This window comes from Oncorhynchus gorbuscha, linkage group LG10, assembly GCF_021184085.1.
Source record: "Oncorhynchus gorbuscha isolate QuinsamMale2020 ecotype Even-year linkage group LG10, OgorEven_v1.0, whole genome shotgun sequence".
Taxonomy (NCBI): domain Eukaryota; kingdom Metazoa; phylum Chordata; class Actinopteri; order Salmoniformes; family Salmonidae; genus Oncorhynchus; species Oncorhynchus gorbuscha.
Window position 1 is genome coordinate 33,949,359 of NC_060182.1, and position 143,716 is coordinate 34,093,074.

Sequence of the window (143,716 nt, forward strand, 5' to 3'; positions counted from 1 at the left end):
GCCACATATTTAGCTTACGTTGATTGGACTAAATTGTTTTTGGTATCTTTTAGTTGTCACTGTATTAGACTAAGCGGTCAGAAGTGATTTGTTGATGTTGAAGTTGAAATGGTGCTGGAATAGTGGAGGCAGCTCCTGTTTTCTTTGCAACTTGCGGTAACTCTTTGTGGTTCTAAATCAATAGTTGTTTAGTGGTCCAAAATTTTCCAAAACATTAACTTGCTTGACCATGCTGTAGGTCATGTACCTATCTGTCACAATATGCTTTGTGGACTTCACTGGACAGAGGTTGCTACCCGGTTTTGTGAGAAAACAAAGGTGTGGTTGAATTTATTATTATTATTGTCTCGGCCTATATATTACGGTTGCAAGACATATTAATTAACATACTATTGAGCAAACAACGAAATTACCCCAGTGATTTTACCCACGCACCGCTACTTGGTATCTAAACTGATCCATCAAATCGCGCTGCCCGTCCACATAAAACTGCATTACCCAAAACTCTATTTTCTCTCCTCATACATCGCAAAAAACATGGTCCGTGCATATCCCAATATATATCCCATATCCCAAGTTTAAATGTAAAATGGTTATGCAAGGGTTATGTTTAGGGTCGGGACGTCCCAAGCATCCCATATAGCATTTGCCTTGCAAACATGGCGGCCTCTCAACAGGAGCAAAACAGCAGGAACGTTCCTGTTGATACATCAACATCTAATGCACATCAACAACAAGGAGAGAGGAAATCAGGGGCTATATCTTTTGGTTTTAGCAAAACTGTAAGTAAATTAAAATCTAGTCGGGATGAAGCTATCAACGCAGATGAGCGAGATTATTTAACCGGAGTCGATGGGAAAGAATTGCTAAGGTAAGCTAACGTTAGCTAGCTTCTAATGTTGGTGTCTAAATACAGTTGCATTAATACATATTGTTGCCTAGTAGTCAGCTAATAACGTTACTAGCCTGTATGTTGAATAAACATGTTGCTGCCCCTTTTATGTATTCGCTAGTTAGCTATGTATTTAGCCACCGGTAGGAAAGACTACTGTTAAGAAACTCTTCGCGGGTAGAGTTGTAGCTACATGCCGGTAGCTACATTTCTTCTTTGGTATTATGGCGGCCCGCAAACAAATATTGGTCCATGTTACTATTCTGTAGTAGCATTGGCTACTATTCCCTTGTATGAATTCATGACACTTTGTGAAAAAATTGCCATACCAACTAACCCTGGCTGCACCCATTAAAACATCTACACAATTCCACTAATTTGGACCTATCTGATCCTACTCAAGGCCAGCAGCCTGGGAGGATGGGACACTATTGGTCAAAACATGTAACTTTTCTGCAGTAAAATGTTGTACCTATTCTCTGTGATTTTTACATTCCAATCCTGCGGTACAATTGACATCCATGGCCATTAACGCCAAAAAAAACAAAAACTTACAGAAGCACATTCTATTCCTATCACTCTCTACTGGCCTCTGCCTACTCACAGGAATCCTCTTAGGATCCCTCACCCTGGACCAGTCTTCTTCTATACTACTCTCTTCACTGCCTCAGCATACAACACCTCCTGCACTACTCTTATCCTGGCAACCCGAACCTGCCTTTCTCTCTCTGAGCAGCTGTGATATCCAGCACCATGGGTACCCGTACAGTTTACACACACAATTTTTTTTCCACCAATACACATTCCTTTGTCTCATGTCCTCCTGCACACCTCTCACATTTAAAGGTTTCCCTCCTACACACTGCTTCCACATGACCATAAGCTTGACACCTAAAACACCGTAATGGATTTGGGACAAAAACTCTCACGGGATAACTGGCACATCCTAACTCGACTTTATCTGGTAAAGCCTGCCTCAAAACTCAAGAGTACAGACTGTGTCTTGTGTGTTTCACACCGCTCTCCAACGGGTTTGCATCGCACCAAATGGCAGGTGTCGCAGACACCGGGAAGCTTCAACTTCAGTTGATCCTCATCAACACTTAACGCCACTCCAGTTATCACTCCTTTCAACGGCGCCCTGCTCCAGAGGAAAGCAAGTCACAGTTCTTGTCCCCAGTTACGTGGTGCAGAGCGCACGCTCCTAGTGGACAGCATAAACGCATAAAATTCCACTTCGAGTCACTTTCACCCACCCAACATTCCCCAACCTAACACCACATATGGATCTGCCAGAAGGCAATGATCCATTCTCTCCAAAAATCTCACTCACCCTGGGCCAGAATCAACTCGGGACAAGGCTCAAACTCGGTGGTCTTCACCGCACCTGCCCCCGCAGTTAATTAATCTTCTCTCGTCATGTTCAATTTCCTTCTGTAGCTCTTCCAAAAGGTATGTGTGATCCACCACTCCATATTCAGTCAAGATATGTTCCACCTTTTTGTTTCTGTCCACTGTCTTCACCTTCATCAGATCTTCCAGAAGGCGTGTGCATTCCCCCATTCCATATTTACTTATGTGTTCCACTTTTCTCCTTTTCTCCCTGTCCATTACCCCCACCTCATAGCCACAATGTCCATCCATAGCTACATTTCTTCTTCTTTGGGTTATATAGTGAACTACACGCAAAAATGTGTATTGTCACCACCAACTGTGTGGGATGAAAATAAAATATCCTAAAAGACAAATGTGGATTAAAAAAACTCATACTGTCTACCTGAAAATCACTCATCGACATGCTCTATGCCTCATCTGTTAAAACAAATTATCCATGTCAAACCCTACACAGTAGGAGCCTAGGAGGACAGCACATCTTCCATCGCCAATAACCTTTGTAAATCTTCCTCTGTGAATTCCTGAAGCTCCAGATATTTTCCTGCTGTCCCAGATACCTTCCTGCCGCAGCCACAATGATGTCCTATTTCTTTGAGTTCCTTTATACTTGAGCTGTGCAGTTTCACAGTTGCATTGAACGTCACAACATCCACTTTCTTTACGTACATCATGCCCAGTTCTCTTGGTTGACAAATAGCCCTATTCACTATGGGCATTTCTTCAACTTCACTTGCTCTTTGGAGATCCGATGGACCGCCCTAACTTTTGCCTCCTCAACCTCTTTCACCCTTACAGGGCACTCCATGAACTCTATTGCAAAGTGGATGTTCTTCACTCCAATCTTCTGTATACGGGGCGGCAGCGTAGCCTAGTGGTTAGAGCGTTGGACTAGTAACCGGAAGGTTGTGAGTTCAAACCCCCGAGCTGACAAGGTACAAATCTGTCGTTCTGCCCCTGAACAGGCAGTTAACCCACTGTTCCCAGGCCGTCATTGAAAATAAGAATATGTTCTTAACTTAACTGACTTGCCTGGTTAAATAAAGGTTAAAAAAATAAAATAAAATAAAAAATACTCCACCTGCACACACTTAAGACATGGTCAAATTCTTTACAATTCCTGCACTGTAATGGTTTGGGGACAAAAGCTCTTAATGCTTTACATGAGTAGGGAGGTGCTCATCATCAAAAAAAAATATAGAACTGACAAATTCTAGAACCAAAATAATTTCTTTGAGTGTGAACTGTATTAATGTACTGTATCATATGGACTGGAATTACACACATCGTTAAAAAGCAGAAGAGAACAGCACGTGTAGCCTACCGAGTTACAAGTATTTGCGAATTTGATTTTAATTTTTAAATATAATAGGGCCTATTTGTACAGTGCGTTCGGAAAGTATTCACACCCCTTCCCTTCCACATTTTGTTACATTACAGCCTTATTCTAAAATGGATTTAATAAATAAATCCTCATCAATACCTCATGATAAAGCAAAAACAGTTTTTAATATAAAAGTTTTTCAAATGTGTTAAAAAATAAAAACGGATACCTTATTTACAGACATATTCAGACCCTTTGCTGTGAGACTTGAAATTGAGCTCAGGTGCATCCTGTTTCCATTGATCATCCTTGAGATGTTTCTACTTGATTGGAGTCCACCTGTGGTAAATTCAATTAATTGGACATGATTTGGAATGGCACACACCTGTCTATATAAAGGTCCCACAGTTGTCAGAGCAAAAACCAAGCCATGAGGTCAAAGGAATTGTCAATAGAGCTCCGAGACTGGATTGTGTCGAGGCGCAGATCTGGGGCAGGGTACCACAACATTTCTGCAGCATTGAAGGTCCCCAAGAAGGCAGTGGCCTCCATCATTCTTAAGTGGAAGAAGTTTGGAACCACCAAGACTCTTCCTAGAGCTGGCCGCCTGGCCAAACTGAGCAATCACTGAGCAATCATTGGTCAGGGAGGTGACCAAGAAACCGATGGTCACTCTGACAGAGCTCCGGAGTTCCTCTGAACTTTCCAGAAGGACAACCATCTCTGCAGCACTCCACCAGGCCTTTATGGTAGAGTGGCCAGACGGAAGCCACTCCTCAGGGCCAAAAAGGCACCTCAAGGACTCTGAGCATGAGAAACAAGATTCTCTGGTCTGATGAAACCCAGATTGAACACTTTGGCCTGAATGCCAAGTGTCACGTCTGGAGGAAACCAGGCACCGCTTATCGTCTGGCCAATACCATCTCTACGGTGAAGTATGGTGGTGGCAGCATCATGCTGTGGGGATGCTTTTTCAGCGGCAGGGACTGGGAGATTAGTTGGAATCGATGGAAAGATGAAAGGAGCAGAGAGATCCTTGATGAAAACCTGCTCCAGAGCGCTCAGGACCTCAGACTGGGGTGAAGGTTCACTTTCCAACAGGACAACAATGCTAAGCACACAGCCAAAACAATGCAGGAGTGGCTTCGGGACAAGTGTCTGGCTGGGCCACTCAAGGACATTCAGAGCCTGGACTTGAACGCGATCGAATATCTCTGGAGAGGCCTGAAAATAGCTGTGCAGCGATGCTCCCCATCCAACCTGACAGAGCTTGAGAGGATCTGCAGAGAAGAATGGGAGAGCCTCCCCAAATACAGGTGTCCCAAGTTTGTAGCGTCGTACTTCAAAAGACTCGAGGCTGTAATTGCTGCCAAAGGTGCTTCAATAAAGTACTGAGTAAAGGGTCTGAATGCTTATGTAAATGTGATATTTAAGTTTTTAATTTGCAAAAATGTATGAAACCAGTTTTTCCTTTGTCATTATGGGGTGTTGTGTGTAGATTTGATGAGGGGGGAAAATAACACAAATCCAATTTAGAATAGAGCTGTAATGTAACAAAATGTGGAAAAAGTCAAGGGGTCTGAATACTTTTTGAATGCACTGTATAATTAGTAGGCTGACTTGTGTATATACCTTTTCATTATATTTCCCCTAAAGTTATTAGCCTACCTTCCTCTATTGCTGCTTCTTTCCTTCTTCGCTTTCAACAGTTAGATGAAGCAAGTTTTCTTGTCCTTATCTTCATTCTAATGACATCCTTGAAGAGTATAGGACTAGAAATAGATGTAGAAGACTTTCACTTCTCTTCACAGATTGAATGGTTATGGGTCTGAATAAATAACTGCTAAAGCCTACCGCTGTCGAGCGTCTCTTGGCTGCTGTATTTAACATTCAGCAAAAAAAGGGCTTGCTTCCCTCTTCCAATAGTCTATTGGTATAAGTAATGGTGAAAAAACAATGTCCATTAAGCTATTCGAGTCTAGCTTTTCCTGTATGAGACTCCAAGAGTTAAGGAGAGGCCAGCAGAGTACAGGTGCTTGCGTATTGCGCATGAGACAAAGGTTAGAAGCTTCTTATGTTTAACCCATCACAAATCAGTTAAATATAAGGCTAATACTACATTGAATGTATTACCAGAAAGAGGTAGGCTAGGACACCTACAGTGGAAGTCGGAAGTTTACATACACTTTAGCCAAATACATTTAAACTCAGTTTTTCACAATTCCTGACATTTAATCCCAGTAAAAATTCCCTGTTTTTTTAGGTCAGTTAGGATCACCACTTTATTTTAAGAATGTGAAATGTCAGAATAATAGTAGAGAATTATTTATTTCGGCTTTTATTTATTTCGGCTTTTATTCCCAGTGGGTCAGACGTTTACCTACACTCAATTAGTATTTGGTAGCATTGCCTTTAAATTGTTTAACTTGGGTCAAACGTTTCGGGTAGCCTTCCACAAGCTTCCCACAATAAGTTAGGTGAATTTTGGCCCATTCCTCCCAACAGAGGTGGTGTAACTGAGTCAGGTTTGTAGGCCTCCTTGCTCGCACACACCTTTTCAGTTCTGTTCACAAATGTTCTATAGGATTGACGTCAGGGCTTTGTGATGGCCACTCCAATACCTTGACTTTGTTGTCCTTAAGCCATTTTTGCCACAACTTTGGAAGTATGCTTGGGGTCATTGTCCATTTGGAAGACCCATTTGTGACCAAGCTTTAACTTCCTGACTGATGTCTTGAGATGTTGCTTCAATATATCCACATAATTTTCCTACCTCATGATGATGCCATCTATTTTGTGAAGTGCACCAGTCCCTCCTGTAGCAAAGCACCCCTACAACATGATGCTGCCACCCCAGTGCTTCATGGTTGGGATGGTGTTCTTGTGCTTGCAAGCCTCCCCCTACAATTGTTTTTCTGAGGTCTTGGCTGATTTCTTTTGATTTTCCAATGATGTCAAGCAAAGAGACACTGAGTTTGAAGGTATGCCTTGAAATACATCCACATGTACACCTCCAATTGACTCAATTGACTCAAATGATGTCAATTAGCAGAAGCTCAGAAGCTTCTAAAGCCATGACATAATTTTCTGGAATTTCCCAAGCTGTTTAAAGGCACAGTTAACTTAGTGTATGTAAACTTCTGACCTACTGGTGAAAGTGAGTAAGTGAAATAATCTGTATGTTAACAATTTTTGGAAAAATTACTTGTCATGCACAAAGTAGATGTCCTAACCGACTTGCCCAAACTATAGTTTGTTGGGCAAGAAATTTGTGGAGTGGTTGAAAAACGAGTTTTAATGACTCCAAGTGTATGTAAACTTCCAACTTGCTGTGCCTTTCCCTTTTCCTCCACCCTCTCTCCTCCGTGACATGGAGACCGGTAGGTGTCAATTCGTTAGTAGGCTAACTGAAGAGTGTCCTCCCCTCCTTGATGGAACCTCTGAGAAGCAAGCAAGACATAGAAAGAATAAGGCTGTGACCTTGCGATTTCTCTTCAAAATAGAGGTCCCGCAATGAAGATGGTAAAAAATAATAATGGTCGAAATTTGTAAAATGTTATTAGGAAATGTTAACAGACTTAGAATTTTATTTAACAATATCAAAAAAGGAAAATAGTTAATAGCCTTTATTATTATTATTATAATAATCAACTTTAGAAAACACATTTAAATCACATTGTTATTTAGCCCATTCACATTCACATTGCACGATGTTCAGTATGTGTTACACAAGCCATTTTTGTCCACATTCACCAGAACAGCTGCCCCCTCTCATTGAATCCACAACGTTCAAGGTCGACCTCGGTACTGCAGGCATTGTTTGCAGACAACAGAATTTCCCGTTATAGTAAAGGGGAAAATGGCAATCTTCGTGGTCCATCTTCATGTAAATAAATGCATTTCTTGAAGACAATCACAGTACCAATAATTGCTTCTATTACATCAGATGTATGTCCTTGAACCAATTATTTTAAAGAAGTTATAAGGAAAAGTAATAAGGATAATTGACTTTGTATCTAACGGCAGCCTGCAGTATCTTGAGATACTCAATGAGAGGGGGCAGTACTGAGCTAGCTTGCAACGTTACTTTCTGGAGTAGCTCAAACTCAAATGTATGTCTCCATAAATTTACCACATTAGACACCATCTTAACCGACTCCCTTGGCTTCAAATGCACTATTGAGTCTACACATAGGAATGAATGGTGTCACGTGATCGATGGCTTTGTCCTTTTATATAAACAGTCATTGACGTTGCCCTCTCGCGGCGTCTCCTCGATTTACCTTTGCGTCCTCCTTTTGAAATGGGTCAATCTAATTGAGAAAAGGCCTGGGGATGCGTCCCAATATCTACTTTCCCCTGAAATGTGTACAATCCCTCACTACTTCCCCAAAATCTGGATTGGTGGAGCCATGGGCTCGTGGGAATTTTCACGATATCTCTTATACCAGTCATTTCCTTTCAAGTCAGTGAAGGAAAGCAAACCAGTGCACCCTTTGGGAGGAAGGAGAGATAATTGGGACATAGCTTTGCAAAGGCTAATTGTTGTCTAGTTAGTAAATTCCTTCTACCTCCTTTGTCTGTCTTAGTATCAAGCCTGTGGAGAAGCCGAAGGAGCTGATCATTCCACTCATCCAAAGGAATCGCTGGTGCAGCAGGCAGGAAAACAGAGCTGGCCAGGGGCACGGTGATGGAGGAGGGGATAAGGCCAAAACACAACCCCCCTCTCAGGAGCAGGACTCAGTGGAATCACAGGCTGTCAAAGAAATTATTGAAGGTGCATGTCTGTGTCAGCTTCAGTTACTACTTCAGTAGTACTCAGCAATTAGCACCTTATCCTAATGTTGTGAATCCACCGTTTAATACTTGAATCACTCTTTCAATATCACATCTCTCTTTCAGAATCTCAGAGGCAGCTTGACCAGTGGAAAAATGGGGACCAAGCAGACCCCAACCTCACCATCCCCCTGCTGATGCAGAACCAGGCTCCACAGGGGTTTGAGGATGGAGACCACATCAAGGTGGACCTGCGACCAGAATCTGTAAGTATGGGGCGAGGGTCAGAGGAACCTTATCCGTTACCGTCTGGTTCTTGGGTCTTGTTGTGTCAATAGACTGAAGTAAATTCAATGCATTTTCACAGCAAATGTTATGTGTGAAGTCAAATTAGGACGGGCAACTTTAACAGAGGGCGACTGAAAGTTGTGTCAGGTTACGAGAGAGAAGTTGATTCCAAAACAGAGATGGAAAGTTATGATAAACATGAGTGAATGAGAGCGCGCGATGGATTAACAAGTGTGTGAAAGTCAGATCAACAGAATGTCTGCAATGACAGATGGAGGTGGACTGACCAGTTTAACTGGGACTGAAACCAGAGACTGTGTGAAAGTGCTGACCACAGGATATTTCCACCAAACCGAACCGTGCCAACAGAGAAGTGTGTGTGTGTGTGTGCATGACACGTACTCACTTCAAATCTGACAGCGTCTTACGAACGAGATGACACTGGCTTGCCCTCCCTCTCCCTAGAGACCAAAAGTCATCTTCCTTTGTGCATCTCTTCCTCATCACCCATCCGCCACCCTCTCATCACTGTCATCTCACATCTGTCTTGACTCTAGATAAAGTGCCTTCAGAAAGTATTCATACCCCATGACATTTTTCCACAGTTTGATGTTACAGCGTGAATTTAAAATTGATTACATTTAAATGATTTTTTTCACTGACCTACAGACACTGCCTCATAATGTCATTTCAATTATGCTTTTCGAATAAAAAAAATGTTAAGTAATTAAAAACTGAAATGTCTTGAGTCAACTATTCAACCCCCTTTATTATGGAAAGCCTAAATAACTTCAGGAGTAAACATGTGCTTAACAAGTCACATAATGAGTTGTGTGTGTGTGTGTGTGTGTGTGTGTGTGTGTGTGTGTGTGTGTGTGTGTGTGTGTGTGTGTGTGTGTGTGTGTGTGTGTGTGTGTGTGTGTGTGTGTGTGTGTGTGTAAAAATATTTCTTTAACATAGTTTTTTTTAATGACTTCCTCATCTCTGTCCCCCACACATACAATTATCTGTAAGGTCCCTCAGTCAAGCAGTGAATTTCAAACACAGATTCGACCAGGAAGGTTTTCCAATGCCTTGCAAAGGGCAACTTTTGGTAGATGGGGAATATATACAGTGGGGCAAAAAAGTATTTGGTCAGCCACCAATTGTGCAAGTTCTCCCACTTAAAAAGATGAGAGAGGCCTGTAATTGTCATCATAGGTACACTTTAACTGAGGGGGAAAAATCCAGAAAATCACGTTGTAGGATTTTTAATGAATGTATTTGCAAATTATGGTAGAAAATAAATATTTGGTCAATAACAAAAGTTTATCTCAATACTTTGTTATATACCCTTTGTTGGCAATGACAGAGGTCAAACGTTTTCTGTAAGTCTTCACAAGGTTTTCACACACTGTTGCTGGTATTTTGGCACATTCCTCCATGCAGATCTCCTCTAGAGCAGTGATGTTTTGGAGCAGTTGCTGGGCAACACGGACTTTCAACTCCCTCCAAAGATTTTCTATGGGGTTGAGATCTGGAGACTGGCTAGGCCACTCCAGGACCTTGAAATGCTTCTTACGAAGCCACTCCTTCGTTGCCCGGGCAGTGTGTTTGGGATCATTGTCATGCTGAAAGACCCAGCCACGTTTCATCTTCAATGCCCTTGCTGATGGAAGGTTTTCACTCAAAATCTCACGATACATGGCCCCATTCATTCTTTCCTTTACACGGATCAGTCGTCCTGGTCCCTTTGCAGAAAAACTGCCCCAAAGCACGATGTTTCCACCCCCATGCTTCACAGTAGGTACGGTGTTCTTTGGATGCAACTCAGCATTCTTTGTCCTCCAAACATGACGAGTTGAGTTTTTACCAAAAAGTTATATTTTGGTTTCATATGACATTCTCCCAATCTTCTTCTGGATCATCCAAATGCTCTCTAGTAAACATCAGATGGGCCTGGACATGTACTGGCTTAAGCAGGGGGACACGTCTGGCACTGCAGGATTTGAGTCCCTGGCGGCGTAGTGTGTTACTGATGGTAGGCTTTGTTACTTTGGTCCCTGCTCTCTGCAGGTCATTCACTAGGCCCCCCCCGTGTGGTTCTGTGATTTTTGCTCACCGTTCTTGTGATCATTTTGACCCCACGGGGTGAGATCTTGCGTGGAGCCCCAGATCGAGGGAGATTATCAGTGGTCTTGTATGTCTTCCATTTCCTAATAATTGCTCCCACAGTTGATTTCTTCAAACCAAGCTGCTTACTTACTGCAGATTCAGTCTTCCCAGACTGGTGCAGGTCTACAATTTTGTTTCTGGTGTCCTTTGACAGCTCTTTGGTCTTGGCCATAGTGGAGTTTGGAGTGTGACTGTTGGAGGTTGTGGACAGGTGTATTTTTATACTGATAACAAGTTCAAACAGGTGCCATTAATACAGGTAACGAGTGGAGGACAGAGGCGCCTCTTAAAGAAGTTACAGGTCTGAGAGAGCCAGAAATCTTGCTTGTTTGTAGGTGACCAAATACTTATTTTCCACCTTAATTTGCAAATAAATTCATTAAAAATCCTACAATGTGATTTTCTGGATTTTCTTTTCTCATTTTGTCTGTCATAGTTGAAGTGTACCTATGATGAAAATTACAGGCCTCTCTCATCTTTTTAAGTGGGAGAACTTGCATAATTGGTGGCTGACTAAATACTTTTTTCCCCCACTGTATATATATTTTTAAAGCAGACATTGAACATCCCTTTGAGCATGGTGAAGGTATTAATTTCACTTTGGATGGTGCATCACTACACCCAGTCACTACAATGATACAGGCATCTTTCCCAACTACGTTTGCCAGGGAGGAAGGAAACCACTCGGGGATTTCACCATGAGGCCAATGGTGACTTTAAAACAGTTATAGAGTTTTAATGATTTGATAGAAAACTGAGGATGGATCAACAACATTGAAGTTACTCCACAATACTAACCTAATTGACAGTGAAAAGAAGGAAGCCTGTAGCGTATTAAACTATTCCAAAACATGCATCCTGTTTGCAAAAAGGTACTAAATTAATACTGCCAAAAATGTGGCAAAGCAATTAACTTTTTGTTCTGAAAACAAAGTGTTGTGTTTGGGGCAAATACAACACATTCTTGCTCACACTCTTGCTGCTGGTGAGTCTGATCCATCTCTACGCAGACGACACCATTCTGTATACTTCTTGCCCTTCTTTGGACACTGTGTTAACAACCCTCCAGGCGAACTTCAATGCCATTACAACTCTACTTCCGTGGCCTCCAATTGCTCTTAAATACAAGTAAAACTAAATGCATGCTCTTCAAAAGATCGCTGCCTGCACCTGCCCGCCTGTCCAACATCACTACTCTGGATGGCTCTGACTTAGAATATGTGGACAACTACAAATACCTAGGTGTCTGGTTAGACTGTAAACTCTCCTTCCAGACTCACATCAAACATCTCCAATCCAAAGTTAAATCTAGAATTGGCTTCCTATTTCGCAACAAAGCATCCTTCACTCATGCTGCCAAACATACCCTTGTAAAACTGACCATCCTACCAATCCTTGACTTCGGCGATGTAATTTACAAAATACCCTCAATACCCTACTCAACAAATTGGATGCAGTCTATCACAGTGCCATCCGTTTCGTCACCAAAGCCCCATATACTTCCCACTACTGCGACCTGTATGCTCTCGTTGGCTGGCCCTCGCTTCATACTCGTCGCCAAACCCACTGGCTCCAGGTCATCTATAAGACCCCTTTAGGTAAAGTCCCCCATTATCTCAGCTCGCTGGTCACTATAGCAGCACCCACCTGTAGCATGCGCTCCAGCAGGTATATCTCTCTGGTCACCCCCAAAACCAATTCTTCCTTTGGCCACCTCTCCTTCCATTTCTCTGCTGCCAATGACTGGAACAAACTACAAAAATCTCACAGATTACAGCTCACAGATTACTGCACCTATACATAGCCCATCTATAATTTAGCCCAAAACAACTACCTCTACCAACTACTATACATAGCCCATCCTATAATTTAGCCCAAAACAACTACCACTACCAACTACTTCTACTTTGCAAATTCTTCCACTTCCATCAACCATTTCAGTGTTTTACTTACTATATTGTATTTACTTTGCCACCATGGCCTTTTTTTGCCTTCACCTCCCATATCTCACCTCATTTGCTCACTCTGAATATAAACTTATTTTTCTACTGTATTATTGACTGTATGTTTAGTTTATTCCATGTGTAACTCTGTGTTGTTGTATATGTCGAACTGCTTTGCTTTATCTTGGCCAGGTCGCAATTGTAAATGAGAACTTGTTCTCAACTTGCCTACCTGGTTAAATAAAGGTGAAATAATAAAAAATGTAAAAACATTACTGAGTACCACTCTACATATTTTCAAGCATAAGTGGTGGCTGCATCATGTTATGGGTATGCTTGTAATCACTAAGGACTGGGGAGTTTTTCAAGACAAAAAATAAACTAAGGGAGCTAAGCACAGAAAAAATCGTAGAGGAAAACCTCATTCAGTCTACTTTCCACCAGACTGTGGGAAATTAATTCTACAAAGTATTGACTGGGGGTGTGAATACTTATGTAAATGAGATATTTCAGTATTTCATTTTCTAAAAGTCACTATCATTATGGGTTATTGTGTGTAGATGAGAATGATTCTTTATTTATTTTGAATGCAGGCTGTAACACAACAATGTGGAATAAGTCAAGGGGTATGAATACTTTCTGAATGTACTGTATTAGGGAGGGGCTGAGGAGCTGGCTCATTCCACCTCTATGCTTCTCCCACTATTGTGTGATCCCAGCTTCCCCTAGAGCAGACAGAGCCCATAAGGGAGCTAGTGAGGAGCATGGCACTGGGACAGACAGCACCCACAATAATGACAGCGGCATGTCTCTACACTGCTGTGATGTGGTTGGTGACCTCAGTCAACTTGGTCTGACTGAGCCTGTCAGCCTAGAGCCAAAGGATTGTATAACAACAACATTGGAATCAGCTATTTCTGTCTGTGTATGGAGTCCGGACATGCACAAGCATCTGTCAGTCTATAGAAACACTATCTGGCAGGCTGACACAAGTGACAATCAGATGTACAGCGCATTAGACTGTACCAGTAGGTGTGTAAAGAGTGATGTCTGTTTTTCTCACTATCTGAGACTGCACATAGAATGTGACGTGTGTCTTCAGTCCACAGAGGCAGACTATGACAGTGTTCCCGTGGAGGTGTACGGGTTAGCCATGCTGAAGGGGATGGGCTGGAAGGCCGGAGAGGGCATCGGGCGGACTTTCAAACAGTGCGTATTCTCTCTCATAGTCAGTCTTCATCCCCAATATCCGTGTTATTTTTAATGCCTTTAAAATACCTGGTTTGCTATGTCTGCTTTATATAATGCCAATATTATCCACTCTTGTTGCATCAGGTTTTTGGCATCGGACTTGTATTACAGAAAATAAGTAATGACAAGATGATTATGCTGTTTTCCCCAGAGTACAGTAAATAATGTAGTTTTAGTAATGCAATCTTACTGTGGTTGGCCACTGTTGTTTTTAATCTTCAAGCCCATCTGTTTGCTAGGCTGCAAATATAAACCCATTGACTCATAGACATAGGGGTCGACCTCATCCCATTATACTTCCTAGTTCACTCCCACCCAGGGTTGACAGTAAGCCGGAACGGTCCGGTACGAAGTCCCAGCAAAGCAAATAGTGTGGGGTACGCAATACCGGTAAAACATGAGCCTATCACGTTCATTAATACACAGATTCCATGGAAACTGTAGGCTATTACACTTTATCATGACCGCATGGTAATGATCTAATTGACTTGTGTAGACCTAATGAATGGGCAATTGTCAATGTCATTCATAACACTTTTTGGTGTTTTGTAAGTGATGTCTCTCTACTTTTAGGCCTATCAAATGGCACTGTATGGACGCGGGAATTATTTTAGAGGGGAGTAGCCTAATAGTTGGAATAGGAACTGAAGTCTGGACACTGACTGTAGGCCTCACATGTAGCCTATTATAATGTTAACTTCTGCTGAATGAAGTGTTCCTCGCAGTAAAATTACAGAACAAATCTACATTTTGTCTCTGGAATAGGAGTAGAGAAATAGGATTCCTTTCAGCATCTTGAAAGAATGAAAATATGCGCTTAGGGACCTGTTGTGTAGCCTAAACGAGCCATTTCTTTCAGCAACTTTAAAGCTGACAGTTTCATTTTCAACCACATAAAATATGCATCCAAGATGAACTGAAATACTATCAGAAACATGTTGGATCGTTTTCAAAGCTTTTGATTTCCTTGAAACCGGCAAACTGGCATCATTTGGAAATCTCCATTGTCCCTAAATCCTCGCTCCGTGAGAGAAGCAGGAATGAAAGAACTTTACCGATGTCAACTAGATTGTTGATGATGCATTGATCATTCTTTCGATTTATGACATTGTTCTGGGGAGCAAGGCTTTATTTAGAATTCTAGACAAGCATCAAGTAATGACAGAAGAGAAGCTGCATGTAGGCTATCTAATTATAGACAAGTTGACTAACAAAATGTTGGAAATTATAATCAGAAAAATATCTGAATGAGGCTGAAAAACCACTGTCCTTCAGTAACATGCACATGTAGACTACATGAGCCTTTTTGAAGTAATTGTTTGACAATCAGATTAATGCATGACCGGTTGTGTTTATGCCACATGAAAAGGTAGGCTAATACATTTTAAAAGTTAAAGGACAAATCTTGACTATTAGGCACATAGAGATGCTATGAAATGAATACAGATTCCATATGTCATTCAATGATTAAGCCCCAAAAATTTTTTTTAAAGTAGATTTTAAAAAGCTCATTCACACACAGGAGGGATCCCGTACCTGGAAGAATCTACTTTCACCCTGCTCCCACCTAATATCTCTCTCTCTCTCTCTCGCTCTCTCTCGCTCTCTCTTGCTCTAGGGATGTGAAGCCCATAGAGCATCAGCTGAGGCCGAAGGGTCTGGGTCTGGGAGCTGACCGCTCTGCTATACGGGACCTGGAGCCCAGCGGGCCCCGGAGGCCTCCCAAGCCAGGTGATGAGCGGAAGGAGGAGACCCTGGTCCTGGGGCCTGGGGGCCATGTGCTGGTGGAGTCTGGAGCACACAAGGACCTGTACGGGAAGGTGAGATATCTGGCTTTGTTTGTCTGGACTCTCTGGAACGACAGAAAGCAACAGCAATCTCCTGAGAACATAACACTGTGGCATATCACTATCTCGTAGGCCATCTTAGGCGTCATATAGTTGTTGTTTCAGAGCAAGACAATTGGCTTTACTTTGCTCACATGTAACTGTCTCTCTACTTGTGCCTTTGCACACTGATGGACTGTTTTGTCTCCCCCTCCTCGCAACACCCCTCCTATTGCCCCAACATTCCTATGTTACAGATTGAAGGAGTTGATCCGGACAATGCACGAGTAGTGGTCAAGCTTGCGATTGGTAGCAAGACTGTGACAATCAGTCAATATGCACTGAAACTGGTTGACCGCACAGAATATGACAAAAACGGCAAAGACCTCAGTAAGTCTCTCCTACCACCATGTCAGTTTTGTGATTGCTCTCTGAAATGACATTGAACCTGTTTACCGTAAAATATTGGAATCATTTAGTTGAGCAAACCGATGTCATACAGGGTCATGGAAATGTTCTTTCCATGACTATTTCCAATATTGTTGTCTTGGCAATACTGAGACACCCACTCACTACATGGATGGAAGGTTCTAGACCAGAACAAGGGGAAAAAAACAGCCGAAGGGCAGACTGGTCTGTTGTTGAGTGATGAGCTGGGCTGATTCCACAGGCTCTCTCTCTCTCCTTTAGCTAAGTGACATTTGAGCCTCTGTGTGAAAAGGAGCCATATGGCCTTTTACCATTCCAACCCAAAACAGCCATGCTGTCACTGCTCTTATTGTCAGTAATCAGAAGGACCCATTTCTGGAGTGGAGGGAGGTTCACACATAAGCAATGGCCGTCAAATATACACTGGTACCGTTGTTTGTGAACAGGCAAATTGGACTGCTCTCATGTGGCTTATTTGTTATTGCTGAATAGGTCAATATGTATCGGCACTACCATAGCAATAATGCAGATGAGACTGCTTGATCATTGTGATGAAACTGTTTAATGGAGCCCCCTTGGACTGTTTGTGACGTTGCAATTGTAACACAATCTTTCTACCAATCAGGTCGCCTCAGCAGGGCCCACAAAGAGAAGGAGAAAGAGAAGGAGCAGCAGAGACGGGAGGAGAAAGAGAGGAGGAGTAATAAGGAAGAGGAGAGGAAGAAAAGTAGATCTTCTGAGAGGGACAGGGATGGAGGGAAGGACCAGAGAAAAAGGAAACACCGGGATTCTAGTCAGGACAGGTAGAGGATCCTGAAAATATGGGCTGAGGTTGGAAGTGTTGGATTCATAAGAAAATGTCAAAAATGAAATACAAGAGGTTAACTAATGACTTGGATTATTCATGTTTATGTTGGATTATTGTAATCCTTCATAAATTCTCAATCTAAAGCAATTATTTACTCATACCATTTAATTTGATAACACATAATGAAATGATTTGAGACTAAATAATTGCTTCAAATGGATTTTTTTTGTTTATCACCTTTTCCCTTCTCTCCTTAGAGAGAAGCCCCAGGCAAAGCTACCTCCTGCTGCCCCCTCATGGCTCCAGAGGGACCTGAAAGTTCGCTTTGTAGATAAAGCCTTCAAAGGGGGAAAATACTACAATTCAAAGGTATTAACACTAGAGGCACTGGTACACAATTCATTGCCTGTTGACACTTTACAGCCCACTACAGTTCTAATATAATAATGTTGTTGATCTTCAGAACCAGTTTAATGAATGTCCTATGCTGTTTTTTGAAGATGCGAATAGAGGATGTCTTGTCGCCAAACATCTGTGTGTGTCGTACTGAGGAGGGCAGATTCTTAGATGGTGAGTTCAAGGTTTACTGCTGAATTACATTCTACCTCCAACCCATATTCTTTTAACTGGTGTTCCCTGGTGGTTTCCTTCAATGAATCCCTTATGTCTTCATGATAACATAGATGTGAAACAGACGATGCTGGAGACCATTGTGCCAAAGACTGACTCTGAGGACATCATGGTTGTACTTGGCGAACACAGGGGGCAGGTGAGTGAGTGGATGGGGTCATCGTTATCACTTTGCCTGTAAAATATCCATGCGGATTTGTTTCATTACTGATTGGATTGAAGCAGTACAAAATGTAAAATATTGAAGTGTCTGTAGTTAATGACATGGCGTGTTCCAGGTAGGTCGTATTCTCCAGAGGGACCGAGACAGGAGCAGAGCCATGGTGCAGCTGGACAGATATGAGGAGAAAGTCTTCACCCTGGACTATGACTCCATCTGCCATTACGTAGGAGGGGGAGATCACTGACACCCTCCGCTTTTACCATATAACTAGTGATGTACTGTTAAAATATTGGTGGGGGGAAAAGTAACTCTCCCTATACGTTCAATGCATTTTTCCCACATTAGGTGGGTAAACGCTTGCGCAAAATAAAAAGTTGCGTAAACCGCAAGAGCGTTTATCCTCCACTTAAACACTGATCTCAACTTGCCCCAAACATATGTAGTTTTCATTTTACAAAGTTTGGTCATAAAATGCAAGCGTGTGTATGTACAGTGAGTAACTTTTGTCAGTGTATCTTTGTAATAAAATCATGTCAGCAGCAAAACCATTTTGTCCTTTGTCCTGACTCAAGTGGCAAAATGACAACAGTAATGGAATAATCATGCTGTTGGCAATACAAACACAGTTGAAGTTTACATAGGTTGGAGTCTAACTCATTTTTCAACCACTCCACAAATTTCTTGTTAACAAACTATAGTTTTGCCAAGTCAGTCAGGACATCTACTTTGTGCATGACAAGTCATTTTTCCAACAATTGTTGAGACAGATTTTCACTATCACAATTCCAGTGGGTCAGAAGTTTACATACACCAAGTTGACTGAAGACCTCAGTCTGGATCAGATGGTGTCAAGCGTGTGTGGCGGCAACCAGGTGAGGAGTACAAAGACAAGTGTCTTGTCTACAGTCAAGCATGGTGGTGGGAGTGTCATGGTCAGGGGCTGCATGAGTGCTGCCGGGACTGGGGAGCTACAATTCATTGAGGGAACCATGAATGCCAACATGTACTGTGACATACTGAAGCAGAGCATGATCCCCTCCCTTCGGAGACTGGTCCGCCGGGCAGTATTGCAACACGATGACCAAACACGCCTCCAAGACGACCACTGCCTTGCTAAAGAAGCTGAGGGTAAAGGTGATGGACTGGCCAAGCACGTCTCCAGACCTAAACCCTATTGAGCATCTGTGGGGCATCCTCAAATGGAAGGTGGATGAGTGCAAGGTCTAACATCCACCAGCTCCGTGATGTCGTCATGGAGGAGGACTCTAGTGGCAACATGTGAAGCTCTGGTGAACTCCATGCCCAAGAGGGTTTAAGGCAGTGCTGGAAAATGGTGGCCACACACATCATTGACACTTTGGGCCCTATTTGGACATTTTCACTTAGGAGTGTACTCACTTTTGTTGCCAGTGTTTTAGACATTAATAGCTGTGAGTTATTGAGGGGACAGCAAATTTACATTTATACAAGCTGTACACTCACTACTTTACATTGTAGCAAAGTGTCATTTCTTCAGTGTTGTCACATGAAAAGATATACTCATATTTACAAAAATGTGAGGGGTGTACTCACTTGATATACATATATATATGGTAATACTAATATATTCAGAATGATGCCCTTAATTTGCCATGTTTACTGCAATAGCATTGCACATGTAGCCTCTTTTCAAAAAGGGAAAACAGCGTAAGTCATTTATTTAGCATTTATTTAGCAAATGCCACTCATCTGATGATCAATGGTAGCCTACAGGTAAAATTTCAGTCATACCAAAAAAATAGCAAGCAATATTTACACGTGCAGAAACAACTTGTTTCCGCCTCACCAGATAAGCTCTGTCAGCAGGGGTCTCACATTCCATGTAGTGTATGGACTGAGAATAGAAAGGTAACTTCATTCCAAACGTAGCAGGCAAGGAGCCCACAGTTGTGTTTCCTGCCGAGTGTGAACCCCTGTGGTCAGTCGTCGTCATCGTCACTGGGGGGCTTTTTATTGGCTGCGTTGGCCCTGAGTACAGCTCCGGGGCTGGGGTACGGGCGCTGCTGGAACAGAGGCCCTGCTGCCGTGGTGTCCGCCCCGGTCTTCGCCTCATTACGCTTGGGCAAGCCAGTGGACCAATTGCCCCTGTGTGGGGAAAAATACATTTTAGATACATGCAGAAGGACTGTTACGGTGACTGTGTTACGAGTCATGACCGCAGTTCAATTTCCACGTGACTATTGAGTCACGGTAGCTAGGCTTCTTCAACACTGCACTCTGAATGCCGTTGGTCATTAGTAGCCTACCAAACTTGCTAATGGCCGGGTACTCTGAGCTCCATTGTCCCTCTAATCACTGACGTCACTGAAAATGCAATCAAATCAAACTCTTAATGAGAGACCTGGCATTCAGAGTGAGCGGTTGATGCATGGACTGAAATAAGTGTTTCTATAGCCCATGTTTCACAATATTTCTATATGCTATGCATGAGAACTGAGTGAGAACTGAGTTAATGGCCTCTTACTAAGAGGATCCCACAGGCTTTTTTATTTAACCCTTATTTTAGCAGGTAAGTTGACTGAGAACACGTTCTCATTGACAGCAACCACCTGGGGAATAGTTTCAGGGGAGAGGAGGGGGGATGAATGAGCCAATTGAAAGCTGGGGATGATTAGGTGGCCATGATGGTGCAGTATGAAGACCAGATTGAGAATTTAGCCAGGACACCGGGGTTAACACCCCTACTTTTACGATAAGTGGCATGGGATCTATAGTGACCACAGAGTCAGGACACCCGTTTAATGTCCCATCCGTAAGACGACACCCTACACAGGGCAATGTCCCCAATCACTGCCCTGGGGCACTGGGATAAAAAAAAATAGACCAGAGGAAAGAGTGCCTCCAATTGGCCCTCCAACACCACTATATTTCCACTTACCTAGTATTAAGCACATTGCTACGCTCCCGAGTCTAAGGCACTGCATCTCAGTGCTAGAGGCATCACTACAGACCTGGTTCGATTCCAGGCCGTATCACAACCGGCCGTGATTGGCCGTCGCACAATTGGCTCATCGTCGTTAGGGTTTGGCCGGTCTAGGCCGTCATTGTAAATAAGAATTTGTTCTTAACGGACTTGCCTAGTTAAATACATTTAAAAAACAACCGGAGAAGAATGCCTGGCTAGCATGAAAATGAACCGCAGGAGAATCGTCCTCCATTCGCTATACTGCTGCTTACATACAGACTTGAAATCATTGGCCACATTAATAAATGGATCACTAGTCACTTTAATAATGTTTACGTATCTTGCATTACTCATCCCATATGTATATTCTATACCATCTTGCCTATGACGCTCAGTCATCGCTCATCCATATATTATATGTATATATTCTTATTCCATCCCTTTACTTAGATTTGTGTGTATTAGCTAGTTGTTGTGGAATTGTTAGATTACTTGTTAGATATTACTGTACTGTCGGAACTAGAAGCACATGCATTTCGCTACACTCACACATGGTTGGCAGATGTTATTGCATGTGACCAATAACATTTGATTGTGTCATTATCATGGACCCTTTTGTGACCATTCTAAATCATAACTAATTTCAAACATATATCATTTAGTATATGTAAGGACAATATTAAATTGAGAATAGTCTGATAGGTGAGAACATCAATAACTTTCCCAGCGTGTATTTTTTGCATTTTTGTAGCTAGCCTAGGCATAGATGTTTGGAAAAGGTTTGTATCACAACTAAAGTGGCCAAATAACTAAGTGCAGCCTATAGACCTAGGACCCCTGAACAGGGTTGGAAAGCCCATAGCCTACAGAGCCTAGTGAGACGTGTAAGCAAAGTCATTACACAATTGCGTGTTAAAAAAAAAATGACTGGCCACCATTTAAAAAGAGGATCCAAGCTTTCTCATGCTGCTATATTTATTGCTCAATTCTTAAAAGTAAGCACATTAATCCGCTTTACAACAGGTGTGGCCTACCTGGCATATTACAAATGTAACTGTGGTAAGCGCTTTCTCCATTCAAGTACAGGCTATGGATGGACACATTGTTTTTGTAGGTCATTCTAAATAAAAAATTATTCCACACATACAGTGCATTCAGGAAGTACTCAATCTACACACAATACCCCATCATGACAAAGCAAAAACTTGTTTTTAGATATTTTTGCAAAGGTAATGAAAAACAAACCTTATTTAAGTATTCAGACCCTTTGCTATGAGACTTGAAATTGAGCGCAGGTGCATCCTGTTTCCCATTGATCATCCTTGAGATGTTTCTACAATTTGATTGGGGTCCACCTGTGGTAAATTCAATCGATTTGAGAGGATTTGGAAAGGCACCTGTCTAGATAAGGTCCCACAGTTGATAGTGCATGTCAGAGCAAAAAAAGGTTGAAGGAATTGTATCTAGAGCGCCGAGACTGGATTGTGTCGAGGCACAGATCTGGGGAAGGGTACAAAAACATTTTTGCAGCATTGAAGGTCCCCAAGAACACAGTGGCCTCCATTATTAAATGGAAGAAGTTTGGAACCACCAAAACTCTTCCTAGACCTAGCCGCCTGACCAAATGGGGAAGAAGGGCCTTGGTCAGGGAAGTGACCAAGAACCAGATGGTCACTCAGACAGAGCTCCAGAGTTCCTCTGTGGAGATGGGAAGGACAACCATCTCTGCAGCATTCCACCAATCAGGCCTTTATGGTGAGTGGCCCGTTGGAAGCCAGTGTTCAGTCAAAGGCACATGACAGCCCACTTGTCGTTTGGGAGAAACTCCCGAATTACAGGTGTGCCAAGCTTTAGTGCCATACCCAAGAAGACTTGAGGCTGTAATCACTGCCAAAGGTGCTTCCACAAAGTACTGAGTAAAGGGTCTGAATACTTATGTTTATTTATTTTACCTTTATTTAACTAGGGGATTTGAACGCTCCAACCACAACCCTGCCGCCCCAAATGTAAATCACATGTAAATGTGATTTCAGTTTGTTTTTTATACATTTGCAAAAATTTATTTTTTTGCGTTATCATTATGGGGTATTGTGTGTAGATTGATGAGATAAAAGCAACAATTGAATCAATTTTAGAATAAGGCTGTAACGTAACAGAATGTGGAAAAATTCAAGGGGTCTGAATACCTTCCTAATGCACTGTATATATTTGCGCCCATCTAAGTGAATGAATCCATTGGAGGCTTAGACCAAAAACCCATTTATTCTTGATTCAAAAATGTGTTCGGAGGCTCCATATGGAGGTTGTGACGCCATTGTGAGTTTCCAGAGGCCAAATAGAGCTCTGTAGTGCATCGCCATGCGCCTCCCTAATATTGTAACAATACAGAGGGCACTGTATAGCACCGCATCAACATGATTGGTTGATGGTAGGTGGGGGCAGTACATCCTGTATAAACACAAACTCACTTCCTTGACAACAGCTCTGCACTGCCCCGTGAAGCGCAAGAAGTATGAATGCCCTGACTTGTTGAGGCCATATTAGTGTAAATGCTGCATGGCCGATGCAGATGTCATATTGACCTCCGTTGCACAACTCTCTCCAAAATGCACTCTCTCCTGCCAATTTGTGCACATTCATTGTTTGATAACTTAATCGTGTGAATTGTTTGTTTGATTGTTAGTGTATATCAATTCCCCATTACATATATCACCAGTAGTACTTTTACAGTTACTTCCTATAAAATAAAGCAATAAGGCAAGGGGGTGTGTGGTATATGGCCAATAGACCACAGTTAAGGGCTGGTCTTATGCACAACGCAATACGGAGTGCCTGCAGGTATTTGTAAAGTGTATTTGTTTATATATAGACACACCCTACGTGTTTTAATAAAATCAACTAAATGTATTGAGCTCGTCTGATGCTTTAAGCTTACGGTTTGATGCCTCAAGAGGGCACCAGAGAGCTAGATAGATCTTGATAACCAGAAGTTTAAAAAAATAATTAAAAGAACCTGACCCAACTATTCTCCTCTCGCTCCTGCTGACATTTGCAGATTCTTCCATTATTCTCCAGAAGTTGCCGGTAATAGTCTATACGAGGAGTCGGCAACCTTTCCCATGTGGAATTCCAATATATGTGCGCAGTCCCTCGGAAATCATTTTGGGAAAAATATCCTTTCTATTTTATTTAGCGATGTTCAATTGTATTGTTCTTACTATAAAATAATGTCACAGGAAGTATAAGCAATCTTGCCTGCTAAATGAACTAGTGTAGCCCACAGCCATATGGCATAGTCAGATCAAGGCCTAACATAAGGATGACTCAGAATATGTTATTCTTCCGAAATAGGCTACATTGTCTTTATATAATATTTATTTAGAACTGCCTAAAATAAATAATGGGTTTATTGTGATGGTGTAGGCTATATTAAATGGATTGACAACACTTTTTAAAATGTAGATGTTCCAAAGGTCCGGATCAGTGGCTTGTAGGCTATGCTAAATGTGTTTATGTTAGTTAACGGTCAATACAGTGAGACGGGCAGTTACTTGCATGACAGTTACTGGTTGACATAATTTGATGACCACCACAGCCCTACATACAGGGCAGGAGAAAAAGAGTGCCAGGGATTTCTGACCATGGACATGAAGCTCACGATGCAAGGAAAGGTAGCAATGAATGATTGGGTCAGTGGCCTTACTTGGGAGCATCAGAATAAGCACTGGGATCCATTGGGTCCATCTCCTCATCCTTCCTCCCTGCAAAATACAGTTTACAGAAACCTGTTAGCAAGTGTACATAAGCCATTTGATTTGGGTATGGTTGCAATATTTGTTTTGAGCAAGAGATGCAATGTTATGAATCTTTACCTCGTTTGTTCTTGCTGTAGGGGGCAAAGTCTTCTCTCCTCTGCATCCGCCTGTCTCTTTCCCTCCCGTCATTCCTCCCTCTTTCCCTCTCCATTTCTGGTTCCCGATCTTTGTCCCTCTCTCGCTCCCTCTCTCTGTCTGGCTTCTCAATTTGTCTCTCTCCTCTGTCCTCCCCAACCTCTGCTTGTAAGATAGAATATTTGAGTTAGTAAGATCAATCAAATGCATTTATAAAGCCCTTTTTACCCCAGCCGGTGTCAAAGTGCTATACAGAAACCCAGCCTAAAATAGACGTAGGCAGAACAGTTGAAACTGGAGCAGCAGCAAGACCAAGATTGTCAGAATCAAATCCATCCTAAATACTGAGTCTGAATACATGAACCAGGCTCTGCTCTACTGGGTGGTCAAGCTAGGACTGTTCTTACCCCTTGACTTCTTGGCAGCTTTGGTTATCACAGATGTGGGGTCGGTTGGGGACAGCCAGGCAACTAGGTCAGATTCCACATTCCAGTAGTATGGCAGACCACTAAGGATACAAAATGCATGTAATTTTAGAGTCAGTCCACAACAAAAAACAAATCACTGCATAACAGCTGCTGTCCACTAGCCATACTCAATAGGTGTTGTGCAATCTACATGTTTAGTGGAGAATCTGAAAGAGTGCTTACCAAATAGGGTCAAATACTTTGTACCAGTTGGGAGGTAAATTCTCACGGGCAGTGGCCTCATAATCTACATTGTTGTCATCATAGTCCTCAGCAATGATCTCCTCATCCGCATCTAGAGACAGGAAGTGTAATGTTTTAGCTACTAGCTAGCATTTTTGCAGTGAGTAATTTTTTAAATTTTGTTGTTGTAGCCATACCTTGATCTGAGTGCTTAAGAATCCCTCTTTTGGCTAGGCGAGCCAGTAACGCCGGGGGCAGAGGCATCCTACGGGAGAAAATTAACGATTACCGTTATAGCCCGTTGAGTCGATGGCCCCAAACTAGCTAACTAACTTAGCCATAAATACTATTTTCTAACGTGTAGCTAGCTACCTCACTCGCGTCTGGCCGTTAGTGGCTAGCTAACTAACGTTTTCAGCCAATCGAAATTAGCTGTATAGGGAAAACGTTAATGTAATCAAATGTGAATACCAGTTTATAATTACTTGCATCCAAATATGTCCTTACTTTAGTTCAGATGTGGAGCGAAATCTATCCAGCACACAGCCCAAGCGCACAATGATTGCGTCGTTAGTTGGGGGAGGGAATCGGTTGCCGCTTTCAAAACCGCGGGGAATTCGGAAACATACGAGGTCAAATCATGACGTCAGTGCTCTTCAGGTCTGAAAGTCGAAGCTCTAGAAAGAGTCCCGAGTTCCTGAGTTAGAATTCCGAGTTGAATGACCGTTCAAATTGATTTTTCCCAATCGGAGCTCGTTTTTTTCCGAGTTCCCAGTTGTTTTGAACGCCCTGAAGTCGTAATTCCGATTTTCCCAGTTCTCAGTTGTTTCGATCGTGGCATTAGTCTCAGAAATATGTCGTCATAGCACGGACAGCAACAACAAACATGGAAGAATATGCCCGTGAACCTTGGTGAAGTACATTTCAGACAGACAATTAAGTAGACAGTTGTCAATATTGGTGCTATCTCTCTTTAGCCAACATACTTTTCTGCTTTACCATAATGGTTATTATGCTATTTATGTCCGAGTCATTACGCAAATGATGGTTGAATTATAGCTAACTAGCAGACTAAACTCCACTCCATCCATGGTGAAGGAAGTTTTTGACGAAGTTCCTTCACCATGGAGTGGCGTTTAGTCCGCTAGCAGTAAGTTATCGTTAGCTATCTAAGGATGTGGAAGTTTTAGGTACAAACTAATATTACTAGTATTAGGTAGATGGTTATAGTATTGTAAATACCTTGATAGATCATACATGAAAGAATGTCCACAACAGAGGATCGCATTTTCAAATTGAACGTTTTATTAACCAGAACTCACACAGGCTACTGTTTGCCCTCTGCTGTTCCACCAACCACAAGGATGCCTGGCACTGAAACATTCCAGGTATTCCTTTGATTGGCAGATAGCAAAGGGGACTGGTATGCTGGATCCGCCAAACCCAGATCAAACTGATAAACGTGCCCTGATAACCACACATTAGAACACAGGCACATAACTGTCCAAGCGGGTCGCTACAGTATATTAGGTAAATCGTTTATATACCAGTAATAGGCCTACATATTTATGCATAGATAGACAAGTGGTTTCTCGTTAATATCTTTATTGTGGTTTGTTTACTCATGGCCCCTACACACACTTCTCAGTCCCTGGAGAATAGTAGATGACTGTGGTGGTGCGTTCACCATGGGGGCCATCGGCGGAGGGGTGTTCCAGTCAGTCAAGGGCTTTCAGAATGCTCCTGTGGTGAGTTTGAAAGACTCTCTCTTAGCTTATGAAAGATATTTTAAGATCAATATAAGAACAGTGATCGAAAAAGAAATGTCTCCGTCTCTGCACAGGGCTTTCGGCACAGACTAAAAGGTAGCGCCAATGCTGTGAGATTAAGAGCTACACAGATCGGCGGTAAGGGTCACTGTCTTTACAGTAGTTCTCTCTTGTACTGCACACAGTACAAACACCATTCATCATCACGAATGCCGGCCATCCCGTCGTCAGTCATCTGGTTATGATGGTTATTTTATTTTCATGATGGTCTTTATCCATAACTGTCGGTTACACGTTATACAGTACTAGTGTAAGCCCTATATTTCACTAACGGTGTGTGTGATGTTCCTGCAGGTAGCTTTGCTGTTTGGGGTGGACTTTTCTCTACAATCGACTGTGGCCTGGTCCGTATTCGAGGGAAAGAGGACCCCTGGAACTCTATAACTAGTGGGGCGATGACTGGGGCAGTCCTGGCTGCACGCAGTGAGTGTTGAGACAAACATTAATTTGACAATACATTTATTCTAGATGTAACAGATTTCGTATATTTCATCTTTTTTTTCAAGACCCTCTGATCTGAGGCCATCCTGATTCCCACCCCCTGCCTGAACATCTTGCCCCACCCACCCAACAAAGTTAGATTAGCTCAAGGGCTTGACTGTTGGCTTTGTGCCCTCCTTAGGTGGGCCTTTGGCTATGGTGGGGTCGGCCATGATGGGGGGCATCCTGTTGGCCTTGATCGAGGGCTTTGGGATCCTTCTCACCAGATACACCGCACAGCAGTTTCAGAACCGTAAGTAATGTTTAGAGACAGCCCTGGAACCGCTGAAGAAGCCTGATTTGACTGAACTCTGTATGCAGTCAAATAAACAGTGCAGTCAGGTCAGTCAAACGTTTTGGACACACCTACTCATTCCAGGGCTTTTCTTTATTTTTACTAATTTCTACATAGTAGAATAATAGTGAAATAACACATGGAATCATGTAGTAACCAAAAAAGTGTTAAACAAATCAAAACATATTTTATATTTGAGATTATTTAAAGTAGTCACCCTTTGCTTTGCACACTCTTGGCATTCTCTCAACCAGCTTCATGGGGTAGTCATCTGGAATGCATTTCAATTAACAGGTGTGCCTTGTTAAAAGTTAATTGTTGGAATTTACAGAAGATAGTCATATTTGGTAAAAGACCAAGTCTATATTATGGCAAGAACAGCTCATATAAGCAAAGAGAAATGACAGTCCATCGTTACTTTAAGACATGAAGGTCAGTCAATACGGAACATTTCAAGAACTTTAAACGTTTCTTAAGTGCAGTTGCAAAAACCATCAAGCGCTATGATGAAACTGGCTCTCATGAGGACCAGAGTTACCTCTGCGGCAGAGGATAAGTTCATTAGAGTTAACTGCACCTCAGATTGCAGTCCAAATAAATGCTTCACAGAGTTCAAGTAACAGACCCATCTCAACATCAACTGTTCAGAGGAGACTGCGTGAATCAGGCCTTCATAGTCGAATTGCTGCAAAGAAACCACTACTAAAGGACACCAATAAAAAGAAGAGAATTGTTTGGGCCAAGAAATACAAGCAATGGACATTAGACCGGTGTAAATCTGTCCTTTGGTCTGATGAGTCCAAATTTTAGATTTTTGGTTCCAACCGCCATGTTTTTGTGAGATGCAGAGTAGGTGAGTGGATGATCTCCGCATGTGTGGTTAACCACCATTAAGCATGGAGGAGGAGGTGTTATGGTGCTTTTCTGGTGACACTGTCACTGATTTATTTAGAATTCATGGCATACTTAACCAGCATTGCTACACAGCATTCTGCAGCGATACGCCATCCCATCTGGTTTGACCCAACACACCTCCAGGCTGTGTAAGGGCTATTTGACCAAGAAGCAGAGTGATGGAGTGCTGCATCAGATGACCTGGCCTCCACAATCACCCGACCTTCAGAGTGAAGGAAAAGCAGCCAACAAGTGCTTAGCATATGTGGGAACTTCTTCAAGACTGTTGGAAAAGCATTTCTCATGAAGCTGGTTGAGAGAATGCCAAGAGTGTGCAAAGCTGTCATAAAGGCAAAGGGTGGTTACTTTGAAGAATCTCAAATATGAAATATTTTTGTTTAACACCTTTTTGGTTACTAAATGATTCCATATGTGTTATTTCATCGTAACAATGTCTTCACCATTATTCTACAATGTAGAAAATAGTACAAATAAAGAAAAACCCTTGAATGAGTAGGTGTTTCCAAACTTTGGACTGGTACTGTACATTTAGTTGGGAATTGAATGAATGTCACAACCCTAGTTGTATTCTTCTGAAAACCCCCACACAGGAGTAACTACCACAGTTGAAATATGGTTATTTCTCATATCCAGCGAGTCCCTTTGTGGATGACCCCAGCCAGCTTCCTCCTAAGGATGCCAGCCAACAGCAGACTGGGTCCCAGTAGGTTCCATGGAGCTGCCGGGCCTAGCTACAGCCCTGCGTACTGTGACTGACAATCTCAGACTAGAGAGGAGAGGGGTGCTCTGAAACCTGACCTCACTGGTGTAAGCAACCTCACCCTGAACCAGCCTCCATCCTACCAACGGTCATAAGAACATAGATGCACTTTATTATTATTATTCCTCAGGGGTAGATTACAGGTTATTTGAATATGTTTGTGTATACTGGTTCACTACTGTTCCTTCTGACTGGTCCTGAATTATACCCACCTTTTATCAGATTAATTTATGCACAAAACCAGCATTTTGTGGTGACTAAGACTTTTGGTGCTGAATAACTGCAGTTACAGAAATAGAATGGGTAGCTAAACATGAATAGGCATTAATACAGGTATGTGCGAGTATGTAATGACTGTATTTAGGATTAGAATTGAGTGTCAGGGGTGACAAAATCAATGTTGTTCAAAACTGATGTAATTGATTTTGCTTGTAAAATGTAATGCACTCAGGGAGGAGAACTGCAGTATCATTCCATTTCCTCTCCTCATGGCAGCTTTCATAACCGTGAGGCTTATTATAACGGTAGGGATTCAGGGTCACATCACAAAAACACTTATCTTTTGATTCCATTTGCAAACTCAGAAGGCAGGAATGGAAGGCCGTGTCCATATGCTCATGTGTTCTGCTCCGCTGTTTACCTCGCTCCCTTTATTGCTACTATGCCATGCATTCCCACACATTTGCATTCCCACACATTTCCAAAGCCTAAGCACTATAATGTCTATCCACTTTGTTGAACCAGAGCACTTTCCTACTCCATCTCTTTATTTGTTATTATGGTCATAAAACTTGAGATGGAGAAGGTTCTTGACACAATTAGATATTATTTTGTCATTCAAAACATGTGACATGTAATGTATAGAATGCTGTACCATATTTGTTGATTTTAATTTATTTATGATGCAGAAAAATAAGTGTTAGCAGTGTAATTGACTGGAAAAAATAATTAAATTGTTGATTCTGTATGGCTTATTATCCATCCCCTCTGATGCAATCAAGTACGCAGCAATATGGGGGCAGTTGATTATCCTAAGCAAGTCCGCAAACCGAACACGCCCCCTACCATGCTTTGAATTATGGGAGATGTGGTCTGTTATTTGATTGAACATGGAAAAAATGGACGTGCAGCCGCCGCCTATCCGAACCTTAGATGATTTTGTTTTGAGCTCGGCTCAGTTCGCCGTGCCAGATATTCGTAATCTGGAGAGATGGAACAATCGGATCATAAACAACTTGCTTTATTACCAGTCCAACTATTTCGTCTCGTTTTTGACCATCCTGGGAATAGTAGGGTAAGTTTCTGACGTGGTCGTTTTCTGAATGCAAGCACAGCTGCTTTTGTTAGCTGCTTTTGTATTGTAGTACGAGTCATCACACATTCTGTGGATATGGGTGTGTGATGGGTCCATGTTCCATAATCATATATTAGCTAATCGCCATTGTATTGGATTCATGGTCCAATGGGACATAATGAGTTATAACCTATAGAGAAAAGTCAACTAACATCAGCCATCTCTATATCCCTCCTGGTCTGACAGTTATTTCCAGCCCTTCAACCTCTTCTTGGGGGCCACAGTTGTGACATTGATATTCATGGGGTTTGTATGGGCAGCAGAGAACCAGGCCCCCATCAGACGGTTCCGCCGGAACCACCCGGCCCTGGCCCTGGGTGCCATTCTGGGGGCCAGCTACCTCTTCCTCACAGTGCTTGGGGGAGTGGCCGTCTTCCTATTTGGCATAGCCTTCCCCATCTTATGTTAGTATTTATTCTCTCTTTCACCTCTCCCCATTCGTGTTGCCACAATGTAAATATATACATCTCTCTCTCCCCCTCTCCATTTGTTATACCCCTGACTTCTATTCTATTTTCTCTTTCCCTCTACCGCTGTTACAGTGATATTGATCCACGCCTCTGTTAGAATGCGGAGCCTCAAGAACAAGTTGGAGAACAAGCTGGAGAGCATTGGTTTGAAGAGAACACCTATGGGGCTCCTATTGGAGTCACTAGGACAGGAACAGGAAGCTGGATCTTAGAGTGGGAGGAGAGGAGGAAAAAAGGAGATATGTGCCCTGTTCTATTTCAGTCTCTTGCCTCTTGCTCCTTTGGTATGCCCAAATCTGAAAGGAATGGATGAAGCAATATGGTGATGAAGCTAAACTCCATCATATATCCTGTCCTGCCCAGATATGTAATCACAGGGGTAGGTGCCAGAGACTTAAATGGAATGAGGCCTCTCATACTGAGAGTGCACGAAAAGTAGAGGAAGAGAGGAGGGAAGTAAAGCAAAGGTGCAATGATTGTTATGATTTCTCAGTGTCACAAAGGTGTTGTAACAGATTGTAAATTCTGTGGAATCTATTTGGCCTATGTAATACACACACTAACTGATGTGGGTTCTTCCACCGCGATGTAAGTCATTTTGCACCCCTTGACAAGTTCCTGATATAGAGTTTACATTGTATCGTCAGAAAAAGACAACAAAAAAAAGACATTGTGCGCTGAAAATCTGCGCTGAGAAGTAAACGTGGCCTCCTAACAGACGTGTGTTGTAAGTGCTACAATAAGATGGTTTTTAAAATGCAATTTAACGCCAGTGTTATGGTTACAAAAAATGATTTTACATAGAAACCTGAAGGTGTTTGATGAGTCACTACTCTGTGACTCCTGACCACACTGCTTTTTGTGTTATTGTACATCTTCTACTATTGTTGGGTTTTGCAATTTAATGCAGTTGAAAGTTTAAATGTGTTTTGGGATGGAAGGGCAACAGTGGATCATCTGTATGCTTTGAATAGAAATATAATTAATTCTACTTCTATGATTTTATTATTCCAAGAATGTTTACCGGGATTATTTATGCCTCTGTCCACACATTATTTGGTGCCAAGAACATTAATGTCAGTCTGCCTTCATTGTTTAGAATTCTATTCAATTGAGAATATTTTATATTTCTTTGATCATTGCCTTCTATGGACTTAATGTGTGCTTTTTTTACAATGCTGTCAACATGTATTTACACTTAATTTACTAAATAATATACCTTACATCTGCAATATCTTGTCATTATGTTATTCTGCAATCAGCCTATTATAAATTATTTGATCAAATTCGAAGAATAGATACAGTCATCGCCAAAGGTTTTGAGAATGACAAATATTAATTTTCACAAAGTTTGCTGCCTCAGTGTCTAGATATTTTTGACAGATGTTACTATGGAATACTGAAGTATAATTACAAGGATTTAATAAGTGTCAAAGGCTTTTATTGACAATTACATGAAGTTGATGCAAAGAGTCAATATTTGCAGTGTTGTCCCTTCTTTTTCAAGACCTCTGCAATCCACCCTGGCATGCTGTCAATTAGCTTCTGGGCCTCATCCTGACTGATGGCAGCCCATTCTTGCATAATCAATGCTTGGAGTTTGTCAGAATTTGTGGGGTTTTGTTTGTCCACCTGCCTCTTGAGTATTGACCACAAGTTCTCAATGGGATTAAGGTCTGGAGAGTTTCCTGGCCATGGACCCAAAATATCAATGTTTTGTTCCCCGAGCCACTTCATTTTCACTTTTGCCTTATGGCAAGGTGCTCCAACATGCTGGAAAAGGCATTGATCATCACCAAACTGTTCCTGGATGGTTGGGAGAAGTTGCTCTCGGAGGATGTGTTGGTACCATTCATTATTCATGGCTGTGTTCTTAGGCATAATTGTGAGTGAGCCCACTCCCTTGGCTGAGAAGCAACCCCACACATGAATGGTCTTAGGATGCTTTACTGTTGGCATGACACAGGACTGATGGTAGCGCTCACCTTGTCTTCTCCGGACAAGCTTTTTTCTGGATGCCCCAAACAATCGGAAAGGGGATTCATCAGAGAAATTGACTTTACCCCAGTCCTCATCAGTCCAATCCCTGTACCTTTTGCAGAATATCAGTCTGTCTCTGATGTTTTTCCTGGAGAGAAGTGGCTTCTTTGCTGCCCTTCTTGATACCAGGCCATCCTCCAAAAGTGTTTGCCTCACTGTGCGTGCAGATGCCTGCTGCCATTCCTGAGCAAGCTCTGTACTGGTGGTGCCCCGATCCCACAGCTAAATAAACTTTAGGAGACGGTCCTGGCACTTTCTGGACTTTCTTGGGCGCCATGAAGCCTTCTTCACAACAATTGAACCGCTCTCCTTGAAGTTCTTGATGATCCGATAAATTGTTGATTTAGGTGCAATCTTACTGGCAGCAATATCCTTGCATGTGAAGCCCTTTTTTGCAAAGCAAGGATGACGGCACTTGTTTCCTTGCAGGTAACCATGGTTAACAGAGGAATAATAATGATTCCAGGCACCACCCTCCTTTTGAACCTTCCAATCTGTTATTTGAACTCAATCAGCATGACAGAGTGATCTCCAGCCTTGTCTTCGTCAACACTCACACCTGTGTTAACGACATAATCACTGACATGATGTCAGCTGGTCCTTTTGTGTCAGGGCTGAAATGCAGTGGAAATGTTTTTTTGGGGGTGGTTCAGTTCATTTGCATGGCAAAGAGGGACTATGAAGTTAATTGCAATTCATCTGATCACTCTTCATAATATTCTGGAGTTTATGCAAATTGTCATCATACAAACTGAGGCAGCAGACTTTGGGAAAATTAATATTTGTGTCATTCTCAAAACTTTTGGCCATGACTGTACATCCTGCCTGGTCACACAATAACAACTGAAAACATGCACCAGCAGAGGTCAGCAGAGGCAAGCACGGAGGGACCCAAATATTCTGTGCAGCATGCTAATGTTATTAATGATAAAATATACAAATGAGTTGGAGGACCACACAACATGTCATCATGTGAGTCCCAGTTTACTTCGATATGATGGTTATTTTATCAATATTTGTGCATAAAAGCATTTCCATTGCCATTTCTCCCATAATTCATTTTACCAACACAAAGAGATCCCATCTTGTGTAATGTATTTTGTTTTGTTTACATTCGTACTGATAAGAGTGTCTGCTGAATGACCAAAATGTAAATATTTAAAAAAAGAAGAAGACTTGCACAGCATGCTGGGTAATTTATTTTAATGAGCTCTACCCACCCAAACATGTACACATTTGGTCAGAATAAACCAGATCCAAGTCTGAACAATCCTAGACTTCTAGGTTATCTTTCACACGTTTGAACATCACAGTACAGTACGTAGAGTACGGTATGGTACAGTACATTACAGTAGAGTATAGTTTTATTCAGTAGAGTGCAGTACAGTACAATATAGTTGAATTCAGTAGAGTACAGTACAGTTTAGTTCAGAAGAATGGAGTACATTAGATTCAATTAAGGTACAATACAGTACACTACATTTCTTCACTTTACTGTAGTCTACTGTGCTCTACTGTACTGTACAGTACTGTACTATAAATTTCTTTACTGTACTGTGTGTGTACTTTACTGTAATGTACTGTAAAACAAGTATATATAACTGAGGACGTCCAATAGACGTTACCGTCGGTAAATGTTTAGATGACATTTACGAGAAAAGTAAACCCCACAAGGTGTGCACTGCAGCAACTCTCCTGCACCACTTGTCCGTCTGTCCTTGACTGATCGCTTGCTGTCCATGGTGCTGAAAATGCGTCCAAAAGGACTTGGCGCAAGATGGTCTAGTTGTCGCCATTTTTAAAGAATTTTATAAATCATATCCATGGACCACACTGACCAGAAGTTCCTCTACGTTCCCTCCACCCTCCCTTTAAAAGATTTCACGGTCATCCCTTTAAACGGCTCAATTACTCTAATCCTGAGTTCAAGGCTGACTACAGCAGATCGTTAGCAACCTGCAGAGTGTGTGGGGACGAGTTTATTACTATTATTTGGACATTTTTATCTGTGCTTACATGGTAAAGAAAAATGTTGCCGCATTGGAGCAATAAATACAAATATCAGATTTCATGAGTAATTGCTGTAGAAATAATTCGACAAGGATGGACCAATTATCGGTGTGGAGCACTGACACGGATTGTGAAATGGCTTGCTAACTCTCCATACGTTTTTTTGTTTTCCAATACGCGGTGCACAGCCAATTTCAACATTGGTTGTCAGTCAAACTCTGCAACTTGCAAAACTATTTGATGGTGGCTCTTTCCCTGAAGCTGAAGGCATATCGTGGTTTTGAACTGCGACATGGCAGGAAAAGGTAAAATATTGGCCATGCAAAACGTCGTTTTGGTTGTTCCCAATCTGTAATTGTAAACGGCTGACCCCGTGACTTTGTTTTGTAAAAGGAGTAAGGGGGAGCTGAGAAAGTTTGCATTCATTGCTGTGCATGAAAGGACTGAAAGTCCATGAAATTGTCATGATACTGTAATTCTAAACGTGTCTTGAACCTATACTTTGTTATACTTTGTTTGTTTACAAATGCCAATGCAAAAACAACAAACAATGATGTCATACAACCTCAGATTTGGGGTTATAAAAGGGTATGTATGACTCATAAGGCTTTTAATATCCTTCAAGAATCAATGGGCATAATGTCTGTATAATGTATAATGTATTAATATAATAACTCAAGGATCTCTTACAACATAAACCGTTAGTCTTAGTCACTTTCAATAACAACTCTTGTCAGCTTTGTGTCATTATCTAATGAGGCCTACACACAGTACCATTGTCACAAAACACAATAAGGAATTATAGACAACACTTGTGGCTGGGGGCAGTGGGCGGGCACATTGTCAAACAGCCCATTTATCACAGCTGTTCTACTCAATATGGCATCTTATGGTTCCATGTAGGCCTATCATACCTTAATGTACCCTATAGGCCTATCATACCTTAATATACCCTATAGGCCTATCAGACCTTAATATACCCTATAGGCCTATCAGACCATAATATACCCTATAGGCCTATTATACCTTACTGTACTATGTAAGCCTATCATACCTTAATGTACCCTATAGGCCTATCATACCTTAATGTACCCTATAGGCCTATCATACCTTAATGTACCCTATAGGCCTATCATACCTTAATGTACCCTATAGGCCTATCATACCTTAATGTACCCTATAGGCCTATCATACCTTAATGTACCCTATAGGCCTATCATACCTTAATGTACCCTATAGGCCTATCATACCTTAATGTACCCTATAGACCTATCATACCTTAATATACCCTATAGGCCTATCATACCTTAATGTACCCTATAGGCCTATCATACCTTTTATATAATCTGTAGGCCTATCAGACTTTAATGTACCCTATAGGCCTATCATACCTTAATATACCCTATAGGCCTATCAGACCATAATATACCCTATAGGCCTATTATACGTTACTGTACTATGTAAGCCTATCATACCTTAATGTACCCTATAGGCCTATCATACCTTAATGTACCCTATAGGCCTATCATACCTTAATGTACCCTATAGGCCTATCATACCTTAATGTACCCTATAGGCCTATCATACCTTAATGTACCCTATAGGCCTATCATACCTTAATGTACCCTATAGGCCTATCATACCTTAATGTACCCTATAGGCCTATCATACCTTAATGTACCCTATAGGCCTATCATACCTTAATGTACCCTATAGGCCTATCATACCTTTTATATAATCTGTAGGCCTATCAGACTTTAATGTACCCTATAGGCCTATCATACCTTAATGTACCCTATAGGCCTATCATACCTTAATGTACCCTATAGGCCTATCATACCTTAATGTACCATATAGGCCTATCATACCTTAATGTACCCTATAGGCCTATCATACCTTAATGTACCCTATAGGCCTATCATACCTTAATATACCCTATAGGCCTATCATACCTTAATGTACCCTATAGGCCTATCATACCTTAATGTACCCTATAGGCCTATCATACCTTAATATACCCTATAGGCCTATCATACCTTAATGTACCCTATAGGCCTATCATACCTTAATGTACCCTATAGGCCTATCATACCTTAATGTACCCTATAGGCCTATCATACCTTAATGTACCCTATAGGCCTATCATACCTTAATGTACCCTATAGGCCTATCATACCTTAATGTACCCTATAGGCCTATCATACCTTAATATACCCTATAGGCCTATCATACCTTAATGTACCCTATAGGCCTATCATACCTTAATATACCCTATAGGCCTATCATACCTTTTATATAATCTGTAGGCCTATCAGACTTTAATGTACCCTATAGGCCTATCATACCTTAATATACCCTATAGGCCTATCAGACCATAATATACCCTATAGGCCTATCATACCTTAATATACCCAATAGGCCTATCAGACCATAATATACCCTATAGGCCTATTATACGTTACTGTACTATGTAAGCCTATCATACCTTAATGTACCCTATAGGCCTATCATACCTTAATGTACCCTATAGGCCTATCATACCTTAATGTACCCTATAGGCCTATCATACCTTAATGTACCCTATAGGCCTATCATACCTTAATATACCCTATAGGCCTATCATACCTTAATGTACCCTATAGGCCTATCATACCTTAATATACCCTATAGGCCTATCATACCTTAATGTACCCTATAGGCCTATCATACCTTAATATACCCTATAGGCCTATCATACCTTTTATATAATCTGTAGGCCTATCAGACTTTAATGTACCCTATAGGCCTATCATACCTTAATATACCCTATAGGCCTATCAGACCATAATATACCCTATAGGCCTATCATACCTTAATATACCCAATAGGCCTATCAGACCATAATATACCCTATAGGCCTATTATACGTTACTGTACTATGTAAGCCTATCATACTTTAATGTACCCTATAGGCCTATCATACCTTAATGTACCCTATAGGCCTATCATACCTTAATGTACCCTATAGGCCTATCATACCTTAATGTACCCTATAGGCCTATCATACCTTAATGTACCCTATAGGCCTATCATACCTTAATGTACCCTATAGGCCTATCATACCTTAATATACCCTATAGGCCTATCATACCTTAATGTACCCTATAGGCCTATCATACCTTAATGTACCCTATAGGCCTATCATACCTTAATGTACCCTATAGGCCTATCATACCTTAATGTATCCTATAGGCCTATCATACCTTAATATACCCTATAGGCCTATCATACCTTAATGTACCCTATAGGCCTATTATACCTTAATGTACCCTATAGGCCTATCATACTTTAATGTACCCTATAGGCCTATCATACCTTAATATACCCAATAGGCCTATCAGACCATAATATACCCTATAGGCCTATTATACGTTACTGTACTATGTAAGCCTATCATACCTTAATGTACCCTATAGGCCTATCATACCTTAATGTACCCTATAGGCCTATCATACCTTAATGTACCCTATAGGCCTATCATACCTTTTATATAATCTGTAGGCCTATCAGACCATAATATACCCTATAGGCCTATCATACCTTAATATACCCTATAGGCCTATCAGACCATAATATACCCTATAGGCCTATTATACGTTACTGTACTATGTAAGCCTATCATACCTTAATGTACCCTATAGGCCTATCATACCTTAATGTACCCTATAGGCCTATCATACCTTAATGTACCCTATAGGCCTATCATACCTTAATATACCCTATAGGCCTATCATACCTTAATGTACCCTATAGGCCTATCATACCTTAATGTACCCTATAGGCCTATCATACCTTAATATACCCTATAGGCCTATCATACCTTAATGTACCCTATAGGCCTATCATACCTTAATGTACCCTATAGGCCTATCATACCTTAATGTACCCTATAGGCCTATCATACCTTAATGTACCCTATAGGCCTATCATACCTTAATATACCCTATAGGCCTATCATACCTTAATGTACCCTATAGGCCTATTATACCTTAATATACCCTATAGGCCTATCATACCTTAATGTACCCTATAGGCCTATTATACCTTAATGTACCCTATAGGCCTATTATACCTTAATATACCCTATAGGCCTATCATACCTTAATGTACCCTATAGGCCTATCATACCTTAATATACCCTATAGGCCTATCATACCTTAATGTACCCTATAGGCCTATCATACCTTAATGTACCCTACAGGCCTATCATATCTTAATGTACCCTATAGGCCTATCATACCTTAATGTACCCTATAGGCCTATCATATCTTAATGTACCCTATAGGCCTATCATACCTTAATGTACCCTATAGGCCTATCATACCTTAATGTACCCTATAGGCCTATCATACCTTAATGTACCCTATAGGCCTATCATACCTTAATGTACCCTATAGGCCTATCATACCTTAATGTACCCTATAGGCCTATCATACCTTAATGTACCCTGTAGGCCTATCATACCTTTTATATAATCTGCAGGCCTATCATGCATTACTGTACCTTGTAGGTAGTCCAATCATGTCCAGGCTGAAACCAATACCTGCCCAACCCCTGGCCAAATTTCAATAATCTTATCCAATATGTTAATAATACTGTTGTTTCATTAGCCTTCTCAGTGGCCTTGTGGTTAGAGTGCCCCTCTTAGATTGGAAGGTTTGGAGTTCGCTCCTCGGCTGGGTCATACCAAAGACTGTAAAAATGGGACAGAATGCGTCCCTGCTTGGCACTCGGCATTAAGGAGATAGATTGGGGGTAAGTCCCTGCGAAAGACTAGCGTCCTGTCTAGGGGGTGTACTTGTACATCAAGCTGCCTCACGCTACAGAAACAGGAGATGGGCTCCTGCTCCTACGAGCCATTCCAGCTCATGCTAGGCTATTTACTTACTCTTGTTTCATTACTGTCGATGGATATTGGCCCATTTTTTGAGTAATTGACACAATATTAAAGTGTAGGTCACTTGATAGATATTGAAGACTGTGAAAAGAAATGGTCCACCACATTTTATACACACAGTAGTGCATAGCAACTACATAACAATAACCTAGATAATGAACTTGGTAAATGAATGGTGACTATCTTCTCTCTGTCTCCTGCAGAGGATGGCGTCTCCTTGGCCGGCTCGGTTGCCGGGGACAAGTCCGACACCCTCGGCTCTGCTGCCTCGGGCAAGAAGAGGGGTGGTGGACAGAAGAAGCAGATACAAGCCAACAAATCTGCTCTCCGAGCCCCTCGAGCCCTCTGCTGCCTCACCCTCAGTAACCCCATCCGCATGGCTGCCTTAGCCCTTGTTGAATGGAAATATCCTTCAATGATGATGTACCTCTGTGTGTGTGTGTGTGTGTGTGTGTGTGTGTGTGTGTGTGTGTGTGTGTGTGTGTGTGTGTGTGTGTGTGTGTGTGTGTGTGTGTGTGTGTGTGTGTGTGTGTGTGTGTGTGTGTGTGTGTGTGTGTGTGTGTGTGTGTGTGTGTGTGTGTGTGTCAGAGCATTTAAACCCCTACTGTGTTGAGAGACCCTATTAAAGTTATCTCAATCGCTTACAAGCATTTTGTGGAACAAATGTTGATTTTCAGAACAGAGTCTACGAGACACAGAACTCTGTGGCCTTTTGCAAAACAGTAAATGCATTTTCAAAATGCAGTGGCCTTCTCAAAACATAAATACATTCCTCCTAACTATATTATACCACCAAAATTCCAAATACATTTATCAAAAGAGTGCAACCAGACTTATCTCTTGAGTCCAAGCAGGCAAAACAGAAAGTTAGTCCGTCTTTTAAAAATCCCAGTAGATCAGTACATTTTCTTTGCCGTCAGTAAATCATGACGATCAAAACAGGAAGTACAACTATCCAAAGGTGCAGAATTATGAGCAATTACTCTCCTTTTATGCATATTTCATCAAACAACTTCATACACGTCAAATCAAATATTATTCTTGTAAAAAAAATACGATTTTAAATAAGGACATTGTGTGCAGGATTCAATTGTTGTGATCATCACAATCCGATTCCATGTATTTAATTCGTAGGCTGGTTTGCTCATAGAAACACAAAATAGAAATAAGGATACTGTAGGTGATTTCAATAGAGTAACTCAACTGATATGAATGTATAGGCCTCAATCCACCCCAAAACAAAGCTCTATAATGTAGGGCTGGGATGATACCAATATCGCAATACTCGTTTGTGTCGTGTCAGGGAAACAAAACATGAAGCGGATTTAACTTCTTTAGGAAACTGTCCTAATGTTGGAAACAAATGTCATTTTGTTGTCATCCAGAATCACATTTATTTATTATTAAGCTGTAGCACACAACATTTTACATACAGCAGGTTTGTAAAGGACCAAAGGGTCAGATATGCTTTGTGTTTTAATTTTTGTCATGGAAAAAATATTGCGATACTGGTATTGTCACGGCCCTACTATAATGGAAGGCCAAAATGTTGGAGATGATGACTTAGGAGTAACCCAACTTCATTCGCTGCATCTCTGCATGTCCACAATGTTGAAAAACAATTCAGAAAGACTAGACAGTCCCAATGTAACACTGAATTTTGTATTCATTAAATTACATTTGTATTTAAAGTTTTGCAAAAAAAGTGGGCCCAGTCAGGTACAAGGCAAGAAAATTATCAGACGTTCTGTAAATGTATTTGAGCATTTGATCATTGCTGTTCTGCTGTAGATACATTTCAACACAGATCCGAAATTGCTTGTACGCGATTGAGAAAAACTATAAGTCAATGATGCATTCAATGTGGTGTTTAGCATTTACACTTAACTGTGGTCCTGCAGACCTTTTGATATCTTCATTCTACTTGCTATCTTTGCCAACTGTGTGGCCCTGGGTGTATCTAAACCCTTCCCTGAGGAGGACTCCAATTCCACCAACCACAACCTGGTGAGTTGGTGCACGGCGGCTGATAGAGGCTGAGGTGTCAATCAGGGAGATCATAGAGGCTAAAGAGAGGGTTATTTTGGGAGTGCTATACAAGGACCAAACCTGGGTTAAAATAGAGATATTTGAAATCTGATTCATTTAGCTTCCTTTGGCGCAGTTGAATCAGTGGAATACTTAAAGTGCAAAATCCATCTGGGACTCAGGCAGGCCCAAGCAAATGCTCAAACTATTTGAACAATTTCAAATACTACTTGAACCCATGTCAATGAATCAAATGAGGAGAGGCGATCAGAAAAGCCTGGAAGCCTCGCTGTGAGACGTGGCATATCAAAGGATGTATCAAATTACTATGGAAAACAGGTAGATTACAACAGTTTCAGAGAAGTTAGGGGTGTTATCGTAACGTGTCAAGCCCCTCAACTCCCCCAGTACACAACCTCATCATGCCGAGTCTGTCTAGTCCATCTGCTTGGCTGTGGGGCAGGACAGTGGTTGGTTAGTACTGTATTTAAATCCCTCCGGCGTGGATCCCTTTATTGGATTAGACTTGTGGAAGGGAACTCAGGCTGAAGTCTGACGCTTCACTGTAATACCCCCTCCCTACTATAGGGATTCCAGTATGAAATCTTTACGGTAGTTTACAGCACATTAACACTCATAAAAAACATACACTATATATACTCAAGTATGTAGACACCCCTTCAAATGAGTGGATTCTGCTATTTCAGCCACACCCGTTGCTGACAGGTGTATAAAAACGAGCACACCGCCATGCAATCTCCATAGCAAACATTGGCAGTAGAATGGTCTTACCTAAGAGCTCAGTGACTTTCAATGTGACACCATCATAGGATGCCACCTTTCCAACAAGTCAGTTCATAAAATTTCTGCACTGCTAGAGCTGCCCCGGTCAACTGTAAGTGCTGTTCTTGTGAAGTGGAAATGTCTAGGAGCAATAACGGCTCAGCAGCAATGTGGTAGGCCACACAAGCTCACAGAACGGGACCGCAGAGTGCTGAAGCGCGTTACACATAAAAATCGCCTGTCCTCTATTGCAAAACTCACTACTGAGTTCCAAACTGCCTACAGAAGCAACGTCAGCAGATTAACTGTTCGTTGGGAACTTAATGAAATGGGCCGAGCAGGCGTACACAAGCCTAAGATCACCATGCAGAATGCCAAGAGTCGGCTGGAATGGTGTAAAGCTCGCCGCCATTGGACTCTGGAGCAGTGGCAACACGTTCTCTGGAGTGATGAATCACACTTCACCATCTGGCAGTCCAACGAATCTGGGTTTGGCGGATGCTAGGAGAACGCTACCTGCACGAATGCATAGTGCCAACTGTAAAGTTTGGTGGAGGAGGAATAATGGCCTGACACTGTTTTTCATGGTTCGGGCTAGGCCCCTTAGTTCCAGTGAAGGGAAATCTTAATGTTACAGCATACAATGACATTCTAGAGAATTCCGTGCTTCCAACTTTGTGGCTACAGTTTGGGAAAGGCCCTTTCCTGTTTCAGCATGACAATGCCCCTGTGCACAAAATGAGGCCCATACAGGAATGGTTTGTTGAGATCGGTCTGGAAGAACTTGACTGGTCTGCACATAGCCCTGACATCAACTCCATTAAACACCTTTGGGAGGAATTGGAATGCCTCATCAAAAGAGAACCATCATGCTCTCCCAGAAGCTTGGCTGGTGCGTAAAACCCGCAAATTCAGGCAAACAAAAAGGTGTGGTTCCCATCTTGTTTTGTATGAATTGGAACGCCGACTGCAAGCCATGACTAATCGCCCAACCTCAATGATGCTCTTGTGGCTGAATCGTCCCCACAGCAAAATTCCACCATCTAGTGGAAAGCCTTGTGGAGGCTAGTGGAGGCTGTTATAGCACCAGAGGAGGGGACCAACTCCATATTAATGCCCATGATTTTGGAGAGAGATGTTCAACGAGCAGGTGTCCACATACTTTTGGTCGTGTAGTATGGTGTTAAGAAATACTTATAGGGTAATTGTCCTCACTTCAGGGACTACAGCTGTCCTGATTCGAATAGAATGAAGCAATCGCTGTCTCCATTCATTGCACTACAGCCTATCGTTCCATAGTGAAGGTACTGCACCTTCTAATCTGTCACATCACCTTGTTTGACCACAATGCTATAGCCAGCTTTTGGCTGCATTCCTATTCCAGCCTGATGCCTAGCGACTCTGGTGCCAAAGATTAGCAGCATTAAGAAGCATTAGACCAAGGGTTACTGACTAGCGCTCTAGTGGCTGGCTCATTAAGCCTGTTTTGGGCTGTAAGTTAACAGGGCTGAAGCTACAGTAATCACTACCTACAGGGCAGACTCTGGCTACTTCCGAAATGGCTCCCTATTCGTGTGCACTAATTTTGACCTAAAGTATACATGTACAGTATAAGCCATCAACGTGACAGTGCCTGGCTTCCTTGCCACCCCACATGCAGTAGATACATCAACCTTAAACATTACACCCCCGAATATAACATATGCATTGGATATTAGACAGGTGTTAACCCTGCATTATGAACATCCACAGACATCTTGTAAAAATGTCTTTACCTAATTTTCCCAACAGTTGTCTTTGCTCTTTACTGATTACAGTAACGGACAAATTAGGAAGTATGTATATTTGACCATGCTGTCTTCTCCCTCTCTGTGAGTGCAGGAACAAGTAGAGTATGTCTTCCTGGTCATCTTCACCATTGAAACCTTCACTAAGATCCTGGCCTATGGCTTGGTCATGCACCCTAGCGCCTACATCCGCAGTGGCTGGAATTTGCTTGATTTTGTCATCGTTGTCGTCGGGTACGCTAGCTCATGTCTCCATTCCTCTTCTGTTACCCCCTCCATTCTGTTTATGGTGTTTTAGCTGTATTGTTGTTGTGCGGCTGTTGTTGCAGGTTGTTCAGTGTGGTTGCTGAGGGGACGGCCGACCACAAGCCTGGAGAGGCCCACCACGCAGCAGGCAAACCAGGAGGACTGGATGTCAAAGCGCTCCGAGCCTTCAGGGTGCTGCGACCCCTTAGGCTGGTGTCTGGCGTTCCAAGTAGGTTTGCGTGTCTGTGTACGTGTGTGTGTGTGTGTTTCAGTAAAACACATCTCTCAGCTGGGTGAATGTGTGTGTGTGTGTGTGTGTGTGTGTGTGTGTGTGTGTGTGTGTGTGTGTGTGTGTGTGTGTGTGTGTGTGTGTGTGTGTGTGTGTGTGTGTGTGTGTGTGTGTGTGTGTGTGTGTGTGTGTGTGTGTGTGTGTGTGTGTGTGTGTGTGTGCAGGTCTCCAGATTGTCTTGAACTCCATCATGAAGGCCATGGTTCCCCTACTCCACATTGGTCTGCTGGTCATGTTTGTCATCATCATCTATGCCATCATCGGCCTGGAGCTCTTCCTTGGCAGGATGCACAAGACCTGTTTCTACTTGGGCACAGGTACAAACTTCACTTACAACACAAACAAGTTTACTGCACTGTACTGTACATACACTGCTCTATACTGTACATACACATCCTAACACTATATTAAAGAGTTGCATTTGAGTCATTGTACACAGACATGGGTAAACAAGTTATTTGCACACAAGTTTGTTATCAGCTAATGCTTTGGAAGCCTGGATTTTATATGAGATTTCCATCTTTTTACTAAGAAGACTAAGACATTTGTCACGATGAGTGACCTCCTCATGTTGTCCTCTCTCCCAGAACTGAACGTGGATGATGACCCCACACCGTGTGCATTTGCTGGAAATGGGCGCGATTGTGTGGGCAATGGGACAGAGTGCAGAGGACCGTGGGAGGGGCCTAACGGCGGGATCACCAACTTTGACAACATCTTTTTTGCCATGTTGACTGTGTTCCAGTGTATCACCATGGAGGGCTGGACCGATGTGCTCTACTGGGTAATATCAGCCTCTCTCTTTTTTCTTGGCTGCATCATAAATGGTACCCTACTCCCTATAGTGTGTTACTTTGACCAGAGACCTGTGGACCCTGGTCAAAGTTAGTGCACTACATAGGGAAAAGGGTGTCATTTTGAATGCACCCCTAGTACTTTCTTCCTATTCTTAACTACTCCTCTGATTTAATATGACTTAAATTGTCTATCATCACATAAAAATGGAACAGTTTCTGATTATCTATCTATCAATAAATCAATCAATCAATCAATCAAATGTATTCATAAAGCCCTTTTTTAAATAAGCAGTTATCACAAAGTGCTTATACAGAAACCCAGCGTAAAACCCCCCAATGCAGATGTAGAAGCACGATTAACAATTCTTAATCTCCCTCTGTCTCTTTCTGTATTCCTGCAGATGAATGATGCAATTGGCTTTGAAATACCCTGGGTGTACTTTGTCTCTCTGGTCATATTTGGCTCGTTTTTCGTACTCAACCTTGTATTGGGAGTGTTGAGCGGGTGAGTGAGTGGAAGTTTGTGTGGATGTTTGTCTTGTGTTACATTTGTGTGTGAAGGTCTTCTCCGAGTGTAGGTTGTGTGCTGACCGTCTATGTGTGCGTCTGTACGTGTGTCTGTGTGTGCAGAGAGTTCTCCAAGGAAAGAGAGAAGGCCGTGGCTCGTGGAGAGCTGCAGGACGCCCAGAATAAGAAGCAGATGGAGGAGGATATGTGTGGTTACATGGACTGGCTCATCGAGGCCGAGGATGTGGATGAGGAAGGAAACAAACGTACGGTTAACTGACTGACTGAGATACACACGCACATATAAACACACAAATAAATGCACACACATTGAAAACACAGCCTTGCACCCATATAGTCAACCTTTCCTTTGTCTCCTAACAAGGTGCTGCTGTTGCCAAGAAGAAAATGATGAAGAAGTTTGGCTGGTATAAACACAGCGAGGACGGAGGTATGATGGCCTGTCACTCTTCTCACTGTTACTGTCTGTGTATTAATGCAGGAAAACTTAAAACCGTTTTACCTCATTTCTACCAGCATGTCACATGTGCAACCAGAAGGGGAAAAAAACTCTAGACCACCTTCATCGTCCCCACAGAGGCTGTACGTTCATATCCCAACCACAAGTCATGGATTACAGGCAACATCCGCACCGAGCTAAAGGGTAGAGCTGCTTCTTTCAAGGAGCGAGACACTAATCCGGACGCTTATAAGAAATCCCGCTATTTTTTTTATTTTTTTTATTTCACCTTTATTTAACCAGACTCCAATTCGCTATGCCCTCCGACGAACCATCAAACAGGCAAAGCGTCAATACAGGAATAAGATTGAATCCTACTACACCGCCTCTGAAGCTTGTCAGATGTGGCAGCGCTTGAAAACCATTACATATTACAAAGGGAAGAGCAGCCGCGAGCTGCCCAATGACACAAGCCTATCAGACAAGCTAAATGGCTTCTATGCATGCTTCGAGGCAAGCAACACTGGAGCATGCATGAGAGCACAAGCTGTTCTGTGTGATCACGCTCTCCGTAGCCAATGTGAGTAAGACCTTTAAACAGATCAACATTCACAAGGCCGCAGGGCCAGACGGATTCCCAGGACATGTACTCAGAGTATGCGCTGACCAACTGGCAAGTGTCTTCACTGACTCTCAGGCGTGCATGCTTAGTCCCCTCCTGTACTCCCTGTTCACCCACGACTGCATTACTCCAACACCATGATTAAGTTTGCCGACGACATGACAGTGGTAAGCCTGCTCATCAACAATTATCAGACAGCATATAGGGAGGAGGTCAGAGATCTGGCAGTGTGATGCCAGGATAACAACCTCTCCCTCAACGTGATCAAGACAAAGGAGCTGATCGTGGACTACAGGAAGAGGAGGGCCGAACATGCCCCCATTCACATCGACAGGGCTGTAGTGGAGCGGGTCGAGAGCTTCAAGTTCCTTGGTATCCACATCATCAACAAGCTATCATGGTCCAAACGCACCAAGTCAGCTGTGAAGAGGGCACAATGACAAAAGAGGGCACGATATGTACATTAATTTGGAACGGTATCCCCTGTATATAGCCTAGTTATTGTTATTTTATTATTTTATTGTAGAACCTTTTCATATTTTGCAAATATTTTCTCACTCTGCAATGTTCTTTAAGAGCTTGTAAGTAAGCATTCACTGTAAGGTCTACAGCTGTTGTATTCGGCGCACGTGACAAATACAGTTTGATTTGTTTTGAACTACTAGGCTCTCTGTGATCTAATCTATGGCTCTGTTATGTGTTCAACAGAATCGGATTCAGACTCTGAATTTGAAGCATATCTAGATGACGACAATGGCTGCTGCGCATCTCTTATGTAATGAAATAAACAAATGTATTTGAATTTCATTCTTTGTTAATTAGATATCATTGTTATCAATGTTGTCATGTAATGCTTCTTTCTCCTTTTTTTCAGGGCTAAAATGATGGCCAACAGTTTCTGGTAAGTTGAGTAGGATAGCTCAGTTGTGCCTCTGACTATGATTCAATTATATGACATGCTATTTTATCAAATCGATTCTTTAGTGAATAACAGTTCAAAGTTCATGCGAAGTTGACATAATCAGCTCGTGCTGTATTCTGGCTGGTCCAGTTGAAATTCACCATTCCAGTGTGGGGATCTGGTCTCGTACATTTTGTTAGATAGTCTTTCAACCGTTCGCAACCACCAGCCGGGGTTTGCTTAGTCTAACGTGAATTTGGTCACAGGGGTTTTTGTACTGGGGAAGAGAAGGGCGTGTTTCATCCCTCTCCAACCAATGTCTGTTCACTTGGGCGTGGCCACTGAGTGAGCATAAGTTTACTTATGAAAACAATTCTCTCATTTAGAAGCTAAAATCAGATTTCGTCATCTCACAAATAGTTTCATATTTAAACATTTAAATTGCGCAACAATTCCATGTGAATCGGATAACTACAATGTGTAGACTTTCCAAGATACAATTTATGTCATCCTATCATCAGATATAATGTCCCAGACAACAACTGATCTGATCATATTCTTTAAGTACCAATGGACACTTTCAAATGGTTGAGAAAGGGAATTATTGTTTCATTCCCCAACCTTTTGATGTTACCATACTTTCTCTGTGGTACGTGTCCATTCTGTAGAGTGGAGAGAAAAGGGGGAAAAGTATTTATGGGGGGAGTCATAAACCTCACCCAACAGGGCAATGTCATGACAGTTCTAAGAATATACACAATATTGTTTTATTTCCTGGTTTAAAAAAAATAAGAAAGTACACTACAGACTTTTGACAAAGCCGGTTTCTGACCCTTCCGCTCCTCATGCAACTTGTCTCCTGTCTCTCACTTCACTCAGTGAACAGCTATGCCAACTGAACCACGCCTTTCGGAAGAACTGTCGTGTAGCAGTCAAATCCCAGAACTTCTACTGGCTGGTGCTTCTTCTGGTGTTTCTCAACACTGCAGCCAGCGCCTCTGAACACTACGGCCAGCCCAAGTGGCTCACCGAGATGCAGGGTCAGGATACACTCTCTTCTCTACATCTCTTCCTGTTATTCGTTCTCTCTCCACCTACCTGTATCTGGTCTTTTCTATTTGTTTCTGCTTGTCCTCCTCCCCTCTTTCCTTTTCTCTACGTCATTTTCTCCCTAATTCAGCAGGATGAAATGTTGACATAGACGTCAGGAAAAATATACATAAATACATAAATAACCTTTATTTTCCTTGGTCTTTCCTTCAGAGCGGGCCAATAAGATCCTGTTGATGTTGTTCACGCTGGAGATGCTGTTAAAGATGTACAGTTTCGGTTTCCAGATCCACTTCATGGCTCTGTTTAACCGCTTCGACTGCTTCGTGGTGTGTGGTGGCATCCTGGAGACAGTCTTGGTAGAGTTGCAAATCATCCCTCCCATCGGCATCTCTGTGCTGCGCTGTGTCCGCCTGCTCAGGGTGTTCAAAGTGACACGGTCGGTAACTGCTAGCTTGGTCCCAGTTCTGTTTGTGTTGTCTTGCTCACATTGCCTACGGTCTTGTTAGCCTGGTCCCAGATCTGTTTGGTCTGTCTTGCTTGCTTGGTTCCAGTTCTGTTTGTGTTGTCTTGCTCATATGGTCTACGGTCTTGCTAGCTTGGTCACAGGTCTTGCTTGCTTGGTCACAGATCTGTGTGGGCTGTCTTGCTAGCTTGGTCCCAGATCTTTCCAGAATACGCTGCTATGCAAGTCAAACGCACTTCTGAAAGAACTATATGGAATGTCACTCAGCAATTGATACATTTCATGCATGCATTCAGTATGGAAGGCTACTACATACCTCATACCCTCAAACACTGAAACTATCTGTTTCCTGTTTAGGCACTGGGCAGCCCTATCAAACCTGGTCAATTCCCTGCTCAACTCCATGAAGGCTATCTGCTCCCTGCTGCTCCTGCTTTTCCTCTTCCTCATCATCTTCTCCCTGCTGGGGATGCAGCTGTTTGGGGGCAAGTTCAACTTTGATGAGACTCAGATGAAGAGAAGCACGTTTGACACTTTTCCCCAGGCCCTGCTCACCTGCTTCCAGGTATAATTCTAACACTAATTCTAACACTACTATCGAATTCTCCATAGTTTTCATTACAGTCGCCCTCTCTCTATCTGTCTCTCTCTCTCTCTCTTTCTCTCTGTCTCTGTTTCTGTCTCTCTCTCGTTCTCTGTCTCTGTCTCTGTCTCTGTCTCTGTCTCTGTCTCTGTCTCTCTCTCTCTCTCTCTCTCTCTCTCTCTCTCTCTCTCTCTCTCTCTCTCTCTCTCTCTCTCTCTCTCTCTTTCTCTCTCTCTCTGTCTCTGTCTCTGTCTCTCTCTGTCTCTGTCTCTCTCTCTCTCTCTCTCTCTCTCTCTCTCTCTCTCTCTCTCTCTCTCTCTCTCTCTCTCTCTCTCTCTCTCTCTCTGTGTCTCTATTTCTATGTATCTCTCTCTCTCTTTCTTTCTTTCACTCTCTCTCTCTCTCTCCCCCCTCTCTACCTCTCCTTTTCTCCTCTGTAGATCCTTACAGGAGAGGACTGGAATGCTGTGATGTATGATGGGATCATGGCTTATGGCGGGCCAGTTTTCCCACAGATGATTGTGTGTGTCTACTTCGTCTCCCTCTTTGTTGTCGGCAACTGTATCCTTTCTGTTAACCAAGACAGAGAGAATTGGTTATATATATCAAATCTGCTTTTGTACAATTTACTTATTTATTTTTTATTTAACCTTTATTTAACTAGGCAAGTCAGTTAAGAACAAAATCTTATTTACAATGACGGCCTACAAAGCTATTGAATGTACACAAACCGATACTGTACTCTATAACATCGGTATTCACTGTTGTCAAGCTCTTGGTCAATTCCTTGATATCTCTTGATTAGATATCCTGCTGAATGTCTTCTTGGCTATCGCTGTGGACAACTTGGCAGGTGGCGATGGTGGAAAAAAGCAAGTAGAGTAAGTATCACAGAAGCCAAACGAATGAAATGTATAACTTGATGATCTGGTTATATTACTGGACATAGCTAAGTAGCATCAGTAATGAGGAGAATAAGTAGACATAACTTGATGATCTGGTTATATTACTGGACATAGCTAAGTAGCATCAGTAATGAGGAGAATAAGTAGACATAACTTGATGGTCTGGTTATATTACTGGACATAGCTAAGTAGCATCAGTAATGAGGAGAATAAGTAGACATACATTGATGGTCTGGTTATATTACTGGACATAGCTAAGTAGCATCAGTAATGAGGAGAATAAGTAGACATACATTGATGGTCTGGTTATATTACTGGACATAGCTAAGTAGCATCAGTAATGAGGAGAATAAGTAGACATAACTTGATGATCTGGTTATATTACTGGACATAGCTAAGTAGCATCAGTAATGAGGAGAATAAGTAGACATAACTTGATGGTCTGGTTATATTACTGGACATAGCTAAGTAGCATCAGTAATGAGGAGAATAAGTAGACATAACTTGATGGTCTGGTTATATTACTGGACATAGCTAAGTAGCATCAGTAATGAGGAGAATAAGTAGACATACATTGATGGTCTGGTTATATTACTGGACATAGCTAAGTAGCATCAGTAATGAGGAGAATAAGTAGACATACATTGATGGTCTGGTTATATTACTGGACATAGCTAAGTAGCATCAGTAATGAGGAGAATAAGTAGACATACATTGATGGTCTGGTTATATTACTGGACAAAGCTAAGTAGCATAAGTAATGAGTAGAATAAGTAGACAAAAGCAAAGTGGTGAATTAATGGTTTTGCAGAGAGAAAAAGGACGATGAAGAGGACTGGGACGAAGATGAAGACAAAGAGGAAGATGCGGCGGTATGTACCGAAATATTGTTTCAGGGGACCAACACAGTACAACATTTTCTACAGCAGCTACTGTTATGGGCTGCAACCTTATATAACCGATAATGGTTTAGAAGGAGTGTCTGTGCTCCTCAGTGTTTTAAAAATAAAAGAGAATCTCATGTTTGCATTTCTTTTTTGCTCGCTCTTTCCTTGTGCAGAATGAGATGGATGACTGGGAGGAGAATGAGGAGTTGAGAGCCATCGAGGGTCTGGAGGGTAAGTGTCGTTCCGTACACCTCAGAAGGGTTCTCGTCAGACTGTGTGACACATGGATTGCTCTCTAAATCGACTGATCTGATCAACTCCCCTCTCTAGGAATCATGCCTGTGAAGCCTGAATCCGCTCCAAAAGAGAAGATTGAACCCATTCCAGATGGGAGCTCCTTCTTCATTCTTGGAAAAAGAAACTGGTAAGTCACAGCCAAGGAGCCCTATGGACCCTGGTCAAAAGTAATGCACTATATAGGGAATTGTGTGCCATTTCAAAGCAGCCATATCACTTGCATCGTCTCTCCTCTCCCTTCAGCCTCCGAGTGGCCTGTCACAACCTCATCCACCACTCCTACTTCACCAACCTCATCCTCGTCTTCATCATCGCCAGTAGTATTTCTCTGGCCGCTGAGGATCCAATCAGAGCTCACTCCTTTAGGAACAACGTACGGCAACATTTTAAAAATAAATCCCTCTCGATATCTACTCAGCCAACTCTCAGTCCCGCCCTCACAACCAAGCACTACCTAGCGCCCAATCAACATCTATAGTCTATAACCGGCATTCAAAACTACCGTTCACACTCTCACTCAACTACCGTAAATCTACCCTCACTGCTCAATGGTTTCAACCAAAACTGCTGTTCTCATACTCACCTTCCTTACAATGCCCACCGGGGTTGGGTTAAATGCAGAAGACACATTTCAGTTGAATGCATTCAGTTGTACAACTGACTAGGTATCACCCTCTTTCCCTTTCCACCACCAAATAGTGTTTCTGAATTGTTGCCATGATGCTGACGTAGGATATCTTCTATATCTTCAGATGCTTGGCTACGCTGATTATGCGTTCACCTCCATATTCACTGTGGAAATCATACTGAAGGTAAAATGTGACCAGATATGCAAATGAAATGGGTCAAGCACTTTTGGGATCATACTACGTTTTGGAATGTTACTTCATTGTGAATTGACAATGATCTGCATAGGCTATCTTTCCTTCAGGCAGTAGATCTACATCTATCTATAAACATATATGGGAGTGCACATGGCAGTGTAAATAGCATTTAGAATCCCTCTTAACGCTTGTGATTTTTCTCCCTCTCCAGGTCACGGTTTTTGGTGCGTTCCTTCATCCTGGTTCCTTCTGTAGGAATGCCTTCAACCTCCTGGACCTTTTGGTTGTCAGTGTGTCTCTCGCGTCCTTCTTCCTCCAGTGAGTACCTGTCGGGATGTTATCCAAGTGGGCTCGGACCTCAGGCACATAGCTGAAAAGATTGTGCCTGAAGTCGAGCAGGAGTCCCAGGGTACAACCATTTTCAACCAACCTTTACTTAGCGGTACTGTCTTCGTTATTCTCATAAACTTCTGTTTCCATTTGCAGTTGGAACTCCAGAAACCAGAGAATAGATATTGAATGAACTTTTTGTAGAGAGTGAGAAATGGCCTCTCACATGTGTAAATCTTTGTTTGTTGTTTGGATCGCACTGTGTGACGCCTTATTCTGCATGTGGCTGTTTCGCTTACAAATGACTAGTTCCTGCTGAGCTGTTGTGAAATGGCTGATGTCTGGCAGCTAAAATGGTGAGGAAACTCCTCATACAGCACAGACATTGCAGGTCATATTTTTCTGAATATTCTCAGCTTTTTGGATTCCAGCTGCAAGTTTGTAAGACACTGGTGTCTTCTGAATCAAGAATGAAGAAAGTATCGCCAAGTAAATGTTGGTTGAAAACAACTGTACCAAGACTAGTGGACCACCGACTCAAAGCTAGTTAGCTAGCTATACAGATGAATGTAAGATTTGATCAGCTATGTGTGTGTGTGTGTGTGTGTGTGTGTGTGTGTGTGTGTGTGTGTGTGTGTGTGTGTGTGTGTGTGTGTGTGTGTGTGTGTGTGTGTGTGTGTGTGTGTGTGTGTGTGTGTGTGTGTGTGTGTGTGTGTGTGTGTGTGTGTGTGTGTGTGTGCGTGTGCGTGTGCGTGTATTGTTATGTATACTGTATTTTTTGTATCTTACGAAATACATACTCTGGCTACACAATACATTTGCAAAGACAATACATGTTGAATTGAATTGGTTCTGTCCTAAAAGGGACATTGGAAGGATGATGAACTGCCGTTCCTTTACAGGTCAATGGACAGTATTGGCCCTGGTTATATAGACACAATACTGTAACAGCACTCTCTGCAGGTCAGACAAGAAAAGTGCTGTGTGGATCATTCCAACACTCGTATCTGCTTCTCTTATACTCTCAGTTCCAGCGCTATCTCTGTGGTCAAGATTTTCAGGGTACTCAAAGTGCTCAGGCCTCTTCGAGCAATCAACAGAGCCAAGGGACTCAAGGTAAACATTTGACCACTTTAACCACCTCTCTCTCTTTCTCTCTCTCTCTCAATTGAATTCAAAGGGCTTTATTGGCATTGGGAAACACACGTTTGCATTGCCAAAGCAAATGGAATAGACAAAAGGGAAACAAACAAGGGAAACATGAGTAAACATTACACTTACAAACGTTTTCAAAGAATATAGACATTTCAAATGTTACATTATTGGCTATGTACGGTGTTGTAACAATGTGCAAGTAGTTCAATTATGAAAGGGAGAACAAATAGAACAATCAGATAAATATAGGTTGTATTTACAATTTTGTTTGTACTCAATTGGTTGCCCCTTTCTCATGGAAACGGGCCACCAATCTTTCTGCTGTGATGCACACTGCAGTATTTCAGTGTTTGATTTCTTTTCAAATTCTCTGTGGGTCTGTGTGATCTGTGAGAAATATGTGTCTCTTACGTGGTCATACATTTGGCAGGAAGTTAGAAAGTGCAGCTCAGTTTCCACTTCAATTTGAGGACAGTGGGTAAATAGCTTGTCTTCCTATAGCGGCTTCTCTCAATGGTAAGGCTATGCTCACCGAGTCTGTACATAGTCAATGATTTTCTTAGTTTGGGGTCAGTCACAGCGGTCAGGTATTCTGCCACTGTGTACTCTCTGTTTAGGACCAGATAGCATTCCAATTTGCTCCATTTTTTGTTTGATTCTTTCCAGTGTACTAAATAGTTATCTTTTTGCTTTCTTATCATTTGGTTGTGTCTAAATGTGTTTCTATCCTGGGGCTCTGTGGGGTCTGTTTGTGTTTGTGAACAGAGCTCCAGAACCAGCTGGCTTAAAGGACTCCTCTCTAGGTTTAACTCTCTGTAAGTGAGGGCGTGGTGGAATGTGTGGGCATCGCTTCCTTTTCGGTGGTTGTAGAATTGAACAGCTCTTTTCTGGATGTTGATAACTAGTGTGTATAGTCCTAATTCTGATCTGCATGCATTGTTTGGGGGTTTTGCGTTGTAGACAAAGTATATTTTTTGCAGAATTCTGCAGGCAATCTCTCAGTTAGGTGTTGGTCCCATTTTGTGAAGTCTTGGTTGGTGAGTGGACCCCAGACCTTACAACCATAGAAGGCAATGGGTTCGATAACGGCTTTAAGTATTTTTTGCCAGATCCTAATTGGGGGGGTTGAGTTTTATATTCCTTTGGATGGCATAGAAAGCCCTTCTTGCCTTCTCTCTTAGATGGTTCACAGCCTTATGGAAGTTACCTGTGGTGTTGATGTTTAGCCTGAGGTAGGTGTAATTCTTTGTGTGCTCTAGGGCAACAGTGTCTAGATAGAATTTGTATTTGCTGTCTTTGCTACTGGACCTGTTTTGGAACAGCATTATTTTTGTCTTATTGAGACTCACTGTCAGGGCCCAAGTCTGACAGAATCTGTGCAGAAGATCTAGGTGCTGCAGTAGGCCCTCCTTGGTTGTGGACAGAAGCACCAGATCATCTGCAAACAGTAGACATTTGATTTCAGAGTTCAGTAGGGTGAGGTCTGGTGCTGCAGACTGTTCTAGTGCCCTCGCCAATTCATTGATAAATATTGTCATGTTTTGTCTTATATTGTCTTGTCATTTTGCTTTTCCTTCTGTTCGTTTTCCCCCTGCTGGTCTTTTTAGGTTCGTTCCCTTTTTCTCTCTCCCTCCCTCTCTCTCTTCTCTCTATCGTTCCGTTCCTGCTCCCAGCTGTTCCTATTCCCCTAATTAATCATTTAGTCTTCCCACACCTGTTCCCTATCTTTTCCCCTGATTAGAGTCCCTATTTCTCCCCTTGTTTTCCGTTTCTGTCCTGTCGGATCCTTGTATATTGTTCACCGTGCTGTGTCTTTGTATCGCCCTGTCGTGTCGTGTTTCCCTCAGATGCTGCGTGGTGAGCAGGTGTCTGAGTCTGCTACGGTCAAGTGCCTTCCCGAGGCAACCTACAGTTTATGATCGAGTCTCCAGTCTGTTCTCGTCATTACGAGTGGAATTGTTCTTTATGCTTTATTTACCGCTCCGATTTGTCTAGGAGTATTGAATATTTACTTTACTGGATTAAAGACTCTGTTTTCGCCAAGTCGCTTTTGGGTCCTCATTCACCTGCATAACAAATATGTTGAAGAGGGTGGGGCTCAAGCTGCATCCTAGTCTCAGCCCACGGCCCTGGGGAAAGAAATCTGTGTGTTTATTTCCAATTTTTACTGCACACTTGTTTGTGTACATTGATTTTATAAGGTCATATGCTTTCTCCCCCAACACTGATTTCCATCAATTTGTATAGCAGACCCTGTTGCCAAATTGAGTATAACACTTTTTTGAAATCAACAAAGCATGAGAAGAGATTTGTTTGCTTTTGTTTTGCTTTGATTGTTTGTCAACAATTGTGTACAGGGTGTACACATGGTCTGTCGTATGGTATTTTGGTAAGAAGCCAATTTGACATTTGCTCAGGACATTGTTTTCACTGAGGAAATGTCTGAGTCTTCTGTTAATGATACTCCTGGGGATTTTTCAGAGTTTTCTGCTGACCCATATTCCACTGTAATTATTGGGGTCAGATTTGTCTTCCCTTTTGTGGATTGGGTTGATTGGGCCTTGGTTCCAAATATTAGGGAAGATAATAGAGTTGAGGATCATGTTGAAGAGTTTAAGAATAGTCCACTTGAATTTGTGGCCTGTATATTTGAGCATTTTGTTTAGTATACAATCAACACCAACGTTTTGGGTTGGAGGGTAGCTCATAATATCTGTAGCTCATCCAATGTAATTGGAGAATCCAGTGGCTTCTGGTAGTCTTTAATAGCTAGTTGTAAATTTTGTAAATGATCATGTATATATTTTTGCTCTTGGTTCTTTCTTATATTTCCCGAAAAGATTGTTGAAGTGGTTTATCCAGACATCTCCATTTTTTGAATAGATAGCTCTTTGTGTTGTTGTTTGTTTAGTGTGTTCCAATTTTCCCAGAAGTGGTTAGATTCTATGGATTATTCAATCCCAATTATCTGTTTTCTGTCATGCTGTTCCTTCTTTTTTTCTGTATTTTTCTCTCTCTCTCTCTCTCTCTCTCTCTCTCTCTCTCTCTCTCTCTCTCTCTCTCTCTCTCAAATAACTGTACAAACGTGCTCTTGTGTCTGCGCTTTTGCTGACAGAACGTCGTGCAGTGCGTGTTTGTGGCAATCAAAACCATCGGAAACATCTTGATCGTCACAACGCTCCTCCAGTTCATGTTTGCTTGTATTGGAGTGCAGCTCTTCAAGGTACTTGGTCATTGCTTATTTGAAAACACTCCGTGTGGTGCCTTCTCGTTATAAAGTCATGTTTGTCTGCTCTGTGTGTTACAGGGAAGATTCTACAGTTGCACCGATGAAGCTAAACACACTCCATATGAGTGCATGTAAGACTTTATTTTTGGTCTTTTATTTTGTCTTTCTCTTAGCCAATGCCTCACTCAAATTCCTGTCATTACATACTATATTTTATTACTAATAAGCATTGATTTGTGTGTGTGTGTGTTTTGTGTTTTAGGGGGACGTTTGTGGTGTATAAGGATGGTGATATGAATCACCCTATGGTGAGAGAGAGGAAATGGCAAAACAGTGAATTCAACTTTGACAATGTGCTGCAGGGCATGCTGGCCCTGTTCACTGTGTCTACATTTGAAGGCTGGCCACAGTGAGTACCAAGACCACGCAAGAGTACATACGATGACACTCTGTTTATTCAGTAAAGCTGTTGTTCTTGTGTAAATATCTCTTATTATAAACTCGTAGGCTGCTGTACAAGGCCATCGACGCCAATGCTGCGAACCACGGCCCTATCTACAACTACCGTGTGGAAATCTCCATATTCTTCATCATCTACATCATCATCATCGCCTTCTTCATGATGAACATCTTCGTGGGCTTCGTCATCATCACGTTCCGTGAACAGGGAGAATCTGAGTTCAAAAACTGCGAACTGAACAAAAATCAAGTTAGTTGTTTTCCTTGAATAACTTATTACGACACTCATCATAATCACAAAGCTACTGTACCTTATTATCACGTGAAAGTCCTTCCGTCTACTGATATTGCAAGTTTTCACTTCACTTCCCACCTTCCCTGTGTCTCCTGTCCTGCCCTCCACAGAGACAGTGCGTGCAGTACGCTCTGAAAGCCAAGCCCATCAAGATCTACATTCCCAGAAACCCGTCCCAGCTGAAGTTCTGGAAGATCATTGCCTCCAGCCAGTTTGAGTACATCATGTTTGTCTTAATTCTTCTCAACACCCTCACCTTGGCTGTGCAGGTACAATAATCATAATGTACACATCATGTATATTACAACAGGAATAAGATTGTAAATCGTGTTTCTAGAAAATGATTGGAAATATTTGACATAGTTTATCACGAGGAAGATAAATTCAAATTCAAATAAATGAATGTCCTCTCCCTGCAGCATTATGAGCAGTCTAAAACATTCAACTCTGTGATGGACATCCTCAACTTGATCTTCACAGCCCTATTTACCATAGAGATGATCATCAAGCTACTGGCTCTCAGAACACATGTGAGTTCAACAGGCGTTCACTGGACACATTTTGATATAAATACTGTGTTCTAATGTTCCATGTTCTGATGTTCCGATGCCATGTTCTAATTTTCCAAGTGCATGTTCTAAAACCATGTTCAAATTTTTGTAATTATTTTAACTAGGCAAGTCAGTTAAGAACAAATTCTTATTTTCAATGACGACCTAGGAACAGTGAGTTAACTGCCTGTTCAGGGGCAGAACGGCAGATTTGTACCTTGTCAGCTTGGGGATTTGAACTTGCAACCATTTCTAGTTACTAGTCCAACGCACTAACCACTAGGCTACCCTGCCGCCCCACGTTAATGTTCCGATACCACGCTCTAATGTTCCGATACCACGCTCTAATGTTCCGATACCACGCTCTAATGTTCCGATACCACGCTCTAATGTTCCGATACCACGCTCTGATGTTCCGATACCACGCTCTAATGTTCCGATACCACGCTCTAATGTTCCGATACCACGCTCTAATGTTCCGATACCACGCTCTAATGTTCCGATACCACGCTCTAATGTTCCGATGCCACGCTCTAATGTTCCGATACCACGCTCTAATGTTCCGATGCCACGCTCTAATGTTCCGATGCCACGCTCTAATGTTCCGATGCCACGCTCTAATGTTCCGATGCCACGCTCTAATGTTCCGATACCACGCTCTAATGTTCCGATGCCACGCTCTAATGTTCCGATACCACGCTCTAATGTTCCGATGCCACGCTCTAATGTTCCGATACCACGCTCTAATGTTCCGATGCCACGCTCTAATGTTCCGATACCACGCTCTAATGTTCCGATACCACGCTCTAATGTTCCGATACCACGCTCTGATGTTCCGATACCACGCTCTAATGTTCCAATGCCACGCTCTAAAGATCCATACTATTGACGGCGTTTGTGTGTGTCTGTGTATCCAGCAATATTTCATCGATGCCTGGAACTCCTTTGACGCTCTGATCGTTGTGGGCAGTGTGCTAGACATCGTGGTCTCAGAGCTCAGTGTGAGTACTCTCTCTGTCTCTCCTTTAGCTGCTTCTTGTGTCCTCATGTCTTCCATCTTCAACCCTTCTCTTTACTTCAGGAAAACATGATACTTAGAAAAGGCTTGCAATATAGGCCTGCAAAACGGTTTGTGTACAGTTATTCATGGTCACATCTCTGTCTAACAAACACATAGCTTTATAAAGCGCTTGTGTGTGTTCTGTCAAATACTAAATGATATCTTGTGTATATTTTCTGTTTTCTTCCTTGTCTCTGGTATCTTTGAAACTTCTCATCAATCCAGGGAGGGGACGAGGATGTTGAAGTAAGACCACGACAGGAAAAGCAATTCTCTCTCTCTTTGTCTTTCTCTCTTTCTTTATCTCTGCCACTATCTGTCCCTCTCTCTCTCTCATTTGAAAAAAATATTGTATATCCTTTCCCCTGTCTCTCCATGGATAGTGTGAAAACAAGCAACTGTTCTCTAAACCTCTGTGTTTCTCTCCAGGCAATTGAGGCCGCAGCCCAAGCTGCGGCTGTAGCCGTACCCGGAGCTCCGCCCGTGGCCAAGAAGGAAAGTGGAAAAGTGTCCATCACATTCTTTCGTTTGTTCCGTGTCTTGCGATTGGTCAAGCTGCTCAGCAAAGGGGAGGGCATTCGAACCCTCCTCTGGACTTTTGTCAAGTCCCTCCAGGTCAGTGCTAGGTTCAAACAGATGTCAAGACACACAGACAGAGACAGACAGACACTGGTGTATAATTTATATTTGTTAAAGAAAATGTATGTCTATACACCCCCCTCTTTCACAGGCCTTGCCATATGTCGGTCTACTTATTGCAATGATTTTCTTCATCTACGCTGTCATCGGCATGCAGGTGGGTCTCCTTCCATTCATTGTATCCCTTTCTTATGTCTTTAAAATGCAGCTGGTGACAATATGACCTGTGCTCTAACCTTTTGCAGACATTTGGAAAGATTGCAATAGATGACAACTCACATATCAACAGGAACAACAACTTCCAGACCTTCTTCATGTCTGTCCTGCTGCTCTTCAGGTGAGTTTTGCAGGACAAAGAGGTAAATAGTAGATAGTTAGAAGCTCAACCACAGTCTATTTATTTCCCCCAGCTCTCCACTTCCATTTCTGCTCTTATTTTTTTCTCCTCTTCAACCTTTCATCTCATCTCCTCTCCTCTCCTCTCCTCTCCTCTCCTCTCCCCTCCTCTCCTCTCCTCTCCTCTCCTCTCCTCTCCTCTCCTCTCCTCTCCTCTCCTCTCCTCTCCTCTCCTCTCCTCTCCTCTCCTCTCCTCTCCTCTCCTCTCTTCTCTTCTCTTCTCTTCTCTTCTCCTCTCTTCTTCCTCCTGTATCTCCTCTCCTCTCCCCTTCCTCCTGTGTCTTCTCTCCTCTTCCTCCTGTGTCAACTTTCATTTCCTTAGTCCTAACGTGTGTGTTCTTCTTGCAGGTGTGCCACCGGAGAGCAGTGGCAGGAGATCATGTTGGCAGCGTTGCCAGGGAGACCCTGTGACCCCGAGTCAGACTTTGAGCCCGGGGATGACAACATGTGCGGCAGCAACCTGGCTTACATCTACTTCATCAGCTTCTTCATGCTCTGTGCTTTCCTGGTGAGACAACTGTCTGTGAGAGGTGTCTTTTGCAAAAGAGAAATTCATCTCAATGAGACCAACTTGTGTACATAAAGGTTCATTAAAAAGATGTTGATTGCAGCCAATTTGAAGCAGATCAGCTGTGATTGATACACTCTTTGTTCCTCTTCTCAGATCATTAACTTGTTCATTGCTGTCATCATGGACAACTTTGAGTACCTGACCAGAGATTGGACCGTACTGGGTACTCATCACCTGGACGAGTTCAAACGAGTCTGGTCGGATTATGACCCAGAGGCGACGTAAGAGACCCCTCTCTCGATCGTTTTTTAGATTTTTCTTTTCAAATTGAAAAAGGATCAACGGGATTTGGCCTTTATTCAGGAAACCCGTTCTGTATCTCTGTCCTCTATCTTCCTTTTACTTCTTACTCTCTTCTCGTCCATCCCTTTCCCCCATTTGGTCCTTTAATTGTGCTGTTTTTGTCTGTATTGCAGGGGCCGAATCAAACATATCGATGTGGTCACTATGCTGCGCAGGATCCAGCCACCCCTTGGTTTTGGCAAACTGTGCCCCCATCGTGTGGCCTGCAAGGTAGGGCAGATCACATTTTAATGTTAAAGGTTGAATAAATTAAATTATAATAAACGTGTTAACTTCTAATATTTATATAATTGAATGTTTGATATAGATATTGTGCAGAGATAATTGACTCTATTTCATCCGCTTGCTTGTCCTGTTAGAGGCTGGTTGCTATGAACGTGCCGCTGCACAGCGACGGGACAGTCACCTTCAATGCCACCCTGTTTGCGCTGGTCAGAACCTCACTTAAGATCAAGACCGAGGGTCAGTCAGGTCACATACACAGAGTGTATAATTCACACATGATTATTTAGTGCAGTGGTGCTTGGGGCCTTTACTCCTATGTTTTTAAAGGTATTGTGTCTCTCCACTAGGGCCTGTTGACCAGGACAACGAGGAGCTCAGGGCCATCATTAAGAAGATATGGAAGCGCACTAAGCCCAAGCTCCTTGAAGAGGTCATTCCACCCCCTAGAGGTAAACCATAGGAGGTGCCATTTCAGCCAACTAGACAGATGTATTGCCGTATGCTACTGTATACCCACACAGACCACTCTAATGGTAGTTTTTGCATTCTACAGAAATAAGTTACAGAAACACAGGTTTCTTTCTGTATCTCCCTATTGTCTGTGTTTTTTTCTCTTTTAGTTCGTCTCTATCACTTGCCCATTTGCCTCCTCCCTTTGTTTAAGATGTATTTTTTTCCCTGTTCTCCTCCTCTGTTGCGATTCTTCCTGACTCAGGGGAAGAGGTGACTTGTGGGAAGTTCTATGCCAGCTTCCTGATCCAGGACTACTTTAAAAAGTTCCGCAAGAGGAAGGAGCGGGAGAGGAAGAAGAAGGGAAAAGACAAGAAAGACTCACTCCAGGTATACCAGTTACCTGTTAACATGTTGTGGTAAACCGTGGGGTGTTGGTTTGAGCGTGCAGAGATTGACACAGGGACAGGGAGGCTTTAGTCCATTAAAACAACTTCACTAATACAGAAAATAAACATAACAAAGAATATCACTGAGGTCTGGCTCAGTCCTTCCTCTCTCCTTTCGCATGGTGTCGGTTTCTCCCCGTTCTCTCTTGTGGTGCCACCGTGCTCCTTTTATTTGTCCTCCTTTTATTTGCCACTTTCCTCTAAGTGATCAGGATGATGGTCAGTGTTCAGGGTGAACTTCCTCCCGAGGAGGTAATACTTGAGAGTGTGCGAACATAGCGCATCCTTCAGGGCCTGGAACGCTGCCTCTGTGTCCTCCGTCCATCGCACCATCTGGGGTAGTCATGCCTTTGTTAAGTCTGTGAGGGGAGAAGCTATTGCAGCAAAGTTAGGTACAAATCTACTGTAGTACCCTGCTAATGACTTCACCTGCCTCTTGGTTCAGGGGACTGGCCATTCCCTATTTGCAGCAATTTTTTTCCCTTGGGGTTTCTCTTTTTGTTATGCAGGTGAATGAGGACCCAAAAGCGACTTGGCGAAAACAGAGTCTTTAATCCAGTAAAGTAATTCTACAAACATAAGACATAATTCCACTCGTAATGACGAGAACAGACTGGAGACTCGATCAAGAACTGCAGGTTGCCTCGGGAAGGCACTTGAACCTAGCAGACTCAGACACCTGCTCTCCACGCAGCATCTGAGGGAAACACGACACGACAGGGCGATACACAGACACAGCACGGTGAACAATAGACAAGGATCCGACAGGACAGGAACGGAAAACAAGGGAAGAAATAGGGACTCTAATCAGGGGAAAAGATAAGGAACAGGTGTGGGAAGACTAAATGATTGATTAGGGGAATAGGAACAGCTGGGAGCAGGAACGGAACGATAGAGAGAAGAGAGAGAGGAAGGGAGAGAGAAAAAGGGGAACGAACCTAAAAAGACCAGCAGGGGGAAAATGAACAGAGGGAAAAGCAAAATGACAAGACAATCTAAGACAAAACATGACACTTTTCCCCTCCCGATCTGATAGCCCAGGTATTCCACCTCAGTGTAGCCCAGCTTGCACTTGTGTAGGTTCGCGGTCAGACCTGCACCCCTTACCACTTTAACCACGGCCTGCAACCTACCCAGATGTGACTCCCAACTGTCACTGTGCACAATTATATCATCCAGATAAGCAGCTGCGTACTCACTGTGCGGCCGCAGGACGCGGTCCATGAGTCACTGAAAGGTCACTGGTGCCAGGTGGAGCCCGAAAGGCAGAACCCGGTAGTGGTATAGCCCCCCCGGGGTAGAGAAGGCAGTCTTCTCCCGGGAGGCCGCTGCCAGTGGCACCTGCCAGTACACCTTCGTCAGGTCCAAGGTTCTGATGTATCTCGTCATCCCCAAGCGGTCGATCAGTTCATCCACCCGGGGCATGGGGTAGGCATCAAACTTACTGACCTCGTTTAGGCCCCGGAAGTCATTACCGAAGAGGATTTCGGAACCAACACTATGAGGCTAGACCACTCATTGTTTGATTCCTCCAGTACCCCCATTTCTAGCATTGTCGTCACTTCGCACTGGACCGCCAACCTCCAGGCTTCTGGTATTTGGTATGGCCGTTTACGCACTTTTTCTCCCAGACGGGTGTGGATATGATGTTCCACGAGATCCGTGCGCCCCGGCACCTCGGGGGAAACACGGTCGTATTCTGCTGGACCAACTCTCTGAGCTCTTGTCATTGGGTTGGGCTGAGGTCTTTCCCCATTGCAACTTCGACCGAGGGCGGGCCCTGCAGTGGCCAGGTCCATGTTACGCACAGCACCTCGCGTGCGTGCCATTTCTTCAGTAAGTTCACATGGTAAAGCTGGAGGGGTTTTCTCTGCCCCGGTTGGCGGACATGATAGTTGACATTACCTACCCGCTCAACGATGTCGTAGGGCCCATGCCACGTAGCCAGGAATTTACTCTCCGTTGTAGGGATCAGCACCAAGACCTTCTCACCTGGTTGGAACTCTAGTGGTTGGGCCCCCCAGTTGTAGACACGCTCCTCGGCCATGTGCTCTCTCACCACTGGCCAAATCGCCGTCATCCTCTCCCTCATCTCCTCCACATGTTCTACTACGCTGCGAAGGGGGGTCGGCTGCTCTTCCCAGACCTCCTTGGCAAAGTCCAGCAGCCCGCAGGGCCAACGGCATACAGGAGCTCAAAGTGGGAGAACCCTGTGCATGCTTGGAGTACGTCGCGCACTGAAAATATCAGGTGGTGCAGCAGCTGGTCCCAGTTCCTCCCATCTCTCTCGATGACCTTATTCAGCATCTGTTTTAGGGTCTTATTTAATACTTCCGCCAGCCCGTCTGTTTGTGGATGGTACACACTGGTCCTCACCTGTTTTATTCGTAACAGATTACAGACATCTTTCATCACACGAGACATGAACGCGGTGCCCTGGTCCGTCTGGATTTCCCGTGGAATACCCACCCTGCTAAATAAATGGAAGCGCTCCCGTGCGATACCTTTTGATGCATAGCAAATCAAATCAAATGTATTTATATAGCCCTTCGTACATCAGCTGATATCTCAAAGTGCTGTACAGAAACCCAGCCTAAAACCCTTAACAGCAAGCAATGCAGGTGTAGAAGCACGGTGGCTAGGAAAAACTCCCTAGAAAGGCCAAAACCCAGGAAGAAATCTAGAGAGGAACCAGGCTATGTGGGGTGGCCAGTCCTCTTCTGGCTGTGCCGGGTGGAGATCATAACAGAACATGGCCAAGATGTTCAAATGTTCATAAATGACCAGCATGGACAATTAATAATAATCACAGGCAGAACAGTTGAAACTGGAGCAGCAGCACGGCCAGGTGGACTGGGGACAGCAAGGAGTCATCATGCCAGGTAGTCCTGAGGCATGGTCCTAGGGCTCAGGTCCTCCGAGAGAGAGAAAGAAAGAGAGAAAGAGAGAATTAGAGAGAGCATACTTAAATTCACACAGGACACCGGATAGGACAGGAGAAGTACTCCTGATATAACAAACTGACCTTAGCCCCCCGACACAAACTACTGCAGCATAAATACTGGAGGCTGAGACAGGAGGGGTCAGGAGACACTGTAGCCCCATCCGATGATACCCCCGGACAGGGCCAAACAGGAAGGATATAACCCCACCCACTTTGCCAAAGCACAGCCCCCACAACACTAGAGGGATATCTTCAACCACTAAGTTACCATCCTGAGACAAGGCCGAGTATAGCCCACAAAGATCACCGCCACGGCACAGCCCAAGGGCTGGTGTTCTGGGCAACCCAGACTGGAAGATCACATCAGTGTCTCAACCCACTCAAGTGACGCACCCCTCCTAGGGACAGCATGAAAGAACACCAGTAAGCCAGTGATTCAGCCCCTGTAATAGGGTTAGAGGCAGAGAATCCCAGTGGAAAGAGGGGAACCGGCCAGGCAGAGACAGCAAGGGCGGTTCGTTGCTCCAGAGCCTTTCCATTCACCTTCACACTCCTGGGCCAGACTACACTCAATCATATGACCCACTGAAGAGATGAGTCTTCAGTAAAGACTTAAAGGTTGAGACCGAGTTTGCGTCTCTCACATGGGTAGGCAGACCATTCGAGATTGCCTCAGGACACTGGGTGGCGTAATCCATGATTACCAGGATGTATTGGTGTCTCCTCGCGGTCTTCACCAATAGACCCACCAGATCCATTGCCACCCGCTCGAATGGCACTCCTATAATGGGCAAGTGAACCAAAGGGTTTTGATAATGCACCCTCGGAGCTGTGATTTGGCACTCCGGGCAACTAAGGCAGTAGACATCCATGGCGTACTTGACTTCAGTCCAGTGGAACCAGTTCCCCATCCGCTCCCTGGTTTTCTCCATCCCCAGGTGTGCCCCAAGCAAGTGGGTGTTAGCAAGCTGCAACACAGTCCTAACATACTGGCTGGGTATGAGTAACAAGTCTTTTGTCTCCCCATTATGCTTTACTACCTGATACAATAAATTCTGCTTGACTGCGAAGTGGGGGTAGCGCCAATCACTCCTTCCCCGGTTCTTCCTTCCTCTCTCGTGTGAGCCACTGCAGGTGGGCCAGGGTCACCATGCTGCCGGAGTCCAGCAGAACGCTGGTGTCGATGCTATTGATCCATACAGGAACCATCAGAGGGGCCATCATGGTGTGCGCCCAACAGGAGGTGACGTAACTCGCCATTCGGGTTACCCCAGAGCTGGGGGATGCGGAGGGCATGGCCTCCTCCCGGAACGGGACAGCTCCACACAAGGTTCCCCGGCTCACCGCACTCATAGCAGCGTCTCTGATCTGGGTCCAGCAGCCGCCGACGTCGTCGGTTTGGGTCACCCTCCCGCTTCACAGCCTTGGCTGGATTCGTCAGACCCCCTTCAGTCCCTCACCTCTCTTTGTGTTGTTTGTCCCCCACGCCGCATCTCCTCTCTCTGCTCGGGCCCCTCTCAGCAGGTCACGGGTATTCTGGTGAATTTCCACCGCTGTCAACAATTCCTCCAGGGTCTGGGGGTTCTGCATGCTCACCGTCTTCTTCATCTCATATGGCACGGCCCGAAGGTATTTATCCGGGAAGAGCTTGTCGAGCATCGGGAGGCACGGTACTTCCGTCAGTAACCAGCCCTTGGTCAGGCGCACCAGGTCACTTATCTGAGCACGGGGGGAAAGGGTGGGGTCAAAGGCCCAGTCGTGGACCAGTTGTGCACGGCGTGCGAGATTGAACCCATAACGGCTCAGTATCTGCCGTTTGAGTCCCTCATAATTCGCGGCCTGGTCAGTGTTCAAATCAAAGTAGGCCTTCTGGGCCTTCCCAGAGAGGTAGGGTGCCAACAGGCTAATCCACTTGGGCTTGGGCCATCCTTCCCTCTGTGCCGTCCTCTCGAAGGTGCACAAATACGACTCCACGTCACCTTCTTTCGGGCAAGACTCCTGGGCCCTCCCAACCTTCAACTGGGCTACCTCTGCTACCAGTCTGCGGTTTTGTTGGTGCTGCTCCTCCAGTGCTTGCTCCTGGAGAGCCTGTTGCTTCTGCTGGTTGAGGATGAACTGAGCCACCAGCTCCTCCATGGTAATCTCCGTACGCTCGACCACACGGCACCCAAAGCTACTGAGATGCACGCATTCTCCACCATATGTGGTAAACCGTGGGGTGTTGGGTTGAACATGCAAGAGGTTGACACAGAGACAGGGAGGCTTTAGTCCGCAAAAACAACTTTACTAATGCAGAATATAAACTTAACTTCTTATGGGCAGGTGGGACGGTAGCGTCCCACCTGGCCAACATCCGGTGAAATTGCAGAGTGAGAAATTCAAACTTAAGAATTATAAATATTTAACTTTCATAAAATCACAAGTGTAATACAAGAGCGTCTGCTAAATGACTTAAATGTAAATGTAAAAATAAATCTGAACTTCTTGTTAATCCAGCTGCTGTGTCAGATTTCAAAAATGCTTTACGGCGAAAGCACACCATGCGATTATCTGAGGACAGCGCCTCACATGCAAAAGCATGAAAAACATATTTCAACCAGGCAGGTGCGCCACGAAAGTCAGAAATAGCGATATAATAAATGCCTTACCTTTGATGATCTTCTTCTGTTGGCACTCCAAAAGGTCCCAGATACATCACAAATGGTCCATTTGGTCGATAATGTCCTTCTTTATATCCATAAAAACTCAGTTTAGCTGGCGCGCTTCAGTCAATGATCCACCCAGTTTCCCTCCATCAAATTGCATACAAAATGAATCGCAAACATTACAAATAAACGTTTCCAAACAAGTCAAACAACGTTTATAATCAAACCTTAGGTACCCTAATACGTAAATGAACAATCAAACGGCACCGCTGGTTCTGCTCACACTGCCCTACCCTGTGCTCTGACCTCTTTCTCCCCTCTCTCTCCAGATTAAATCTTGCGTCTTGTGACGGCCGGCCGCCCAACAACCTGCCCACTTGACCCTATCCCCTCCTCTCTTCTCCAGACCATTTCCTGAGACCTTCTCACTTACCTCACCTCGCTCATCAACTCATCCCTGACCGCTGGCTACGTCCCTTCCGTCTTCAAGAGAGCGAGAGTTGCACCCCTTCTGAAAAAACCTACACTCGATCCCTCCGATGTCAACAACTACAGACCAGTATCCCTTCTTTCTTTTCTCTCCAAAACTCTTGAACGTGCCGTCCTTGGCCAGCTCTCCCGCTATCTCTCTCTGAATGACCTTCTTGATCCAAATCAGTCAGGTTTCAAGACTAGTCATTCAACTGAGACTGCTCTTCTCTGTATCACGGAGGCGCTCCGCACTGCTAAAGCTAACTCTCTCTCCTCTGCTCTCATTCTTCTAGACCTATCGGCTGCCTTCGATACTGTGAACCATCAGATCCTCCTCTCCACCCTCTCCGAGTTGGGCATCTCCGGCGCGGCCCATGCTTGGATTGCGTCCTACCTGACAGGTCGCTCCTACCAGGTGGCGTGGCGAGAATCTGTCTCCTCACCACGCGCTCTCACCACTGGTGTCCCCCAGGGCTCTGTTGTAGGCCCTCTCCTATTCTCGCTATACACCAAGTCACTTGGCTCTGTCATAACCTCACATGGTCTCTCCTATCATTGCTATGCAGACGACACACAATTAATCTTCTCCTTTCCCCATTCTGATGACCAGGTGGCGAATCGCATCTCTGCATGTCTGGCAGACATATCAGTGTGGATGACGGATCACCACCTCAAGCTGAACCTCGGCAAGACGGAGCTGCTCTTCCTCCCAGGGAAGGACTGCCCGTTCCATGATCTCGCCATCACGGTTGACAACTCCATTGTGTCCTCCTCCCAGAGCGCTAAGAACCTTGGCGTGATCCTGGACAACACCCTGTCGTTCTCAACTAACATCAAGGCGGTGGCCCGTTCCTGTAGGTTCATTCTCTACAACATCCGCAGAGTACGACCCTGCCTCACACAGGAAGCGGCGCAGGTCCTAATCCAGGCACTTGTCATCTCCCGTCTGGATTACTGCAACTCGCTGTTGGCTGGGCTCCCTGCCTGTGCCATTAAACCCCTACAACTCATCCAGAACGCCGCAGCCCGTCTGGTGTTCAACCTTCCCAAGTTCTCTCATGTCACCCCGCTCCTCCGCTCTCTCCACTGGCTTCCAGTTGAAGCTCGCATCCGCTACAAGACCATGGCGCTTGCCTACGGAGCTGTGAGGGGAACGGCACCTCAGTACCTCCAGGCTCTGATCAGGCCCTACACCCAAACAAGGGCACTGCGTTCATCCACCTCTGGCCTGCTCGCTTCCCTACCACTGAGGAAGTACAGTTCCCGCTCAGCCCAGTCAAAACTGTTCGCTGCTCTGGCCCCCCCAATGGTGGAACAAACTCCCTCACGACGCCAGGACAGCGGAGTCAATCACCACCTTCCGGAGAAACCTGAAACCCCACCTCTTTAAGGAATACCTAGGATAGGATAAGTAATCCTTCTCACCCCCCCCCCCCCCTTTAAGATTTAGATGCACTATTGTAAAGTGACTGTTCTACTGGATGTCATAAGGTGAATGCACCAATTTGTAAGTCGCTCTGGATAAGAGCGTCTGCTAAATGACTTAAATGTAAATGTAAATGTAAGACGGAGAATCGTTATTGTCTTTACCGGAGAAAAATACCAAAGAACGCGCTCTCTTCCACGCGTTTGGAAACACTACAGCCAAAATGGGAGCCATCTAGAAAAACTAAATTTTCCGGCTCATTTTTCCAAAAGCCAGCATGAAACTCTTTCTAAAGACTGTTGACATCTAGTGGAAGCCCTAGGAACTGCAATCTGGGAGGATTTTGCCTTATAATAAAAGTGACAGCCATTGAAAACAGTGGTAGACTGAATTTTTAGGATGGTTTGTCCTCTGGGTTTCACCTGCCATATCAGTTCTGTTATACTCACAGACATACTTTTAACAGTTTTAGAAACCCTAGAGCACATATGTCAGAGTCAAGGCCCGCGGGCCACATCCGGCCCGCGAGAAGGTTTTTTACGGCCCCTGGGATGATCTTGATTTATTATTAGAACCGGCCCGCAGACCGCAGCAAGCCGGCAGCCCGCAGATCTTTTACACGCACCAATACTACATTTCCCACAATGCAACGGTGACGCACCGAGCAGTAGGCTGCTTCATTTCAATATTTATTGGCACAGCAGTTGTCAGCATCACAGTAAAATTAACTTTCAGATACCCATCAAAAATGGCAAAACGGAAGGTGGACACTGAGAACCGGGGGTTTCAAACAAGGTGGGAGTCGGAGTATTTGTTCACGGAGGTAGCTGGAAAACCTGTGTGTCTTCTGTGTGGAGAAAGTGTGGCGGTACTGAAAGAGTATAATCTGAGACGACATTATGAAACGAAACACGCGGACAAAAACAAGAATATGGACATGGAACAAAGGCTACAAAAGGCAGAGGAATTAAAACGAGGCCTCAAATCTCGACAGGCTCTGTTCAAAAAAGCCAAATCACAAGGCCAGGCTGCTGTCAAGGGCAGTTTTATTTTGGCAGAAGAGATCGCTAAATCAAAAACTGCATGATTAAAGTTTGTGACGAAGTTTGCCCAGAAAAAAGGCAACTCTTTTTAAATGTGAGTCTGAGCAGAAACACCATTGCCGAGAGAGTAGACCAGTTGTCCATCAATCTAAAAGAGCAGCTTGTGAAAAAGGGAAAAGATTTCATTGCATATTCCTTGGCTGTGGATGAGAGCACCGACATTTCTGACATTGCCCAGTTGTCAATTTTCATCCGCGGAGTGGACTCCAGCCTAAGCGTGACAGAGGAGTTTTTGGCTTTACGTCCTATGCATGGCACAACTACGGGGCATGATTTGTATGAAGAGGTGTCAAGATGTGTAAATGAGATGGAGCTGCCTTGGGAAAAACTCGTGGGTTTGACAACCGACGGAGCACCTGCGATGTGTGGACACAGGAGCGGACTGGTGGGGAAGATACGGGAAAAGATGCAAGAGGAAAACGCGACAGGTGAGCTGACAGCTTATCATTGTATCATACACCAGGAAGCGTTGTGCGGTAAAGCCTTGAAAATGGAGCATGTAATGAGTATCATCACGCGCACAGTTAACTTTATCAGAGCCAAAGGTTTGAATCACCGCCAGTTCAAGGCATTTCTGACGGAGTTAGAAACGGAGCATGGTGATTTGCCTTATCACACAGAGGTGCGATGGCTAAGCCAGGGAAAGGTGCTTCAAAGATGTTTCGAGCTTCGTGAGGAGATTTGTCTGTTCTTGGACAGCAAAGGGAAAGACACAACACAACTCCGAGACGAAATGTTTCTGTGTGAAATGGCTTTTCTGTGTGACATTACGAGTCATCTGAATGCAATGAACTTGCAGCTGCAGGGTCGGGATCGTGTCATCTCTGATATGTACAGTACAGTGAAGGCATTTAAAACCAAACTGACTCTGTGGGAGACGCAGATGCGGAAAGAAAATTTGAGCCACTTTCCCAGCTGCCAGACCATGAAAGAGAAGCTCTCTACCAGTGCGTTCCCGAGCGCACAGTTGGCTGATAAAATAGGTATGCTTGCCGCTGACTTTCGACGCCGATTTGCTGACTTTGAAGCACAAAAAGCAGGTTGGAACTGCTCGGTAACCCATTTGCTGTTGACGTGGAAAGCTCACCACCAAACCTCCAAATGGAGTTGATTGACCTCCAATGCAATGATGCACTGAGGGCAAAATATGCGGCAGTGGGTGCTGCGGAGTTCGCCCGTTTCCTCCCCGACACAATGCCCCAGCTGCGCATCCAGGCTGCTCAAACGTTGTCTATGTTTGGCAGCACATACCTGTGTGAACAACTGTTTTCTTTGATGAACTTGAACAAAACATCACACAGAAGTCGACTTACTGCTGAACACCTCCACTCAATTCTGAGGATTTCCTCAGCTCAGAGCCTTACCCCGAACATTGATGAACTTGTGGAAAAGATGGGACACCACCAAGTATCACCCTCAACCTCAAACAAGTGAACATTACTGTGCAATCACATATTTAGAGTTTTTACTCAGTTCAAGTTTAAAAGTTAAAGTTTAATATTTGTTTTCACTGCATGTTACTTCTCCTTAAACAAAGTGTTGTTTTTGATTAATAGATTTTTGCACTTTATTTTATTGTATTTCAATCCAATTATATTTTAAAAATATTTCAGTTGAGTGGATGATAGAAAATTGCTATTATTGTTTTTTTCTTTGAAGTAAATTTAGCCCACTTTTGCTAAAATAGAAAATATAGGCTACTGATGGTGCCTTGAATACCGGTTTCTTTCATTTAATGTTCATGTTATGGGGATTTTTATATAAAGGAAATTTGTCTTTTGTGTCTGTTGAAAATTAAAGATTACTGACAGAGCCATAAGAAAATATTGCTTTATTTATCTGATCATATTGGAATATATTTGTTAGGTTTTCAGTAGGTTCAATTAGGTTCACTAGACTATATGCGTCATTTAAAAATTTTTCAATGAACATTCGAACAGTCCGGCCCTCGGCTTGTAGCTAAATTTTTTATTTGGCCCTCCGTCCATTTGACTTTGACACCCCTGCCCTAGAGTGTTGTCCATCCAAATCTACCAATTATATGCATATCCTAGCGTCTGGGCCTGAGTAACAGGTAGAGAATTCTGCCCCCTACCCAAGAGAGGTTAACAAAGAAAATCACTGAGGTTTGGCTCGGTCCTTCTTCTCTCCTTTCAGTTGGTGTCGGTCTCTCCCCGTTCTCTCTCACGGTGTGCCACCGTGCGCCTTGCTTTTCGCCTCCATGCCTGGTTGTCACTTTCCTCTAATTACCTCCACTTAGAGATGTCTGTGTCGGGGTGCCCAGCTCCCGTCTTCCCAGCAGAGGGAGCCACCATCGCCTCATGTACTTCCCCTCTATTACCATCCCCCGGGGTAGACCTCTTGGGATACCACAACGTGTTGTTACTATTTGGTGTCTTTGTGTGTGTGTGTTTGTGTATCACACTGTGTGTGTTTGTGCATCAGGCAGGGCTCAGGTCACTGCAGGCACTGGCCCCAGAGTTGCATTTGGCCTTGGCAATGGAGGGAGAGGATGAGGAATGTGTGGAGGGAGAGTTGGATGAAGAGTTCTTCAAGGTAAGTGATTGAATGTCATTAGTGTATCAAAATAGTATATACTGAAGTGACTGGTCTTTTCTCTGTATTTGACATTGCTCAAATAAGCAAATATATACAATAGGTAAGCATAATACATGTTTATAATATTTACAACAAAAACAGTTGACTGTATATTAAAGCAAATATCTTTGTTTCCTCCTCCCACCAGAATGACAACGTTTTCGAAGATCCTGGCACCTCTGCCACAAGTACTCCATCCACCACTCACATGCCAGCTGACGTAGAGGAGGGCACCACCACTATCTTCATGGAGCCCTTCGTCGAGCCCACAATATCCAGCAACGTGGTCACAGAACAGCCATTGACAGTCAGCGAGAAACCAGCATCAGCTCTCTCATCCTTTGATGTAGTGATGGAACAGCCCACGAGATCTGAGGCCATCCCTCCACCAGAAGACACACCAGCCCCGCCCCAACCAGCACCAGCCGCATCACCACCAAGAGATCCATCCCCTCCCCAACCAGCACCAGCCGCAAACCCACCAAATGCCCCATCCCAGCCTCAACCAGCCCCAGTTGCATCCTCACCAAATGTTGCTTCTCCACCACAGGTGGTTACTCAATCCCCACCTCAAATAGTGTTAGCCCCACCAGAACCAGAGGCACCTCAAATAGTGTTAGAGGCAGCCCCTGCCCCACCTCAACCAGAGCCATTGATGGAGGGAAGAGGAGGTGAAACTTCCACTACACAGCAGGTGTACTACCCACAGTACCCAGTGAGCATGCCAACAAACAACGGGTGAGTGGAAAAGGGAGGGAAGAGGATCTGGGTGAAAGTGGTTGAAGAGTCTGTGTGTGTGTGTGTGTGTGTGTGTGTGTGTGTGTGTGTGTGTGTGTGTGTGTGTGTGTGTGTGTGTGTGTGTGTGTGTGTGTGTGTGTGTGTGTGTGTGTGTGTGTGTGTATTCATAAGTGTTCCCTTTCCCTCAACTTCACAGGCATGTGTATCAAGAGCAATCTGTAGCATCCCCTATCCCGTCAGAGTACATGCAGAGTCCTACTCCTAACTTCACCAATGGGAGAGCTGCAGGAGTGCCCTACGCCAATGGAAATGGCATGAATGGGAACGTCTCCAATGGCGGTACGAATGGAGGTATTGTGAATGGAGGTAGCATTACCGGAAGTGGCTACACTGGCAACGGTTACAACGGAAATGGATACAATGGAAATGGCTACAACGGAAACGGCTACAATGGAAACGGCTACAATGGAAACGGTAACGGATTGGAGCAGTATGTCCGGAGACGTGTTCTTCCTCCCACTCCTGCAGGTAATCATCACATGGTCTCAGTCTTTCTCCTCAACACCAGTAGAATCAGTAGAACTAGAAATACCCAGTGACCATCTTAGTACATTTCCATGTATTTCCCTTCCAGGTCGCAAGCCGCCCTCCTTTAACATCCAGTGTCTGAGGACACAGCATAGCGCGGATGACATCCCCATCCCTGGCACGTACGAGAGTAACTCGCCCCCATGCAGATCCAGACTGGTAAGACACAGACACATGCAAAAGAATAACCAACCAATCAGACACCTTTTGATTTGGTGCCAAATTTGTAATTGAAAGTGTTTGAATGTAATAATAGAAATCAAGATTTTAATCATTGTTCTCCATTCTCCTCCAGAACCTTGACTCCCGCCGCAGCAGTGCCTCCTCCATGTCCTCTGCTTCCTGGGCCAACAACGGAGGAGGACATGCAGGGTCGATGCCAGGAGCAGGGGTGTCGGCAGCATCATCAGCAGCAGCGAAGAGAGGGCGTCTGCTCTACGCCCCTCTGATGCTGGTGGATGAGGCCAGGGGCACCAAGCAGGTGTGGGGAGACAGGACCCAGGCCACCTCCAGCCTCCCTGCTATTGCAACCAGGCCCAGTGGCTGGTACCCTGGAGCCCCGACACTCCCTGTGCCCACCCCCCAGAACAGGAGCTACACCAATGGCAGGGTGCCCTCCCAGATCAGCCAGAGCCTCATAGAGAAGGGCAGTGCAGACAGCCTGGTGGAGTCGGTAAGTGATGGATGAAATAGTATGTCCTGATTGTCAGGACCCGGTTACGAACCCGGGTCTCTGGAGTGAGAAACAGTCACTTAACCAACTGAGCCACGAATAGTCAGCAGAACCCAGAAGATGAGGCAGACACAGCAGTACTTGAGACGGTGTATTTAATGAAGTAAAAAGTGAAGTTCTTCGGGAAAACATGTAACTCCACAACCTCAAAAGGAATCCTACCAGAACAAAGGTAATCCTCCAAGACAAAAAAGGTAAATCCACAAGGTGGAAGGTAAAGCACAAAAAGCCTCAAAAGATACTTAAAAAACAAACAAACAAGAACAAAAAACAGAATTCCACAAGAGAGTCCACCGGGATCAACAAGAGTTCTCAGAGTACTAGGGCTGGGTGCTAACATACAAACACAGAGCAAAGAACAGAGGAAAACAAAGGGTTTAAATACAATCAGGGGAAACGAGGCACAGGTGCAAATAATAATGGGGATCAAGGGAAAACAAAAGGTCAAAAGGCACAATGGGGGCATCTAGTGACCAAAAACCGGAACAACCCTGGCCAAATCCTGACACTGATGAGAGTAAGATAAAAGTCTCAAGGCTACTTACTGCTTAGGATATACAGTACTTATCAGGGTAATAGTGAGTGGAAAAGTCAAGAGCACTCCATGCCTCAGTAATTCACCTCAATTCACCTTTGTTATGAATTTCAATTTGCCTACAGTGTAAGTTAGTCAGTGATTTAAACCCCATGAAAGTTCCTCTATTTATGAATATTCAATAAACACTTGTAAGCTGTAGGTGAGAGAGAAAGAAAGAGAGATATATTTGTGTTCACTGTTTCACAACTCTCCTTACTCTCCCACAGATCCTGATATCGGAAGGCTTGGGCCTCTATGCAAGAGACCCAAAGTTTGTGAACTTCGCCAAGCGAGAGATCGCGGACGCATGTAACATGACCATTGATGAGATGGAGAACGCAGCCACAGACCTGCTGACCCGTTCGGCAGGCCAGCCAATAGGACGCTTCGAGGAGGAGCTTGCTGACGAGATGAACTGTGTGATTTCCTACTGAGACTAGAGAGAGGAAACAGAGAGGAAGGGAGGGGAGTGGGAGGGAGAGGGAGGGAGGGTGGGAGAGTTGGAGGGCAAGGAGATAGAGCCTTACCTCTTTGTCTACATCAACATAGGGGGTAAGGATGGCGAGGCAAGCTGTTGATCTTAGCAAACTGTCAATGTCTCTTTGATCAGGGTAATTTTCTCTTCCAGATCTTCTCAGGTAATTTGGCTTTGTTGAAAGCATCAGTGTGTCTTGAACAAGAGCCTGAAATAACCATACTACATTTGACAGCATATACATAGAGCAACTATTGAGGTTTGGCCACAATACGCTTGAAAAGTTATTTCCAATGTAAGAGTGCACAGTACTATAGCCTTCCAAACGGATTACAATTCTTATTCTACCATGAAGTATTTATCGCTATGTCAAAAGCGGCACTTTCTGCCTTGTATTTCCATTTTGTACTGAGCTTGATTTGCTGTCCCTTTATGTAACCCAAAATCATACAATCCCCCTGCTAAGACCATAGAAATATATTAAAAGCAGAGGCATAAATCTAATAAATAAACAAACACCTTGTCTGTTGTGCAAGTGAGCTCCAGTTGCAACTACAGATCATGAAACAGGGTTTGTGTGTGTCGTGTCAGTGGCCCAGTGAAGCATTAGCCTAGCGTTAGCATTAGACATTTGAACCATGTCATGTATGATTACGTCAACAGAAATGCCACAGAAGATTCTCATGACAGTCACCGTAGTCTTCCACTGTGAGAAACTCTGACTTTGGATTTATGTACATATGCGGTCAAGAGGAAAGCAGCTTGTAAACGTAATAATAACAATGGTTAGTTTTGTTTTATTGTGACTGCTAATACTTTGAAACGTCAGGTATTTCTGTGTGTACAATCAATAAAGTGTCATGTCTTTTTCTCAAAGTTGTAATGCAGATCATTTAGTGACACTGGAATTCCGTCATTAAAGATAGTGGAGACAGGACTTGTGTTAAATAACTGGTAAGCATGTAGTTATTTGTAATCTGGTAAGCACTGTATATATCTAAACAACTATAGAGTGTGATCTTAAGGAACAAAACGGACACACAAAAGAAACACATGAATTCCATAATGACTCATTAGTGCACTGGCAGATGGAGAGCATCTGTGTTTCCTCGTTCCCACTCCATTCTACATTTAGAAACTCCTCTTTAATTACCATGGCAACACTTGGCTTAGTGGGTGATTTTCAGGTGTTATTGTTTTTTTCAGAAAGGAAGATAAATAAGGACTTGCAAGCCTGGTCATGGTCAGCGCCCGCTGCTTAAACTAGGCTACTGGAGATCTTGTTTGATTTCTCACATAATGAGCAGCCGGAAAGGTGATACAAAATACTATGTTTTAAAGCAGATAGAATATAACTCCATAGATGTATTAGGCACTTTTAGATCCGTTGCCTGTCATGTTGGTGTAATGTGACAATAAAACACAATGGTAGTAGGCTTAATAGTATCAAACAGTGTGAAATGGTTTACGGATGTATGTATGAGCGTCTAAACTGAAGCCCTGAAGCGTAGACTTGTTGGCAGTGCGGCTCGATTTTATTCTACAATATAATGTTGAAATGTTACACCTGCCCAGTGCCCACCTCCTAACCAACGTAGTAAAAGACGCAAGCATGCACACATTAGTGTAGTCTCTCTGTTAACACTGTGGCAATCTCTGTAGTCCCCTAGGATAATGCAGCCATATGATTGGCCAGGCTGTCGAGCTCGTCATTACTCTATGTCCAATGACTTCTCTGACGTCTTTACGCTCCAGATGTCCCCGACGAGTTTGTGACGTATTACAGCTATTCCCATCTCTTTACCCTCGTCCCCCCGTGGGCTGTTCAGGATGTAACGCCTCCCTCCCCCCACCCCTCTGATCCTCTTATCGACAAGCAGGCGGCCAAGATGGATGTTGTGAACCAGGTAGGGCTCTGGGATGAAAATCAGCAATATCAAACATTGTTTTCATTTCATTTAAATATCTGATGAGCCATCGTTTGGCACTCCTGCAGAATGCGCACTTTGACACTGTAGCAGTTTGGGGGGAAACAATAGACCATCATCATAACAGGAGGAGGGCGCGCTGTGATTGTAAAGCCGCGGACCGTTAGTCTGAAATGCAGTGCTTCTAGTGGTCGTCTTATGTGAACGAATTGCCGAGCACTGACCGCAAAACACCGCAATAGAGGCGTGATAGATTGCATGTGGTTTAGCCAATTTTGCACCAGCAATGGACTGGTGCAGTGGAGCGGCTGGCTCATAAATAGACCATGGTCCAAAAGTCCAAAGAATTAAACAAGATACTCTGCACAATTATTATTATTTTTTAACAGCATTTCAAAACACGCAGACAAATAGGCTCAACACATCCAGGTTATTATTTGAGCTGACAGCTATTGGTAGTAGGACGTGCAGAGGTAATTGCTCTGCACTGCACACAGCCACTGCTATTTAACTAATAGAATCGTTGACTGAATGTGTTGTGAGGGGGTTATTTGTCTCGTAGTCTATCTATTAAGCCTATGTGTTGTGTGCAGGGGAGCCTATGTCATAGGGTGGAAAGGAGACTGAAAATCAAGCGATTGATCCTATTTTGTAAATACCGCAATATAAGACCTGATGCGTCTCTAAATGTAGCAAGGTTTATAATAGGCCCATCAATTTATTAGGGGCGGCAGACCGACCGGGGGTTAAAAGTAAAATATGGCGAGGTGAGTCGATAGGCTATGGCTTCGGCATGGCGCTCACAGACGGACACACCGCTTTCATTTGCGACTGATGGGGCGCATTCACCCGCACATGGCAAGGGTTTACAAATTATAGCAAAAACTAAGGGCCCACCCCGGTGACTTGAGCTTTTAGTTCTGTCTCAATTCCTAGTAGAGTGCTTGTCAGTCAAGCGTTGGGGAACAGAGAAACGTGTGTGATAAGCAGCTTTGTCTAATTCTAATACTGGCAGTCTATCGCTCTTCCTCCCTCTCTCGCTCTGTCTCTCCTTCCCCCTCCCTCGTCTCCCCTAAACGATGTGTGCTTTGTCACCCGGCCTGTCGCGCCCCAAGTAAAACAATACAATTACTGTAGTGTACTAGCCTTTTGTGATGACCATGCGAACAAATGACAGCATGAGAAAGATTATCGTATCACCGCTCCCGAAAAATACATTGAAAATAATTGACAAGTCCAAACTCTGGGTTAACAACATATATGCTGACAATTCATGTAGGCATACACACTACAAGCATCCAATCGATCATTCGAGTCTGTCAGATAACCTATGTGTCCTGATGCTAGATTGTGCGCACGGCTTATGATTGTGAGTACTCATTCGAGTGTTTTAATTTGTAAAGAATCTAAGCTTTTCGACAAATTCTGAAGAAAATGTTGATTTCTGTGTTGATAGTTGGTGGCCACCGGGCAGTTCACCGTAATCAAACAGCCTTTGGGATTCATGAAAATCCTACAATGGGTAAGTTACCGTTTTCATACAATGTTTCATTATTTGGTTTATGATGGGAGTGAGCGTGTGAGACGTCAAAGTGCGCGCACGTATCCTTTCTGCGTGCATGCGTGGGTATGGAAGTCTACGGAGAGTATTACGTAGGACTATTGCATGCATAAAATCTCACTGTGATGGTTTCAACCAATACACTTAAAATATATAAATGATAGGCTAATATATTATGCTATAGGTAGGCCCTGTTATAGTGATGCTGTGTCTCTGTACCGTGTCAGAACGTGTCCTTCTGTCACGCAGAGGTCAGAAAAAGCTACGTGAAGCTTTGTGCTCGTGACGACACACAGGCAGCGCGAGGCGGATGACACTGCCCATCCTCCCACTCCCTGCTGCTACTCGGTCACCACTGGCAAGCAGGTCTCTTGAAAGCTCGATGTCGTTTCAGTTATACCATGTTACTGTAATTCGATCATGGTAACTGTTACAAATCTCTGTTCAAATCATCCAGCCCACTGTTTCTGTCTCCTCCCCTGTGGAGTTTGTTGTGTAGACCTATCTGATCCACCATATGGTTCTCACAGCACCTTAACCTTTTGACCTGTAATCTATCTGGTGACCATATTTCATGCATTTAGGTGTAGTTACTATAGTTGCTTCTTTACGAGCTGTGTAGTTGCTCACTCCTAGGTCTAATCATATAGTGTTACCTTTTATTTTTAAATACAATTTCATGTTTTGGAAGTGGCACATAAAGATTAAATATAGGCCTACACCTAACTTAAACCTGGGGAGTAGTGGCCATTGACGTTGCTGCAGCATCGCCTGAAACAGGCACTGTCCACTGTCAGGGGTTCTGAAATGTCAAATCGCAGGTTTTAATTGACCGCTCTCCATGGTGCTGAATCTGAATCTCCGCTGTAAGTGCTATTTGCTTACCTTTACAAGTCTGTTTACCTTTATAATTCTTCATGTTACAAAATCACTACAATGCTCTATATTATGCACCTCGACCATCCGTTGTATTGTGCTGCAGCATGACAATCTTTGATGGACAATTCATGATGAATCTGTGATAAAGCATTCCACAGGCCAATATCACAAAATGTACTTGGCATGCACATCAATTCTTGATGTTCTCTTTTTTTTCTTTATTCAGTAACACTGGAGGCACAGTGTGACCCCTCTGCCAAAATGTTTTGTGCCAAGGGCTAGATCTATTCTTCTATGATGATAGGCTATCTCAATTCTACAAAGAAGAGTCTCATTGAATCTCACTGAGAATAATGATGTAAAGCAGGAATTACTGTAATAATTTGGACAAAATATGAATGTACTGTGCACCATGTATTCAATTTGTAATTAGGAACACCTCTCTAGCACTTTACACCTCTCTAGCACCGCTTCTTTCTCAACTATTTGTAATTACAGCATAAGAACTAGCACACACATGCTAACTCAAAGAGATACACGCACACACACAAACACACTCACACGCTGACGATACACAGCTATTACTCACCACTTACTCACACACACTGTCGCTAAACAGAACAAATCCATGTATGCCCTCATTGAGGAAGGTAAAAGTAATAACGTCGCTTCCTTCCATGTTCCATTTTGACTCACTTTGGTAGAACGCCACGACAATTGGTTGATTGAAAGAATAGGATGAATATATGAGAAGACACATAGACCTACATACACAAAGCAACATCAGGTTATCATCAGAAGATACCCAAACAATGTTCTACTCTAATTCACAGCAGGACAGAATAACACAGGGCAGCAGAGACTGAGAGGACAAATCTGACAGAATGACTTTGTCTGTAGTCCTTCCCCGGGGGACTGCTAGTGCTTGAACATCACATCGCTGCTTCTCTGGGTCACATGGTTAACTAACCTCCATGGATACAGCAGCACACAGGCGGACCAGAGCATTCTACCCATTTACAAGTCACATGTAGCTCCACGGTTGCATTACATTCATTTAAGATAGGTCTAGCAAAAATCTCGGAAACCCGGAACTAAAACCTTGCGTAATTGCATCAGATGCTTGATTATATTCTGGGGGTAGATGTTTAGGAAAATATACTAACGAAACTAGCAGGGTCTCCACAACCTCCTAAACAGAAATTCTCGGCCAACCAACCCCCCAACCCCCCACCATTCTGGTTCAAATCATTGCTTGGAATCATTGCTTGAAATCCCGTCACCACTTTCAGCACCACTGTCACCAAATCCTGACACGTCCAACTAACCAGTGAAGGAAAACCAAAGCACCGGAACTACTGTGACCTTATCATACTATATATGTTACGTAGTCTATCCACTACAGATTAGCCTGCCTATAATCATGCGTCATGTCAGTTCATTCATATGGCAATACAGTACCTGTACAGTACACACACACCTTGCTGTTCCTGATTTTCTGCATGTGTGGTGGATTTGAAGGTCACATGGGTGTTATTGGTTTGAATTATTAATCTTCTGAAAGCAGAAGTCCTAGGGTGTTGCCCTCTGTACTACAGCGAGATAAATGGACTGTCACTATAGCCTAGATTCTTCTCTGTCACGATAACCTAGATGTGTAGTGCGGAAAATATATGTTTGTGCTTTAGGATCCTCAACCCTGTTTTGTGTTTCTTTGAGAATGAATCAATGATGAAACACGCTTATGCTTGTAATCAGCTATGTGTGTGCGTGTATGTGTGTGTGTGTGTGTGTGTGTGTGTGTGTGTGTGTGTGTGTGTGTGTGTGTGTGTGTGTGTGTGTGTGTGTGTGTGTGTGTGTGTGTGTGTGTGTGTGTGTGTGTGTGTGTGTGTGTGTGTGTGTGTGTGTGTGTGTGTGTGAGAGAGAGAGAGAGAGAGATGGAGACAGCGAGTGTGTGTCTATGGGAGAGAGTATACGTGTATGTGTGCATTAGTGTGTGTGCGTGTGTATGACTCATTGCTGTTGTACTCTCTCTTGGGAGCTGTGTGCTGACGAAGCCTAGTTTTGATGGATGATGGGAGACACATTGAAATCTCCCCAAACAAACTTAAAGCTGTATAGAGAGTGGTTAACCACTGCCCCAGGTTATGTTTGTGAAAGAGGGTTATTGTGTCTTAGCCTGGGATTTACAGTTTACTGCTTAATTTACAGATTTGCTTTAGTGATCCATTCAGTGCATCATTGTACTGTAAGACCAGTTTTCATACTGTGTGGTCAATACATTGACAGAGCTGGACTTCAATTGAGCTATCCATTGAATTGATAATAATGTATCCCTCAGATGTGTAACACTCTAGCCAGTACAGAGGAACAGTTCATCAAATGTCTACCTGGACTATTTGCATTGACCCCCCTTTTTTGCGCTGCTGCTACTCACTGTTTATTATCTATGCATAGTCACTTTACCCCTACCTATATGTACATATTACCTCAATTACTTTGACTAACCTGAATCCTCGCACATTGACTCAGTATTGGTACCCCCCGTATATAGCTTCGTTATTGTTATTTTATTGTGTTATTTTTTTTTTAAACGGGTTAATTAAGCAAATATTTTCTCACTCTGCACTGTTCGTTAAGGGCTTGTAAGTAAGCATTTCACGATAAGGTCGACACCTGTTATATTAGGCGCATGTGAGAAATATAATGTGATTTGATTTGAGTATTCTCTAAGTGGTTACAGGTGTTGCTCATCAAATCTGCTGATTGTAGGAGTGTATAGTGTGATGAGTTTATATGTTAAAGCTTTGCAGACTTATTGCCTGGGCTCTCTGCCCACTCCACTGCCCCTTGCTTAGAGGAGGTGTGATTGGTTGAAGCTGTTAGTTCCATCACACTTTGGGTTCCTGCCAAACTCGGCAGCAGAAATAAGCTTGAGAGCATACAACCAGTACTTACATGTTGATGGCTAGACTTGTGGTCCTACAATGTCCATGTATACTCATGTATCAATCAATATATTAACTTCAGTTATCCATTTACCCTCGTTTATTTAGGAATATCTGTGGTTTCAGTCTTGTCTGACTCAGCTATAAAATCTGATGAGCAGGTATTTATAAACGGTGCTGATTCTAACTCAGAGTGTGTGTACTCGTGTGGTTTTTTTTTGGGGGGGGGGGGGGTAAATCAAATCAAATTTTCTTAGTCACATGCGCCGAATACAACAGGTGTAGATCTGTATATCTTACAGTGAAATACTTACTTACAAGTCCTTAACCAACAATGCAGTTTAAATAAAAAAAATAAAAAAAATACAAATAAGATTAAGAAATGGAAGTAACAGGTAATTAAATAGCAGCAGTAAAATAACAATAGCGAGACTATATACAGGGGGGGTACCGGGACAGAGTCAATGTGCGGGGGCACCGGTTAGTCGAGGTAACTGAGGTAAGATGTACATGTAGGTAGAGTTATTAAAGTGACTATGCATAGACGGTAACAACAGAGAGTAGCAACAGAGTAGTAGTGTAAAGGGGGGCAATGCAAATAGTCTGGGCAGCCATTTGATTAGATGTTCAGGAGTCTTATAGCTTGGGGGTAGAAGCTGTTTAGAAGTCTCTTGGACCAAGACTTGGCGCTCTGGTACTGCTTGCAGTGTTGTAGCAGAGAGAACAGTCTATAACTAGGATGCCGGAGTCTTTGAAAATGTTTAGGGCCTTCCTCTGACACGGGCTGGTATAGAGGTCCTATATGGCAGGAAGCTTTGCCCCAGTGATGTACTGGGCCGTACCCACTACCCTCTGTAGTGCCTTGCAGTCGGAGGCCGACCAGTTGCCATACCAGGCACTGATGATGCAACCAGTCAGCTGCTCTCGATGGTGCAGCTGAAGAACCTTTTTGAGGATCTGAGGACCCCATGCCAAATCTTTTCAGTCTCCCGAGGAAGAATAGGTTTTGTTGTGCCCTCTTCACAACTGTCTTGGTGTGCTTGGACCATGTTAGTTTGTTGGTGATGTGGACACCAAGGAACTTGAAGCTCTCAACCTGCTCCTCTAGAGCCCCATGGGTGAGAATGGGGGAGGGGGGGGGGGGGTACTCGGTCATCTTTTTCCTGTAGTCCACAATCATCTCCTTTGTCTTGATCATGTTGAGGGAGAGGTTGTCCTGGTAGCACACAGCCAGCTCTCTCACCTCCTCCATGTAGGCAGTCCCGACGTTGTCGGTGATCAAGCCTACCACTGTTGTGTCATTAGCAAACTTAATGATGGTGTTGAAGTCGTGTCTGGCAGTGCAGTCATAAGTGAACAGGGAGTACAGGAGGGGACTGAGCACGCACCCTTGAGGGGACCCTGTGTTGGGGATCAGCGTGGTGGATGTATTGTTACCTACCCTTACCACCTGGTGGCGGCCCGTTAGGAAGTCCAGGATCCAGTTGCAGAGGGAGGTGTTCCGTCCTAGGGTCCTTAGTTTATTAATGAGCTTCGAGGGCACTGTGGTGTTGAATGCTGAGCTGTAGTCAATGAATATGTCATGCAGGTGAAAGAGGACCCAAAAGCGACTTAACAGAAACAGAGTTTATTTAAATCCAAAACAGGGAATAACAAAAATCCTCTAGTCTGTAGAGGGGAATAACTAGAGAAGCGGCCACAGACTGCAGGTAAAGCCGGGTAGGCGCAGGCCGTAGTTGATAGAGCCACCTGCTCACACGCAGCATCTGATGAAGGCAAAAAACACGACAGGACAGGGCGAAACGCAATCACAGCATGGTGAATACAAAACAAGGAACCGACGGGACAGGAACGGATCACAAAGGAATAAATAGGGACTCTAATCAGGGGAAAGGATCGGGAACAGGTGTGGGAAGACTAAATGATGATTAGGGGAATAGGAACAGCTGGGAGCAGGAACGGAACGATAGAGAGAAGAGAGAGCGAGAGAGTGAGAGAGGGAGGGGAGAGAGAGGGATAGAAGGAGGGAAAGAACCAAATAAGACCAGCAGAGGGAAACGAATAGCATGGGGAGCACAGGGACAAGACATGATAATAAATGACAAACATGACAGTACCCCCCACTCACCGAGCGCCTCCTGGCGCACTCGAGGAGGAATCCTGGCGGCAACGGAGGAAATCATCGATGAGTGAACGGTCCAGCACGTCCCGAGACGGAACCCAACTCCTCTCCTCAGGACCGTAACCCTCCCAATCCACTAGGTATTGGTGACCCCGTCCCGAGAACGCATGTCCATGATCTTATGTACCTTGTAAATAGGTGCGCTCTCGACAAGGACGGGGGGGGGAGGGAAGACGAACGGGGGTGCGAAGAAAGGGCTTAACACAGGAGACATGGAAGACAGGATGGACGCGACGAAGATGTCGCGGAAGAAGCAGTCGCACAGCGACAGGATTGACGACCTGGGAGACACGGAACGGACCAATGAACCGCGGAGTCAACTTACGAGAAGCTGTCGTAAGAGGAAGGTTGCGAGTGGAAAGCCACACTCTCTGGCCGCAACAATACCTTGGACTCTTAATCCTGCGTTTATTGGCGGCTCTCACCGTCTGTGCCCTGTAACGGCAAAGTGCAGACCTCACCCTCCTCCAGGTGCGCTCACAACGTTGGACAAACGCTTGAGCGGAGGGAACGCTGGACTCGGCAAGCTGGGATGAGAACAGAGGAGGCTGGTAACCCAGACTACTCTGAAACGGAGATAACCCGGTAGCAGACGAAGGAAGCGAATTGTGAGCGTATTCTGCCCAGGGAGCTGTTCTGCCCAAGACGCAGGGTTTCTGAAAGAAAGGCTGCGTAGTATGCGACCAATCGTCTGATTGGCCCTCTCTGCTTGACCGTTAGACTGGGGATGAAACCCGGAAGAGAGACTGACGGACGCACCAATCAAACGACAGAACTCCCTCCAAAACTGTGACGTGAATTGCGGGCCTCTGTCTGAAACGGCGTCTAACGGGAGGCCATGAATTCTGAATACATTCTCAATAATGATTTGTGCCGTCTCCTTAGCGGAAGGAAGTTTAGCGAGGGGAATGAAATGTGCCGCCTTAGAGAACCTATCGACAACCGTCAGAATCACAGTCTTCCCCGCAGACAAAGGCAGACCGGTAATGAAGTCTAAGGCAATGTGAGACCATGGTCGAGAAGGAATGGGGAGCGGTCTGAGACGACCGGCAGGAGGAGAGTTACCCGACTTAGTCTGCGCGCAGTCCGAACAAGCAGCCACGAAACGGCGCGTGTCACGCTCCTGAGTCGGCCACCAAAAGCGCTGGCGAATAGACGCAAGAGTGCCTCGAACACCGGGATGACCAGCTAACTTGGCAGAGTGAGCCCACTGAAGAACAGCCAGACGAGTGGAAACAGGAACGAAAAGGAGGTTACTAGGACAAGCGCGCGGCGACGCAGTGTGCGTGAGTGCTTGCTTAACCTGTCTTTCAATTCCCCAGACTGTTAACCCGACAACACGCCCATAAGGAAGAATCCCCTCGGGATCAGTAGAAGCCACAGAAGAACTAAACAGACGGGATAAGGCATCAGGCTTGGTGTTCTTGCTACCCGGACGGTAAGAAATCACAAACTCGAAACGAGCGAAAAACAACGCCCAACGAGCTTGACGGGCATTAAGTCGTTTGGCAGAACGGATGTACTCAAGGTTCTTATGGTCTGTCCAAACGACAAAAGGAACGGTCGCCCCCTCCAACCACTGTCGCCATTCGCCTAGGGCTAAGCGGATGGCGAGCAGTTCACGGTTACCCACATCATAGTTGCGCTCAGATGGCGACAGGCGATGAGAAAAATAAGCGCAAGGATGAACCTTATCGTCAGACTGGAAGCGCTGGGATAGAATGGCTCCCACGCCTACCTCTGAAGCGTCAACCTCGACAATGAATTGTCTAGTGACGTCAGGAGTAACGAGGATAGGAGCGGACGTAAAACGTTCCTTTAGAAGATCAAAAGCTCCCTGGGCGGAACCGGACCACTTAAAACACGTCTTGACAGAAGTAAGAGCTGTGAGAGGGGCAGCAACTTGACCGAAATTACGAATGAAACGCAGATAGAAATTAGCGAAACCTAAAAAGCGCTGCAACTCGACACGTGACCTTGGAACGGGCCAATCACTGACAGCTTGGACCTTAGCGGAATCCATCTGAATGCCTTCAGCGGAAATAACGGAACCGAGAAAAGTAACGGAGGAGACATGAAAAGAGCACTTCTCAGCCTTTACGTAGAGACAATTCTCTAAAAGGCGCTGTAGAACACGTCGAACGTGCTGAACATGAATCTCGAGTGACGGAGAAAAAATCAGGATATCGTCAAGATAGACAAAAACAAAAATGTTCAGCATGTCTCTCAGAACATCATTAACTAATGCCTGAAAAACAGCTGGCGCATTGGCGAGACCGAACGGCAGAACCCGGTACTCAAAATGCCCTAACGGAGTGTTAAACGCCGTTTTCCACTCGTCCCCCTCTCTGATGCGCACGAGATGGTAAGCGTTACGAAGGTCCAACTTAGTAAAGCACCTGGCTCCCTGCAGAATCTCGAAGGCTGATGACATAAGGGGAAGCGGATAACGATTCTTAACCGTTATGTCATTCAGCCCTCGATAATCCACGCAGGGGCGCAGAGTACCGTCCTTCTTCTTAACAAAAAGAACCCCGCCCCGGCCGGAGAAGAAGAAGGCACTATGGTACCGGCGTCAAGAGACACAGACAAATAATCCTAGAGAGCCTTACGTTCGGGAGCCGACAGAGAGTATAGTCTACCTCGAGGAGGAGTGGTCCCCGGAAGGAGATCAATACTACAATCATACGACCGGTGAGGAGGAAGGGAGTTGGCTCGGGACCGACTGAAGACCGTGCGCAGATCATGATATTCCTCCGGCACTCCTGTCAAATCGCCAGGTTCCTCCTGAGAAGTAGGGACAGAAGAAACGGGAGGGATGGCAGACATTAAACACTTCACATGACAAGAAACGTTCCAGGATAGGATAGAATTACTAGACCAATTAATAGAAGGATTATGACATACTAGCCAGGGATGACCCAAAACAACAGGTGTAAACGGTGAACGGAAAATCAAAAAAGAAATAGTCTCACTGTGGTTACCAGATACTGTGAGGGTTAAAGGTAGTGTCTCAAATCTGATACTGGGAAGATGACTACCATCTAAGGCGAACATGGGCGTAGGCTTATCTAACTCTCTGAAAGGAATGTCATGTTTCCGAACCCATGCTTCGTCCATGAAACAACCCTCAGCCCCAGAGTCTATCAAGGCACTACATGTAGCACCCGAACCGGTCCAGCGTAGGTGGACCGACAAAGTAGTACAGGACCTTGATGGAGAGACTTGAGTAGTTGCGCTCACCTGTAGCCCTCCGCTTACAGATGAGCTCTGGCTTTTACTGGACATGAATTAACAAAATGTCCAGCAACTCCGCAGTAGAGGCACAGGCGGTTGGTGATCCTCCGTTCCCTCTCCTTATTCGAGATGCGAATCCCTCCCAGCTGCATGGGCTCAGTCTCAAAGCCAGAGGAGGGAGATGGTTGCGATGCGGAGCAGGAAACACCGTTGATGCGAGCTCTCTTCCACGAGCCCGGTGACGAAGATCTACCCGTCGTTCTATGCGGATGGCGAGAGCAATCAAAGAGTCCACATCTGAAGGAACCTCCCGGGAGAGAATCTCATCCTTAACCACTGCGTGGAGTCCCTCCAGAAAACGAGCGAGCAGCGCCGGCTCGTTCCACTCACTAGAGGCAGCAAGAGTGCGAAACTCAATGGAATAATCCGTTATGGACCGTTCACCTTGGCATAAGGAAGCCAGGGCCCTAGAAGCCTCCCCACCAAAAACTGAACGGTCAAAAACCCGAATCATCTCCTCTTTAAAGTTCTGGAATTTGTTAGAGCAATCAGCCCTTGCCTCCCAGATAGCTGTGCCCCATTCTCGAGCCCGGCCAGTAAGGAGTGAAATGACGTAAGCAACCCGAGCTCTCTCTCTAGAGTATGTGTTGGGTTGGAGAGAGAACACAATCTCACACTGCGTGAGAAAGGAGCGGCACTCAGTGGGCTGCCCGGAGTAGCAAGGTGGGTTATTAACCCTAGGTTCTGGAGGCTCGGCAGGCCAGGAAGTAACAGGTGGCACGAGACGTAGACTCTGGAACTGTCCAGAGAGGTCGGAAACCTGAGCAGCCAGGTTCTCCACGGCATGGCGAGCAGCAGACAATTCCTGCTCGTGTCTGCCGAGCATGGCTCCTTGGATCTCGACGGCAGTGTAACGAGCGTCTGAAGTCGCTGGGTCCATTCCTTGGTCGGTTCCTTCTGTCATGCAGGTGAAAGAGGACCCAAAAGCGACTTAACAGAAACAGAGTTTATTTAAATCCAAAACAGGGAATAACAAAAATCCTCTAGTCTGTAGAGGGGAATAACTAGAGAAGCGGCCACAGACTGCAGGTCGCCGGGTAGGCGCAGGCCGTAGTTGATAGAGCCACCTGCTCACACGCAGCATCTGATGAAGGCAAAAAACACGACAGGACAGGGCGAAACGCAATCACAGCATGGTGAATACAAAACAAGGAACCGACGGGACAGGAACGGATCACAAAGGAATAAATAGGGACTCTAATCAGGGGAAAGGATCGGGAACAGGTGTGGGAAGACTAAATGATGATTAGGGGAATAGGAACAGCTGGGAGCAGGAACGGAACGATAGAGAGAAGAGAGAGCGAGAGAGTGAGAGAGGGAGGGGGAGAGAGAGGGATAGAAGGAGGGAAAGAACCAAATAAGACCAGCAGAGGGAAACGAATAGCATGGGGAGCACAGGGACAAGACATGATAATAAATGACAAACATGACAGAATAGCATTCTCACATCGGTGTTCCTTTTGTCCAGGTGAGAAAGGGTAGTGTGGAGTGCAATAGAGATTGCATCATCTGTGGATCTGTTAGGGTGGTAAAGCAAATTGGAGTGGGTCTAGAGTTTCTGGGATAATGGTGTTGATGTGAGCCATGACCAGCCTTTCAAAGCACTTCATGGCTACAGACGTGAGTTCTATGGGTCGGTAGTCATTTAGGTAGATTACTATTGACTATGGTGGTCTGCTTGAAACATGTTGGTATTACAGACTTGGAGAGGGAGAGTTTGAAAATGTCAGTGAAGACACTTGCCAGTTGGTCAGCGCATGCTCGCTGTACACGTCCTGGTAATCCATCTGGCCCTGCGACCTTGTGAATGTTGACATGTTTAAAGGTCTTACTCACATCGGCTGCGGACAGTGTGATCACACAGTCTTCCGGAACTGCTGGTGCTCTCATGCATGTTTCAGTGTTATTTTCCTCAAAGCAAGCATAGAAGAAGTTTTGCTCATCTGATATGCTTGTGTCACTGGGCAGCTCTCTGCTGCGCTTCACTTTGTAGTCTGTAATTGTTTGCAAGCCCTGCCACATCCGACAAGCGTCAGAGCCGGTGTAGTACGATTCGATCTTAGTCTTGTATTGACGCTTTGCCTGTTTGATGGTTTGTCGGAGGGCATAGTGGGATATTATCAGCTTTAATATTGTCAGATTTAATATTGCAGATAGATAGATTGTGGCTTCCATCAATATAATTGTCTGCATAACTTCCAATCCCCCATATATACAGTACCTATAAGGGCACAAGGCGAGACCCATATGCAGACACAGGAGGCAGATGGTTGAGCTCCAATATTTATTATAACATAAGAGGTAGGCAGAAGGCAGGTCGGGTACAGGCGACAGTTCATTAACCAGGTCAGAGTCCAAACAGTACAGGGCGTTAGGTAGGTTCTCTGTCAGGGCAGGAAGAATGGTCAGGCAGGCGGGTTCTCTGTCAGGACAGGCCATGGTCAAAACCAAGAGGTCTAGGAAAAACAGAGACTGTGAAAAATAGGAGCTAGGAGATAAACGCTGGTTGACTTGGCAAACAAGACTAACTGGCACAGAGAGACAGAAAACACAGGGATAAATACACTGGGGGTGATGAGCGACACCTGGAGGGGTGGAGACAAGCACAAGGACAGGTGAAACAGATCAGGGTGTGACAGTACCAGTCAGTTTGGACACACCTACGCATTCAAATCAAATCAAATCAAATGTATTTATATAGCCCTTCGTACATCAGCTGATATCTCAAAGTGCTGTACAGAAACCCAGCCTAAAACCCCAAACAGCAAGCAATGCAGGTGTAGAAGCAAAGTGGCTAGGAAAAACTCCCTAGAAAGGCCAAAACCTAGGAAGAAACCTAGAGAGGAACCATGCTATGTGGGGTGGCCAGTCCTCTTCTGGCTGTGCCGGGTGGAGATTATAACAGAACATGGCCAAGATGTTCAAATGTTCATAAATGACCAGCATGGTCGAATAATAATAATAAGGCAGAACAGTTGAAACTGGAGCAGCAGGACGGTCAGGTGGACTGGGGACAGCAAGGAGTCATCATGTCAGGTAGTCCTGGGGCATGGTCCTAGGGCTCAGGTCAGTTGGAACTGGAGCAGCAGCACGGCCAGGTGGACTGGGGACAGCAAGGAGTCATCATGTCAGGTAGTCCTGGGGCATGGTCCTAGGGCTCAGGTCCTCCGAGAGAGAGAAAGAAAGAGAGATGGAGAGAATTAGAGAACGCACACTTAGATTCACACAGGACACCGAATAGGACAGGAGAAGTACTCCAGATATAACAAACTGACCCTAGCCCCCCGACACATAAACTACTGCAGCATAAATACTGGAGGCTGAGACAGGAGGGGTCAGGAGACACTGTGGCCCCATCCAAGGACACCCCCGGACAGGGCCAAACAGGAAGGATATAACCCCACCCACTTTGCAAAGCACAGCTCCCACACCACTAGAGGGATATCTTCAACCACCAACTTACCATCCTGAGACAAGGCTGAGTATAGCCCATAAAGATCTCCGCCATGGCACAACCCAATGGGGGGCGCCAACCCAGACAGGACGACCACATCAGTGAATCAACCCACTCAGGTGATGCACCCCCTCCAGGGACGGCATGAGAGAGCCCCAGTAAGCCAGTGACTCAGCCCCTGTAATAGGGTTAGAGACAGAGAATCCCCGTGGAAAGAGGGGAACCGGCCAGGCATAGACAGCAAGGGCGGTTCGTTGCTCCAGAGCCTTTCCATTCACCTTCCCACTCCTGGGCCAGACTACACTCAATCATATGACCCACTGAAGAGATGAGTCTTCAGTAAAGACTTCAAGGTTGAGACCGAGTTTGCGTCTCTGACATGGGTAGGCAGACCGTTCCATAAAAATGGAGCTCTATAGGAGAAAGCCCTGCCTCCAGCTGTTTGCTTAGAAATTCTAGGGACAATTAGGAGGCCTGCGTCTTGTGACCGTAGCGTACGTGTAGGTATGTACGGCAGGACCAAATCAGAGAGATAGGTAGGAACAAGCCCATGTAATGCTTTGTAGGTTAGCAATAAAACCTTGAAATCAGCCCTTGCTTTGACAGGAAGCCAGTGTAGAGAGGCTAGCACTGGAGTAATATGTTCAAATGTTTTGGTTCTAGTCAGGATTCTAGCAGCCGTATTTAGCACTAACTGAAGTTTATTTAGTGCTTTATGCGGGTAGCCGGAAAGTAGAGCATTGGAGTAGCCTAACCTAGAAGTGACAAAAGCATGGATTAATTTTTCTGCATCCTTTTTGGACAGAAAGTTTCTGATTTTTGCAATGTTACGTAGATGGAAAAAAGCTGTCCTTTATTTTAAATGGTCTTGATATGTTCTTCAAAAGAGAGATCAGGGTCCAGAGTAACGCGGAGATCCTTCACAGTTTTATTTCAGACGACTGTACAACCATTAAGATTAATTGTCAGATTCAACAGAAGATCTCTTTGTTTCTTGGGACCTAGAACAAGCATCTCTGTTTTGTCCGAGTTTAAAAGTAGAAAGTTTGCAGCCATCCACTTCCTTATGTCTGAAACACATGCTTCTAGCGAGGGCAATTTTGGGGCTTCACCATGTTTCATTTCAAGTTTTTTTTTTTTTTCACTATTTTATACATTGTGGAATACTAGTGAAGACATCAAAACTTTGAAATATCATATGGAATCATTTAGTAACCAAAACAAAAAAGTGTTAAACAAATCAAAATATTTGAGATTTTATTTTAGGTTTTAGATTCTTCAAAGTAGCCACCCTTTGCATTGATGACAGCTTTGCACACTCTTGACATTCTCTCAACCAGCTTCACCTGGAATGCTTTTCCAAAAGTCTTGAAGGAGTTCCCACATATGCTGAGTACTTGTTGCCTGCTTTTTCTTCACTCTGTGGTCCAACTCATCCCAAACCATCTCAATTGAGTTGAGGTTGGGTGGTTGTGGAGGCCAGGTCAACTGATGCAGCACCCCAACATGCTCCTTTTTGGTCAAATAGCGCTTACACAGCCTGTAGGTGTGTTAGGTCATTGTCCTGATGAAAAACAAATGATAGTCCCATGAAGTGCAAACCAGATGGGATGGCGTATCGCCGCAGAATGCTGTGGTAGTCATACTGTGCCTTGAATTCTAAATAAATCACAGACAGTGTCCCCAACAAAGCACTCTCACACCATCACACCTCCTCCTCCATGCTTCATGGTGGGAATCACACATGCGAAGATCATTTACATTTAACATTTACATTTAAGTCATTTAGCAGACGCTCTTATCCAGAGCGACTTACAAATTGGTGCATTCACCTTATGACATCCAGTGGAACAGTCACTTTACAATAGTGCATCTAAATCTTAAAGGGGGGAATACTTATCCTATCCTAGGTATTCCTTAAAGAGGTGGGGTTTCAGGTGTCTCCGGAAGGTGGTGATTGACTCCGCTGTCCTGGCGTCGTGAGGGAGTTTGTTCCACCATTGGGGGGCCAGAGCAGCGAACAGTTTTGACTGGGCTGAGCGGGAGCTGTACTTCCTCAGTGGTAGGGAGGCGAGCAGGCCAGAGGTGGATGAACGCAGTGCCCTTGTTTGGGTGTAGGGCCTGATCAGAGCCTGGAGGTACTGAGGTGCCGTTCCCCTCACAGCTCCGTAGGCAAGCACCATGGTCTTGTAGCGGATGCGCACGTACTCTGCGTCTCACAAAGACACTTGCGGTTGGAACCCAAAATCTCAAATTTGGACTCATCAGACCAAAGGACAGATTTCCACCGGTCTAATGTCCATTGCTCATGTTTCTTAGCCCAATCAAGTCTCTCCTTCTTATTGGTGTACTTCAGTAGTGGTTTCTTTGCAGCAATTTGACCATGAAGGCCTGATTCACACAATCTCCTCTGAACAATTGATGTTGAGATGTCTGTTACTTGAACTCTGTGAAACATTTATTTGGGGCTGCAAATTCTGAGGCTGGTAACTCTAATGAACTAACCCTCTGCAGCAGAGGTAACTCTGGGTCTTCCTTTCCTGTGGTGGTCCTCACGAGAGCCAGTTTAATCATAACGCTTGATCGTTTCTGCGACTGTACATGAAGAAAGTTGTGAAATTTTCCGGATTGACTGACCTTCATGTCTTAAAGTAATGATAGACTGTCATTTCTCTTTGCTTATTTGAGCTGTTCTTGCCATAATATGGACTTGGTCTTTTACCAAATAGGGCTATCTACTGTATACCACCCCTACCTTGTCACAACACAACTGATTGGCTCAAACACATTGAGAAGGAAAGAAATTCCACAACTGGACTTTTAACAAGGCACACCTGTTAATTTAAATGTATTCCAGGTGACTACCCCAAATCAAATCAAATCAAATTTATTTGTCACATACACATGGTTAGCAGATGTTAATGCGAGTGTAGCGAAATGCTTGTGCTTCTAGTTCCGACAATGCAGTAATAACCAACGAGTAATCTAACCTAACAATTCCAAAACTACTACCTTTACAAGTGTAAAGGGATAAAAATATGTACATAAAGATATATGAATGAGTGATGGTACAGAACGGCATCTGCAAGATGCAGTAGATGGTATCGAGTACCGTATATACATATGAGATGAGTAATGTAGGGTATGTAAACAAAGTGGCATAGTTTAAAGTGGCTAGTGATACATGTATTACATAAAGATGCAGTATATGATATAGAGTACAGTATATACTTATGAGATGAGTAATGTAGGGAATTTAAACATTATATTAAGTAGCATTGTTTAAAGTGGCTAGTGATATATTTTACATCAATTTCCATCAATTCCCATTATTAAAGTGGCTGGAGTTGAGTCAGTCTGTTGGCAGCAGAAGCCACTCAGTGTTAGTGGTGGCTGTTTAACAGTCTGATGGCCTTGAGATAGAAGCTGTTTTTCAGTCTCTCGGTCCCTGCTTTGATGCACCTGTACTGACCTCGCCTTCTGGATGATAGCGGGGTGAACAGGCAGTGGCTCGGGTGGTTGTTGTCCTTGATGATCTTTATGGCTTTCCTGTGACATCGGGTGGTGTTGGTGTCCTGGAGGGCAGGTAGTTTGCCCCCAGTGTTGCGTTGTGCAGACCTCACTACCCTCTGGAGGGCCTTACGGTTGTGGGGGGAGCAGGTGCCGTACCAGGCGGTGATACAGCCTGACAGGATGCTCTCGATTGTGCATCTGTAGAAGTTTGTGAGTGCCTTTGGTGACAAGCTAAATTTCTTCAGCCTCCTGAGGTTGAAGAGGCGCTGCTGCGCCTTCTTCACGATGCTGTCTGTGTGGGTGGACCAATTCAGTTTGTCCGTGATGTGTACGCTGAGGAACTTAAAACTTACTATCCTCTCCACTACTGTCCCATCGATGTGGATAGGGGGGTGCTCCCTCTGCTGTTTCCTGAAGTCCACAATCATCTCCTTTGTTTTGTTGACGTTGAGGTTATTTTCCTGACACCACACTCCAAGGGCCCTCACCTCCTCCCTGTAGGCCGTCTCGTTGTTGTTGGTAATCAAGCCTACCACTGTAGTGTCATACGTAAACTTGATGATTGAGTTGGAAGCGTGCATGGCCACGCAGTCATGGGTGAACAGGGAGTACAGGAGAGGGCTCAGAATGCACCCTTGTGGGGCCCCAGTGTTGAGGATCAGCGGGGTGGAGATGTTGTTACCTACCCTCACCACCTGGGGGCGGCCCGTCAGGAAGTCCAGTACCCAGTTGCACAGGGCGGGGTCGAGGCCCAGGGTCTTGAGCTTGATGACCCCATGAAGTTGGTTGAGAGAATGCCAAGAGTGTGCAAAGCTGTCATCAAGATAAAGGGTGTCTACTTTGAAGAATCTCAGATATAAATATATTTTGATTTGTTTAACACTTTTTTGGTTACTACATGATTCTATATATGTTATTTCATAGTTTTGATGTATTCACTATTATTCTACAATGTAGAAAATAGTCCAATAAACCCCCCCCCCCAAACATTTTTTTAAGTTACACAAAGTTACCAGCCTCAGAAGTTGCAGCCTCAAATAAATGCTTCACAGAGTAACAGACACATCTCAATATCAACTTTTCGGAAGGGACTGTGTGAATCAGGCCTTCATGGTCTAATTGCTACAAAGAAACCACTACTTAAGGACACCAATAAAAAGAAGAGACCAAAATAACATTAGCAATGGTCATTAGACTGGTGAAAATCTGTCCTTTGGTCTGATGAGTCCAAATGTGAGATTTTGGGTTCCAACAGCCGTGTCTTTGTGAGACACCGAGTAGGTGAATGGATTATCTCCACATGTGTGGTTCCCACCGTGAAGCATGGAGGAGGAGGTGTGATGGTGTGGGGGTGCTTTGCTGGTGATACTGTTGGTGATTTATTTAGAATTCACGGCACACTTAACCAGCATGGCTACCACAGCATTCCACAGCTAACACAGCATTCTTCCATCCCATCTGCTTTGTGGTTAGTGGGACTCTCATTTGTTTAAATTCAAATCAAATCACATTTTATTGGTCACATACACATGGTTAGCAGATGCTTGTTGCAATGCTTGTTGCAACCAGCAAATCAGTGTGAACAGACAAAGCATCTTAATTAACCAGGCCTTGAAGTTCTTGTTTGTTGCAGATCAAGGAAAATGATGACCATCTATGTTACTGTGTATGCTAGACTACAATCTTACAAGAGGATCATTTGGCAAACGTTGTGAATTTAGAGTAACTATGTTGAAGGATGTGGGAGAGCTAAGTAGCCTGGTGCTATATCTGCCTGTTCTTCTAACTAAAAGTATCATCCTCTCCCCTCACACTCCTCTACAATCATTATTAAAACCTGTTGATAAGGAGAGGAAGTGGAGGAGGTGTGACTGTGTTAGTGCTGTAGATAAAAATGAGACTAGGAAATAAGTTAGGCATACCATCTGTACCGTTTTTCATCAATAGAGAAGAGTGGATGAATCTGTGTGTATTTGAAGGCTCGACGAAGCCATGTTGAAATATATTCTGAGTATTTACAGCAATGTATTCCAGAGTAGGAGAGCAGATTGGTATACAGATAGGTGCACTTGTCCGTGTGTGTGTATTTTTGCAGCTGCTCACACATGCGTCCATGACTGTGTGTGACTGTGTGTGTACAGTAGCCCTGTGCAGCGTCCTTTAGCGACAGATGGAGGAGCACCTCCGTCAGATTAATAGTCGGATTTTCCATCCAATCGGATCTGGCCTGCAGGGAAGGGAGGGTGTGGTAAAAATAGCTGGCTTTCTAATCTCCTATGTGTGAGAGTGTGTCTATGTGCACGCTCATGTGTGTGTAAGAGAGTAGATAAGCGTTCACGTGCACAAGCGCTGGGTTTAAAGTACTCTACTACTGTAGTAATGTAGCCTGATGCCAAGAGTAGATCATAACTTATTTGGTACAACAGATAGGACATCCATATCAACCAAACATGTTATTTTACATTTCTTGTAAAAAAAAATTATACCTCAAGTGCACAACTTTAGGTGTCGGGGTAACCATGGCAACAAGTGTAGCTCTGTAACCTGGCGATATAGCCACATTGATTTGCACTCTGGGTGCCTTTGTCAACAGCCTGCTGTGATTGGTGGAACATTGGAGTGCAGAAGACACAGCAGGTGGTGAAACCACAGTGTCAGCTTCTTCAGTAACAGTAGACCTTTAGCGGGGGTTGCCATTATACTGCATGGACTTTCCTTTCATCAACACCTATTTCAGACCAAACTAGGATTATGCTAATTCCTAGACAGAGCACAATCTCCAAAGACTCATTCCAGTATAAGTGCAATTTAATAGAAGCATTTTGCTTCTCCCCACATTTCTTATTTAATAGAAGCATTTTGCTTCTCCCCACATTTCTCATTTATTAGATGTATTTTGCTTCTCCCCACGTCTCATCCTTACAACCCTATTTTTCCCCCATTCCTTTGATCTCACCACTAAATTGTTCAGCCCCTTCTCTTTCACTTTCCTTTAACTTCGACGTCCTGTCTCTAACTCTTCTCATCTTCTCTTCCCCCCTCTGTATCTTTCAGATCTTTGCCATCTTTGCTTTCTCGACATGCGGCAGCTACTCTGGCATGTTCAAGATGAGTGTGGAGTGTAAAAACCGGTCAGAGAGTGACCTGAGCATTGAGGTGGAGTTTGAGTATCCATTCAGGTCAGTAAGCCTAATCAGTCACACGTAGCCCCCTGAACCCGCACAAATATGGTTTGTCTGTCATTTTTACAGTACCACTGGGCTGCAAACGTCATGGATGGAATATTAATCTATATTAAACTATATTAACCCAATTTGACGTCTCTCTTCCTCTCTCTCTCTCTCTCTCTGATTCCCATCTTCTCTGTCTTTCTCTGTCCCTTGTCCTTGCCAGGCTACATCAGGTGTACTTCGATGCCCCAACCTGTAAGGGGGAAAGCCCTGAGCGTCTGTTCCTGATCGGAGACTACTCCTCCTCAGCTGAGTTCTTTGTCACCGTCGGTGTCTTCTCCTTCCTCTACTCCATGGCAGCCCTTTCTGTGTACGTTTTCATTCTGGAGAAATACCGTGAAGGCTGCAAGGGAGCCCAGATTGTGAGTTTGTCTTTCGATCTTATTGTATCTAGTAGGCATCTTCCAAACCATATTCCACTACCTCTGCTACTATTATTCATATTCTAGTAATGATAATGATGTTAATGATGATGACGATGATGAGATTGATTACATTTCTGTTGAGGATTTGAGATTGATGATGATGCATGTGTCTCATGATTTATAACTTGATGCTCCTCAGGACTTCGTTGTGACGTCTGTGTTCACCTTCTTCTGGCTGGTCGCTTCTTCTGCCTGGGCTAAAGGTTTGTCGGATGTGAAGGCAGCCACCGACCCAGACAAGGTCCTCTTACTGATCGAGGCATGCGACGAACCGGAGAACCGCTGCCGTGAAGTCCACGACCCTGTCGTCTCTGGTCTCAACACATCTGTGGTACGTTTTTCAGGATTGGTGTATTTAGTAAAAGTGCTGACTGCTGAGGATATGACAGAAAAAAACTGTACTACTACATATTGACTTCTTCTTCTTCTTTTTTTCAATTCATCCCCCAGGCGTTTGGCTTCCTGAACCTGATCCTGTGGGGAGGAAACCTGTGGTTCGTGTTCAAAGAGACCGGCTGGATGGCAGCCTTCGGAGGCACATATGCACCTTCCCAGGAGAAGGCGCCTGCTCCAGAGTCCTTTGGCCAGGAAGGCTATGGGCAAGAGGGCTACGCACAACAGGGGGACGCCTATGCCGGCACCCAGGGAGGTTACCAGCCTGACTATGGCCAGGGTGGCTACACCGAGGGAGGCGGAGACTATCAGCAGGGGGGATACGAACAGCAGCCCACCTCCTTTGCCAATCAGATGTGAGCTGGTCCACCCTACAGCATCTGGAAGCTGGTGAGTGTCAGTACATATGTTGGAGCAACACTGAGAATACCGAAGTAATCGACTGAGAAATACTGTATTAATGTTACTCTTCCAAAGGGAATACAGACTATGTGGCTTTATGTATAAATTAGTTGTACTCTCTCTCTCTCTCTCTCTCTCTCTCTCTCTCTCTCTCTCTCTCTCTCTCTAGGGCCACCCTGTGATTTGGGAGTGTGGTGCCTGACCACCATCCACAATTCCCCACTCCTCTGTTTGTCTGTTTGTGCATCTGTGAGTTGACAAGAGGAGGGAGGGATGGAAGACGGTGGGGTCTTGGGAGGGGAATTTAACAACACCGTGTCCGTTTGGGTTATTTTGGTGAGCGGGAAATGGGTCCTTACAGTAACATGCTGTTTCTTCTGTTGATGTATTTAACTGTAGAAGACAACAGGGGGTTTTCCATTTGGTCATATGAGGAAAAACTTGAATACAATATACAAAAAACTACAAAGATCAATCTTATAAGGGAATAACACTTAAATGGACAATAATGGTAGTAGTATTTAAGAATGTATTTGTCTGTGCTGTGTAAATATCAACATATTAATATATAAATATATGTACACAGTTGAAAAATTGTGCACTCCATATTAGTTGTTATACAACAAATGTAGAGCGCAGAGTTATTCAATTGTATTTATTTCAGTTCTGTTTAGGTCACATAGTTCTACCCTCATCGTGCTCTAATATTTATGTTGTGTGTTTATTTTATTTCCCAATATTCGTTTTTCTTTCTCATTTTGATGTTTTTGTTGATTCATTTTCAGAATAGAGTTACCTCTTTTCTATTTTCTCATTGCGCTTTTTTATTTGTTCAACATTACTGAGTTTGTGACTGTGACAGCAGTGGAGAGGTGTTAGCAGTGATTTATGTGTTTAACATAGGTTACATTCATTACAACTTGTGTTCATTGCCGTTTTATATTTTTCCATCAAAATATTTCTCAAGCAATGATTTGGCTATGTTTGTTCCAGAGAATCTCTTAAAAGCTGTAAAAAGTAAGAAATGCATCTAGGATAATGAAAAAGTAGTTAGCACGGTAGCACTTGGTATTTTGCTAATATTATGCTGTTCCTAAAAACTGCTGTACGTAGTGTTCTATCAGCACTCTTATTTGGAGATGAAGTGAGGTTGTGAATCAGGGAAGACAACTGATGTTGAGGTGCATCACTTTTTTTATTTGGATTGTAATGTAGTTTAGAAATCGGCATCTGAAAAATTTGGTCCAGAACCCATTCCTGTTTTAATATAGTCTAGGGATGAGTCATCAGACAGAGTTCGTCATCATGTTTAATCACCATTTATAATGCTCGTCTGATCATAAAGCATGCAAATATTTACACAGAAAAAAAATCAGTATGGCACAATTTGCGCCGTTTTCAAGACCATACACAAGCCATAGGAAATAATGATGGTACTTTTAACATATTAATATAGCCAACTGAGGTGTTCTGAACAGTATCTTATTTCCATGTAAAAACATAAATCCTGCATCCCCCACAACACCCTTTTACTCTCAAAACAAAGGAGCTTTTGCATGTCTGACTCTTGGACTAAAAGCAGCCTGGAACAAAAGTGAAGGGGGAAAGGCAAGTGGCATATAAGTGTTAGAGCATATTAAGTAATATGATGTACGTTTGGCTCATCATAAGGTGACAGCACAGAGCAGCTCCGATATATTTCACACAAATCACACAGAAAGTAAATGTGCTACAATAATCAGGTTGGCCTACCCGCTGTACTGCCAATCCTCTGTTTGGATAGAAGAAAAACTGTATTGCCAAATGATAACAGGACAGGTGCGTATTGAGCGATAGATTTTGCTTCCACAGTTATCATCACAATGGAAACTGATATTGTTTTTCATTCATATTATTCCGTTATGCAGTTTTGGATGGATTCCTTTTTTTGTATCATTTTATTCTTTATCAGGCGGTGTAGAAACACCTGACTTTCTATCTCTTCCTCTGTGTTCTCTCTCTCTTTCCCTCGCTCTCTCTTTTTTCTCTCTCTCTCTCTGTAGTTCTTATAAATATGCTCAATGAAATACATATACTCTGTTGTTAGTGGTGAATGATGTCTTGTGATACTCTTTACGCCTTTGGATAGTGCTGTGTTTATTGTGTATGATGTATTCTTATTAGTATTTATGATCAAGACTATGACAATATATCCATTGTATTCTTATTCTATGGAATCCATGTGAAACAAAATCAAATAAACTTGAAACTATTCTGTTGAAGGTTAAAAATGCCTTGTCTATGTCTCTAATCTTCGCGATCATATGTATTGTTTATGCTGTGCTATGTTGATTTTTTATTCATTTTTGTTGAACCTTTATTTAACTAGGCAAGTCAGTTAAATAACAAATTCTTGAGGGCTGCAGTAGATATCTCAGAAAGGAGAGAGTGAGGCCTAAGAGGGTTTCATAAATAAGCATCAACCAGTGGGTTTTGCAATGGGTATACAGAGATGACCAGTTTACAGAGGAGTATAGAGTGCAGTGTCCTATAAGGAGCATTGGTGGCAAATCTGATGGCCAAATGGTAAAGATCATCTACCCTCTCGAGAGCACCCTTACCTGCCGATCTATAAATTATGACTCCGTAATCTAGCATGGGTAGGATGGTCATCTGAATCAGGTTTAGTTTGGCAGCTGGGGTGAAAGAGGTGCGATTACGATAGAGGAAACCAAGTCTAGATTTAACTTTAGCCTGCAGCTTTGATAAGCGTTGAGAGAAGGACAGTGTACCGTGTAGCCATACTCCCAAGTATTTGTATGTGGTGACTACGTCAAGCTCTAAACCCTCAAAGGTAGTAATCACACCTGTGGGGAGAGGGGCATTCTTCTTACCAAACCACATGACCTTTGTTTTGGAGGTGTTCAGAACAAGGTTAAGGGCAGAGAAAGCTTGTTGGACACTAAAAAAGCTTTGTTGTAGACAATAATGGTATTAGAGTCGGGTTTGGCCACGCAGTCGTGGGTGAACAAGGAGTACAGGAGGGGACTAAGTACACACCCCTGAGGGGCCCCAGTGTTAAGGATCAGCGTGGCAGATATGTTGTTGCCTACTCTTACTACCTGGGGGCAGACCGTCGGGAAGTCCAAGATCCAGTTGTATAGGGAGGTGTTTAGTCCCAGAGTCCTTGGCTTAGTGATGAGCTTCGTGGGCACTATGATGATGAATGCTGAGCTGTAGTCAATGAACAGCATTCTCACATAGGTGTTCCTTTTGCCCAGGTAATAATTTTCCATTCCCTTCCTTGGGCACAGGGACTATGCTGGTCTGCTTGAAACATGTAGGTATTACAGACTCGGTCAGGGAGAGGTTGAAAATGTCAGTGAAGACACTTGACAGATGGTCCGCGCATTCTTTGAGTACACGTCCTGGTAATCAGTCTGGCCCAGCGGCTTTGTGAATGTTGACCTACCCCCTACTTTTTCGAACATTCTGTTAAAAATCGCGCAACATTTCTGCGCCCTGCTACTCATGCCAGGAATATAGTATATGCATATGATTAGTATGTGTGGATAGAAAACACTCAGACGTTTCTAAAACTGGTTAAATCACGGCTGTGACTATAACAGAACGTGCGTTTCATCGAAAAGCGCAGGAAAATCTGATCACTGAAAACTGGAAAATATATCAATGTGCCACTTGAATGTATTGTTGAATAGAAACCACATTACCTGGAGCAGAGGTTGCAATACCTACAGCTTCCACACAATGTCAACAGTCTTGTCATTTGCCTAGGATTTGTTTCTTGGTCAAACGGACAAGAGACAGCCCATTTCTTCCGGTCTCCGACCGGATATTTTGGTTGAAATTTACCCGGACATTATTTCAAGACGTACAGCTATAGAATATACATCGCCTCGTGATCAATTTGATCGATTATTAATATTTACTAATACCTAAACTTGCATTACAAAAGTATTTCGAAGTGTTTTGTGAAAGTTTATCATCGACTTTTTTAATTTAAAAAAAATGAATCACACAGTCTTCATAGATCGATATCTAGGCTATATATGGAACGATTTAATAGAAAAAAGACCCAATAGTGATGTTTATGGGACATCTAGGAGTGCCAACAAAGAAGATGGTCAAAGGTAATGAATGTTTTATATTTTATTTCTGCATTTTGTGTTGCGCCGACTATGCTAATTATTTTGTTTACGTCCCCTGCGGGTCTTTAGGGGTGTTGCATGCTATCAGATAATATCTTCTCATGCTTTCGCCGAAAAGCATTAAAAAAATCCGACTTGTCGGCTGGATTCACAACGAGTGTAGCTTTAATTCAGTACCCTGCATGTGTATTTTAATGAATGTTTGAGTTTTAACGAGTGCTATTAGCATTTAGCGTAGCGCATTTGCATTTCCAGATGTCTAGATGGGACGCCTGCGTGTTGGGTGGAGGTAAGAGGTTAAAGGTTTTGTTCACATCGGCTACCGAGAGCGTTATCACACAGTCATACAGAACAGCTGGTGCTCTTGTGCATGCTTCAGTGTTGCTTGCCTCGAAGTGAGCATAAAAGGCGTTTAGCTCGCCTGGTTGGCTCGCGTCACTGGGCAGCTCGTGTCTGGGTTTCACTTTGTAATCCATAATAGTTTTCAAGCCCTGCCACATCCGACGAGCGTCAGAGCCGGTGTAGTAGGATTAAATCTTAATCCTGTATTGACACTTTGCTTGGTTGATGGTCCGTCTGAGGGCATAGCGGGATTTCTTATAAGCATCCGGATTAGTCTCCCGCTCCTTGAAAGCGGCAGCTCTAGCCTTTAGCTCGATGCGGATGTTTCCTCTAAACCATGGCTTCTGGTTGGGATATGTACGTACGGTCACTGTGGGGACGACCTCGTCAATGCATTTATTGATGAAGCCGATGACTGAGGTGGTGCACTCCTAAATGCCATTGGATGAATCCCGGAACATTTTCCAGTCTGTGCTAGCAAAACTGTGCTGTAGTGAAGCATCTGCGTAATCTGACCACTTCCGTATTGAGCGAGTCACTGGTTCTACCTACTTTAGTTTTTGCTGGTAAGCAGGAATCAGAAGGATAGAATTATGGTCAGATTTGCCAAATGGAGGGTGGGGGAGAGCATTGTATGCATCTCTATGTGTGGAGTAAAAGTGGTCTAGGATTTTCTTTCCTCTGGTTACACATGTGACATGCTGGTAAAAATGTGGTAAAACTGATTTAAGTTTGCCTGCATTCAAGTCCCAGGCCACTAGGAGCGCAGCATCTGGGTGAGCATTTTCTTCTTTGCTTATGGCTTTATAGAGTTGGTTGAGAGCTGTCTTAGTGCCAGCTTCGTCCTGTGGTGGTAAATAGACGGCTACGAATAATATAGATGAGAACTCTCTTGGTAGATAGTGTGGTCTACAGCTTATCATAAGGTACTCTACCTCAGGCGAGCAATACCTCGCACCAGCTGTTATTGACAAATAGACACACAACCCCATCCCTCGTCTTACCAGACATAGTTTCTCTGTTCTGCCAGTGCATGGAAAATCCCGCCAGCTCTATATTAGCCGTATCGTCGTTCAGCCATGTCTCTGTGAAACATAAGATATTACAGTTTTTAATGTCCCATTGGTAGGATAATCTTAATCGTAGGTCATCAATTTTATTTTCCAATGATTGCACGCTAGCAAGAAGAACGGATGGCAGTGGGAGTTTACTCGCTTGCCTACAGATTCTCAGAAGGCAGCCCGATCTGTGACCCCTTTTCCTGCATATTTTCTTCAAGCAAATGACGGCGATCTGGGCCTGTTCCAGTGAAAGCAGGATATCCTTCTAGTTGGACTCGTAAAAGGAAAAAGTTTCTTCCAGTCCGCGGTGAGTAATCGCTCTGAGGTCCAGAAGTTATTTTGGGTCACAAGTGATGGTAGCAGCAACATTATGTACAAAATAAGAAAAGAAAACAAGTTACACAAAACTTTAAAAAACTAACAAAATAGCACCATTGGTTGAGAGAATGTAAAACGTCAGCCATGTTCTTCGGCACCATTCAAATCTAGCAGTTAGTATCAGCTTGATCTTAAATAAAGGACAAACCGTGACTGCCTTCCAAGCAATGGGAACCTCCCCAGGACGGAAGGACAGGTTAAAAAGGTTGGAGATAAGCTTGGCGATGATAGGGGCAGCAACCTTATTAAAGAAGAAAGGGTCTAAACTATCGACCCAGATGGTTTTTTGAGTTCAAATTTCAGGAGCTCCTTTAGCACCTCGAACTCAGTGACTGCCTGCAGGGAGAATGTTTGTAGGCCCAGGGGAAAAAGTGGGAGAAGCATCTGGGATAGTCACATTAGAAGGGGTGGGGGATGTGGAAATGTTGGACAGGCAAGGAGGCATTGCTGAGTCAAATAGGAATCCTGACTTAATGAAGTGGTGATTAAGGAGCTCAGCCATGTGCTTCTTGTCAGTAACAACCACATCATCAACATTAAGGGACATGGGCAGCTGTGAGGAGGAGGGTTTATTCTCCAGGTTTATTCTCCAACCGTTTTCCAGAACTTCTAGGGGTTAGACCCACAGAGAGAGAACTGCTCCTTAAAGTAACTAACTTGAGCCTGAGTGCACTTATTTCTCATTTGCCTGAACGAGAGCCAGTCAGCCTGAGTGTACGTATGCCAAGTTTTTCGCCAAGTACAATTCTTGAGGTGGAGTAACTCTGCAAGAATACGGTCATACCAGGGGCTGAAACTGTTTTTAATCCTAATATTCTTTATGGGGGCGTGTTTGTTAACAATACCACTGAAAATATTAAAAAAAGAAGGTCCAAGCGTCTTCAACAGAGGGGATAAAGCTGATTCTATACCATTTTACAGAGGCCAATTTATGAAGGAAGGCATGCTCAATCAATTTTTTTAGCAAGCGTCTACGACAAATCATGACAGGTCGTTTCACTGAGCAGCCATTATGAACACAGGCTGTAAAACAGTGATCACTAAGGTCATTACAGCAAACACCAGACTGATACCTATCAAGATTATTTTTGAGGATAACATCGAGGATAGTATCAATTTCTGGGTGTTTGGAGTCATACCTTGTGGGATTGGTAATAATCTGAGAAAGATTTAGGGAGTCCCATTACTTTAGGACTTGGTCAGGTGGTTTAAGCATGTCCCAGTTTAGGTCACCTAGCAGGACAAATTCAGACTCAGTGTAAGGGGCCAGGAGAGAGCTTAGGGCAGGTAGGGTACAGGCCGGAGCTGATGGAGGACGATAGCACCCAGCAACAGTCAACAAAGAGCTTGTAGCTCCCTTCAGTAACCACGAGCGCAACCGTTCCTTGATTTTAACTGGCGGCTTTATTCTGTAGTTTTAGTCAGAATTATCACCTTCCGTGAGAACTATAAAGTAAATGAAAATACAGTTAAGCACACTCTTACAACCTTATCTGTCATGTTTGTCATTCATTGTCATGTCTTGTCCCTGTGCTCCCCATGCTATTCGTTTCCCTCTGCTGGTCTTGTTTGGTTCTATCCTTCTCTCTCCCCCTCCCTCTCTCACTCTCTCGCTCTCTCTTCTCTCTGTCGTTCCGTTCCTGCTCCCAGCTGTTCCTATTCCCCTAATCATCATTTAGTCTTTCCACACCTGTTCCCGATCCTTTCCCCTGATTAGACTCCCTATTTATTCCTTTGTGATCCGTTCCTGTTCCGTCGGTTCCTTGTTTTGTATTCCATGCTGTAATTGCGTTTCGCCCTGTCCTGTCGTGTTTTTGCCGTGATTGTGTATCACCCTGTCCTGTCGTGTTTTGTGCCTTCTTCAGACGCTGCGTGTGAGCAGGTGTCTCAGTTGACTACGGCCTGCGCCTACCCGGCGACCTGCAGTCTGTGGCCGCTTCTCCAGTTGTTTTCCCCTCTACTATCTAGAGGATTTCAGTTATTCGGTTTTGAGCATTAATAAACTCTGTTTCTGTTAAGTCGCGTTTGGGTCCTCCTTCACCTGCATAACAGAAGGAACCGACCAAAGAATGGACCCAGCGACTTCAGACGCTCGTTACCCTGTCGTCGAGATCCAAGGAGCCATGCTCGGCAGACACGAGCAGGAATTGTCTGCTGCTCGCCATGCCGTGGAGAACCTGGCCGCTCAGGTTTCCGACCTCTCTGGACAGTTCCAGAGTCTACGTCTCGTGCCACCTGTTACTCCCTGGCCTGCCGAGCCTCCTGAACCCAGGGTTAATAACCCACCTTGCTACTCCGGGCAGCCCACTGAGTGCCGCTCCTTTCTCACGCAGTGTGAGATTGTGTTCTCTCCAACCCCACACATACTCTAGAGAGAGAGCTCGGGTTGCTTTCGTCATTTCACTCCTTACTGGCCGGGCTCGAGAATGGGGCACAGCTATCTGGGAGGCAAGGGCTGATTGCTCTAACAGATTCCAGAACTTTAAAGAGGAGATGATTCGGGTTTTTGACCGTTCAGTTTTTTGGTGAGGAGGCTTCTAGGGCCCTGGCTTCCTTATGCCAAGGTGAACGGTCCATAACGGATTATTCCATTGAGTTTCGCACTCTTGCTGCCTCTAGTGAGTGGAACGAGCCGGCGCTGCTCGCTCGTTTTCTGGAGGGACTCCACGCAGTGGTTAAGGATGAGATTCTCTCCCGGGAGGTTCCTTCAGATGTGGACTCCTTGATTGCTCTCGCCATCCGCATAGAACGACGGGTAGATCTTCGTCACCGGGCTCGTGGAAGAGAGCTCGCATCAACGGTGTTTCCCTGCTCCGCATCGCAACCATCTCCCTCTGGCTTTGAGACTGAGCCCATGCAGCTGGGAGGGATTCGCATCTCGAATAAGGAGAGGGAACAGAGGATCACCAACCGCCTGTGCCTCTATTGCGGAGTTGCTGGACATTTTGTTATTTCATGTCCAGTAAGAGGCCAGAGCCCATCAGTAAGCGGAGGGCTACTGGTGAGCGCTACTACTCAGGTCCCTTCATCTAGATCTTGTACTACTATGTCGGTCCATCTACGCTGGACCGGTTCGGGTGCTACATGCAGTGCTTTGATTGACTCTGGGGCTGAGGGTTGTTTCATGGACGAAGCATGGGCTCGGAAACATAACATTCCTTTCAGACCGTTAGACAGGCCTACGCCCATGTTTGCCTTAGATGGTAGTCATCTTCCCAGTATCAAATTTGAGACACTACCTTTAACTCTCACAGTATCTGGTAACCACAGTGAGACTATGTCTTTTTTGATTTTCCGTTCACCGTTTACACCTGTTGTTTTGGGTCACCCCTGGCTTGTATGTCATAATCCTTCTATTAATTGGTCTAGTAATTCTATCCTATCCTGGAACGTTTCTTGTCATGTGAAGTGTTTAATGTCTGCCATCCCTCCCATTTCTTCTGTCCCTACTTCTCAGGAGGAACCTGGCGATTTGACAGGAGTGCCGGAGGAATATCATGATCTGCGCACGGTCTTCAGTCGGTCCCGAGCCAACTCCCTTCCTCCTCACCGGTCGTATGATTGTAGTATTGATCTCCTTCCGGGGACCACTCCTCCTCGAGGTAGACTATACTCTCTGTCGGCTCCCGAACGTAAGGCTCTCGAGGATTATTTGTCTGTGTCTCTTGACGCCGGTACCATAGTGCCTTCTTCCTCTCCGGCCGGGGCGGGGTTCTTTTTGTTAAGAAGAAGGACGGTACTCTGCGTCCCTGCGTGGATTATCGAGGGCTGAATTACATAACGGTTAAGAATCGTTATCCGCTTCCCCTTATGTCATCAGCCTTCGAGATTCTGCAGGGAGCCAGGTGCTTTATAAGTTGGACCTTCGTAACGCTTACCATCTCGTGCGCATCAGAGAGGGGGACGAGTGGAAAACGGCGTTTAATACTCCGTTAGGGCATTTTGAGTACCGGGTTCTGCCGTTCGGTCTCGCCAATGCGCCAGCTGTTTTTCAGGCATTAGTTAATGATGTTCTGAGAGACATGCTGAACATTTTTGTTTTTGTCTATCTTGACGATATCCTGATTTTTTCTCCGTCACTCGAGATTCATGTTCAGCACGTTCGACGTGTTCTACAGCGCCTTTTAGAGAATTGTCTCTACGTAAAGGCTGAGAAGTGCTCTTTTCATGTCTCCTCCGTTACTTTTCTCGGTTCCGTTATTTCCGCTGAAGGCATTCAGATGGATCCCGCTAAGGTCCAAGCTGTCAGTGATTGGCCCGTTCCAAGGTCACGTGTCGAGTTGCAGCGCTTCTTAGGTTTCGCTAATTTCTATCGGCGTTTCATTCGTAATTTCGGTCAAGTTGCTGCCCCTCTCACAGCTCTTACTTCTGTCAAGACGTGTTTTAAGTGGTCCGGTTCCGCCCAGGGAGCTTTTGATCTTCTAAGAGAACGTTTTACGTCCGCTCCTATCCTCGTTACTCCTGACGTCACTAGACAATTCATTGTCGAGGTTGACGCTTCAGAGGTAGGCGTGGGAGCCATTCTATCCCAGCGCTCCCAGTCTGACGATAAGGTTCATCCTTGCGCTTATTTTTCTCATCGCCTGTCGCCATCTGAGCGCAACTATGATGTGGGTAACCGTGAACTGCTCGCCATCCGCTTAGCCCTAGGCGAATGGCGACAGTGGTTGGAGGGGGCGACCGTTCCTTTTGTCGTTTGGACAGACCATAAGAACCTTGAGTACATCCGTTCTGCCAAACGACTTAATGCCCGTCAAGCTCGTTGGGCGTTGTTTTTCGCTCGTTTCGAGTTTGTGATTTCTTACCGTCCGGGTAGCAAGAACACCAAGCCTGATGCCTTATCCCGTCTGTTTAGTTCTTCTGTGGCTTCTACTGATCCCGAGGGGATTCTTCCTTATGGGCGTGTTGTCGGGTTAACAGTCTGGGGAATTGAAAGACAGGTTAAGCAAGCACTCACGCACACTGCGTCGCGCGCGCTTGTCCTAGTAACCTCCTTTTCGTTCCTGTTTCCACTCGTCTGGCTGTTCTTCAGTGGGCTCACTCTGCCAAGTTAGCGGGTCATCCCGGTGTTCGAGGCACTCTTGCGTCTATTCGCCAGCGCTTTTGGTGGCCGACTCAGGAGCGTGACACGCGCCGTTTCGTGGCTGCCTGTTCGGACTGCGCGCAGACTAAGTCGGGTAACTCTCCTCCTGCCGGTCGTCTCAGACCGCTCCCCATTCCTTCTCGACCATGGTCTCACATTGCCTTAGACTTCATTACCGGTCTGCCTTTGTCTGCGGGGAAGACTGTGATTCTGACGGTTGTCGATAGGTTCTCTAAGGCGGCACATTTCATTCCCCTCGCTAAACTTCCTTCCGCTAAGGAGACGGCACAAATCATTATTGAGAATGTATTCAGAATTCATGGCCTCCCGTTAGACGCCGTTTCAGACAGAGGTCCGCAATTCACGTCACAGTTTTGGAGGGAGTTCTGTCGTTTGATTGGTGCGTCCGTCAGTCTCTCTTCCGGGTTTCATCCCCAGTCTAACGGTCAAGCAGAGAGGGCCAATCAGACGATTGGTCGCATACTACGCAGCCTTTCTTTCAGGAACCCTGCGTCTTGGGCAGAACAGCTCCCCTGGGCAGAATACGCTCACAATTCGCTTCCTTCGTCTGCTACCGGGTTATCTCCGTTTCAGAGTAGTCTGGGTTACCAGCCTCCTCTGTTCTCATCCCAGCTTGCCGAGTCCAGCGTTCCCTCCGCTCAAGCGTTTGTCCAACGTTGTGAGCGCACCTGGAGGAGGGTGAGGTCTGCACTTTGCCGTTACAGGGCACAGACGGTGAGAGCCGCCAATAAACGCAGGATTAAGAGTCCAAGGTATTGTTGCGGCCAGAGAGTGTGGCTTTCCACTCGCAACCTTCCTCTTACGACAGCTTCTCGTAAGTTGACTCCGCGGTTCATTGGTCCGTTCCGTGTCTCCCAGGTCGTCAATCCTGTCGCTGTGCGACTGCTTCTTCCGCGACATCTTCGTCGCGTCCATCCTGTCTTCCATGTCTCCTGTGTTAAGCCCTTTCTTCGCACCCCCGTTCGTCTTCCCTCCCCCTCCCGTCCTTGTCGAGAGCGCACCTATTTACAAGGTACATAAAATTATGGACATGCGTTCTCGGGGACGGGGTCACCAATACCTAGTGGATTGGGAGGGTTACGGTCCTGAGGAGAGGAGTTGGGTTCCGTCTCGGGACGTGCTGGACCGTTCGCTCATCGATGATTTCCTCCGTTGCCGCCAGGATTCCTCCTCGAGTGCGCCAGGAGGCGCTCGGTGAGTGGGGGTACTGTCATGTTTGTCATTCATTGTCATGTCTTGTCCCTGTGCTCCCCATGCTATTCGTTTCCCTCTGCTGGTCTTGTTTGGTTCTATCCTTCTCTCTCCCCCTCCCTCTCTCACTCTCTCGCTCTCTCTTCTCTCTGTCGTTCCGTTCCTGCTCCCAGCTGTTCCTATTCCCCTAATCATCATTTAGTCTTTCCACACCTGTTCCCGATCCTTTCCCCTGATTAGACTCCCTATTTATTCCTTTGTGATCCGTTCCTGTTCCGTCGGTTCCTTGTTTTGTATTCCATGCTGTAATTGCGTTTCGCCCTGTCCTGTCGTGTTTTTTGCCGTGATTGTGTATCACCCTGTCCTGTCGTGTTTTGTGCCTTCTTCAGACGCTGCGTGTGAGCAGGTGTCTCAGTTGACTACGGCCTGCGCCTACCCGAAGCGACCTGCAGTCTGTGGCCGCTTCTCCAGTTGTTTTCCCCTCTACTATCTAGAGGATTTCAGTTATTCGGTTTTGAGCATTAATAAACTCTGTTTCTGTTAAGTCGCGTTTGGGTCCTCCTTCACCTGCATAACATTATCTTACGAGTGACTTATCAGCTTGGTATAACTCTGAAGTGCTTACATATATAACAGTTTAACCGGCGTTATAACAGGTTCAGATTAACACATGAATAAAGGAACAAATACCTCATTGGCTGCTTATTACAGAAGGGAGGAAATCAAACTTCACACTTATTATTCCTTGCATGAATTCACACTTCATCCTAACATACACTCTTCAACTTTTATGAACTACACCCGATGACATGAAAACTTAGCTAACGCAGCGCAGGATTGCCTTCCCTCCAAAAGTGTGTTGCTACAATAAGCATCCCCGTTACAACAGTATTAGCTACGTAGTTCCGCTTGTATTATCATTTCCCCCGCACAGCGGACACATAAACAATTCAAACAAAAGACAACGACATAACCTGTAAGTCTAACTGTCAGTTACACTCCCACCAATCACCGGTGATTTCTGTGAAAGGGGTCTGCAGGTTTCTTGATCGGCTTCCAGGAGGGTGACTGTCTTATGGATGGGCCTCTCCAGATAGGTGGGTTTGGTGATGCATTTACCTCTCTCATCTAGGGTTGAGTCGCTGATCAGTAACTTGAATCTTCTCACCCGGCCATCCTGTCCCGGGTACACTTCTGTAACCTTTGCCAATTTCCACTGGTTGCGTGGTGCAGTATCATCTTGCAAAATGACAATGTCATTAATCCTTGCGTTTCTTCTGTCTTAACTCCATTTCCGTCTGTGTTGGAGGTTTAATTGTTCTGAGGTATGAGCACTCTCCATAACCTGAGGTACTAGCGTCGGAGAAGTGATGGAGCTCATAACTCTGCACCTCCTTGAAACTTGATGGCAAGTAGCTTCGTTGGATCCTTACTTCAGACAAGTTTTGTAGACCTTAGAGCCAGAATTCCCATTGGGAACGTAGGTCATCTGGAAGGGGGTCATCCCAGTCGATTCTGTCACGACACATCCGCTGCAAGATCTGCTTCCCCACCAGGACAAAGGGTGCCACAAACCCAAGCAGATCATATACAGAGGCTACTGTAGACAACACTCCTCTTCTTGTGAGTGGGCGTTCCTTGACAACTACTCTAAACTGGAACTCGTCTGATGCGACACACCACAGTACACCAAGCGCTCTCTCCATGTGTGGTTCACCCAGAGCCATGTCCAGGTCTTTGGCACCCTTGGCACGTTCTTCCTTGGGAATTGTGGCTATAACTTCCTTGCTGTTAGAGATAAACTTGTGCAACCGAAGTTTGCCGATGCTGCAAAGCTCTCTTGCTTCTTTCCCCAGCTGGGCCGCTTCAGCTTCAGACGATACGCTCGTCAACCCATCATCAACATAAAAGTTCCTTTCTATGAACTGGATAGACTTCTCGCTGAAGCTTCCTCGTCCTTCGGCAGCAAGATGTTTGAGACCATAGTTGGCGCAACCAGGAGATGAAGCTGCACCGAACAAGTGGACCTTCATACGATACGCTGAGGGTTGAGACTCTAGATCTCCGTTCTCCCACCAAAGGAACCGTAGATAATCTTGGTCTTCTGCTTTCACATGAAACTGGTGGAACATGCACTCTACGTCACACATGATTGCAACTGGACCCTTACGAAAACGACAAAGGACGCCCAGCAATGTGTTTGTCAACTCTGGACCGGTAAGGAGATGATCATTCAAGGACGTCTCTCGAAACTTAGCTGAGCAGTCAAAGACGACTCGTATCTTCCCAGGCTTTTGTGGGTGATAAACTCCATGGTGCGGGATGTACCATGCTGGATGCTTGTTAATTTCCTCTTTAGAGACCTTCTCAGCATCTCCACAAGTTATAGTCTCTTCCATGAATGCTGTGTAGTCCTTGTAGTACTGCTTGTCTCTCCTTAGCCTCCTTTCCAGGCACTTGAGTCGGTGAACTGCGCATGTTTTATTGTTCGGCAGATTGGGTCTTTCTTCCTTAAACGGCAGCGGCATCTCATAATGTCCATTGTCCTTGCGTCTGGTGCCCGCTTTCATTTTCTTCAGGAACGGGATATCCTCTTGAGATATGAGGTCCTCTTCTGCAGCTCTCTCGTTGAAGTCAGATTCAAGCGTCTTGATAATGTCCAGTGTTGTGATTACCTCTCTTACATGTGTTCTACAAACATAGTGTACTTGATTTGTGAGGTTGGAAGAAGATTGAAGGCTTGGCATCACCTGTCTAACGATAACCCGATGACTCACTCCAATAGGGTCGCCATAGTCGATACATGGATTTCCATAGCCGACTATGCTCCAGCCAAGATCTGTTCTCTGAGCAAAAGGCTGATTTCCCTTACCAGACACAATTTCTCTTGGAAGGAGAGCCTGGGAGCAGTTGTAGCCAATTAAGAGACCGACATCACAGCTCTGTTGAGGAGCAATCTCCTCTGCAATGTGTTCAAGATGAGACCATGCTCTTGCAGTCTCTGGAGTAGGAATATGATCTCTGTTTGCAGGAATAAACTCTCTCGAGTAGGTCGTTGGCAGAGGGATTTTCTTCTCCAAGTAAAACCCTCTAACCTGCAAACCAGACAGCTTCTGGCAGGGCACATTGGTATTTATTGAAGCCATTGTAGAGAGTTTCAGTTGGACTGGCTCCTTCCTTGTATTGAGAGCCTTTGTTGTCTCTTCAAGGATAAAAGTGGTGTCGCTCTGGGTGTCAAGAAGTGCATACACAAGAACTTCACGATCTGGCTCACTTGTGGTTGACACCCATACTGGAATGATTGTGGAGGTGTGAGTGTTAATGTCCCTTACGACTCTGTTAGATATGGCCTCACTTGACGCTCTTGTCCCCTTATCTCATGGGGGCTCTGTCTTCCTATCCCTTAACCTTTCTTTAGTACGATCTTCGTGCAGGCAGGATGGATGCCTCCTCTGACACGTGTCGCAGGTGTTCTTGTTATCACAATCTTTCGATCGATGCCCAGGCCTTAAACAGCCAAAGCACAATTTATTCTCTTGAACAAACTTCTGTCGCTCTGCGGTGGGCTTATCCATGAACTTCCAGCATTTGTGGAGACTGTGACCTGACTTCTCACAGAAGACACAACTAGTAACAGTATCTTTCTCATCAGAGTTAGTTGCTAATACCCTTGCTCCGGGGTTTTGAATCCTTGGCGTCTTAAGTTTCCCATCTTCACTTGGTTTCAAAGCATGAATGGATGTTACAGGATTGCAAGCAAACTTGGCTTCTCTCGTGAGAAACTTCACAAACTGACTGAAGCTAGGAAAGATCTCCGTTTCTTCTAAGATGTCTGTGACCTTTCTATTCCATCTTGAAGTTAGCCAATCTGGAAGTTTAGCGAGGATCTTTTGGTTTTCATTACAGTCATTAAACACCTCCAGGCCCTTATTCTGAGACATAGCAGCTTCACAGCTGCGAAGAAAGTCTACAAGGTCTCTAAGTTCAAGACTGTCCTTGGATCCTATCGTAGGCCATGCATTGAGCTTATCTCTGAAAGACTTGGCGATGAAGAATTTGTTTCCGTACCTTTCTTCAAGAATGTTCCAAGCAGCATGGTAGGCTGATTCTGTTCCTAACATAAAGTAACTTTCGATGGCTTTCTTGGCAGGCCCACCGACATATTTTCTTAAGTAATATATCTTCTCAGTTGTTGGTATGTTCTTCCTGTCTATCAGAGTCTGAAAAGAGACCTTCCAGTCAGTGTACGAGAGAGGCTCTCCATTGAATGTTACTGGTCCTGGTATGGGGAGGCGGCTTTCACTGATTGATTCCGCTAGTAACCTGAACATGGTCTTGGTGCCATCTTCTTGCTGTGTGCTTGTCACAACATGTTGTGGTGAGAGACTGTGAAATGAGCCACTTCTGTGCGTGACTTCTTTCACAGATTTGCAGTTAGAGAGTAGTTCTCTCTTCTCGTCCTCTGAGTTTTCATCTTGCTCATACACTTGCATTCGCGCCTTGGCAGCATTTAGTTTCTTGAGCACTTCTAGGCGCTCTAACTCTCTACGCTTGTCTTCTAGTGTCCTTCGTCTGGCAGCATTTTCTACCTCTAACTTGACTCGCAGCCTAGCTTCTTCTAAGCTGCGTTTCACAGCCTCAGCTTCTTGCTCCGCTGTCCTCTTCTTATCTTCATCTTCGAGTCGCTGAAGCTCTTCTAGTTGGCGTTCTTGCTTAACCATTACTTCTAAAGCTGCTTGGTTAGCAGCAACTTCCGCCGCAGCCTCTTGTCTCTTGACAGATGACACGCTTGAGCGTCTGGAGTTGACCTTTGAGTTGCTTTGAGACTGGGAGGAAGCACTTGAGGGCTGATAGTTGAGACTTGACTTATGTGAGAGTTCAGACATGCACAAAGAATTGCTGTCCTTCCAGTGCAACTCTATCTGGTTACTTTGACCTTCTTCCCTGCCTTTTAAATGACACCTTACAGTCTTGATAATAGACATTGTAACTGCTTCACAAGTATCAACTCTGTGTCGTATATCGTTGTCGGGAATGTCGATTTGACGCAAATTTACATAGACAAGGTTTAGCTCTGTAGAGGTATGGCTAATCTTGTTTAAGAGGTCTTCTAGTAGGTCTTCAGAGCAACAGCCTGTCAGTGACAGTTTTGCTTCCTTTACCAGAGCCTTCCACTTCTCATAGCTGACCCTGAAACGATGTTCGAGCTGTCTCCACCTTTCGTCGCGCAGTTCTCTGCCCTTTTCAGTTAACCTGCGGACCCTCTCACCTTTTCGTGGCTCTTGTTGTGCTCTCATTAGCAGCCTCTGTATCATCATTCACTGGCCGAAGTGACTCCACACCAGTCTGGGCCTCTTCCTGCTGTTCTGTTTGTTCTGATGAAGGCTCGAAGTTTGCGAGGTGTTGCTGCAGCTGCTCAACTTGACCCACCCCCATCTCTATCACCTTTAGTGAAACTACCTCTTTCTGACATTCTAAATCAAGTCAAATCAATTCTAGCTAAGGTTTGGATAAGTGAGTAGGTAATTTATACTCTAATTCAATGTAATTTAAAACTCAGTACGTGGTATAAACATGTATAATGCTTGTAACAAAGGCTTGAACAAACACCTTACCAAACAATTACACTATTAACTTACAGGTGAATATATAATTAATAGGTGTACGCTGACCCTTAATGTTTGTGACTATATATATATTTTTTAGTAAGTATCAAATAATATTTTTCAGTAATACACATACCAGTGATACATTAAGATAGAAAGAGCAAATGCATAATACCAGAGTCTTTATGAAATAGACAACTATCTCCAGTCCTTACGAATTGTAATCTTAAAGTCTCTTATTAGCTGTTCACAAGGCTAGGACCACCTTCAAACACCTTGACTTGTACTTGCGTGTCTGACTTTCCTGTTAGTCTTGACCTTATGTTGCCTCACGATGCTTCCTTATGTGGAGATTTTCTTCTTAGTTTGCAGTTAGGTGCAAAACTCTTATCTGGCAGATGACAGGGTCTACCAGGATTTGGGAATCTTGTAGACGTTTTACAGCTGGATGTGATTCTTCTTTCTCTCTTGCTCGTGAAGAGCATTGAGTTCTCACTATAGCTCCCTTCAGTAACCAAGAGCGCAACCGTTCCTTGATTTTAACTGGCGGCTTTATTCTGTAGTTTTAGTCAGAATTATCACCTTCCGTGAGAACTATAAAGTAAATGAAAATCCAGTTAAGCACACTCTTACAACCTTATCTTACGAGTGACTTATCAGCTTGGTATAACTCTGAAGTGCTTACATACATAACAGTTTAACCGGCGTTATAACAGGTTCAGATTAACACATGAATAAAGGAACAAATACCTCATTGGCTGCTTATTACAGAAGGCAGGAAATCAAACTTCACACTTATTATTCCTTGCATGAATTCACACTTCATCCTAACATACACTCTTCAACTTTTATGAACTACACCCGATGACATGAAAACTTAGCTAACACAGCGCAGGATTGCCTTCCCTCCAAAAGTGTGTTGCTACAATAAGCATCCCCGTTACAACAGTATTAGCTACGTAGTTCCGCTTGTATTATCATTTCCCCCGCACAGCGGACACATAAACAATTCAAACAAAAGACAACGACATAACCTGTAAGTCTAACTGTCAGTTACAGAGCTATTTGAAAGTTTAATGCTTAAAACCAGCAAATCAAATTGTTTGGGGACAGACTTGGTGGAGACAACCGAGCACTGAAGGTGATCCTTGGTAAAGATTGCTACTCCCTCACCTTTGGAAGATCTGTGTTGCCAAAAAAGTTATAACCAGAAAGGTTAACATCAGTATTCAAAACACTCTTCCTTAACCATGTCTCAGTAATGACCAACACATCTGGATTGGAGCTGTGAACCCACACTTTCAATTTATCCATTTTAGGTAATAAGCTTCTAGTGTTAACATGCAGAAAACCCAGGCTTTTACGAGAACAGAAATAAGTGAAGCGGATATCAGAGCACAAGTCAGAATTGGGGCTAATGACAGTAGATAGGCCAGGGTGTGAATGCACAATTCCAGATATCATCAGCAGTAATACAATTAGGGCACGGCATAGGACAGGGAGAGCTCTGTAGTGTTGATTTATGACATCTCAATGTACATTAGATGGCAACAAGATCATATTGTACAGCAATTTCATCAGGTAACATGAATAGAAAGCTGGCGAGAGGTGGTTAGAATAGGACGGGAGGCCAAAAGTCTGTGTAACCAATAGAGAGTCAGAGTCCTGAGTGTGGGAACAAACTTAGTCTGTCCCACGGTTTGGTAAAGAAAGTCCGTAGTCAAGAAAGAATGCTGGAGTCATGAAGCAAATAGCAAAATAGCAAAATGCACAAGAAAATAAATATATATATATATAACGACTTGGGGCTAGCCATTGTAAGTTCAGAGTCACTCGCCCCAAAAGTGCATGTGTGCTGGAGGCTGGTGAAAGCTCGGGAGAGGGGGGGGGGGTGGTGGGGGTACCTGTACCAGACAGGGGGAGGCAGGCCAGGGCAGACAGTGAACAGAACGCCAGGTGGAATCCAAGCAGCGGTTCAGCAGGCAACAGGAGTAGGTGTCACACCCACTTGGGAGAAGCTTTTATTTCTTGAGGCAGATTTCTTGTAGAACATTCCAGTGGATGGTCATTGAACAGCGGGGAGGGGGCCTCAAATGGGGCTTCAAAGACTCACACCACTTGTTGGGCCCAAAGGCCTCGACACCTCTTACCTCTCACCTCTCATTAATGAACAATCAATAAACAACACAGTTGTACTCTATGTGCTGATGTTCAGCAGTGCCCGGAGCTCAATATGAGGTTCACTGAGGGTATAAATTAAGCAGGCCGACTACTAGGCTAGTCTACATCACATGGCACACGTCACCACCTTCTAAACGCATGCAGTTCTACTGCTTTGCCACATGATGGCATGATATCTGTTTCCAGAATTCTACAGTTGAAATGTAATGAATGTTTTTTCATAATTAGTGTTCATAAAATATTCAAAGCTATTTTTATATGGTTTTTAAAAAATCTCAACTGTTGGGAATAAATACAGGAATTATTCTAAATCGACCAATACTTGGGTTTAATGAACAATCAATAAACAACATTTTTATTATATTCCTATTCCAATTCTATACTATTCTATTCTATTCTGCATAGAGCAAAGCAGGCCTAAGTGAAATAACACATTTTATAAAAGATCATGTGTCATACATCCCTAAGCATAGCGACAGCTGTACCCAGTCTTGTTTGCTCTGAAAACAACTGCTCACATCCCCCTGGGGTAAGAAAGGTGCGCGCTATAAAGTGGCTTTTTAACGGGATTCTTGTGTCGAAGGAGAGGAGGACCAAAATGCAGCGCGGTAGTTGTCCATGGTTTTTTAAATTAGAAAACATACCCAAAACAACAACGTGGGGGGACCCAAAACAACAACGTGGTGGGGGGACCCAAAACCAGTCCCGTGTAACACTAACACTGGAAACAATCACCCACAAAACCCATCACCAAACAGGCTACCTAAATATGGTTTCCAATCGGAGACAATGACTAACACCTGCCTCTGATTGAGAACCATATCAGGCCAAACACAGAAACAGACAAACTAGACACACAACATAGAATGCCCACTCAGATCACACCCTGACCAAACAAAACATAGAAATATGCAAAGCAAACTATGGTCAGGGTGTGACAGGCTTCTCGTATTTGCCCGACAAGTATTCGCCAACAGTACTGTTCCGCACGTACGGGAAGTGACTTTTTGCCCGCAATTTTCAGGCCTACCAGTAGCCTATCAGTAGGCAGTTCTAGTTGTCAAGAACATAGTCGACGCTGTTGCCAAAGCAGAGACTTGTCACACAAAAACCGCATAGGGTAGATAGGTCTACTGCTTTCCGGTTCTACCCACTAGACATGAAACCATGTTGAATGACACATACTGATACTTTCAGTAATCCCAAACTAACAGTGAATCAGAGCAACAGCAAAAACCACCCTCCTGCGCAAACAGCCCCCCTATATTTAACTTTTCTCTAGGATTATGGGTAGGGTTGGCGAGGGGAGGGTGGTTTTTCCACAACTGTTGCTCTGTTACAGTGTGGAATTCCTGAAAGTAACGGCAATAAAAAATGTAAAGTAAGTAAAAAGCCATTTAAGGAATCACTTTTAATGAAAAATAAATATGTGTTATTTAAATTACTCAATAGAGTCTGCAAAAATATAATGGATGGGTCTCTTATGCTGGGCAACGGGTTTAATACAGTGTTGGGGACTCCTTACTCCACCCACTCCATTCACTGCAATGCAATCAAATGTTATTTGTCACATGCACCGAATACACCTTACAGTGAAATGCTTACTTACAAACCCTTAACCAACAATGCAGTTAAGACAAACAAGGTTTAAGTCAAAAATATAAATAAAAGTAACTAATAATTAAAGAGCAGCAGTAAAATAATAGTAGCGGGGCTATATACAGGGGTTACTGGTTCCGAGTCAATGTGATAGCGTGCGTCTTGTTGAGAGGTGTAGGAGTCAGGCGCAGGAGAGCAGGGATGTCTGAGAAGCGTGTTTAATAATGTAGTCCACCAATACAAAAATGGCACAGACAAAAAAATCCCAAACTACCCTTTAGATACTCAGAACTCGTGCAACCGCACCACCGAGGAACAAACACAGTTCAGACACTTTAAATACACGTGCGTAACCGTGAAAACAACAAACATCAAATACAAACGAGCACAACAACCACAAGTATAATCCCGCAAGAACTAAGGTAGGCAACAGATTACCCTCATACACAGAGAATTAAACACAAATTAAACCAGGTGTGAAAAGAAATCACAGACAAAACAAACAGAAAAGGAAAAAGGGATCGGTGGCGGCGAGTAAACCGGCGACGCCGACCTCCGAGCGCCGCCCGAACAGGGAGAAGAGTTCCCTTCGATAGAAGTCGTGACAGTCAATGTGCGGGGGCACGGGTTAGTAGAGGTAATTAAGGTAATATTTACATGTACACTACCGTTCAAATGTTTGGCGTCACTTAGAAATGTCCTTGTTTTTGTAAGAAAAACTTTTTTTGTCCAAATAAATAACATCAAATTGATCAGAAATACAGTGTAGACATTGTTCATGTTGTAAATTACTATTGTAGTTGGAAACGGCAGATTTGTTTTATGGTATATGTGTACCGAGGCCCATTATCAGTAACCATCCCTCCTGTGTTCCAATGGTACGTTGTGTTAGCTAATCCAAGTTTGTCAATTTAAAAGCCTAATTGATTATTAGAAAACCATTTTGCAATTATGTTAGCACAGCTGAAAACTGTTGTTCTGATTTAAGAAGCAATACAACTGGCCTTTTTCAGTTGCGGCTGAACAGTTTGTTTGTGTGTTTAACTCTGCCTGTAAACACGCTGGATGATTCAAAATCTATGGAAGAGTTTAAACGATTCATTGACGAGAGATACTTACGAAATCAAAGAAACATGTTGCTGGTTTTGGAAGATTCAAGCATTGTTAAGGACAACCAACCAATTCAACAAAACAAAACCATACCAGGTTGGCCAATAGGTATCAAAGATGGAACCAAGCCATCCCCTAGTAAGAGGGCGTGAGTGGGGAGAGGTTTACTGATATGGATGTTGACTTGTTAAAATCCATCTATGAAAGGCTTGCCAAACTTCATATCTTGGATATATTGCGAGAGGACATCAATGCATTATGTGCTAGTATTGAATTCAGCCAACGTCGGATTGATGATCTAAGGAAAGAGAACGTGGCGCTGAAAGATACTGTAGACTCTATTCATAGAAAGGTGGAGGTGGTGCAAAGGGAGAACAAACAACGTAAAGAAACCTTGCTTGATCTACAGTGTCGATCAATGCGGAACAATCTAATATTCTCAGGGATCCCGGAGAATGACAACAGCAGAGGCTGTGAGGACACAGTCCGAGACTTTATGTCAACTCAACTAAAACTGCCCACTGATGTTGTGCGTTATGCCACTTTCTCCAGAGTCCATAGAATAGGTAAGGCCTCTGGAAATAGGCCACGGGATATTATTGCACGTTTTGATACATTTAAGCAAAAGGAAATGACGAAGAACATGGGGATAAAACTCAGAAACACTGATTTTGGAATGAATGATCACTTCCCCACTGAGATCAATGAAAGGAGAAAAAAACTATATCCCATCATGAAGGAAAAGCGTTGCCTGAATCAACACATCTCCATGGTGATGGATAAACTTTATATCAACGGGCAATTGTATCAGGACTCAAGAGTAACTCCCTGGTTATTTTAATTTAATGTTCAAATCTTCCACTATCACGAATACATGCTCTATTGATCTCCACTTGATAAGGAAAGGGCTGCATATAGCTCAGGTTAATGTATGTAGCCTTAACAAAATACATGAGGTTTTTAACTTGGTCAACATAAATAATATTCATATTTTGGCTTTGACCTAAACGCATTTAGATGCATCTGTAAATGATGGGCAAATGAACATTCAAGGATCTAGTCTACTGAGAAGGGACAGGAATAGGAATGGTGGGGGTGTAGCACTGTATATTCAGAATCCTATACCTTTTAAGAGAAGGGATGACCTTAATGTAGGTCAAATAGAGGCACTATGGGCTCAAGTACATATGCCTCACCAGGCACCCATATTGGTAGGATGTGTGTATAGACCTAGCTCTACGGTGTCCTATCTGGATGACTTATGTACTGGGTTTGACCAGGCCACAGATGGCAACAGAGATGTATTTATCTTGGGTGATTTTAATATAAATTGGAAGGATCACAATAATTTGAATAGAACAAATTTGATGAGATATGCCAAGAACTGTGGTTTGAAGCAAATGGTTAATGATACTACTAGATCTTCAACTAAGTTGGGTCATCGTTCAGACACATGCATTGATCTGATTTTCTGTAATATACATGTACCATTGCAATGCTTAAAAGCCAGATCAATGCCAGTGGGCTGGACAGACCATAATATTGTGACCATAACCATGAACACCAAGGTTCCAAAGACACCCCCTAGGATTGTGGTCAAACGAAATGTAATCAAAAGAAAATATTTAATCATGAGCTATTTCTAAATTATTTGGCTGCTGTACCTGTGAGCTGATTTATCTAGAGGATGATTTAAATTATGCAGTTAAATTGAATCGAAAGAAAAAAGTTAGTTTACAACAATGATTTTATTAATTGTAAAAATGATTCTAAAAAGGTATGGAACACAGTTAAGGGCTTACTTGGTACATCTATCTCATCATGCCCATCTAGTGTGGAGGTTGACGGGAGAATAATAACAAAACTAGTTGATATTGCCAATCATTTTGCTGATTTTTTTACACAGAAAATTAAATTACTGAGCAACAATGTAGACATACATTCTTACAAACAAGCTATTGTCCAATGGATTGATGATCATATTATGAGCAACAAGATCTGCTCTTTTAGTCTGCAAACAGTGTCAGTGGAGGAGGTGTTAAACCTATCAAGTTACCTGATGGTAAATCTACAGGTTATGGTCTTATGGACAATTTATTGCTTCACTGTGCTGCTCCCCAGATTGCAGTTCCACTGAGATACATATTTAATTAGTCACTGGAAAAGGGGATGTTTGCAAATGTATGGAAGTATGCGAATCTGTGTCCTATTCCGAAAGACAGCAAAGAACCCATTACTCCTGCCAATAGTCGACCAATTAGTCTACTCCCTACACTCAGTAAGATATTGGAGGGTATTGTGAGTAGACAAATGTGGGAGTACATGGAAAAGAATGACCTGATTACAGCCAATCAGCATGCTTATCGCAAAAACCATTCCACTACCACTGCATTGGTTGACATGACTGACCAGTGGCTCAATGCTATGGATAATGGCAAGTTTGTGGGTGTACTATTTTTAGAATTTAGTGCAGCATTTGATTTAGTGGATCATGAAATTATTTTGACAAAATGAATGCATTATGGTTTTAAGGAGGTAGCGTTGAATTGGGTACAGTCATATCTAACTGACAGGAAACAGTTCACCTATATCAATGGTTAATTTTCTTCCCCTCGTGTTAAACTGTGGAATACTGCAGGGCAGCTGCCTTGGGCCACTTCTTTATATATATATATATATACCAACGACCTTCCCTGTGCCTTAGTTGAAACTCAAGCTACTATATTTGCAGATGATACTACAATTTATGCAGCAAGACAATCGGTTAAACGGGTACAGCAGGCTTTACCTGGAGATTTGGAGAATATCAGGGAGTGAGATTTCCAAAACAAACTTGTTTTAAACACCAAGAAAGACAAACATAACTTTGGTTGTTCAACTAGGAAAAGGCCAAAACAGCATAGGATACAATAAAGTATGGGAGGAGTACAAATTGAAGAAGTGGCAGAAACCAAACTATTGGGAGTGCAGCTAGACAACTGCTTATCATGGTCGTCTCAAATAACTAATCTATGTAAAAAAAAATAAAAAAAATAAAACAGCATGCATAATCAGAAGGATAGCTAAATATTTACCAGGAAAAATTCTTCAGCAAATAACACAAGCATTCATTGAGAGTCAGGTGAACTACTGTTCGGTGGGTCTGGGGAAATGCATCATCAAGTGAAGTTAGGAGGCTGCAGATAAAACAATCCTTGCTGCTTTATTCTGTGCTAAGGTGGAGATATGGTTCTTCTGTTGCAGTCATGCTCAGTGTTCTTGGTTGGTCATCAATCGACAAGGTAATTGAAAAAAACATGCTTAGTTTATTTCATAATATACATAATTTAAAACGGCCAAGTTCTATTCACAACGGTATTCAGTTGATAAGAGACAGACATTCCGTAAACACTAGGAATAGATTGTCCACCATCTCTGCGTTATCCAGACAGAAAAGAGAAATGGGCAAAAGAACATTTCAATTTAGAGCAATAAAGAAATTGAATAAATTAACTGAGAACTAGAAACCTTTAAATATATACATCTATAGTAGATGAAGAATCAATATTTTTTTTAGATTGAGTATTTATTGGGTCATTATGTTAGTATATTATGTATGTTTGTAATAGTGTGTTATATGTGAAAATGTGTTTGTATTATAAATTGTATTTTAATGTTTAAGGACTCTTGGAAGATTAGTCCAAATGGGGACTTAAATCAAAATCAAACATTGAAGAGGCGACTCTGGGATGCTGGCTTTCTAGGCATATGGTTAGTTTTGGAGGGGGTCTGTAGTCCACACCCAGCAGCACTTCACTTCAAATCTGTTGCGCAGCAACCCACTGCCATCCTGACGACAAACAATGTATACGAAATGCTTTAGTCTGGTTTTAGACCCCATCATAGCACTGAGACTGCACTTGTGAAGGTGGTAAATTACCTTTTAATGGCGTCAGACCGAGGCTCTGCATCTGTCCTCGTGCTCCTAGACCTTAGTGCTGCTTTTGATACCATCGATGACCACATTCTTTTGGAGAGATTGGAAACCCAAATTGGTCTACACGGACAAGTTCTGGCCTGGTTAAGATCTTATCTGTCGGAAAGATATCAGTTTGTCTCTGTGAATGGTTTGTCCTCTGACAAATCAACTGTACATTTCGGTGTTCCTCAAGGTTACGTTTTAGGACCACTATTGTTTTCACTATATATTTTACCTCTTGGGGATGTCATTCGAAAATATAATGTTAACTTTCACTGCTATGCGGATGACACACAGCTGTACATTTCAATGAAACATGGTGAAGCCCCAAAATTGCCCTCGCTATTAGCCTGTCTTTCAGACCTAAGGAAGTGGATGGCTGCAAACGTTCTACTTTTAAACTCGGACAAAACAGAGATGCTTGTTTTAGGTCCCAAGGAATAAAGGTATCTTCTGTTGAATCTGACCATTAATCTTGATGGTTGTACAGTCGTCACAAATAAAACTGTGAAGGACCTCGGCATTACTCTGGACCCTGATCTCTCTTTTGACGAACATATCAAGACTGTTTCAAGGACAGCTTTTTTCCATCTACGTAACATTGCAAATATCAGAAACTTTCTGTCCAAAAAGGATGCAGAAAAATTCATCCATGCTTTTGTTACTTCTAGGTTAGACTACTGCAATACTTTACTTTCCGGCTACCTGGATAAAGCACTAAATAAACTTCAGTTAGTGCTAAATACGGCTGCTAGAATCCTAACTAGAACCAAAAAAAGTGATCATATTACTCCAGTGCTAGCCTCCCTACACTTGCTTCCTGTTAAGGCAAGGGCTGATTTCAAGGTTTTACTGCTAACCTACAAAGCATTACATGGGCTTACTCCCACCTATTTTTCTGATTTGGTCCTGCCATAATACCTACACGAACGCTACGGTCACAAGACACAGGCCTCCTTACTGTCCCTAGAAACAGCAGGGCTTTCTCCTATAGAGCTCCATTTTTATGGAATGGTCTGCCTACCCATGTGAGAGACGCAGACTTGGTCTCAACCTTTATGTCTTTACTAAAGACTCATCTCCTCAGTGGGTCATATGATTGAGTGTAGTCTGGCCCAGGAGTGTGAAGGTGAATGGAAAGGCTCTGGAGCAACAAACCGCCCTTGCTGTCTCTGCCTGATACAGCCCGACAGGATGCTCGATTGTGCATCTGTAAAAGTTTTAGTGTTTTTTGTGACAAGCCAAATTTCTTCAGCCTCCTGAGGTTGAAGAGGCGCTGTCCACATGAAGCATGTGGGAAGAGGGCTGAGAAAGCACCCTTCTGGGGCCCCAGTGTTGAGGATCAACGGGTTGGAGGTGTTGTTTCCTTCCCTCAACACCTGGGGGCGGCCCATCAGAATGTCCAGGAGCCAGTTGCACAGGGCGGGGTCGAGACCCAGGGTCTCAAGCTTAATGACGAGTTGAGGGTACTATGATGTTAAATGCTGAGCTGTAGTCGATGAACAGCATTCTTACTTAGGAATTCCTCTTGTCCAGGGCAGTGTGATTGTGATTGCTTCGTTTGTGGACATATTGGGGCGGTAAGCAGATTGGAGCGGGTCTAGGGTGTCATATGATCCTTGACTAGTCTCTCAAAGCACTTCATGATGACGAAAGTGAGTGCTACGGGGGCGATAGTCATTTAGCTCAGTTACCTTAGCTTTCTTGGGAACAGGAACCATGGTGGCCCTCTTGAAGCATGTGGGAACAGCGGACTGGGATAGGGATTGATTGAATATGTCCTTAAACACCTCAGCCAGCTGGTCTGCACATGCTCTGAGGACGCGGCTAGGGATGCCGTCTGGGCCGGCAGCCTTGCGAGGGTTAACACATTTAAATGTTTTACTCACATTGGCTGCGGTGAAGGAGAGCCCGCAGGTTTTGTTCTTGCAACGGGTATACAGAGAGTACCAGTTTACAGAGTAGAGTGCAGTGATATGTCCAATATGGAGCATTGGTGGCAAATCTGCATTGGTGGAATGGTGAAGTCCGTTTGCTCGTGTTTACTTCCTCCTTCAAGAGAGTCATTTATTTTTTTTCAATTGAAAGTTTTCTTGTTTTTCAATCAACCAACAAAACACATTCCACACAACTAAAAAAATGAACATGTTAACATATTAAACATATTAAAAAATATTAACAGATTTTTTAAAAAGGGAGTCATTTCTAAAAGTGCACTTTCCTATTCTGTTGACCTAGTTTTGCTAAATCCAGGAAGTTGAGGTTGCCAATACTCATTCATTCGAAATAGTAACAACTTGGTGAGAAGACAACCCCGCAGTTAAGAGACAACATCAGTCCGCATTTTTTCTACTGAATTTAATTTAGCTACAGAGTTGTGTCTTCATTGAGTTTGTTGTGGAAAATCGGTTCAAATATAACACTTACAAGAACTTGTGAAATCAAATAGGCTTTTAATACAAAGTATAGCAAGCCGGAATGGTCCGCGGAACACACACTCTTCCCAGAGCCCCGGCTCCTGTATTTATCCACATATAGCATATGGGTCCAACCCATATGCAAATAAACATACTTCCCCTAATTCTCCTGCCACCATTATCTTTTTAGTTCAGGCTTCCTGCTTGTTCACGCCCAATAACGCCCATATCTGCTTTCAGTTAGATTATATTGGTGGCAAGAACCTTCCTTGTGCTAAAAATAATATACGTCCATCTCAAATCAAATCAAATGTATTTATATAGCCCTTCGTACATCAGCTGATATCTATAAGTGCTGTACAGAAACCCAGCCTAAAACCCCAAACTGCAAGCAATGCAGGTGTAGAAGCACGGTGGCTAGGAAAAACTCCCTAGAAAGGCCAAAACCTAGGAAGAAACCTAGAGAGGAACCAGGCTATGTGGGGTGGCCAGTTCTCTTCTGGCTGTGCCGTGTGGAGATTATAACAGAACATGGCCAAGATGTTCAAATGTTCATAAATGACCAGCATGGTCGAATAATAATAAGGCAGAACAGTTGAAACTGGAGCAGCAGCACGGCCAGGTGGACTGGGGACAGCAAGGAGTCATCATGTCAGGTAGTCCTGGGGCATGGTCCTAGGGCTCAGGTCCTCCGAGAGAGAGAAAGAAAGAGAGGAGAGAATTAGAGAACGCACACTTAGATTCACACAGGACACCGAATAGGACAGGAGAAGTACTCCAGATATAACAAACTGACCCTAGCCCCCCGACACATAAACTACTGCAGCATAAATACTGGAGGCTGAGACAGGAGGGGTCAGGAGACACTGTGGCCCCATCCGAGGACACCCCCGGATAGGGCCAAACAGGAAGGATATAACCCCACCCACTTTGCCAAAGCACAGCCCCCACACCACTAGAGGGATATCTTCAACCACCAACTTACCATCCTGAGACAAGGCTGAGTATAGCCCACAAAGATCTCCGCCATGTCACAATCCAAGGGGGGGCGCCAACCCAGACAGGATAACCACATCAGTGAATCAACCCACTCAGGTGATGCACCCCTTCCAGGGACGGCATGAGAGAGCCCCAGTAAGCCAGTGACTCAGCCCCTGTAATAGGGTTAGAGGCAGAGAATCCCAGTGGAACGAGGGGAACCGGCCAGGCATAGACAGCAAGAGCGGTTCGTTGCTCCAGAGCCTTTCCGTTCACCTTCCCACTCCTGGGCCAGACTACACTCAATCATATGACCCACTGAAGAGATGAGTCTTCATCTATACTATAGGCCTATGCTTTGGCCCTGTATTTAGCTCAATCCCTTCTTTGGTATGTGTGTCCTTACTAGGATCAGCAGACTATGTGTCTCCTCTATCTTTCGTGTGTCCAGTTGTCCTAGGCGCCTATGTGTCACCTTCTCTTCTGTTTTTAATGTTCTGCTGTCCTATACATCTATGCGTTATCTATGTGTCTCATTTCCTCCCACAAGTTCTGCAATCTTGCAAAGGGAAATAGAGCTGTTATAATTAGTTGGTAAACTATAACGTTAGATTCAAGTTAGTTATGGCTGATATGGATGCGGGCTGCTTGGAAAATCTAAAGGGTTACGGCAAGACCCAAAAAGGAATTATTCTCATCACAGAAATAGTAAGTTTGTTCCTTATCACTGTTATAGCCAGAGAATCATACAAAGAGTACATTTACTGCAATAGGAGGGTTATTCTTGAGCTGCTGTAATACTTTTTTTAAATACACTTTACTAGAATAAATGCATTTTCTGAACACTTCACAACTTTAAGTACATATTAAACCTTCAAGAAAACACACATTTTTATTTACAACCTTTTTTTTGAGTAAACATTCCAGTTGTGATTGATAAAAATACAAATCATCTATAAAATGCATTTAATAAGGCTATATAAATCAATAACGTTTTCACTGATTATGACAGAAACAACAAACTAGGTATGATTTATTCCATAAATGTCTAGTATACTTTTACAACCTTTGCTTTGTGTATAAATTCCAGTTTTGATTTGATAGAAATGCATAAAATCTCAAATATTGCATTTAAAGATGACTGATTCAGTGATTGTCGCAGAAAAAAAGTGAAAATATGCATTTATTTGCAATAACTGTAAATAAATGTTAATGTTAATTCCATTTGCAATTTGTTCTATATGAAGTTAGGCAATGTTTACAATCTTACATCAAATCAACAAGGCACAACAGTCATTTATTTATACGTCTCTAAATTAACAGCAAAGAGGCCCCTTCCAATCATTTCCTCTTTTGGCTTTGCTGAAGTCCTTCTTTGTCATCCCCAGACAAGCTGAATGGTACCATCTCTGGCACACCGAGCATTCTATCTGCAGTATTAAAACATAAAACAGGGTTAAGTTTATTTACATGTGAATTACAGTTTTGGAAATCCCAAATTCTGTTACATGATTTTGCTATTAGGAACATTTTCAAATTTAATTTGATTTTTGTTCAATTGCTAAATTGACTTTAAATGACATGCATTTGACCACAACCCTGACAGAAGCACACACAACTGAGGTGTTAATAATGGTTGAGTATTCAGGCAATATAAATCATGTAGTAATAGAGGCATACATTTGCAAAAAAAACCTATGTGTTGATATAAAAGGTATCACACATCAGTGTTGTAATATCAAATATTACAATAATTTTTCCTCAAAACAAAGGTTGTAAAAGTATACTAGACATTTATAGAATAAATCATACCTAGTTTAATGTTTCTGTGACAAACGGTGAATTAGTTATTGATTTATGCCACTTTTAATGGCATCTTATAGATCTATTTCTATCAAATCAAAACTTATAGATGATCTATTTCTATCAAATCAAAACTTATAGATCTATTTCTATCAAATCAAAACTTATAGATGATCTATCAAATCAAAACTGTTTCTTAAAATTCAAAACAAAGGTTGTAAAAGTATGCTAGACATTTATAGAATAAACCATGTCTATTTTTATGTATTTGTGACAATCCATTTTTTTAAATGATTTCTACAATTTTAAATGGATTTGGCGAATGTCTGTTGAATGTCCAAATATGTGACTATAAAACCAACTTTACCTCTGTGTCAGCGGGCTCATCATTTAAATAAAAAAATGCTTTCGATTCAATATTTTAACATAAATGTAATCTTCTTGGGATTGTCCTTAACATTTCAGACTGAGCTCAGAAAACATTAAATTCATATTTATTAATCTTTGCCATTTTATTTAACAAATATTGTCATGTGACAGGGTTGAGACCCGGGTGACAGGGTTGAATACAGTAACGGTGTTGAAGAGACACATCGGTTTCCATATAAACTAGTTTAGTTTACTATCGAAATCCCTCCAAGACTTACCCCGAAACACAGCATTTCATTGTATGCAATGAAATGTAATAAGGACATTTCATATATTTAGAATAATCTGCCCTACATTTGACAGGCCTATAGCAGTAAATATTGAAACCAAAAAAAACACATCAGGCATTAGAGTAATTAAAAACATTCAACAGGTTCCATCAGAAAAGTTTGTCATCAAACTGTAGAAATATCTTCCAAGGGCATTTAGAATGTTAGAACATCTGTAACAGCAGCACTAGTGTCACCATGACGATCCTTCTCCTCAGGAGCACCAGTATTCATTCATTCATGGTTCTCTTCCTGAGAGTCTGGCCCACACATCTCTCTCAACCTCTACAGTACGTGGCGGGATGTCACACGCTGTGGGGGTGGAATCATCTCAAGGACTTCATCAAACTGATGCCAGTGGATGTCGTCTCGAAGTCCATAAAAATCTGTTTGGTCCAACACGATGCCTACATTTCACTTGTACACTAATTTCATCAGTGCCGAAGATGATGCCTGGATAAAGGTCAGCATCATATTCCACTACACACCACTGCCCAAGAAGACGTGGATTTACCCACTGGATTTCGTCCACAGGTTGTGGATTTTCCTCATTGGCTGGCTGTTCTGGAGCAGCCAGGCCCTTCTGCCTGAAACTGAAGTGATGTGTGTTAAAGCATGTACAGATTACATCCTTTGTTGAACAAATGTAGCTGACATCACCAGACATCAGCTCACCAGGAGCAAGGGTGATGACCTGGTGTAATTTCCTGATGGAGGGCAACGCTTTTATCGGGCTTGGTATCACCTCCATCGCACGTTCAACATCGGCACTCTTCACAAGGTGTTTGTCCCATGGAGGGTCAAGTTCCTCAGTCATCCTTTCCTCTCCATGCTTCTTTTGTATGCTGTTCTCCTATGTTTACCTTTCTGACACTGGTCTCTGTCACTTACATCACCGATCTTGTTCTTTTTCTCTGCCTCAACATGTATTTTCCATCTCTGACGCTCTCTCTCTCAAGGTATTTCCTGGGTCAGCATTCTGACGTGATCGACACTGCCTTTCTCTTTCTGCTGCTGATGTGGGTGCCATCATTCCCTAGATGTTTCAATGGATAACGTTAAATCAAATATTCTTAGAATATATACATGTATACACTATAATCCTTAAGTAATTTAGGCTCTAGAGTCACTTAAAGGAACAACTGAAGTTAAGAGCATTACCCAACTCTCCTACCACTAGGCTACCTGCCTTAAAATATATTTTGTGTTCACATGGAACACATTACAGCATGTTTTATAAGTGAATATAAACCAGATATAATGTATAATATATTGAATAATTCATTTGTTTAGATGCAATATTCATAAATGAAGTAAATAACTCAACCCTGTCCCAGGTTTACTACCCCTTTACAATGAAACGTGATGGGGTTGAGTTTTTTTTGCTCAAAATGGCTTCTGCTCCTCATGTGTTGAAGGACAGGAGACCACATGGTGTGCATGAAATTAATAGATTGTATATTTTTATGGGTTAATGTATAATTTAGATAAGTACTAGTTTTCCAACTTCATTTTAAGTTGGTCAGCTTGACGATCCCCACCTGACTTAAAAAAAAAATACAGATATAAAATAATGTGATTACTTGCCTGTTTCTGTACCATGCAGTTGAAAATTGTTGAATGATGTCACTTCCTGTTAATGATGGCACATAAGGCTGGAGTGACCATTTTCTTGTTGGAGTTTGGTTGTTGTGACGGGGTTGAGTGTAGACTGAGGGAAAGATCTAAATTGTGTGATTTGAATCAATAATCATGCATTTTTTAAAACAAAATACTTTCTCAACAAAATAACATAAATATATGTTTGCATTAATGGCAAAAGTTATTCATTATATGCACATTTTAATATTAATTTCCCAAGTAAAAATTAAGTGAAACGCCTGGGGGTCATGACACAATTCTGAGTGTCAGTTAAAAAATAGTTTTTTTAAATAATAAAGTTGAAATGAATGCTATATTTATTTCAATTCATTATACTGGACATTTCAATGTATATACAAAATCTTTAAAAATGTCATTTTGGTGACCCAATACTTGAAATATAATATAAAAAGTCAGAGGGACTGAAATATTACCTGAGCCCAAGAACGGCCCAGGAGCAGCCAAACTATGAATGGAAGGTCTGTTGTAGAAATATAATAGAATTCCCTAGAATAGACCAATATGATGACATACTACTTTGTGTTGTTACTTTAATACACTATTTCTGCAAGATATACAGATCTATGAGTATTTCCATGATGCTATACCATTGATTTGTTCATATAGTATGATAAAATCTTTGAGACAGTTGTGTGGACTTGAAATGAGAACCATGTGCTCTTGGGGTTGTGGGTCAGGCAAAGGCTTAGCCAAATAGCTTCCAACTGTCACTTTTGATGTGGTGTGTGCGTGACAGTCCCCTCATTTGCCACCCAACAGTCAAATGCTGACAGCTTAGGTTGAAGATCAAAGTTTTCAAACGATGACATGCTGGATGATTCCTCATGATTTCAATAACGATTTTTTTACATTAATTTAATATTGAAAATATAAATACGAATATTGAAAATGTATTTTTTTTTATTTGGCTAGTTTTCAATATATTGTTGAACATAATATACTCTATGGGCATATCAAAGTTTCAGAGTGGAATCTCTGCTAGTTTAAAGTTATGGCCCATTTTATACAGAGACATTGGCATAGTTGGCATTGTAACCAATCACAGTCCTCCTTTTTACTTGTATCATTGCACATCCTGCAAATCATTAGCAGAGGGCAACCATTTTGAATCCATTTTTACATTCACCAAAAAAGCTGTCGTTGCTGGACATCCAGGGATCAGCCGTACTATTCTATCACTCTCCGAAAAGTATTGGTGGTCCACCTTGGCGCAAGACGCATTTCACTACGTCAACTCCTGTTCTGTGTGTGCCCAAACTAAATCCCCCCTGGCATGCTCCAGCAGGGAAACTCCTTCCCCTGCCTGTGCCTCAGTGTCCCTACACTCATTTATCCATTGACTTTGTCACTGATCTCCCCTCCTCTGACAGTTTCACCACCATTTTGGTGGTTGTGGATAGATTCTCCAAATCCTGTTGTTTTATCCCTCTCTCCGATCTCCCTAGTGATCTCCAGGTCACTGAGGCACTGTTCCAGCAGGTCTTCCTGCATTATGACCTTCCGAAGGACATCGTCTCTGACCGTGGCCCCCAATTCACATCACGGGTATGGAGAGCCTTCACGGAGAAGCTCAGGGTCACGGTCAGCCTCACTTCCGGGTATAGGCCCTGATCTGTGAGAAGCATTGCCTCAGACCGCTGCGCCATTTGGGAGGCCCCATGAATGTTTTATTTAACAGGTTTTGGGATGTCTCATCATTTTGTGTGTGTGTTTGAAATATTGACTGACATAACATGAGAATCTGATGCAACACCAAATATTGAAATTGCACCTTGTGTATTCTATTCTAACTCTCAACAGTAAGTTGAGACCCCGACTGAGTTCCGTTCGTTTTGTTTTGGAAATTGATCCATGGGCCTACAAAAGGGGGGCACCCGTTGCCCATCCCTGATCTAGAGTCTACTCTGAGTAGCCAGATAGATTTTCCTCTATGCTTTTAGATGATTCATTAATTTTTCACAAAAATATTATTGCATTCACAAGCCCAACTTATCTTCAATAGGATTCCTCAAGCTGTGTAGTAATTGTTTGAGTGTGTGACACCAGTATAGAGGAATTCAGATGATAGACCAAATGGGATTCAAAACCAAACCTTTTTGAGGATTACACAATGCCAACATTGGGAAGAGTTTTTGTATTCTTGGCTGATTTGAATGTTGAGAGGGTGTACTGTCCATAATACCACTCATTGAAATGTATTTTCCATTATTCGTGTAGTGCTCCCATCATTTAAAAAACCAGTGGGGAGTCACAATCCATTGGACATACAAGATGAAATGAATCCCTGATGTTGTTGCGCTTGTTCCAAAACAGAACAGGGCCTGGTTTCCCAAAAGCATTTTAAGGCTAAGTTCATTGTTAGAACCATAGGCTCCTATTGGATGTGGAGATGAAAAATAAATAAAAACAACCCTATAGTAAAATCAACCATGGAAATTAATATACTAGCAGTCTAGACATATGGATAATAGCAGGATATCATTTTAAAGGTGACATAATTGTCTCATTGACATTGACTTTAAAAGTGCCTTCCTCACCATCTTAAATAAGCATGCCCCTCTCAAAAAATGTAGAACTAGGAATAGATATAGTCCTTGGTTCACTCCAGACCTGTCTGCCCTTGACCAGCACAAAAACATCCTGTGGCGTTCTGCATTAGCATCGAATAGCCCCCATGATATGCAACTTTTCAGGGAAGTTAGGAACAAATATACACAGGCAGTTAGAAAAGCTAAGGCAAGCTTTTTCAAACAGAAATTTGCATCCTGTAGTACTAACTCAAAAAAGTTCTGGGACACTGTAAAGTCCATGGAGAATAAGAGCACCTCCTCCCAGCTGCCCACTGCTCTGAGGCTAGGAGACATTGTCACCACCGATAAATCCACTATAATTGAGAATTTCAATAAGTATTTCTCTACGGCTGGCCATGCTTTCCATATGGCTACCCCTTCCCCGGTCAACTGCCCGGCACCCTCCACAGCAACCCGCCAAAGCGCCCACCATTTCACCTTTACCCAAATCCAGATAGCTGATGTTCTGAAAGAGCTGCAAAATCTGGAACCCTACAAATCAGCCGGGCTAGACAATCTGGACCCTCTCTTTCTAAAATTATCTGCCAAAATTGTTGCAACCTCTATTACTAGCCTGTTCAACCTCTCTTTCGTATCGTCTGAGATTCCCAAAAAGATTGGAAAGATGCCGCGGTAATCCCCCTCATCAAAGGGGGTGACACTCTAGACCCAAACTGCTACAGACCTATATCTATCCTACCCTGTCTTTCTTAGGTCTTCAAAAGCCAAGTTAACAAACAGATTACTGACCATTTCGAATCCCAACATACGATCTCCGCTATGCAATCTGGTTTCAGAGCTGGTCATGGGTGCACCTCAGCCACACGCAAGGTTCTAAATGACATCATATAACCGCCATCGATAAGAGACATTACTGTGCATCCGTATTCATCGACCTGGCCAAGGCTTTCGACTCTGTCAATCACAACATTCTTATTGGCAGACTGGACAGCCTTGGTTTCTCAAATGATTGCCTCGCCTGGATTACCAACTACTTCGCTGATTGAGTTCAGTGTGTCAAATCGGAGTGCCTGTTGTCCGGACCTCTGTCAGTCTCTATAGGTGTGCCACAGGGTTCAATTCTCGGGCCGACGCTCTTTTCTGTATACATCAATGATGCCGCTCTTGCTGCTGGTGATTCTCTGATCCACCTCTACGCAGACGACACAATTCTGTATACTTCTGGCCCCTCCTTGGACACTGTGTTAACTAACCTCCAGACGAGCTTCAATGCCATACAACTCTCCTTCCATGGCCTCCAACTGCTCTTAAACACAAGTAAAACTAAATGCATGCTTTTCAATCGATCACTGCCCGTACCTGCTCGCCCGTCCAGCATCACTACTCTGGACGGCTCTGACTTAGAATACGTGGACAACTACAAATACCTGGGTGTCTGGTTAGACTGTAAACTCTCCTTCCAGACTCACATTAAGCATCTCCAATCCAATTCGGTGATGTCATCTATAAAATAGCCTCCAACACTCTACTCAACAAACTGGATGCAGTCTATCACAGTGCCATCCGTTTGTCACCAAAGCCCTATACACTACCCACCATTGCGACCTGTACACTCTCGTTGGTTGGCCCTTGCTTCATACTCGTCGCCAAACCCACTGGCTACAGGTTATCTACAAGTCTCTGCTAGGTAAAGCCCCGCCTTATCTCAGCTCACTGGTCACCATAGCAGCACCCACTCGTAACACGCACTCCAGTAGGTATATCTCACTCAACTTTTACTTCACCACATTCCTAAAGCAAAATAATGTACTTTTTACTCCATGCATTTTCCATGACACCCAAAAGTACTTGTTACATTTTGACAGGAAAACGGTTCAATTCTCACTTATCAAGAGAACATACAGTGGGGCAAAAAAGCATTTAGTCAGCCACCAATTGTGCATGTTCTCTCACTTAAAAACATGAGAGAGGCCTGTAATTTTCATCATAGGTACACTTCAACTATGACAGACAAAATTAGAAAAAAAAATCCAGAATATCACATTGTAGGATTTTTAATGAATTTATTTGCAAATTATGGTGGAAAATAAGTATTTGGCCAGCTGCATCGGCACCCCCACAGTTGACACACAGTGCTTTCTCTATCCCAACTGTACACTCCCTCTGACTATGCCCTCCTGCACATTTCTCACATCATGGGATCTCCCTTCTACACACTGCTGTAATATGTCCGAATCCTTGGCAACTAAAACACCGCAGCGGGTTTGGAACATAGCCCTCACAGAATAACAAATACAAGGTAACCTGACCTTATCAGGTAGAACCTCTGTGTCAAAGCTCAACAAGACAGACAGGGTATTCTCAGTCTCGCCATTGCCACTGGGTCTATGTCTCGCCAAATGGCAGGTGTTACAAACACTAGAAATATTCCTTTCCATTTGATCTACCTCAAACGCACTGATAACACCTTTTAGCGGTTCCTGTCTATCCATCAATTATGAAGCCGAACGCGCTGGGGAGGGGGTACTGTCACGTATGCTCTCTAGGTCGTCATACTTCCACGCCTCAGCTGGATCAACAGATTCCTCCACCTTGGCAGAGGTGACCGGTCTGCTCCTGATCCCCGGGATCGTCATCTTGGTCGAAGTCCTGTGGCTGGAGCCGCGCGTCTGGGAGGGGGTACTGTCACGTGTGCTCCGTCTCCGGCCTCTAGGTCACCAAGCTGCTCTTTATGGTGCACACCTCACCATTGTTATGCGCATTAGTGCATTATGACACTCACCTGGACTCCATCACCTCCCTGATTACCTTCCCTATATATAATCACTCCCTTTGGTTCCTTCCCCAGGCGTCATTGTTTCTGTTCCATGTCTGTGCATTGTTCGTGTTTCTTGTTTTGTATTAAGTTTCATTTTATTTATTAAAACACTCACTCCCTGAACTTGCTTCCCGACTCTCAGCGCACAGGTAGTGAATTAATGTGAGAGCTCTGCAACATTTACCATGTCAGTGGGAACCTCCCTGTGCCCCTCCCCCCTATATGCTCATATTCCTATTAATTCCTGTACACTTGTGTGTATTAGGTAGTTGTTGTGAAATTGTGAGATATTACTGCATGGTCGGAACTAGAAGCACAAGCATTTCGCTACACTCGCATTAACATCTGCTAACCATGTGGATGTGACCAATAAAATTTGATGTGATTCAATGTTGCCAATAGCGTTACCATTGTATCTGCCACTGTGTGAAGCCTGCCTCTCCTCTCTTTCTTCAACATCTTTCCATTCATTGCCTTGTTTTTTAAATTTATTTTTTTACCTCAACCTCTTGTTAGGGAAACCATAGTCAAATTGGTAACACTTAACATTAAGGTGTATGTTATAAAGGATTTATAAAGGGTTTACAAGTAGTTACATTAAACACATAACATATTGGTTTAAATTTTGCGCTGCACTGGCAACAATAACAGCAATAACAGTGTGGTAATGCTTGTTGCAACCAGCAAATCAGTGTGAACAGACAAAGCATCTTAATTAACCAGGCCTTGAAGTTCTTGTTTGTTGCAGATCAAGGAAAATGATGACCATCTATGTTACTGTGTATGCTAGACTACAATCTTACAAGAGGATCATTTGGCAAACGTTGTGAATTTAGAGTAACTATGTTGAAGGATGTGGGAGAGCTAAGTAGCCTGGTGCTAGATCTGCCTGTTCTTCTACCTTCTGTAGCTCAGTTGGTAGAGCATGGCGCTTGTAACGCCAGGGTAGTGGGTTCGATCCCTGGGACCACCCATACGTAGAATGTATGCACACATGACTGTAAGTCGCTTTGGATAAAAGCGTCTGCTAAATGGCATATATTATTATATTATTATTCTAACTAAAAGTATCATCCTCTCCCCTCACACTCCTCTACAATCATTATTAAAACCTGTTGATAAGGAGAGGAAGTGGAGGAGGTGTGACTGTGTTAGTGCTGTAGATAAAAATGAGACTAGGAAGTAAGTTAGGCATACCATCTGTACCGTTTTTCATCAATAGAGAAGAGTGGATGAATCTGTGTGTATTTGAAGGCTCGACGAAGCCATGTTGAAATATATTGTGAGTATTTACAGCAATGTATTCTAGAGTAGGAGAGCGGATTGGTATACAGATAGGTGTGCGTGTGTGTGTATTTGCGATGGCAAATGTATTTGCGCAGCATGCATCTCATGTGTGTGTAAGAGAGTAGATAAGCGTTCACGTGCACAAGCGCTGGGTTTAAAGTACTCTACTACTGTAGTAATGTAGCCTGATGCCAAGAGTAGATCATAACTTATTTGGTACAACAGATAGGACATCCATATCAACCAAACATGTTATTTTACATTTCTTGTATTTTCTAAATACCTCAAGTGCACAACTTTAGGTGTCGGGGTAACCATGGCAACACGTGTAGCTCTGTAAC

General features: G+C 43.7%; 6 protein-coding genes and 1 pseudogene across 10 annotated transcripts; 6 read left to right on the forward strand and 1 right to left on the reverse strand.

The window, feature by feature from the left end:
- Positions 1-656: 656 nt before the first annotated feature.
- Positions 657-18,431, forward strand: LOC124045930 (G-patch domain and KOW motifs-containing protein-like). Of its 2 annotated transcripts, none has more exons than XM_046365751.1 (11): positions 657-871; positions 8,198-8,385; positions 8,511-8,650; positions 13,872-13,978; positions 15,639-15,840; positions 16,104-16,236; positions 16,901-17,078; positions 17,341-17,452; positions 17,584-17,653; positions 17,767-17,852; positions 17,992-18,431. In XM_046365751.1, the coding sequence occupies exons 1-11, from the start codon at positions 660-662 to the stop codon at positions 18,118-18,120; spliced, it is 1,557 nt and encodes a 518-aa protein (XP_046221707.1). In that variant the 5' UTR covers positions 657-659; the 3' UTR covers positions 18,121-18,431. The 2 variants fall into 2 exon arrangements, with proteins under 2 accessions (XP_046221707.1, XP_046221708.1); XM_046365752.1 differs by having other exon boundaries at positions 17,996-18,431.
- A 1,132-nt stretch (positions 18,432-19,563) lies between these two features.
- pqbp1 (polyglutamine binding protein 1) lies at positions 19,564-25,989 on the reverse strand. 2 transcript variants are annotated; one of them, XM_046365755.1, is made up of 7 exons: positions 25,868-25,989; positions 25,558-25,625; positions 25,361-25,472; positions 25,118-25,218; positions 24,693-24,875; positions 24,524-24,581; positions 19,564-20,000 (listed from the first exon to the last, which is right to left on the reverse strand). In XM_046365755.1, exons 2-7 carry the CDS (start codon positions 25,622-25,624, stop codon positions 19,835-19,837), a joined length of 687 nt encoding a protein of 228 aa, XP_046221711.1. In that variant the 5' UTR covers position 25,625; positions 25,868-25,989; the 3' UTR covers positions 19,564-19,834. The 2 variants fall into 2 exon arrangements, with proteins under 2 accessions (XP_046221711.1, XP_046221712.1); XM_046365756.1 differs by having other exon boundaries at positions 24,693-24,872; positions 25,868-25,985.
- LOC124045934 (mitochondrial import inner membrane translocase subunit Tim17-B) lies at positions 25,990-30,604 on the forward strand. 3 transcript variants are annotated; one of them, XM_046365759.1, is made up of 6 exons: positions 25,990-26,272; positions 27,009-27,108; positions 27,204-27,267; positions 27,484-27,612; positions 27,812-27,922; positions 29,470-30,604. In XM_046365759.1, exons 1-6 carry the CDS (start codon positions 26,247-26,249, stop codon positions 29,529-29,531), a joined length of 492 nt encoding a protein of 163 aa, XP_046221715.1. In that variant the 5' UTR covers positions 25,990-26,246; the 3' UTR covers positions 29,532-30,604. The 3 variants fall into 3 exon arrangements, with proteins under 3 accessions (XP_046221715.1, XP_046221714.1, XP_046221716.1); XM_046365758.1 differs by having other exon boundaries at positions 25,998-26,272; positions 29,513-30,604; XM_046365760.1 differs by having other exon boundaries at positions 26,000-26,366; positions 29,513-30,604.
- Positions 30,605-30,622: 18 nt separating this feature from the next.
- On the forward strand, positions 30,623-32,695 carry LOC124045933 (PRA1 family protein 2-like). The gene is made up of 3 exons (XM_046365757.1): positions 30,623-30,933; positions 31,180-31,397; positions 31,536-32,695. The coding sequence occupies exons 1-3, from the start codon at positions 30,749-30,751 to the stop codon at positions 31,673-31,675; spliced, it is 543 nt and encodes a 180-aa protein (XP_046221713.1). The 5' UTR covers positions 30,623-30,748; the 3' UTR covers positions 31,676-32,695.
- Positions 32,696-35,439: 2,744 nt separating this feature from the next.
- On the forward strand, positions 35,440-78,268 carry LOC124045931 (voltage-dependent L-type calcium channel subunit alpha-1D-like). Its single transcript, XM_046365753.1, has 47 exons — positions 35,440-35,818; positions 40,653-40,854; positions 42,351-42,456; positions 45,142-45,281; positions 45,377-45,522; positions 45,747-45,899; positions 46,170-46,366; positions 46,781-46,884; positions 47,010-47,152; positions 47,272-47,337; positions 48,677-48,743; positions 48,843-48,869; positions 49,749-49,909; positions 50,133-50,358; positions 50,743-50,950; positions 51,409-51,529; positions 51,774-51,849; positions 52,685-52,745; positions 52,934-52,991; positions 53,091-53,184; positions 53,301-53,430; positions 53,810-53,869; positions 54,093-54,199; positions 55,240-55,327; positions 58,482-58,589; positions 58,674-58,726; positions 58,858-59,004; positions 59,103-59,304; positions 59,460-59,618; positions 59,769-59,879; positions 60,818-60,901; positions 61,186-61,206; positions 61,390-61,575; positions 61,691-61,756; positions 61,845-61,936; positions 62,344-62,503; positions 62,660-62,787; positions 62,983-63,079; positions 63,229-63,331; positions 63,442-63,543; positions 63,810-63,934; positions 75,028-75,138; positions 75,329-75,918; positions 76,115-76,446; positions 76,553-76,665; positions 76,802-77,179; positions 78,044-78,268. The coding sequence occupies exons 1-47, from the start codon at positions 35,806-35,808 to the stop codon at positions 78,248-78,250; spliced, it is 6,429 nt and encodes a 2,142-aa protein (XP_046221709.1). The 5' UTR covers positions 35,440-35,805; the 3' UTR covers positions 78,251-78,268.
- A 1,872-nt stretch (positions 78,269-80,140) lies between these two features.
- On the forward strand, positions 80,141-104,773 carry LOC124045935 (synaptophysin-like). The gene is made up of 7 exons (XM_046365761.1): positions 80,141-80,198; positions 81,676-81,741; positions 101,108-101,232; positions 101,447-101,645; positions 101,848-102,039; positions 102,159-102,491; positions 102,673-104,773. Exons 1-6 carry the CDS (start codon positions 80,181-80,183, stop codon positions 102,459-102,461), a joined length of 903 nt encoding a protein of 300 aa, XP_046221717.1. The 5' UTR covers positions 80,141-80,180; the 3' UTR covers positions 102,462-102,491; positions 102,673-104,773.
- Positions 104,774-141,805: 37,032 nt separating this feature from the next.
- Positions 141,806-143,716, forward strand: part of LOC124046877 — a 5,898-nt pseudogene continuing 3,987 nt past the window's right edge.

Excerpts from the sequence above, each read along its gene's own strand:
- LOC124045935 (XM_046365761.1), top strand. Across the intron at positions 81,742-101,107 it reads TCATGAAAATCCTACAATGG|ATCTTTGCCATCTTTGCTTT; the intron begins GTAAGTTACCGT and ends TGTATCTTTCAG. Across the intron at positions 101,646-101,847 it reads GCTGCAAGGGAGCCCAGATT|GACTTCGTTGTGACGTCTGT; the intron begins GTGAGTTTGTCT and ends GATGCTCCTCAG.
- LOC124045930 (XM_046365751.1), top strand. The coding sequence starts at position 660 with ATGGCGGCCTCTCAACAGGAGCAAAACAGCAGGAACGTTCCTGTTGAT. Across the intron at positions 8,386-8,510 it reads TGTCAAAGAAATTATTGAAG|AATCTCAGAGGCAGCTTGAC; the intron begins GTGCATGTCTGT and ends TCTCTCTTTCAG. Across the intron at positions 8,651-13,871 it reads TGGACCTGCGACCAGAATCT|TCCACAGAGGCAGACTATGA; the intron begins GTAAGTATGGGG and ends GTGTGTCTTCAG.
- LOC124045934 (XM_046365758.1), top strand. The coding sequence starts at position 26,247 with ATGGAAGAATATGCCCGTGAACCTTG. Across the intron at positions 27,268-27,483 it reads AAGAGCTACACAGATCGGCG|GTAGCTTTGCTGTTTGGGGT; the intron begins GTAAGGGTCACT and ends ATGTTCCTGCAG. Across the intron at positions 27,613-27,811 it reads GGCAGTCCTGGCTGCACGCA|GTGGGCCTTTGGCTATGGTG; the intron begins GTGAGTGTTGAG and ends TGCCCTCCTTAG.
- LOC124045933 (XM_046365757.1), top strand. The coding sequence starts at position 30,749 with ATGGAAAAAATGGACGTGCAGCCGCCGCCTATCCGAACCTTAGATGAT. Across the intron at positions 30,934-31,179 it reads ACCATCCTGGGAATAGTAGG|TTATTTCCAGCCCTTCAACC; the intron begins GTAAGTTTCTGA and ends CTGGTCTGACAG. Across the intron at positions 31,398-31,535 it reads CATAGCCTTCCCCATCTTAT|TGATATTGATCCACGCCTCT; the intron begins GTTAGTATTTAT and ends CCGCTGTTACAG.
- pqbp1 (XM_046365755.1), bottom strand. The coding sequence starts at position 25,624 with ATGCCTCTGCCCCCGGCGTTACTGGCTCGCCTAGCCAAAAGAGGGATT. Across the intron at positions 25,219-25,360 it reads AAAGTATTTGACCCTATTTG|TGGTCTGCCATACTACTGGA; the intron begins GTAAGCACTCTT and ends TTGTATCCTTAG. Across the intron at positions 20,001-24,523 it reads GCTTATTCTGATGCTCCCAA|GGGCAATTGGTCCACTGGCT; the intron begins GTAAGGCCACTG and ends TTCCCCACACAG.
- LOC124045931 (XM_046365753.1), top strand. Across the intron at positions 61,207-61,389 it reads GAGGGGACGAGGATGTTGAA|GCAATTGAGGCCGCAGCCCA; the intron begins GTAAGACCACGA and ends GTTTCTCTCCAG. Across the intron at positions 62,788-62,982 it reads GATTATGACCCAGAGGCGAC|GGGCCGAATCAAACATATCG; the intron begins GTAAGAGACCCC and ends TCTGTATTGCAG.